This window comes from Oryctolagus cuniculus, chromosome 18 (assembly GCF_964237555.1).
Source record: "Oryctolagus cuniculus chromosome 18, mOryCun1.1, whole genome shotgun sequence".
Lineage (NCBI taxonomy): Eukaryota > Metazoa > Chordata > Mammalia > Lagomorpha > Leporidae > Oryctolagus > Oryctolagus cuniculus.
The window spans coordinates 19866298-20009276 of NC_091449.1; the positions used below are offsets into that span (position 1 = coordinate 19866298).

At 48.8% G+C, this 142979-nt stretch overlaps 2 protein-coding genes, 2 long non-coding RNA genes and 2 pseudogenes across 9 annotated transcripts in view; 4 read left to right on the top strand and 2 right to left on the bottom strand.

The window, feature by feature from the left end:
* Nucleotides 1-25626: 25626 nt before the first annotated feature.
* Nucleotides 25627-27857, bottom strand: LOC138846494 (protein FAM117B pseudogene; annotated as a pseudogene).
* A 373-nt stretch (nucleotides 27858-28230) lies between these two features.
* On the bottom strand, nucleotides 28231-30451 carry LOC138846495 (CKLF-like MARVEL transmembrane domain-containing protein 8 pseudogene; annotated as a pseudogene).
* A 2467-nt stretch (nucleotides 30452-32918) lies between these two features.
* LOC138846496 (acyl-coenzyme A diphosphatase NUDT19-like) lies at nucleotides 32919-48937 on the top strand. Its single transcript, XM_070062489.1, has 3 exons — nucleotides 32919-33298; nucleotides 46015-46222; nucleotides 47994-48937. The coding sequence occupies exons 1-3, from the start codon at nucleotides 33155-33157 to the stop codon at nucleotides 48062-48064; spliced, it is 423 nt and encodes a 140-aa protein (XP_069918590.1). The 5' UTR covers nucleotides 32919-33154; the 3' UTR covers nucleotides 48065-48937.
* A 4121-nt stretch (nucleotides 48938-53058) lies between these two features.
* LOC138846497 (uncharacterized) lies at nucleotides 53059-64230 on the top strand. Its single transcript, XR_011384016.1, has 2 exons — nucleotides 53059-54258; nucleotides 57546-64230. It is a non-coding gene; the product is annotated as an uncharacterized lncRNA (long non-coding RNA).
* A 48727-nt stretch (nucleotides 64231-112957) lies between these two features.
* On the top strand, nucleotides 112958-121905 carry LOC138846502 (uncharacterized). The gene is made up of 2 exons (XR_011384025.1): nucleotides 112958-114979; nucleotides 121791-121905. It is a non-coding gene; the product is annotated as an uncharacterized lncRNA (long non-coding RNA).
* Nucleotides 121906-128782: 6877 nt separating this feature from the next.
* LOC138843142 (TBC1 domain family member 3D-like) overlaps nucleotides 128783-142979 on the top strand; it is a 24448-nt gene continuing 10251 nt past the window's right edge. For 2 of the 6 annotated variants that reach the window (XM_070062494.1, XM_070062498.1), the window contains exon 1: nucleotides 128783-142979. This exon is cut by the window's right edge. The gene's annotated coding sequence lies outside the window, so the exon portion shown is untranslated. The other 4 variants (XM_070062497.1, XM_070062496.1, XM_070062495.1 and 1 more) reach the window with 4 other exon arrangements.

Here is a 142979-nt window from a genome sequence, read left to right on the forward strand (position 1 = left end):
CGTACTCTGCCCCCAGCACATGCTGATGCCTGCATTGAACTCTAACTCTAACCAAAAGTATGTGTTTAATAAATATTTGATTAAAAAATTAATATTTAATGATTGGAATAATGAATTAATCAATTAATTTGACAAGAGGAAAATGGGTCCATAAAGTAAGAGGTGAAAAATGAAACAAGTGAACTTTGGTAGTCACATCTCAAAAAGTCTGGAATCATGTGAAATAATGTATACATCAATAACAGTTCATAGGAAATCAAATATATTTACATTTTTTCATAAATTCTAGCTCTAAAATCCTCCCAGGCAGGAGAGTGGGCTGGCCGAAGGAAGAAGGGAAAAAAACTTGCCAAATGCCTTTTTTGGCAAAAATGGGAATGGACTGTTATCTCATTAAAAGATGAAGATTCACAATTTGGAAGAAAAAAAATCAGGATTCAAACATATGTGATTTGCAAGAGACTTGCTGAAATAAATGGCATAAAATGAAAATTAAGAAATGGGAACTGTCACGAGTGGAAATGTCAATATTGGATAAAATTTAAGTCAAAAAACACTACACAGGACAAAGATGGGCCTTTCATATTCATAAAATGTGCATCAATAATAATGAAATCAATCATGAAGGCCATTCCATACACCTGGCATTACGCTGAGCACTTTGCATTGATTATCTCATTTCTATTAAATACCAAAAACGTAACACTGACATTACTATGATCACTAAGCTTTTAAGAGAATTTAAGACTGTTTAATTGTTTAGTTAAGCAGCAGAGTTCAGATCTGTCTGCCTTCACAATGAAGACAAGAGAATCATGAAACTTATTCCTATAACATAAAAACACATTTAAAAATCTAAAGCAGAGGCCGGCGCCGCGGCTCACTAGACTAATCCTCCACCTGTGGCGCCTGCACCCAGGGTTCGAGTCCCGGTTGGGGCGCAGGATTCTGTCCCGGTTGCCCTCTTCCAGGCCAGCTCTCTGCTGTGGCCCGGGAAGGCAGTGGAGGATGGCCCAAGTGCTTGGGCCCTGCACCCACATGGGAGACCAGGAGGAAGCGCCTGGCTCCTGGCTTCGGATCAGCACAGCACGCCGGCCGTAGCGGCCATTTAGGGGGTGAACCAATGGAAGAAAGACCTTTCTCTCTGTCTCTTTCTCTCACTGTCTAACTCTGCCTGTCAAAAAAAAAAAAAAATCTAAAGCACAATTTGTTTAACATACAATGGTGGTGAAAAAATCACCATCATAGAGGTAGACCAGCATATTTTCCAATCTTTGACAAACCAGTAAATAAAATTAAAAATATAGAGAGGCATATAGCTCAAGAAACTAGGAAGGATCAATTAAACTCAGAAAAAATGAAGAATAAAGTAGAAATTTATGTACCAGGAAACAGAACAAAATGAACAGAATTGAAGGGTAAATGTAAGAGGTGATTTACGCTTCTTTTGGCTGTTGCTGTTTATTTGTTGCTTGTTTGGGTTTTTTGTTTGTTGTTAAGAGGCAGAGATGGAATTCTCATCTACTGGTTCAGTCCTTAAAACCTCGTCACAGCTGGATCTAGGCCAGGGCCAAAACTGGGAGCCAGGAACTCAATCCAGGTCTCCCATCTGGGCAGAAGCAGGCACCCGATTACCCAAGCCATTGCCACTTAGGTTCTGCACCTGTGGGAACTGGAGCCAGGGCTTGAACCCAGGTACTGTGCGGTGAGATTCAGGCATCTTAACTGGCAGGCCAAACGCTCGCCCCAGAGGTGGATATTTGTGGGGAAAAATGAAACAGTAACGCTCTGGCAGAGTTCATCAAGAAAAACTTCAAGAATTAAAAATAGGATCTTCTCACGAAGAATGAGAAAAGAGATGCACAGATGGCAAAGCAATTTTTCAAATCACTACAAAGTAACAAATGTGTATAAAGTCCTTGGATGATAAATTAGAAATTCAATTAAATGATTATTCTTAGGAAAACATACTTGAAAGTATATCATGACGATTTATGAAATACAATGAAAAAAAAATCATCAAGTAACTAATCCAAGGAAAAGTACTAGGTCCAAAAAGTTGTTTTATTTGGGAGGTATGGCAAATCTGCTCAAACTTTTAAAAAACATTGTTTAAGTCATTTACCAATTGGATTCTTTCTAAGCATTGGAAAACAACAAAATATGAGAATTTCACAGATGTTTCTATGAAAATAGTAAAAACTCGTCAAAGATAGTAGACCAAAAAAGTTAACTATGGACAAATTTCACTAATGAATGCAGAGTCACAGGTTCTACATATATTATAAATACACAAATAACCCAACAACAAGAAAAGTGCCCGAATAAATTAACTATTGGGAAAACATTAATGATTAGGCACATGCATTGTTTCTGGTTTTTTACATTGAGCAGGTACTGTTCTTGTACTTTTTAAGGATTTATTTATTTATTTATTTATTTATTTGAAAGGCAGAGTTACAGAGACAGAGGAGAGAGAGAGGGAGAGAGATCTTCTATCCACTGGTTCACTTGCCAAATGACCACAACAGCCAGGCCAAAGCCAGAAGCCAGGAGCTTCATCTGGGTCTCACATGCGGGTGGCAGGGGCCCCAGGAATTGGACCATCATCTGCTGCTTTTCCTAGGCCATTAGTAGGGAGCTGGACAGGAAATGGAGCAGCCAGGACATGAACAGGCACCATATGGGATGCCATCCTTGCAGGTGATGGCTTAACCTACTGTGCCACAAAGCCAGCCCTGTTCTTTTACTTTGTAAGTGGAAAACAAAAACTATTCTATGAATTAGCTAAGCTCAGCCAGGCAGTTCTTCGGTTCTACATGGTATCAGCTGGGGCACACCTGCAGGGGCTTTCACCTGAAATCTAGAACATACGTGATGGCTTCCCTCCTAATGCACGCATCTGTCAAAAGCAACAATGTCATTTTCAGGGGGTGGGGTAGATTAAAATAATGATTAGATTAGATCTAATCATTGAAATAATGATTAGATCCAGTGACCAAGATGATTTGAAAATACATGTACTCCAGCTGAATTTGTAAATTTTAACAATGGCCACACCCAGAAATTCCAATTTTAGAAATCTTCATGTGTCGACTACAATACTGGTCTCTACACTGGTTCAAGTCCCAGCTGCTCCACTTCCGATCCAGCTCTCTGCCATAGCCTGGGAAAGCAGTAGAAGATGGCCTAAGTCCTTGGGCCCCTGCACTCGCCTGAGAAGACCTGGAGGAGGCTCCTGGCTCCTGGCTTCGGATCGGCACAGTTCTGGCCGTTGCAGCCAACTGGGGAGTGAACCAGGGGATGGAAAGACCTCTCTCTCTCTCCCTCTCTTTCTCTCTTTCTCCCTCTCTCTGCCTCTCCCTGCCTCTCCTCCCACTGTGTAACTCTTACTTTCAAATAAATAAATAAATCTTCAAAAAAAAAAATGGGCTCTATATTTTCGTGCCTTCAGTAGCCATGCCCCTCAGCAATTCTCTCTCCAACTTGTTCCAGGCTTGACCATGTCACATGCTCTGGCCGGAGGGACAGAAGCAAACTTGATGAAAGCAAAAACTTGGAAAAATTTGTACATCAGGACTTAGCTTTTTGCTGCTTTTGCAACTCCATGGCTGCTGTGGAAACAAACCAAGCCTGCTAGGAGATGAGATAACACATTTCCCCAAGCAATTCACCAGTCAGCTGCAAATGCATGAGCCAGCCAAACCTAAAGCCACTAATCTCAACCCAGACCAAAGGAACTGCTGAGCCCAAAATGAAGACCATGAAGACCATGAAGACCTGCAGAGCTAAATAAATAGTTGGTGTCTGACACCACTAAGCTGTAGGATATTTTGTTACACAGCAAAAGCTAACTAACAAATGAAGTTAACTATAGAAAATATTTATTGGGGCTGGCGTTTTGGTACAAGATTAAACTTCCACCTACAATGCCAGCATCCCATATGAGCACCAGTTCAAGTTCTGGCTGCTCTACTTCCAACCCAGCTCCCTGCTAATGCACCTGGGAAAACAGTGGATGATGATTCAAGTACTTGGGTACCTGTCACTTACATGGAAGAGCTGGATAGAGTTCCAAGTTCCTGACTTCAGCCTTGCCCAACCCTGGCTGTTGCAGCCATTTAGGGAGTGAACCAACAGATGGAAGATCTCTCTCTCTCTCTCTCACTCTCTCTCTCTTTCTCTCTTGCTCTCACTCTCACTCTTGTTCTCCCTCTCTCTCAACACACTGCCTTTCAAATAAGTAAAAATAATAAACCCTTAATTAAAAAGGAAGTATTTATCAATAGCCACCCATAAAGATAAAAAGGAATAGCATTTGACACAGAGGCAAGACGCCACTTGGAATGCCCACATCCCATATCAAAATACCTGGATTTGAGTTCTGGCTCCCCTTCCAATTTCAGCTTCTTACTAATGCGCACCTTAGGGGGCAGCAGGTGATGTCTCAAATACTTGGTTCCCTGCCACCCATGTGTGAGACCCAGATTCAGTTCCAAGCTCCGGGCTTCAGCCTGGCCAAGTACCAGTTGTTATGGGCATTTGAGGAGTAAACCAGAGGATAAAATATCTATTTCTCTTTCTCTCCCTTTCAAATAAATAAATTGAAAGCTTTTAAAATAAATATATAAATATGTTATTTATAACAATGATTCAATAACCACTGTTTAAATAATAGAAGCTGGCTTGGGTTGTTTTTGGCATATTCAATGAAAATTTATGCTGCTATTAAAAATTCTCTTGTAGAAAAAGATGTGATATGATAAAATGTTTACAGTGTATCAGTGCAAAAAGAGAAGGCTATAAAACAATATTACAGTGTGAGACTATTTTTGTAAAACAAAAACAAAGAGAAACACACATATTTATATGCACAGGAAAATACTGGAATGACAAAAGTGTTCTCAGTGCCAGATGATTACTTTCTCTTTCTTTCCTGTGCTTTTTGTATTTTCTGCATTGATTGAAAGTCAGAGCTTATAAACAGTCACTGAACTGGTCAGGAAGCTGAGCCTGGAACCCTCGGAGTCCACAGAAGACCACTGCTAAGAAATCAGAGAAGGAGTAATCCAGGCGTGGATGTTAGAAAATCCTCCTAACATAATCACTGTTAAACCCGTCTAAGCTTGGTGTTCGTCAGAGCAGCTGGGAAAAGCCGAAGGAAGAGGAACTGGAACATGCCGCCATATTGCTGGCAAAGGCCTTCACGCCACGGCCAATTCATGGGCTCCAAGTCCAGGAGGGGCTCCTGGCTTCTGCCTTCCGCTCCAGCCTCAGGCTGCGCCTCCAGCCTCTCCTTCTCACGTACCCTTCCTTCTTTTCCTGTTACTGGCTCTCCACGTGGGTATTCCCAGAATCATTTAGAGAAGAGAAAGGATCCAGGAAGGGGACCATCTGGGGAGCATCCAAAGATGAAGCGCATCCAAGGTCTCCATGAGACTCCAGCAGCCCAGTCCTGCTCTCCGAGAACAAGCACCAAGCCCATCCCCTCTTCACCCCGCAGACTAAGTGACCACACGATGCGGATTTCCCATCCTGCTAAAAGGATGCTCACTGACACATTCTTTTTTTTTTTAATTTTTTATTTATTTATTTATTTGACAGGCCGAGTGGACAGTGAGAGAGAGAGACAGAGAGAAAGGTCTTCCTTTGCTGTTGGTTCACCCTCCAATGGCCGCCGCGGCCAGCGCACTGCGGCCAGCACACCGCACTGATCTGATGGCAGGAGCCAGGTACTTATCCTGGTCTCCCATGGGGTGCAGGGCCCAAGTACTTGGGCCATCCTCCACTGCACTCCCTGGCCACTGCAGAGAGCTGGCCTGGAAGAGGGGCAACCGGGACAGAATCCAGCTCCCCGACCGAGACTAGAACCCGGTGTGCTGGCGCCACAAGGCGGAGGATTAGGCTAGTGAGCCGCGGCGCCGGCCCCTCACTGACACATTCTAAGGTTAATAATCTGGCTCCATCCACGGGGTATTGAGCAGATAAGACCTGACACAGATGCCTGGCTGAGATCAGAAGACTCAGGCAATGGTCTATCTCCAACTCTAAGTTGATGTCAAACGTCAGAGTTTACCCTACCTCTCTGAATCATTCAGCAAACGCATGTTGAACAAACTAATGAACAAAACAACCTGCCTACTCACTCACCCAGAGTTTCCTATGAAGACCAGATAAATGGGAACGGGAGTGCATTGAATGTATAAGTCACTTTACAATGACAATGTACATTGCAATTTGTATTAATATGAAGTAGAAATAATGTTGTCTTGGAAATAACACCCTCATCCCTTGAGATAAAAGCTCTGAGGCTTTGCAAAGCAAGGTTTGAGAATTACTGAAGTGAAGCTCATGACCTTAAAACCATTTCATCCACCGAATCAGCGGACACTGCATCCCAAAGCGACAGAGCTTTGATAACAAACCATGTTGCCAGTCTTTAAAGTCCAGGACATAAGGCACAGTAGGGCAAAGGGACTGTTACTTCGCAATGTTCTTCTGAGATACATGGTGGCGGGACACTGTAAGCTTTTCCAACACATCTGTCTACCACCAATTAAAATGAGTGCGAAGGCCCTCCCCAAAGATCTGCTCCCAAGGGCTCCCAGGAACAGGTACATCTTTATCACTGAGACCAGGGGAACCACGCACCTATTAACAGGCATTTGCTTCAGCAAATGTCATGGGGAGATGTGGGATCCAGCTGTCTCCCAATTTGCACACACTTGGAGGCTGTTGGTGCTGCAGCTCTGGAACAGCGTAGGCAGGGGGCCTAGTTTCTTCACACATTACACTGGAAAGGATTCTAACAGCACACGAAGGTAGGCTGTGGGATGTTAGTCAAGTTAAACACTGACAAATCCCTTTCTGGTCTGAGCCTGCAAATTGTCTGGGCTGGCTCGGATAAAATCTCCTTTCCTGGGTCAATGGGATAGGCAGACTCGAGTGTCCTCTTTGACAAATGGCTTCATGAAGATGCTCATCACCTAGCCAATCTCTCAGAGCTCCTTGAAAACTGGCCTTGGCATCTAGAGCTGAAATCACCAAAGGCCAGTTCTTTCTGTTAGAAAGTCATGCCTTGGGGCGGGCATTTGGTGCTATGCTGAAGCCACCCATTTGGGGATGCCCACATCCCATGCTGGAGCGCCTGGGCTCAAGTCCCAGCTCCACTCCGGATTCCAGTTTCCTGCTAATTCATACCCTGGAACGCAGGCAGCAAGTGATTGCTCAAGGACTGGGGCACCTGCCACCCACAGGGAGACCCAGATTGAGTTTTCGGCTCCTAGCTTTGGCCTGGCTCTTCCTAGGCTGCTTGCAGGTGTTTAGGGAGCAAACCAGCAGATGGGAGATGTATCTCTATCTCTCTCTCTCTATCTCTCTTTCTCTCTCTCTCTTCCTTTCTCTTCCATCTCCCTCCCTCCCTCTCAAATAAATAAAGCTGAAATAATAAATAAATAAAACTCAAGTGTCATTGTTGAACTGGCAATTGTGGAAAAATAATAACTCCTAACAAATTCCTACACTTCTTGCAGGCATCATCGATGTAGGAAATTGGGCAAAATATTTTGGGAAATGCCCAAGAGAGCCACTGACCCTCATATAAGTATCTCCTTTCTTCCAGAAATAATATTTATTAACACACACTCAATAGGGGAAAAAGTTGGAAGACACAGAGCCCTTTATAAACACTATGAGATAGGCTTTGTTATTTTTTACTTCAATCTCAGTTCATGTCTCAGGCAAGGAGAGGTTTAAAAATGTAACCAACCTCACATACTCAGTGAGTGGCAGAGCTGGAATTCAAGCCTAGCCGTGAACATTCCAACATCTGTTCTCTTAACCATCAACCCTGGAATGTGGATGGATGGACAGATGGATGGATGGATGCATGAATGCATGGGTGCATGGATGGATGGATGGATGCATGGGTGCATGGATGGACGGATGGACAGATGGATGGATGGATGGATGGATGCATGGGTGCATGGGTGGACGGATGGACAGATGGATGGATGGATGGATGCATGGGTGCATGGATGGACAGATGGACAGATGGATGGATGGATGGATGAGCAGTCATGATGGCACTGATCAGAAAAACAAGAGAGCTAGACTTGCTCGGCCAGTATGAAAGGACTGACACACTCGCAGGTCTCGCATGCATCCCAGCAGCCTTAGCCCCCCAACTGCGTCACCCACCACTCAACAGCTCCAGTGTGGAACAGCTGTCCCAGGGCTTTCAGCACAAGGCCACAGACCAGCACCAGACATGAGGTACGCACCAGAGAGACCCTTCCACTCATCAGTAATCTCAAACGGACTGCCAGATCCCACACAGAAGCACCTTCTCGGCAGGTGGGGAAGGAGTGACTCCTTACAAAGACAGCCACGCCCAGGCCAACCAAGGGTGGCCCAGACAGGCCGTGGTAGAGACGGCAGACACAGCGAGGGTGGTGGAGGCACGGAGGACAGACTAGCGGCTCCAGCAAACCCAGTGATGCCCGAGTCAGAAGCTGCGGGTTCTGAGGACTTCCTCTTCCCAGGCACCAGCACACGCTTGAGCACTGTTTTGCTAGCTGACAGCACTCTGTTAGCATACTACATAAGGAGAACACAGAGGGGCAGCAAGGAAGACAGTGCTGAATGTTCTAGCACAGGGCTGTTTGCTCCCCTGGCCTGGCCCTTCTGACAACTCAGGAGCCACCAGATCCCCTCAAAAGAGATTTCCTGAGCTCCCCTCACCTGAGCCAATCACACCTAACCTCAAAAGTCCCCCAGGCTCTGCACCCACCCCGGGAGGCCGACGAATCTAGAGAGAACATTGGTTCTTGGCCAAGGACACAGTAGCCCACTTAGCAGAAAGGACCTGCCTGTCCATGTCCTCCAGTTAGGCTTTGCCATAACCAGGCTGGGAATAAGGAGAAGAAAGGCCTGATGCTTTAAAGAGAAAGGGAGACACGAGAGTAAAGCAAGTCAGATTCTTGCAGTAACTGGAGGATCCAGGTAAGGACCAGATGGGAATGTATGCTGGGAGCCCACTGGAGAGAAAAAGATCAGGGACACACAGGTGCTTAGCCTTCAGGTCCTGCACTCCCAGCTGGGAGATCACCCAAAGCACTGCCTGCTAGATGCTCAGGGCCTGGGGGTTTGGAGACCCAGAGCTACTCTTGGAAAGGGAATGGAGTAGGAAGATGTGCACGGCCCCAGGGACCCCAGGGTGAAAACAGGACTTCCTTTTCCTAACATCCAAGTTGGTCAGTGGAGAATGGAGTCAGGCTACAGAGAGGCCTGCGGGCAGCACAGGCATGCAGAGAGAAACAGTCTGCAGGGAGCTGCGGTCAGAGAGGAAGGGACCACACGGAACACGCGGCTCAAAGGGAGACAGGTGCCAGCAGCAACCATGATAACCATTTACTGACCGCCTACTGGGACCACAGTCTCTGTTCCCCTCCTCGCATCCTGCACGCCACCCCTCACAGTGATGCTAGGAGGGGAAGCAGAAGGCTTTGTGCAACATCACACAGGCTGGGCCTGGAACCTGTTCCACCGCACAGCTGAGTTCCCTAGAGTCACAGAAGCAAGGGAGAAATCTGGGCAGGAAAAGTCTTTCTCAAAAGCAGGCACTGATCCATGGGCGAGTCAAAGTGAACCCCCCAGCAAAGCCTGGCTGATGTCAACCAACAGCAAAGACGGTGGCTGGAGGACCCCTCCAGGAACAAAATCTGGATTCAAATCCCACCTCTGTGACCTGAAACAAACCTGCCAACCTCTTCAGCTTCCACCACTGTAATACGATAACAATAACATGCTTGCCTCAAAGGTTGGCTTGAGGGTGAAAAGAGAAAATAAATGCAATAGTAGCACAGTTCCAGCACATGGTGATCGAACATGGAGAGCCAGCTACCGTCAGTGCTATCAGTATCAGGTTCCCCAGACTCGCTGGTGCCCAGGATGGAATCAAAATCAATGCAGAGACCAGATCACCTTACTACAAGTCGATCTGGTGGTGGCTCATCGGATTTTAAGGATCCTAGAAAGATTTCCCTCACTAGCTTCTTAGTGTCTTAAATATACTCACATATTTCCCAGAATACATTGGCTCTCATTTCTCATTTAAAAGGAAAAAAATCAGGGGCAGGAATTTGGCCTCACCCCAAGAGGCCACTTGGGATGCAAGTATCCCTTATCAAAGTGTCCAGGTTCAAGTCCCAGCTTCATCCTTGATCCTACCAGTAGCTTCCTACTAACGTGCACCTGGGGAGGCAGCAAGTGATGGCTCAAATGGTTGAGTCTCTGCCACCCACATAGAAGTCCAAGGCTGAGTTCTTGGCTGCTGGCTCCTGGCTGCTGCAAGCATACGGGGAGTAAGTCAGTAGATCATCTCTCTCTCTCTCTCTCTCGCTCTCACTCTCTCGTGCGCTCTCTCTCTCTCTCTCTCTTGCTCTTGCTCTTGCTTTCACTCTGTCTCTCTCTGCCTCCTCAGATAAATAAACATTTTTTAAAAAATCCACTGCAGTTACACATTCACACTGTGGGGAAGGAAAGGGTAACACAGAAATAAGAACTGAGAGCAAACCAGAAGGGACACAGAGAAGGGAGAGTTAAAAGCAGCAGCTGTGGAAAGTGGCAAAAAGCCTCAAGATCTCCTGGCTCCACAAAAAACACAGAACTGACTGGGTTAGTAAACAAAAATAAACACAAGCACAGGACTGGTACTTGGCATAGCAGGTAAAACCACTACCTACGACACTGGCGTCTCAACTGGGCATTGGTTCATGTCCCGGCTGCTCCATTTCCAACCCAGCTCTCTGCTAATGACCTGAGAAAAGCAGCAGAAGATGGTTCAAGTGTTTGGGCCCCTGCCACACACATGGGAGACCCGGATGAAGCTCCTGGCTCCTGGCTTCAGTCCAGCTCAGCCCTGGCCATTGCAGCCACTTGGGGGAGTAAACCAGTGCATGGAAGACCTCTCTCTCTCTCTCTCTCTCTCTTTCTCTCTCTCACTCTGACTTTCAAATAAATAAATCTTATTTTCTAAAAGGCATAATGGTTAGTTAATTTGACTCCAAAAGAAATAATGAGAGGGCGGAGCCAAGATGGCGGAATAGTGAGGGTGCGCACCGATAGTCCGGGAAAATTTAGTTTAATAAAAGGGGAGTTACGGTAGCCGCAGAAAATAGAACCAAACAAAAATTGCAGGGGAAACCCTTCTGAATGGAGCAGGCGTGAATCGGACGACCTACTGGGAGAACAAGGTCGCCCACCGCACGGAAGCAAAGTCGCGGGACCCAGCCGCAGAAGCCCCAGGGTCTGCGCGACAGTGCTCCAAGGAGAGTGCACGCCACACAGAAAACAGCGGGGAGACTTGAGACGCTCAGGGCTCCGAGTCCACACATCAGCGCTGGAAGGGGAGGTGAGCTCAATAACCCGAGACATTGGTGGGGAAACAGGGGTCAGAATCTAGAGGGGGGCCGGAAAGTGCAGCAAACTCACTACCGGAAAGAAGGAAAAAAAAAAGCTTTGGGGTTTCTCTTCCCCCTAACCTTGCAAAGGTTACAAGCCTGCAAGACTTGAAGAATTCCCAAGAGACAAAGAGCAGGCCTCCTCTTTGGATTTACATATCAGTGGGGGAGAGTTAAGGAACTGAGTCACTACAATTCAGTAGCCTAGGCAACCCAGTGGGAGTCCAGAGGAGCCAAAGACTGGAAGCTAAATACCATCAATTCTGCACAGCCCTGCCCTGCAGTGTTACTTACCCCCTGAATAAATAAAATAAATAAATAAATAAAAAGAGAGAGATTTACCACGCATAACCTGAGGGTGTCACCTTTGCACACCCTTAACCTGGAAGAACCAGGCAGAGCTCTCAGGCCCCACCCATCTCAAGCCTCCAAGGCTCCTCCAACAGCAGGCAGTCCACTTAACACGGACACAGTATAAAAAAAAAAAAAAAAGAAAGAAAAAAAAAAAGCGCACAGTGACGCAAGAAGAATTAACTATGCCGAGTAACAAACACAGAAATAGAGGGAGCAAGATCAACGATGACACTATGATGCCTCCAAATAAGCAAAACACCCCAAGCCAAGAGTATGAAGATGATGAGATAGAAGAAATGCAAGATACGGATTTCAAAAAATTTATGATAAGAACATTTAGAAGTTTTCAAAAGCAAATCCTTGAACTACAGAAATCCTTAATGGACAAGATTGAAAATCTTTCTCGTGAAAATGAAATTTTAAGGAAGAGTCAAAATGAAACTCAGAAACTAGTAGAACAGGAAAGTGTAATAGTCAAGAGAAATCAAAATGAAATGAAGAGCTCAATAGATCAAATGACAAACACATTAGAAAGCCTTAAAAACAGAATGGGTGAAGCAGAAGAGAGAATATCGGACTTAGAAGATAGAGCACAGGAAAACATACAGTCAAACCAAAGAAAAGAAGAGGAAATTAGAAACCTGAAAAATATTGTTGGGAATCTACAGGATACTATTAAAAAAACCAACATTCGAGTTCTAGGAGTTCCTGAAGGCATGGAGAGAGAGAAAGGATTAGAAGGCCTTTTTAGTGAGATACTAGCAGAGAACTTTCCAGGTTTGGAGAAGGACAGAGATATCCTAGTACAGGAAGCTCATAGAACCCCCAATAAACATGACCAAAAGAGATCCTCACCACGACACGTGGTAATTAAACTTACCACAGTGAAACATAAAGAAAAGATCCTAAAATGTGCAAGAGAGAAACGTCAGATTACTCTCAGAGGATCTCCAATCAGACTCACAGCTGACTTCTCATCAGAAACCCTACAAGCTAGGAGGGAATGGCGAGACATAGCACAGGTGCTAAGAGAGAAAAATTGCCAGCCCAGAATATTATATCCTGCCAAGCTCTCATTTGTGAATGAAGGTGAAATAAAGACCTTTCATAGCAAACAGAAATTGAAAGACTTTGTGGCCACTCGTCCGGCCCTGCAAAAGATACTTAAAGATGTGCTACACTCAGAAACACAGAAACACGGCCATCAATATGAAAGAAGGGAAAGGAAGAACACCTACCAGTAAAAGAGCATGGGAAGCTCAAAGCATATACTAGAAAATATTTCCGGGAAAATGGCAGGGCAAAGTCACTACGTATCAATTGTCACATTGAACATTAATGGTCTGAATTCTTCAGTTAAAAGACACCGTTTAGCTGACTGGCTCACAGAACACAACCCAACTATTTGTTGCCTACAAGAAACACATCTCTCTAACAAAGAGGCATGCAGACTGAAAGTGAAAGGTTGGAAAAAGATATTCCATGCCAACAGAAACCAAAAAAAAGCAGGTGTAGCCATATTAATATCAGACAAAATAAACTTTAATACAAAAACTGTTAAGAGAGACAAAGAGGGACACTATATAATGATTAAGGGTTCAATTCAACAGGAAGATGTAACTATTATAAATGTATATGCACCTAATTACAGGGCACCGGTCTATTTAAAAGATATGTTAAGGGACTTAAAGGGAGATTTAGATTCCAATACAATAGTACTGGGGGACTTCAATACTCCACTCTCAGAAATAGACAGATCATCCGGACAGAAGATCAACAAGGAAACAGCAGATTTAATTGACACTATTGCCCAAATGGATCTAACAGATATCTACAGAACTTTCAACCCTACATCTACAGACTTCACATTCTTCTCAGCAGCGCATGGAACCTTCTCTAGGATTGATCACATACTAGGCCATAAAGCAAGTCTCAGCAAATTTAAAAGAATTAGAATCATACCATGCAGCTTCTCAGACCACAGCGGGATGAAGCTGGAAATTAGCAACTCAGGAAACCCCAGAAAGTATGCAAACACATGGAGACTGAACAACATGCTCCTGAATGAACACTGGGTCATTCAAGAAATCAAAAGAGAAATCAAAAACTTTCTGGAAGTAAATGAAGACAACAACACAACATATGAAAACTTATGGGATACAGCAAAAGCAGTATTGAGAGGCAAATTTATAGCAATAGGTGCCTATATCAAGAAATTGGAAAGGTACCAAATAAATGAGCTTTCAGCGCACCTCAAGGACCTAGAAAAACTGCAGCAAACCAAACCCAAATCTAGTAGGAGAAGAGAAATAATTAAAACCAGAGAAGAAATTAACAGGATTGAATCCAAAAAAACATTACAAAAAATCAGCCAAGCAAGAAGCTGGTTTTTTGAAAAAATAAACAAAATTGACACCCCATTGGCCCAACTAACTAAAAAAAGAAGAGAAAAGACCCAAATCAATAAAATCAGAGATGAAAAAGGAAACGTAACAACAGACACCACAGAAATAAAAAGAATCATCAGAAATTACTACAAGGACCTGTATGCCAGCAAACAGGAAAACCTATCAGAAATGGATAGATTCCTGGACACATGCAATCTACCAAAATTGAACCATGAAGACATCGAAAACCTAAATAGACCCATAACTGAAACAGAAATTGAAACAGTAATAAAGGCCCTCCCAACAAAGAAAAGCCCAGGACCAGATGGATTCACTGCTGAATTCTACCAGACATTTAAAGAAGAACTAATCCCATTTCTTCTCAAACTATTCAGAACAATCGAAGAAGAGGGAATCCTCCCAAATTCTTTCTATGAAGCCAGCATCACCTTAATCCCTAAGCCAGAGAAAGATGCAGCACTGAAAGAAAATTACAGACCAATATCCCTGATGAACATAGATGCAAAAATCCTCAATAAAATTCTGGCCAACAGAATACAACAACACATCAGGAAAATCATCCACCCAGACCAAGTGGGATTCATCCCTGGTATGCAGGGATGGTTCAACATTCGCAAACCAATCAATGTGATTCACCACATTAACAGACTGCAGAAGAAAAACCATATGATTATCTCAATTGATGCAGAGAAAGCATTTGATAAAATTCAACACCCTTTCATGATGAAAACTCTAAGCAAATTGGGTATAGAAGGAACATTCCTCAATATAATCAAAGCAATTTATAAAAAACCCACAGCCAGCATCCTATTGAATGGGGAAAAGTTGGAAGCATTTCCACTGAAATCTGGCACCAGGCAGGGATGCCCACTCTCACCACTGCTATTTAACATAGTTCTGGAAGTTTTAGCCAGAGCCATCAGACAAGAAAAAGAAATCAAAGGAATACAAATCAAGAAGGAAGAAGTCAAACTATCCCTCTTTGCAGACGATATGATTCTGTACTTAGAGGATCCAAAGAACTCTACTAAGAGACTATTGGAACTCATAGAGGAGTTTGGCAAAGTGGCAGGATATAAAATCAATGCACAAAAATCAACAGCCTTTGTATACACAAGTAATGCCATGACTGAGAAAGAACTGCTAAGATCAATCCCATTCACAATAGCTACAAAAACAATCAAATACCTTGGAATAAACTTAACCAAGGATGTTAAAGATCTCTACGATGAAAATTACAAAACCTTAAAGAAAGAAATAGAAGAGGATACCAAAAAATGGAAAAATCTTCCATGCTCATGGATTGGAAGAATCAACATCATCAAAATGTCCATTCTCCCAAAAGCAATTTATAGATTCAATGCAATCCCAATCAAGATACCAAAGACATTCTTCGCAGATCTAGAAAAAATGATGCTGAAATTCATATGGAGGCACAAGAGACCTCGAATAGCTAAAGCAATCTTGTACAACAAAAACAAAGCCGGAGGCATCACAATACCAGATTTCAGGACATACTACAGGGCAGTTGTAATCAAAACAGCATGGTACTGGTACAGAAACAGATGGATAGACCAATGGAACAGAATTGAAACACCAGAAATCAATCCAAACATCTACAGCCAACTTATATTTGATCAAGGATCTAAAACTAATTCCTGGAGCAAGGACAGTCTATTCAATAAATGGTGCTGGGAAAACTGGATTTCCACGTGCAGAAGCATGAAGCAAGACCCCTACCTTACACCTTACACAAAAATCCACTCAACGTGGATTAAAGACCTAAATCTACGTCCTGACACCATTAAGTTATTAGAGAACATTGGAGAAACCCTTCAAGATATTGGCACAGGCAAAGAATTTCTGGAAAAGACCCGGGAGGCACAGACAGTCAAAGCCAAAATCAACTATTGGGATTGCATCAAATTGAGAAGTTTCTGTACTGCAAAAGAAACAGTCAGGAGAGTGAAGAGACAACCAACAGAATGGGAAAAAATATTTGCAAACTATGCAACAGATAAAGGGTTAATAACCAGAATCTACAAAGAGATCAAGAAACTCCACAAAAACAAAACCAACAACCCACTTAAGAGATGGGCCAAGGACTTCAATAGACATTTTTCAAAAGAGGAAATCCAAATGGCCAACAGGCACATGAAAAAATGTTCAAGGTCACTAGCAATCAGGGAAATGCAAATCAAAAGCACAATGAGGTTTCACCTCACCCCGGTTAGAATGGCTCACATACAGAAATCTACCAACAACAGATGCTGGCGAGGATGTGGGGAAAAAGGGACACTAACCCACTGTTGGTGGGAATGCAAACTGGTCAAGCCACTATGGAAATCAGTCTGGAGATTCCTCAGAAACCTGAATATAACCCTACCGTTCGACCCAGCCATCCCACTCCTTGGAATTTACCCAAAGGAGTTTAAATTGATAAAGAAAAAAGCGGTCTGCACCCTAATGTTTATTGCAGCACAATTCACAATAGCCAAGACCTGGAACCAACCTAAATGCCCATCAATGGTAGACTGGATAAAGAAATTATGGGATATGTATTCTTTAGAATACTATACTGCAGTAAGAAACAACGAAATCCAGTCATTTGCAACAAAATGGAGGAATCTGGAACACATCATGCTGAGTGAAGTAAGCCAGTCCCAAAGGGACAAATACCATATGTTCTCCCTGATCGGTGACAACTGACTGAACACCAAAAAGGAAACCTCCTGAAGTGAAATGGACACTATGAAAAATGGTGACTTGATCAGCATAGCCCTGACTGCTAATGGACAACTTAATACATTATCCCTCATAGTATTTTTTTTTTTGTCTGTTCTACTTAATATGACTGGTTTAATTCTGTAATTATCACACAGTTATTCTTAAGTGTTGAAAATTAACTGAAATGTGATCCCTGTTAAACATAAAAGTGGGAATAAGAGAGGGAAGAGATGTATAATTTGGGGCATGCTCGGGCTGACTTGCCCCAATTGGTAGAGTTGGAAACATACTAGGGGATTCCAATTCAATCCCATCAAGGTGGCATGTGCCAATGCCATCTCACTATTCCAAGTGATCAATTTCAGTTCACAATTGATCATAATGAAAGGACTAAGAGTCAAAGGGAGCACATAAACAAGTCTAGTATCTGCTAACACTAACCGATAGAATAAATAAAGGGGAGAGTGATCCAACATGGGAAGTGAGATACTCAGCAGACTCATAGAATGGCGGATGTCCTAAATAGCACTCTGGCCTCAGAATCAGCCCTAAAGGCACTCGGATCTGGCTGAAAAGCCCATGAGAGTATTTCAGGCATGGAAAGCCAAGACACTCTGGCAAAAAGATCTCTGTGAGTGAGATCCCAGTGGAAAGAACAGGTCTTCAAAGAGGGAGGTGCCTTTCTCTGAAGGGAGGAGAGAACGTCCACTTTGACTATGACCTTGTCTAAACAAGATAAGAGTCGGAGAACTCAAGGGGCTTCCATAGCCTTGGAAACTCATGACTGGTGCATAGGGAGATTACTGATGCCATAAACAGGAGTGTCAATTTGTAAAGTCAACAACAGGAGTCACTGTGCACTTACTCCTCATGTAGGATCTCTGTCCTTAATGTGCTGTACACTGAGGCTTAATGCTATAACGAGTACTCAAACAGTATATTTCACTTTGTGTTTCTATGGGGGTGCAAACTGTTGAAATCTTTACTTAACGTACACTAAACTGATCTTCTGTTAAAAAAAAAAAAAAAAAAAAAAGAAACTATCAACTCCCAACTTGACTCTCACTGGGATTAAACATGACAATAGGTCTGATCTGATTTCATCATCATTTAAAAAAAATCATCTATTATTTTTCACTTTATGTTTCTGTGTGGGAACAAACTGTTGAAATCCTTACTTAAGGTATACTAAGCTGATCTTCTGTATACTAAGATAATCGAAAATGAATCTTGATGTGAATGGAAGGGGAGAGGGAGTGGGAAAGGGGAGGGTGGTGGGTGGGAGGGACGGTATGGGGGGGAAAGCCATTGTAACCCATGAGACGTACTTTGGAAATTTATATTCATTAAATAAAAGATAAAAAAAAAAAAAAAAAAAAAGAAATAATGAGAGTAGCCGGCGCCATGGCTCAATAGGCTAATCCTCTGCCTTGCGGCGCCGGCACATTAGGTTCTAGTCCCGGTCGGGGCGCCGGATTCTGTCGCGGTTGCCCCTCTTCCAGGCCAGCCCTCTGCTGTGGCCTGGGAGGGCAGTGGAGGATGGCCCAAGTGCTTCGGCCCTGCACCTGCATGGGAGACCAGGAGAAGCACCTGGCTCCTGGCTTCGGATCAGCACAGCGCACCGGCCGCGGCGGCCATTGGAGGGTGAACCAACGGCAAAGGAAGACCTTTCTCTCTGTCTCTCTCAATCACTGTCCACTCTGCCTGTCTCAAAAAAAAGAAAAAAAAAGAAAGAAAGAATGAGAGTAAAGGGAGGGAGGGTTAATATCACTGGGCTCCGATGAACAACATGCATTATTGTTGTTGCTATACTGATTCCCCGTGTGACACTTCACACGTGTCATCTCACAGTAAATCCAGAAAGGTCAGCATCGTGATGACCTTCAGTGTGCTGATGAGGAAACTCTCAAATAACTTTGTCCCCATGGTCATTCATCCACTGACCCTCAGATTCAAATCCAGGGTTGTCCAATCCCAAAGACCCTGCACCTAATCCTTCTCCTTCATATCCCTTCAACCATCAACACTTGCTGAATTAATGAATGACCCCCCTGAACCAAAGAGCTACTTAGAACCCACAGAAGGAGAGGGGATGACCAAGTGCCCAGGGGCTTGGAATGGGACAGTCAACCAGGAAGCCCGGAAGGAGCAGCAGAGAGAATGCTCACATCTGTCTAGTGAAGTGATTGCTGTTTGCCACAAAGAGCAAACATCGGGGTAAGGAAGGAAGTTGGGGTTGGTCTCCTTTGGAAACAAAAATGGAAATATATGAAAATGCTAGTTCCTGTACATGGTTTCTGTACATATATGGTATGGGCAAAATCTATGAAACATCTGGTAAGACTTGCTTACATAAAGAAGGCCTTAGCCGCAGAGCGTAGACACAGTGCCCCAAGCCAAGGCCAAGCGAGGGTTCAAGTTTCGATTCTCTAACCTCATGGAAGTAACTTACACTTTCTGAGCCTCTCTCTCATCTCTAACTGTGCTACCAATAGGGCAGCCACTAGCCACGTGTGGCTACTGAGTATTTGAAATGTGGTTAGTTTGAATTGAGGTGTGCTATAAGTAAAAAAAAAAAAAAAACACACACACTAAATTCTTTTGGATAAAAGTAAAATACCTCCTCAATAATTTTATAGGAACTGCAGGTTGATATGATAATATTGGAATATATTGAGTTAATGAAAACATACTATCAAAATTAACTTCACCTGTTTCTTCTGGACTTTTAAAAAATGTGGTTGCTCAGGACAATTTTACCATCTATGTGACTCACATTCATGGGTCTCTGGTCTACCAAATGTCATCATGGGGCTGATAGGAAATTCAAAGATGTCATATATAAGGCAGATGAGGCTTCCAGTTGTATGTTAAGCCCCCTCCTCCAAAGTAGCTCCAATCTACCACCAGGTCCGTTCAACTCCACATCCTCCAGCCGGGGTCTGGGATGGAAAGGATCCCCAGTGTTTATAAGCTAGGCTGACCCCTTGGAATCAAAAGTAAGAAACTTGATAGTGAAAAGGACCTCAGTCAAAGCAAGCTGTGGGTCTGGGGGCATACGGTTGTTTTTCTGTCCTTGTAAGAGATCTTTAATCATCCTATGAGTTCTTTCAATGATTGCCTGCCCCTGTGGCTTGTATGGGATACCTGTGGCAGACTGTATGTTCCAGGACCTCAGGAAGGAATTAAATTCCTGTAGTGTATACACTGTCCCGTTATCAGGCTTTATTGTCCAGGGGACACCGAGGACCAGCAGGGCTGACTTAACTGCCTTTATCACATTTCTAGCCTTTTCTCCGGATTGGGCTGCTGCAAATACAGCCTTTGAATACGTATCTCCCACCACATGGACAAACTTAAGTTGACCAAAGGAGTTAATGTGGGTGACGTCCACTTGCCAGAGCTTCTTAGGAGCAAGGCCTCGCGGGTTCACTCCTGCTTGTAGCAGTGGGCCTGACGGGGCGAGGGGGCACAATTCTTGCAAGAGTGCACTAGGTGTTTGCATTGGCTCATTGTTAGCTCCGGGAAAAGTGATTTTGTGTTGCTTTCTGCCATATGAAGTTTTTGGTGTAGAATAGGGGCTTGTTCTAGGTGTCTGATGGAAGCCATGTTGCAGGAGATAAGACGATCAACCTTTTCATTGCCTTGGAAATCTCACATAACAAGCAGCAAGTATGACCTGCAAACCAACGTAAGCACAGCAATGGAGTTTTTTTTCTGAACTTGAGCCTTGAATCCCCTGGGCGGTTTAAAGGGCCCTGTGCCTCCATCAGCACCAGCAGGTGGTATCGGGAGAGAGGCATCTCCCCAGACTGAGTTGTCCTGAGCCCTTCCAGCCCCCGAGGGCTGCAGCTCTACGGCCCACATGCCGGGTCACCAAGGGGTGGTGCTGCTCTGCCTAGACCCTCCAGAGAGCTCCCCCAGCCTCCGATGCAGGAGCACAGTGTGTTGGCTCCAACAAGACGAGGGTGTCCATGGAAACGCTAGCAGAAGCGAGCCCGAGACAGCTGCTTGTGCTCTTATCTGGAACCCGGTGAGCAGCAAGACGAGTAACTTAATATCGGGTTTTAACCATGAATAAAACCCCACATGTGAGTGCATCCTCATACAAACAGATAACCGGGTAAGCGGACAGATGGAGAAGAGACAAATACTCCTGAGAGAGAACCCAAGTGGTCAATGGCTGACTCCGCTCCAGCAGGCGGAGCTACTGCCCCTCCCTGACAGATGTGGACAGTCCTCTGGTGATAACACGTGGTCAGTCACAGCTGTCATGCACCTGGATGCCAGGTGACAAGAAGGGACCTGATTTCTTTGGTTTTCTTTCCAAACTCTCCAACCCCAATCCAAACTACAAGAAGAGCCCCTGACAAGCTCTGTGTAGGGGACATTGGGTCATCCCTGGCCAGGCCTCCCCTAGAGTGGCAAGGTCAGAAAACCCAGGACAGGCTGAGAAAGCTCCCAGCCCCGAGGACAGGTGGACAACGGGCAGCTGGCGCTCAGCTCTGGGTGCTTCTTTGCCTAAAGCAGTTGCCAGATGTGAATCCTGTTTGGCACAGGGTTCTCCCTGGGCTCAAAATAATTGTGTGTCTTTTCTGCTCTGATGCCCAGCAAACCGTATTCTGTCATTGTTGGTGATAGAGTGCCTCCAGCCAAAAGAAAACAAAAGTGCTTAATCTTGAATTCACTTGGAAGGCAGAGTCACAGAGAGGCAGAGAGAGAGAGAGCGAGAGAGCGAGAGAGAGAGAGAGAGAGAGAGAAGAATTTCAGTCCGTAGGTTCACTCCCCAAATGGCTGCAATGGCAGCTGGGCCTCCTCTGGGTCTCCCATTTGGGTGCAGGGGCCCAAGCACTTGAGTCATCTTCCACTGCTTTCCCAGGCCATTAGCAGAGAGCTGGATGGGAAGTGGAGCAGCCGGGACTCAAGCTGGCTCCCATATGGGATGCCAGCACTGCAGGCGGAGGCTTTAACTCACTACGCCACAGCCACAGCACCGGCCCCAGCTTACTGTGTTTAAAAAGGAATTATTGGGGCCGGTGCAGTGGCCCAGTGGGTTAATGCCCTGGCCTTAGGAACCGGTGTCCCATATGGGCACCGGTTCTAGTCCCAGCTGCTCCTCTTATGATCTAGCTCTCTGCTATGGCCTGGGAGAGCAGTAGAAGATGGCCCAAGTCCTTGGGCCCCTGCACCCGTGTGGAAGGCACAGAAGAAGCTCCTGGTTCCTTGCTTCAGATCGGCTCAGCTCTGCCTGTTGTGGCCATCTGGGGAGTGAATCAGTGGATGGAAGACCTCTCTCTCACTGTCCACTCTGCCTGTCAAAGAAAAAAAATAGAGTAATTATCCAGACTTACTTCCTATAATTAATTGACTTTGACACTTATCATCAGGACTTCTACCATGCACTGCAAATTCAAAATATTTGATTCTGATTAATTTTTAGAAGCCTATAGTATTTCTTTTTTATTTGTTTTTTCATCTATAGTATTTTGAGCAGGAGAATCTTCAGAGCCCATGATCCAGAGAATTCTTTCTGCGACTATCACATATTGGATTTTTGTTTTGCTTTTTAAATATTTATTTATTTATTTGAAAGGCGGAGTTACAGAGAGGTAGAGATAGAAAGAGAAAGAGAGACAGAGTCTGGAAAATTACTCTATTTTTTTTTCTTTGACAGGACAGTGAGAGTGAGAGAGAAAGAGAGAGAGAGAGAGAGAAAGGTCTTCCTTTGCTGTTGGTTCACCCTCCAATGGCCACTGTGGCTGGCGCACCACGCTGATCCAAAGGCAGGAGCCAGGTGCTTCTCCTGGTCTCCCATGGGGTGCAGGGCCCAAGCACTTGGGCCATTCTCCACTGCACTCCCGGGCCACAGCAGAGAGCTGGCCTGGAAGAGGGGCAACTGGGACAGAATCCTGTGCCCCGACCGGGACTAGAACCCGGGGTGCCGGCGCCGCTAGGTGGAGGATTAGCCTGGTGAGCCGCGGTGCCAGCCTGGATAATTGCTCTAGATAAAGACACTGTAGGGGCTGGCACTGTGGCGTATTGAGTAAAGCCGCTGCCTGCAGTGCCGGCCTCCCATACGGGCACTGGTTCCAATCCAGCTCCTCTCTCTTTTTTTTTTTTTAAAGATTTATTTATTTATTTGAAAGAGTTATATAGAAAGATAAGGAGAGAGAGAGAGAGAAAGAGAGAGAGGTCTTCCATCTGCTGGTTTACTCCCCAACTGGCCGCAACAGAGTGAGCTATTCCAATCCGAAGCCAGGAGATAGGAGCTTCCTCCGGGTTTCCCACATGGAAACATGCAGAGAGCTGGATTGGAAGTGGAGCAGCCGGGACTGGAACCAGCACCTCTGCTGTGGCCTGGGAAAGCAGAAGATGGCCCAAGCCCTTGAGAAACTGCACCGCATGGGAGACTGTGGGGAGCAACTCGGACTAGACTGTTACTGGAATTAAGACTTATTCTATGCATCTGCTCTCCCACAATATGGCGCTGAGAAAGGAGAACCAGCTTCTACGCAGCTGCCTCCAGTTCAACCAATAAACTGTAGGACCTGCTCCTGATTGGAGGAGAGCAGCGTACTCAGCGTGTGGGTAGCAGAGTTGGGATTGGCGGAAAAGGACTATAAAGGAGGAGAGAGACAACATGCACCAGGAACATCCATCTGAAGGAACACCTGTGCAGCCCCCGAGAGAGCCGGCCGGCGGTGTGCCACTCCCCCGCGGAAGTGGGGAAGGTGGCAGGGGGAACCGCCCTTCCAGGGAGGTGGAAGGGATGGTAGCCAACCTGGGAAGAACCAGCAGCAAACCCGGGGAGGGCCGAGCAGACAAAAGAACAGCGCAGGGTCCTGTGTCGTTCCTCCACGAAGAGGGGGAGCGACATAATGGTGCCGTGACTCGGATATGAAGCCTAGGCAGGGTTCAGTGTCGTTCCTCCATGAAGAGGGGCAGCGACAGGAGACTGGTAAGAAGCTCTTGGCTCCTGGCTTCAGATCGGCACAGCTCTGGCTGTTGCAGCCAACTGGGGAGTGAACCAGCGGATGGAAGACCTCTCTCTCCCTGCCTCTGCTTCTTCTCTGTGTAACTCCGATTCTCAATTAAATAAATCTTTTTTAAAAAAGACTTTGCAAATGTTAAAAATTAAAATTTAACCTGTTTTGTTAAAAACAACCTTTTAAAGATAAAAATAACGTGGTTTTTGTTCAATTATTCCAGACTATATTATCACATATGGGGTAGTGATAGAAAGAATAGGAAAAAACATGAGAGGACATAGTAAATACCTGAGATAATAGAGAAATATCTGTTCAAGTGCTTTTCAGTGCAAGAGTAGCTGGTAGAATTAAAGACAGCATGTGATGTTACAAATCAGTCAGAAACAAGAGTGTAACTCCTCATGCAAATGGGAGAGCACTGAAAGTAGCAATGAAACGTAAGCCAAAACCTTAGAAGAGAGTGACTGAAATTAGAAACACACCAACCACAACCACAAAAAATGGCTTAAATTTATTATAAGAATCTCAGAGTAAATTTTTTTTTGACAGGCAGAGTGGAGAGAGAGAGAGAGAGAGAGAAAGGTCTTCCTTTGCCATTGGTTCACCCTCCAGTGACTGCTGCGGCTGGCGCACCGCGCTGATCCGATGGCAGGAGCCAGGTAATTGTCCTGGTCTCCCATGGGGTGCAGGGCCCAAGCACCTGGGCCATCCTCCACTGCACTCCCTGGCCACAGCAGAGAGCTGGCCTGGAAGAGGGGCAACCGGGACAGAATCCGGTGCCCCGACAGGGACTAGAACCCGGTGTGCCGGCACCGCAAGGCGGAGGAATCGCCTAGTGAGCCAGGATGCCGGCCTGAACTCAGGTATTCTAATATAGGACGTGGCTGCAGCGGCTTAACCACTGCACCAAGGGCCTGCCCCCAGTGTGTTTCTTAAGCTTTAGGTGTCTTCGCATCAGGAAAGCAGTGGCAAATCCAGACCCAAAATGCAAAGTCATCGTAATCAGTCATTGCTTTCTTTTTCCACTTAACGTGGCCAACTCTTCCCTGGGCTCTTCTGGGGGTTCCTACAGACCACAGAGCCTGAACCCCAGCTGCTCTGCTCCAAAGTGGCCCAGACACCCAATGGGGACGATATGGCAGCACCATACTACGTCTTCCTTTTTTTCACAACCTTGTTCTCTTTCTACCTTTTTATGTTGTAAAGTTTTAGAATTTTTATTTACATTTATTTATTTGAAAGGCAGAGAGACAGAGATCTCCTGGCCACTGATCCATTCCCCAAATGACTGCAACAGCCAGGGCTGGGCCAGGCTGAAGCCAGGAGCCCCAAACTCAATTTGGGTCTCCTGTGTGGGTGACAGGGATCCAAATATTTGGGCTGTCACTTACTTCCTCCCAGGGTGTAGGCGAGCAGGAAGCTGGAATTCAAAGTGGAGCCAACACTCAAATCCAGGCACTCTGATATGGGCTACCAGCATACCAAGCTGTGTCTTCACTGCTGCACCAAATGTCCAGAACAATGGTGCAACCTCTTTTAAAAAAACAAACAAAAAATGTTCCCATTAGTATCAGAGTTGGGGGGGGGGCGGTGAGTAGGTTACAGGTACAGATTCTGAAACTGCAGTCTTAAGAGACTGGGTGGCTGCAGCCTCATTTTGAGTATCCATCCCTGTGCAACAGGAGAGAAACAGGACTCATTTAGAAAAATATCAAGCTCCTCACAACTGGACACGTGTCCATTTCTAGCTCCAAACCAATCAGGAGCGAGGAGTGTCAGCTCCTAACCGGCAGTGACCCCTGCTGCCCTGGTAGGGACTCCTGAACGTTCAAGCATGCCCAAAATGGCCTCATGTGAGCTTTCCAGGGTGATAGTATTGAGCACCATTGCTGTGGTGTGTCGTGTGCAAAAAAAGTGAAAGCCAAATCAGCGGTGCCTGTGCAGATCACCTAGCTGGGTGCAACATGGTGTCCTGTGCCCAGGAGTTTGAGCCAGATTGAAGTGCCGTGTGCACTGGGGGAACAGGCACGCCTTCCCCTCCCACCCCCATGAAAGCACCTGTTCGGCTCTCATAGGACAGCAAGTTGACTGAAGCTCACCCTGCTGTGCTGTCCGTGTGTTGGAGCATAACGGAAACTGGTTCCTGTATTTGCAGACAAAATATATATTTTTAAACTATTTAAAGAAGAAAGAGGGAGAAATGGGATATAATTACATTCTCAGAACTGTATGTGGACTATATTGAACCTCTTAAAAGCTAAAAAAATTTAAAAATTAAAAATATAAGTAAATAAATAAGTGTAACTGGTGACCAAAAGTAGACAAAAATGGAAGGGGATGCAATCCTTGCCAGAGAAGCACACAGGTTACGATCTGTGGTCCATCTGAGTGAACGCCGATTCCATGCGTGAACATGAAGAGACAGGCTCAGAGATGACTGCCACAGAAGACAGAGCATTCCTCAAAGACTTTGACTCTTTCACAACCCTCAGGAGGTTCCCTTTTGAACATGTAACTGTTGTTAGGTTTGGGTGAGGTTGCATATTTGGGTAAAGGAGAGTTGTTCCCATTCTCTTTATCCCTGGGATCAACAAGCAGATCATCAGCTGAGCAGGGACTCTCCTCGCTGCCTTCGTTGGAGATGGTGAGGAACGACGTGGGGGACACGGACTGGGAGCGGCTGCTGTTGTTGCTGCCCTTGTCCGCCCCGCCGGGGGTCTGTGTGTCGATACTCCGAGTGCTGCTACTTCTCTGCACCAGGGGCGGAGGGGCACGGTGTCCATCTGGAATGTCTTGTGGTATAAGTTGTTCTTCCTTTTCCCCAGCCTCTTTAATTATTATTTCTATCTCTTGATTCAATCCTTCCACGCTATTCCGGAACCGGGAACCTGTTGATTTGGTGATGGGAATTACTGGAATAAGTGCACTCTTTGGAACAGGAGCCTGACTCTGGTTAATAGCTGCATGGTTGCCATGGAATGGAGACTGTCTTTCTTTATCTCGATGATGTCGACTGCTGTGTTTACTTCTCTGCAACTGCTGACGTAATTTGGCAATCTCCTTTAGTTGATCTGTACTGCCCCAGGACGCTGAGCGCTTGTGAGACCCTTTCTTCTTTTCACAGTATTCTTCAGCCCAAGCACTCTCTGTCTGTGTAGCTTTGTCCCTCATGCAAGGTGCAGCTTGCCCGTGACTATCACGAGGCCAGTGTCCAGCAAGGTACGGAGCAGCAAGTGTATCCAGGGAGGAAGTGCGTCGGATAATACTAGAAGGGCTTGATGAAGGTGGTCGTGTTTTGTCACCTGCTTTGCAAACCGGGGCACTCGGACTCCTCTTCTCCGGGGAGCCTCGGCTCTGCTCCGGGGACCTCCTCCGGTGCCGGACACGGGCTGGGGGTGGGGCCGCGCTCACCTCGCCAGTGCACAGGTGGGTGGGCGACGAGGAAGGCGACGACACGGTCCCCAGCAGCGGCGGAGGGGGCTGCGGTCGTGGGGGGCTCCCACGAGCCCCCGGCGCGGCGCCGCGCGTGGGGCTGGTGCCTCGCGTGGACGTCGCGGACGCGCCCGTCTGCGTGGCCACCGTGGGGCTGGTGCGCGGGGCCCCGCCGCCGCCGCCGCCGCCACTGCCGCCTGAGGGGCCTGAGGCGCCGCCGCCACAGCAGCCGCCGTTGTTGTTGCCGCCGCCGCCGCCGCCGCCGCCGCCGCCGTTGCTCCGCGTGGGGCTGCCATGTTGCTGCTGCTGCTTCAGCTGGAACGGAACCGTCGCCCTCATGGGCTGCAGGCGGCTCCCGGGTCCCCCGGCCGTGGCGACCGTGCCACCCCCGAGGGAACCGGCCGGTGTGGGGGACCCATTGCGCCTCACCCGCTGGGACATGGTTCCCCCCCCTCCCCGGTGACTGTAGTAAGCCGATTTTTTTCAGCCATAATCCTGAACAGCCTCAGGAGCACTGACCGGGGAGCTGTGTGTGGCCCTGAACAGGCTGGGGAGATGAGACCGTGGCCTTCCCAGTGTCCTCCCGAGACTCAGAGCGGCCCAGCTAGACTCCAGGGCTGTTTAACCCACAAGTCTGTCGCCTTCCTGGAGGCCCACGTGCATTTTTTTTTTTTCTGATAGGATGTGTTTATATTTACATGGTACATTTTAAAGCAATGGCTACATTGGTCATACATATTAGAAACCATAAAAAAAAGTTAAGAACTAAAATGTACATCATACACTTGTATATATATTTTTTTACACAGAGGTAAAAAGGCTTATAAAAAATCAATACAACGGGGTTTTAATATACAGGGAAAGAATGGATCATGTCTCAGGCACTTTTAATCTGTTAATGTGAGCAAACAGCTTGGGTGGGGGAGGGGAGACGGTCAGGGAAGCTTCCCAACAGAAAACCTTTTGGTTAATGTTTTGTTACCACCGATACAAAAATAAAATCTGAGTACTTTTCTCAAATGACTGACGTCATGATGGCAAAGCTGACTTGGGAAAGCACTACACGTTGTTCAGCTGCAGGGTGGTGCTGGGAGAGACGTATTTACATAAATGTCCCCATGGCCGTCTTTGTGCCCTTAACCGCTGCCTTCACAAACCAAAAAGGATTTGCAGAGTAAGACTCGCAGGTAGGAAGGGTCGAGGGGCAAAGGAGGGTGGGCAGGACGACAGAGGTGACAAACAAAAGGTGGCTCTGAAACGTGTGTTCCTGTTGAAATAAATAGGGGCGCTTGAACGGAAGTCTAAGGACACATACATTAGTGTTGTGCTTTGTAGAGAGGAGACCTTAGAGAGAGACCCTGAGGGAGACCTCAGGCGGGAAGAAGGTGCCTGTACATGGCAACATTTAATCACAAAAGAATCTGGCATATTAAGAGTTAGGTTTACAAACTTGTCACATTCTTAATATTAGCAATTTCTCTATTTGTACATTGCCTAAGAAAATACTGTTTTTGTGACTTTAGAAAAGACACTTAAGGAGTTCATCAGGGGCTCCGGCGTTTTGCAAATAAGGATCCAGTGTCACTGTACAAACGGCTGCGGGCGAAGTATATAAAACATTAGTTAAATACAACTCTCCAGGAATACAGTACATCGCACCTACAGCTGCTTTTACAGTTCGATTCTTTCTTTTCCTTTTTGTTATGAAAACGCCCCATCACTGCACAGTCCTGGATCTCCACGCTATAAAACTGAAGTATGGGTTCCCAGCGTAGCAGATGGTCACCAGGAAGGCAAAGAACGACGAGGCCGCCCAGCTGTTGAAGTTGTGACTGTCTCTCTCCAGGGAGACGGACGACGCGTCCACCACGGCGGCCGAGAGGTACAGGATGAAGGCGCTGCTGTTAAAACACAGGCCCACTGTGGTCCAGGGCACCTGGGGGATCCTGGTGTAGGTCATTGTTATGTAGAGGATGAGGAAGAAGACGGTGAGGACCCAGTAAAACACAGCTACAAACATGACCCAGCCGAACGCAGGGACCCGGAAGTACTCCGTGCCAGCAATCAGTGTCCACACCAGCAGGCCCAGGACGATCTCCGCCACGATGAGGAGCCCCGGCGCGGTGCGGAGGAACTCCCGGTCGTAGGCGAAGCTGCTGCTGCTGGTGGAGAAGTTCTCGGCGAAAGAGCTGGCGGTGGTGGTGACCGTGTGCGAGCGCCCTCGCGGCGGCTCCTCCATCTTCGCGCCCCGGCGACCCCCGGCGCGGCCGGGGCTACGCACGCGGCCCTGCGCCCCCGGGTGGGGGGTGGGGGTGGGGGGGGGACACCGGCGAGGGGGAGGGGAGCGCGCCGGGGGTCGCCCGCCCGGGCCCGTCCAGGCGCCGCGCGTGTCCCGCGAGCGCGCGGCGCCACCCCCGCTGCTGGGCGCGTGGCTCGGGGGCTGCGCGGGGGCCCGAGGGAAAAGGCGGAGAGCGAGCGAGCGAGCGAGCGAGCGAGGGGAGGCCGCCGGGCGCGGCGGGCGGCGGAGGCCGGGAGAAGAAAATGGAAATGTGTGCCACTCGATGTGTATTTCTGATTAACAAACAAACAGGGGTATTTCCTAAGGTGACCATGGTTGAACTTTAGCTCCAGAGAGTGGAAACATTGGTTTAATTTTCAAGAGAATTAGACTTAAGAAAGTAAAAGAGAAATTCTGTTATCAATAACTTGCAGTAATTTTTTGTAAAAGATCAAATTACAGTAAACCCATCTTTCCTTAATGAAAATTTCCTATGTTTACAGTCTGTCTCTTGGTATGCAAACAATCTTGTAACTTTGATAATGAACAGTGAGAGATTTTTAAATAAAACCTCTAAATATGTTTTGTCATTTAATAACATACGATTTTGTCACTTTTCAACTACTTTCTGACTCACGTACAGCAGGTCATTTTTACTTGTATGTGTTACCATTTTCACAAGTCATCAGTGGCATGGGCTGGATCCAGGGCATGAGGGTAGCTTGTCTCAGGAGCTGTCAGAGAACTTCCTGCTGCTAGTCGTAAAATCTGTGTCTTTACACACTAACGGTATAAATAATGTAACTGTCTCTCTGTGCCGTTTCATCACTGTAAAAACTTGTCAAATCTTAGTATGCTAAGCATCTGTATGAGAGCACTTTGCATTTTGGGGAGGAAACCCATTCCTTTCCAGACGAGTGTTTTTCATTGGCTCCAGGTCTTCTATGTCCCTGTGGTCCCCTGGCAGCCAGTCTCGCACACAGTCTAAGGATTACCTATCTCCTGACTGGCAGTGCCGTTTCTTTCCTTTAACATCACCAAAAATACCCAGGAGTTCCTGGAGCTCTTACACGATGGAAGGCAAGTCTGCGGCACTTCCTCACTCAGCTGCTGGGCTTCTACCAGCCGAACCTCCCTGTGCTTCTGATGTGGTTCCTCGTAAGCTGGCTTGCTGTCCATGCTGAATGTTGAGCAGTTTGAATGCTGAAAGACTTACACTATCATACAATAATGGTTTTGGATTCCATAATGAAAATGAATGTTTTTCTTATAAAAAATTATATGAATGTTGAGAAAAAAAAAATGGGTGCATTTGCTGTTCTACCCTGGGGAGACAGGATCTGTCCTTAGCTGGGTTTGGGAACTGGTCCAGTCCCTCAGTGCTTCTCTCCAAAGTACCCTTGGCTTGAGGAATCCACGTTTGGGATCAAAACTCACTTTAACCGAGCGTCTGGTTTCATGCTGTCATCTGTGAGGTTCAGCTGCCCCAGATTTTGTTTCAGTTCATCAGAGCCAGGTACAGAATCCTATCTCGGTTGGGCATTGGCTGTGCTCATCACCAGAGATGTGTGAGAGCCGGCTGATTTCAAGCTATGAATTGTCTGCACCTCAAAGAGGTTTCCGTAGAGGAGAGATGATCTGTCCTTTCCCGGTATCTCCTAGTCTCATCTCACCCACAGACCAGTCTCGTCATAACTAGAGAACCTTCTTTAGGGATCCCTTTATTTATTCTTAGTTTCAGATGTAAATTAACACGTGGGTCATTTTATTTGTCTTAAAGCAAGCACATTTTACATCTTACTGGTGTAATGTTTGAAGCTTGAAAGGGCGGAGTCGGAAGCGGGCGCACTGTGGGTGGGGCATTGCTGATGGCTGGGCTGCTGTGTCTCTGCTACAGATGAGAGGAACCCTGAAAGTTCTCTCTTGTTTGTGGATGTGGGGAGTGATGGGCTTATCTGTACTGTGAAGAATGAAATGTACAAATGTACAGAGAGTAGAGTACCTCTACCTGTAGGGAGAGAGGTTCACTCAAGTGTCTGAATAAAGCGAATGGGGAGTGACACTGAAAAAAAAAAAAAAAAAAAAAAAAACACTGCTGGCTGCAGTGTTCTTATCTTGTGTGCTGGTTTCCAAAAACCATGTGCTGCTGAATTTACCAGGGATCCTCATACCTCACAACACAAACCACTTACTACAGGCCTCTCTGTGTCTGCCGGAGAGCTGAGCTCAGGCTCAGAGGCGAGAGGACCTCCCGAGAGAGGCCTCTTTGGTTTGAGGACCACAGCTCGCCCTTCCTGCCTTTGACCGTCACCCCACTCCTCTTCTCCCCCGTCTCTGCCACCAACAGAAACAGATTCATCGTGGATCGGCAGGTTGCCAGTCCTGCCGACCAAAGCGAGGGACGTTGTAGAAAGAGCTGAAGAAACCCCGTCTGTTCCCAACTCCACCTCCCCATATTGTATGTAACGTGAACTCTGTCCATTTGGGTCCTTTTCTTACAGATGGGCCTCTTGAGAATTCTTGTATTCCAAGTTTTTAGCCCTCAGGTTACTAAGATAAATATATGTATATATAACCGTTATCATTTCCTGTATCTTTCTGGATAACACGTTCAGGTGATGCTGGGTGAGTATTAATCTGAACCCAGGTATCTCCTTTGGTCTTCCACAATCACGTTGAGCTACTTGGTATGGTAAAAAGCCAGGTGTGATGTGATATCACCCCAGCCTTGGCATTGAGCTCTTGATAATGAATACACTAAGTTTAACTCCAGTATAGGGTAATGGAATCCTCCACCCTCCAAGTTCTCCGTTTATTATAAAGACAACCAGAGAGAATGACGCCACCGGCCCTGGCTTCGGGAGGGCGCGTTGTGAATCTTGTGGCGAGAGAGCCTTGCAACCTTGCAACCCTCTCAGTGCAGGGAGCCCAGGCCTGATGTGAAAACCACACACTTAGAAAGCAAGCCTTAGTCTGCCGAAATGGCAGCTTCTGGGTGCCGGGGACCCGGCAGCAAGCAGTGTACCCGAATCTTTCTGATCCATTGGATTCTTTTTTTAGTTTAAATCAAGCCTGAGGCTGATCAACAGTAGCCACACACCCACATCATGTGTTCTGTGAATGCTAGCTCTCTTGAATTTGGATATTGGTTATTTTTTATTGAGTGTAAACCAAGTTTTATATTCTATAATGCAAACAGGTACCTATCTGTTTCTAAATAAAACTGTTGACATGTTGACATGACCGTTGGGCGCCCACCTGGCTTCTGGACGCCTCGAGGCCGGCGCGGGGGCGGGCGCCATTACGAGAGGCCGGGGGCGCGGGGTGGAGCCGACGAGGAGCCCAGAGCGCGCCCGCGGCGGCGGCGTCGGGTGGGAAGACGAGGCGCGGCACTGGGGGGCGTGGCGGCCGGCCTGCAGGCGGGGGCGCGTCCAGGGCAGGAAGCTGGAGTCCCCGTGGAGCTGGTGGGCGCGGCCCCCGCAGAGGCCTGAGGCGTCCGGCGCGATGGCAGGGGCCGCCCCCGGGGCGGCGGCGGGGGCAGCGCGGCTCGCCACGCCCGGCACGCCCGCCACGCCCGCCGCCGGGCGCGTCGTCCAGGGCGAGCGGGCCAGAGGCGCGGCGAAGATGCTCCAGGTCCTGGTGCTGCAGGTGAGCGAGCGGCCCGCGCACGGACGGTCGGGCCCGGGTCGGTGCAGGCGGGAGGCTGGAGTGCGGGTGGGGGTCGCTTCAGAAGGGGGCGCGTGCGCTGTTCCCGACGACCCCGGAGGGCGGTTGCTGCGAGCTGTCTCGCACTAGGTGTGCGTGCCTGACTCGGGCACGTTGGCAGGTGTGTCGGTGCCCCGCACACCCCAGCCCACGTCCGCCCTAGGTTAGGGCCCTCGCGGGGAACCGTGGACCTGGCTCCCGCCCTTCCCCCGCCGCCCGCCGCCCTCGGGGCTCGGCTTCGGGGACCCCCCCCCCCACGCCGCCCTCTCCTCACGCGGGTGTCCTGGTCCCCGGGGCGGGCATGGGCCGCCACCTGGGAGACTTGAGGTGCAGGGAGGGCTCCCGAGGAAGCCGGAGGGGAGGCGCTGGAGGAGGGAGTTTACAAACCGGAGCCAGGGTGTGGGATGGGGAGGGGCGCCGCGAAGGAGGGGGATGGGTGGTGTCTGTGTTCTGTGGATTCACCCGACCAGAGCGTCACACACCCCCGAAGCCGCTGACTCCTTGCAAGGAGGCCTGGCTCTCAGACTTTTCAATTTGTTTTATTTATTTCACAGAGTTAGAGACACAGACAGACAGACAGAAAGGTCTTCCTTCCATTGGTTCACTACCCCCCCCCCCAAAATGGCCGCCACGGCCGGCGTGCTGCGCCAATCTGAAACCAGGAGACAGGCGCTTCCTCCTGGTCTCCCATGCGGGTGCAGGGCCCAAGCACTTGGGCCATCCTCCACTGCACTCCCGGGCCACAGCAGAGGGCTGGACTAGAAGAGGAGCAACTGGGACTAGAACCCGGTGCCCATATGGTTCGCTGGCGCCCCAGGCAGAGGATGAACCAAGTGAGCCATGGCGTCGGCCCCTGGCTCTCAGACTTTGAAGGGATTTCAGGTCTCCCTGGGAGGCTCCTCTGCACTAGTCAGTGTTCTCCATCAGTCCTAAATATGTTAGTCCCAATTCCTTCCTGTGAAAGGGCTCTCACCCATCCTGCCACGTGCACGCCCGTGGGTGCAGGACTTGGGCAAGAAGTGCTGGGCTCGTGCCCTCCTGCTTGGGAACCCGTCTGTGTGTTGGGCCCTGGAACCTGCTTATGTCTGCCCTCAGCTCTGCCCGGCCTCCACTTATGACTGCGACCTGGCTCACCCTTGGAGCAAATCTTCTGCCCCTTATAGGAGTATTTGCCCCAGTGAGGTCCAGGTTCTGGCTGTCCTGATCCAGATTGATGTGGCATTTCCATGGATACGGTGTCCCCTCCCACCCTGTGCCCATCAACAGGTGATGGGGTACCCTCAGGGTGGTGTGCATGTAGGATGGGAAATTATTTAGCTTTCACATTAGTTAGTTTGGAGGTGTCCTCTTACACGTGAGGATGTCATATGAAGTGAGGTGAGCCAAGCAGAAAGGCCCACGTGCTGTATGATTCTGTGGGCGAGTTGAATGGCAGCTGCCAGAGGTTGGGTTTGTGCGTACAGGGCAGAGATTCAGTTTTGCAAGGTGAGGAATTCTGGAGATGGCTGGTGCTCGCGGTTGCACAACAGTGCCAGTCTACGTAATGCTACTGAACTGTACACTTAAAATTGCCCAAAAGGATGAATTTTATCTGGAGTTTGCCACGACTTTTTAAAAAGATTTACTTATTTGAAGAACAGAATGACAGAGACCAACAGAGAGGGAGGTCTTCCATCCACTGGTTCATTCCTCAAATGGCCGCAACAGCCAGATCTGGCAGAGTCTGAAGCCAGGAACCAGGAACTCCATCCGGGCCTATCATGTGGGTGGCAGGGGACCAAGCAGTGGGACCCCGAGGCACATTCCCAGGGAGCTGGCTCAGAAGTGGAACAGGCGGGACTCGAACTGGTTCTTGGTGGTCATGAGACAGGAACCCGGCAGAGAAGAGAAGCAGCGACCCAGAAGACAGCGGCCTCCCTGAATGACGCAGACAGAGGCGAGAGCTGTACCTGGAGAGCCGCATCACCAGGAGCCCTGTAGCAGGGCAGCTGTGCTGTTCCTGAAGAGTCCGGCCTGCAGGAGACTCTGCCACATCTGGCGGGGCCGAGACCTCTCCTGGCTAAGGAGGGCCGAGAAGAGCTGTTGGCTGCCAGGAATGGGAGGAGGGCTCGCACGCCCCAGCTGGTTAGGTGCCGCGTGTGATGTCTGCATCGCACCTCAGGGTGCCTGTTCAGATCTGACCGCTCAGCTTCGGGTCCAGCTTCCTGTGTGCTCACATGGGAAGGCAGCGTATGATGGCCCAAGGACTTTGACCCCTGCCCCTGTGTAGGAGGTCAGAGTGGAGTTCCTTCCCTCCTCCCAGACTTGGCTGTTGTGGGCATTTGGGGAGTGAACCAGCAGGTGGAAGAGCTCTCTCCCCATCCCCCACCTTGCTCTTGCTGTCCATCTCTCTCTGTCACTCTGCTTTTCAAATACATAAGTACACACAGCAAATATGAGGAAAGCAGCCCGGGCCACACACTTCTGTGTTTGAAATCTGGGAGGCCGTAGCACCCTGATGGCTGGGCACGTGGCCTTGGAGCAGTGGCAGAAAGCAGTAGTCCTCGGCCTTCCCTGGGAAGCTCCTGGAGGAACTGGCAACTAGAACTGTGTGTGTTGCTGTCTGCAAAAACTGGGCCTGGCTTGCATTTTTAGGTTTTAGAAGCAGATTTTTTTTTTTTAATGAAACATTCTAGCAGCTTCATCATTTAACATTAAAAAAAATTATTTATGTATTTTCATTGGGAAAACAGGTCAGCAGAGTTCTTCCATCTGCTGGTTTACTCCAGAATGCCCACAGCAGCCAGGGCTGGGCCAGGCCAAAGCTGGGAGCCTAGAGCTCAGTCCTGGTCTCCCACGTGGGTGATAGCGGCACAGTGCTCGAGCCATCATCTGCTGCCTGACCAGTAGGCACGTTGGCAGGAAGCTGGATTGGTGGTTGTGTGGCCTTGATGTGAACCAGGTACTCTGAGTGTGCCAAGCCGTGACCTGACTGCTGCCCCAAACGCCCACCCCTAAGAATGCTTTGTAAACGTCTTTCCTAAATTACTCTTTGGAAAATTTCCAAACACAAAAACAGCATCATGAATGCCTGTGTGTACTACACCCACACTAACTGGTTGGTAACGCTTTGCTGCGTTTGCACTTCAGAAATATGTGTATGTAAAAATTACTTTTTCTTTTTTGGTTGAGCCATTTGAGAATGAGTCTAGAACTCAGAGCACTTAAGTGATATTTCTAGGAACAAAGCCTTCCTCTTATAGAACTATAATGTAATCATCACACTTGAGAAATTTAATGTTGGTGCAACTCTGTTACCTGATACACAGTCTGTACTCCCTTTGTCCTGATAAGGTCTACTGTAGCTTGTTTTTTCTGATAAAGAACCCAGAACTACACACTGCATTTAATTGTCATGGCCTTGTAGAGTTCATTCAGGCAGTACATTGGTCTATCTTTGATGATACTGAAATTTCTGAAGAATAAGGGCAGTCACTTTGCAAAGTATTCCTCAATAATTATAACTATATTAATATATTTAGGTTAGACACTTTTAGTAAAAATGCTACATAAGATATGCCACGTCAGAGGACAAGATGTTTAAAAAAAAAAATTTGATGCTGGGCCAGCATTGTGGTATAGCAAGGTAAGCTACCACCTGTGATGTCAGGACCCCATATGGGCACCTGTTCAAATCTCGTCTGCTCCACTTAAGATCTAGCTCCCTGCTAATGTGCTTGGGAAAGCAACAGAAGATGACACAAGTGCTTGGGCCTCTGCCACCCATGTGGGAGACCCAGATGAAGCTCTTGGCTTCAGCCTGGTCCAGCCCTGGTCATTGCAACCATTTGGGGAGTGAATTGGTGGGTAGAAGATCTCTCTCTGTCCCCCTCTCTGCCTCCCTCCCTCTCTAACTCTGCATTTGAAATAGATAAGTAAATCTTTTTAAAAAATTCAGATTAATTTAAAAATTTTAACTTTTTATTAGAAAATGCATTGGAGATGCAGAAAAGTGTGGAAAATAGTATCGATATTGGGACACCCACCAAACTCTTATCTATTTGAAAGGTAGAGACACAAGGAGAGACAGAGCTCTCCCATCCCTTTGTTCGCACTCCAGATGCCCACAGTAGCCAAGGCGGGGCCAGGCCAAAGCTTGGAGCTGGGAACTCACCCTGAGTCCCCCACACTGAGGACAGGGACCCAGTCACTCAAGCCATGGTCAAGAGGCCTCCCAGAGTGTGCACTGATTAGCAGCAAGCTGGAATCGGCATCAGAACGTGCACGGAAACCTAAGCACTCCCATGTGGAACGCAGACCCTGCCTGAGGATTCACTGCTATGACAAAAGCCCACCCCTATTTTTTAATTGATGTATAATTTATTTACAGAAAAATTCATTCCTTTTTGTGTAGACTTCTGTATTTTGAAAAATGCATAGCATCGTGTAATCATCCCCACAGTCAAAATGCAGAAGCATTTCCTCACTTCCCCATATTCCCATGATGAAGCTCCTTTGTAGCTGTATCTTTCTCTACCTGTAATGCTTTATAAAGAAAAGATTGTTTTCTGCTGCTGTTAGTTTTTCCTTTTCTAGAATGTCACAGAAATGGGTGCCTGCAGAATCCCAGAGCAGTAGTGGCCTTTCACTGTGGCTTCTTCAAAGACGACACATTGGATACTGCTTTGTGTTGCTGCACAGGGTCAGTGGCAGAGTAGTATTCCGTTGTGTGCACACACAGCAGTTTATACTCACAGGCCACTTGAGTTGTTTCAGTTTAGGGAGATGATGAACAACACTGCTATAATCTTTGCCTACAGGTAGTTGTATGGACTCGAGTTCATTTCATTTGGGAGAATAACTAGGATGGAATTAGCAGAGAGCTGGATCCGAAGCTGAGCAGCCGGGACTCGAACCGGCTCTCCACTATGGGATGCCATCATTGCAAGTGGCTGCTTACCCTGCTGTAGCAGCACCCTGGCCCCTGCACTTTAAATTCTAATTTCCATGAACTTATTGAAGTCCTCTCCTACCGTTGTTTTTTTTTTTTTTTTTTTTTGGAGAGAGAAAGATCTTCCAGCTGGTGGTTCTTTTTTTTTTTTTTTTTTTTTTTTTTTTGAGCATTTTTTTGGTGGTTCATTGCCCCAGACACCTGGGGCGGCCAGGACTAGGCCAGGCTGAAGCCAGGAGCCTGGAGCTCCAGCTGGATATTCCCATGGGTCGCAGGCCTGAAGTGCTTGAGCCATCTGCTTCCTCCCAGGATGCGCACTATCAGGAACCTGGACTGGAAGCAGAGTAGCCAGGATGCGAACCAGACACTCTTAATATGGCCTGCTGTCAGCCCAAGTAACAGCTTAATCCGCTGGCCACAGCGGCCCTCCCCCTCCCCTTTTGCTAATGAAATGTTGAATGAGAAATCTGCTATCAATTCTATCTTTTCTTCTGTGTACTTAATATATGTGCATTTTTTTGGTGTATGTGACTTTTTAATACTTTCTCTTAATGATTGTGTTTAACAACTTGATTATGGTGTACACTGATTTGCTCGTTTTATTATTTCCTTAACTATTTCATCTCTTTCCCTATCCCTATTGTGCGGGATTCCAGTCACACGTGTGTTAGACTACTTCATAATGTCTTACAGTACATTGATGCCTGATTCAGTTTTTCTCGATCTTTTTCTTTTCCTCTGTTTTACTTTGTTCTATTTGCTGTTTTCAAGTTAGCGCTCTGCTTATAAAGCACCTAACCTGCTGTAAATGGCAGCCAGAGTGTTTTTCACTTCAGTTATTTTTCCTCTCTGGAAGGAAAAATAAAAAAAAGAAAACAAAATTTATTCTATGTATTTGAAAGGCAGAGTTACAGAGAGAGAAAAGGAAAGTTAGAGAGAGCTTCCATCCGCTGGTTCATTCCCCAGATAGCTGCACTGGCCGGAGCTGGGCCAGGCCAAAGCCAGGAGCCACAGGCTTCATCTGGGTCTCCCGTGCAGTTGCAGGGGCGAAGCACTTGGGCCATCCTCTGCTGCCTTCCCAGGCACATAAACAGGGAGCTGGATCGGAAGTGGAGCAGCCAAGGCTAGAACCAGCACCGATATGGGATGCTGGCATTGGAAGTGGTGACTGAATTCATTATACCACAACGCTTTCCCCTGGAAGTTCCTTTTAATTCATAAATACTCTGTTTTCTCTCATCATGATGATACTTGCCTTTACATCTCTGAACTAATGGCACAACCTTATTTTTATTTAGTTAACCCTTTATTTGTTTAAAGATTTATTTGAAAAGCAGAGTGATAAAGAGAAGGGGAGAGATGATCTCTTTGATGGTTCACTCCCCAAATGGCTGCAATGGCCAAGACTGGGCCAGGCCAAAGCCAGGAGCCTGTAACTCTGCCTGGTCTCCCATGTGAGTGGTAGGGGCCCGAGTCATTTGGGCCATCTTCCGCTGCTTTCCCAGGCACATTATTGGAGCTAGATCAGAAATGGGGAACTGGCACTCTGATATGCAGTGTTGGCAGCAGCTTAACCTGCTGTGCTACAATGCTGGCCCCTAATCATTTAAAAAATGTATATAAATAAATATATATTAGGGGCCAGCGCCACGGCTCACTAGGCTAATCCTCTGCCTGCGGTGCTGGCACCCCGGGTTCTAGTCCTGGTTGGGGCGCCGGATTCTGTCCCAGTTGCTCTTCTTCCAGTCCAGCTTTCTGCTGTGGCCCGGGAGTGCAGTGGAGGATGGCCCAGGTCCTTGGGCCCTGTGCCCTGGCTCCTGGCTTCAGATCAGCACAGCGCGCCAGCTGCGCAGCCACCTGGGGTGGGGGTGAACCAAAGGAAAAAGGAAAACCTTTCTCTCTGTCTCTCTGTCTCTCTCTCTCTCACTAACTCTGCCTATGAAAAAATAAAACAAAATAAGTAAATAAAAATAATAAGGGCCATCACTGTGGCATAGTGGGTAAAGCCACTGCCTGCAGTGCTGGCATCCCATGTGGGCGCTGGTTCAAGACCCGGGTGCTCCACTTCCGATGCAGCTCTGTGCTATGGCCTGGGAAAGCAGTGGAAGATGGTTGAAGTCCCTGGGCCCCTGGACCCGTGTGGGAGATCCAGAAGAAGCTCCTGGCTCCTGGCTTCAGATCAGCACAGCGCGACCATTTAGGGAGCGAACCAGCAGATAGAAGACCTCTCTCTCTCTCTCTCTCTCTGCCTCGGCCTCTGCCTCGGCCTCTGCCTCTCTGTAACCCCACATTTCAAATACATAAATAAATCTTTAAGAATAAAATAAATAAATGTATAATTCATTTAACCTTAAAGTTGTGAAATGCACAACATATCATAAAAGAAAAAGAAAAGTGAACTTCCTACAGACGCTAATACATGAGATCTGTGCAGCACAGCAATTAACCTTCACATCCTGGAGTCTTGTTCAAAGACCCCCGGAAACTCGGATTACTGAAAATCACAAATATCACCCACGAAGGGACTGTTGGTTAGGTTCAAGAGACTTCTCAAAGGGCTGCCTTCTTTGAAGGAATTGCAGAGTGTTGCTAGCATAGATTGGCTGTGCTAAATGTCATTGATGGATGGCCCCCTGAGAGAATGAGAATGCCCCGGTCAGCCCTGTTTTCAAGGTGTGTTGGGTGGCTGCCACTTAGCACAGTCCTTGCGTCTCTTCTTGGGATGCCTACACACCATTTTGAAGTGCCTAGGTTCAAGTCCCAGCTCTGCTTCCCCTCCCAGCTTTCTGCTAATCTGCATTCTGGGAGGCAGCGGGTGACAGCTCAAATACCTGGGCCCATGCCATCCATGGGGGAGTTGTAGATTGAGTTCCAAGCTCATGGCTCTGACCTGCCCCAACCCTGGCTAATGCAAGTGTCTGGGGGAGTGGACCAGCAGGTGGAAAATCTGTCTGCCTTTCTCTGTCTGTCTGTCTGTCTGTCTCTCTCTCTCTCTCTCTCTCTGCCTTTCAATTGAATAAAAATACATAACTAAGAAAAGTCTTTTTAATGATCTGGGAGGGAAATTAAAAACAAAACAAGCTGGTCTTCTCTAACTTACATAGTTTAGCACACAAAGAAAACCTCTGTCCCCAAAAGATAGGATTAAGCTTCCTACATAGGATTACGCTTTGTTAAACCAGGGATAGCCTTTCATTTTCACGGTATGTGTTTTCTTGCACGGTCCTTAGAGGCAACAGTTCCTAATACACCTCCTGATGAGCTCAGCTTCCTGGAAACACACACCTGCTGGGTTCTGGGTTCTCCCTCTCCAGTGACTTATTCGCTGCCTCACAGCTGCCAGCATTGCACATCCACCACTAACGTGATGAAACAGACAGCTAACTACTGCTGCAAATTGGCATTAGTGAAGCCCATGGTGGAGTGCTGTCATCCTGGCGGTGTTTCTTGGACAGACTGGACAGACTGTTAGTATGGAAGCCCCATGCTGAGAGTGCGCGTCCCCAAGGAAGCTTCCGTATTGGCCGCAGTGATGCATTTGCTGGAGCCCGGGTTCCTCTGAGCGTGGCTGTACATGCAGACCTTCTTGATTCTCTTAACGCAAGTTTCAGATTCAATATAGGAGCCAGGTCTAGACAGAGTGGGCACCTTCTTCCTGTGCAAAGTGGCTTAGTCACCTCTGGTGCCGTTGTGGGTCCTGCCCATACTGTCTGTCCTGCTGGAGCGAGGCAGCCAGTGGAGCCCATCCGCCCTTTGGGCAGCCAGTGTAAGCAATACCGTCTTCACAGGCTGCAGGAACCCAGCACTGCCCAGAGGGCTGTAGCTGGAGTCCTGGCTTGCTCCACTGTTACAATGCTACACCTCTGCTCCTACCTTGATGCTTTTGAAGTGCGAGTGTAGCTGGCTTAGGGAGGGTGTACAGTAGCCTTTATTCTGGTGCTGATGTGGCTGCACTTCTCACTGTGACCTTTGTGGTGTCTGCTAGAATACTCCTTATATTCTACAGGGCCCCTACATGGTAGTTAGAGGGTAACTTATTTTCTCGGGAATCGTCTTTTCCTGGCTCCGTGGTTTCGTGTTATGTATCTACAGATAAGTGCCTAGCAAAGATTCTAGGACACAGATCTGAGTTCTATTAGCCGTGGGTCCCTCCTCGCAGGGCCTCCCCAACTGCACATTCTGCCCCCTGGGGCCAGTGAGAGTCCTAGATACTGACCAGACTCTGCCTCCTTGTGGTGCAGCCCTGGAATGACTTCAGGCAGAAACCACAGGCAATGTTAGGGCTCGCCTTGTTTGTCCTTTCTCAGAGATCACAGCTCTGCAGTGTTCAGTGTCTGGAAATGGCTGTTTCAGAGCTTTTATCCAGTTCTCTGTTTCTTACATTGCAGCGGGGAGGGGAGGGAGTGGGCATTCTCTCCCGACTGGGAGAGGAGGTTCCAGTGAACAGTTCTTCACCCGGTTTAGACCAGTGGTTCTCCACAGGAGGCCCTCCCGGTCCCCAGGTACATTTGGCAACGTCTGGAGATGGTTTTGGTTGTCACTGCTGGGGAATTGCTATTGGCATCTGCTGGGTAGAGCCAAGGAATGCTTCTCAACACCCCTGTTTCGGTGCATAATACAACAAGGAATTATGCGGCTAGAATCCTTAGTGCTAAGGTTCAAAAGCTTAGCGGAAAGAGTAGAATTTGGGGGGCTGGTATTGTGGGATAAGCCCCTGCCTCCCGTATGAGCACAGTTCAATTCCTGGCTACTGCTCCACTTCCAATCTGGCTCCCTGCTGATGCACCTGGGAAAGTAGCAGGAGATGGCCAAAGGACTAGAGCCCCTGTCACCCATGTGGGAGACCTGGATGGAGCTCCAGAACCAGCGAGTGGAAAATCTCTTTCTGTCTCTTTCTCTTCCTCTTCCTCTTCCTCTCTCTCTCTCTCTCTCTCTCTCTCTCTCTCTCTCACTCTGCATTTCAAATAAATAAATACTTAAAAAAAAAAAAGTAGACTTTGGAGCCAGGCACCTCCAGAGTTTTATGCCGAGACTCTAGTCAGAGGAGCTGCCTCAATTTCCCTGTCTATAAAATGAGAATATGCAGCATGACCCTGAGAAGTGGAAACATCTGACGTGAAACATTTTAGGTTTGGTGCAGCAGTTAAACCACCACATGGGATGTCTGCATCTCAGAGTGCCAGGGATCACGTCCCAGCTCCACTGCTATTCCAGCTTCTTGCTGGTGTGCACCCTGGCAGTGGGGATGATGGCTTGAGTACTTGGATCCCTGCCACCCACATGGGAGACCTGGGTGAGACCCTTACTGGGTCCCAGCTTTGGCCTGCTCCAGCCCTGGCCGTTGTAGACATCCAGAAAGTAAATCAGTGGAGAGCTCCGTGTGTGTGTGCGTGTGTGTGTGTGCGTGCCTGCCTCTCTACTTTTCAAAAATGTTTTTAAAAAATTTAAAAAGCAGGGGCCAGCACTGTGGTATAGTGGGTGAAACTGCCGCCTGTGGTGCTGGCATCTCACATGGGCGCTGGTTCGCGTCCCAGCTGCTCCACTTCCAATCCAGCTCTCTGCTATGGCCTGGGAAAGCAATAGAGGGTGGTCCAGGTCCTTGGGCCCCTGCACCCACATGGGAGACCTGGTAGAAGCTCCTAGCTCCTGGCTTCGGATCTGTACAGCTCCGGCCATTGTGGTCATTTGGGGAGTGAACCAGCAGATGGAAGGCCTCTCTCTGCTTCTGCCTCTGCCTCTCTGTAACTCTGCCTTTCAAATAAATAAATAAATCTTTTTAAAAAATTTAAAAAGCAAAGAAACAAGTATCTAATAACTGATAACTTATTGAGACCTGTGGGTTGGACTTGGTGGTTCGATGCCTGTCATTTGCCATTCGTCTTGATTATCACTGAACTCAAACAAAACCGTAAAAACAGACTGACTTGGAAACAAGTTAGAGAGGTGGGGGCAGTCCTTTGAAACCCAGAGCTTTGTTTCTCAAGATGTAGTCTTGGCCAACTTAAGAGTGATCTAGGGTGCTTGTGAAACTTGTAGTTTGCTGGGCCCTCTGCCAGGGCCCTAGGTGTGTAAAGGTGTAACAGGTTTCCCATGTTGAAGCTGGCAAACCTTTGACCCATCTTGTGCAAGGTCCAAAACATTTTCAACTGCAGGGGCTTAGGCATGAGAATCGGTTTGCCCTGGTGTAAGGGAAGATTCAGTAAGCTGATTAAAGAATTCTGTGCTCATTGAAATAGCTCTTTTTCATCATGTCTGTGTCCCTCTCCCCACCCCACAATTCTTGGGAAGGAGGGCAGGTTGCAGCAGTGAGGCCGCTTAATGTTAATGGGCTGAAGGGCTGGTTGACACCCTATAGGGTTACTGCCCAGTGCCTCTTGACCTCGCTGGAAGTAACTGTTGTTCCCGATTCCTCACCCTCATGGTAACGTGTGGCCCGCGTCACACCACATTTCTGTGGCTGAAGGCACCATACGGCTCAAGAAAGCTTTGGGTTGTCCATCGTGACATCCTCAGGGACGCACAGGCACTGCCTTGTCAGTCTAATCTTCCTGTCCTCCTCCGGACCAGAAGGCTCGCTCTCTCAGCATCTCCTGCTCTCAGGCTGAACAGCTCTCCCAGGTCAGCTTTGATCCTCTCTCCTGGCTTATGAGGGTATTTCAGAAAGTTCACAGAAAATGGAATTAAAAGATCAGTTTCTTTTGATGAAAAAAATAGCTGAATCCATGTGTAGTTCTTTGTCATACGTAATTTTTGTGAACTTTTTCCAAAGACCTTTCATATGCATTGATTTAAACATTTAAAAAATCATTTAATTCCATTTTCTTTTTTTTTTTTTTTAAGTTTTGTTTTATCGGGGCTGGCGCTGTGGTACAGTAGGCTAAGCCTCTGCCTGTGGCACCGGCATCCCTTATGGATGCTGCTTCTCTTTTGATCCAGCTCTCTGCTGTGGCCTGGGAAAGCGGTGGAAGATGGCCCAAGTGCTTGGGCCCCTGCACCAGCGTGGGAGACCCGGAGGAAGCTCCTGGCTTCTGGCTTCAGATCAGCTCAGCTCCAGCCATTGTGGCCATTTGGGAAGTGAACCAGCAGATGGAAGACCACTCTGTGTCTCCCTCTCTCTCTGTAACTCTGCCTCTCAAATAAATAAATAAATAAATAAAATCTTTAAAAAAAACTTTTATTTATTTGAAAGGCATACTGACAGAAAGAGGGAAATACAGAGAGATTTTCCCATATGCTGGTTTACTCCCAAGTAACAAGGGCTGGGGCTGCGCCAGCCGTAAGCCAGGATCCTGGAACCCCATCATAGGTGGCAAAGACCTGAGTACCTGGGCCATCATCTGCTGCCTTCCCCGGGCCCATTAGCAAGGAACTGAATCGGAAGCAGAGCAGCTGGGACTCCAGCTGTTGCCCCAGTATGGGAAGCTGGCATCACAGGCAGTGGCTCCACCTGCTGTGCAACCACGCTGGCCTCTTCCTTCCGTCTCCCATGGCCCTTGTGGAACACCCTCATATTTGCGAGCTCTCAGGGTCAGTGGCCCAGCAAGCAGCCTCTGAAGAGGACCAAGTCAGCTCTCTTCACAGATCTCGTGTAGTCTCAGAGGGATCTGGAAGAACGCATGCGGGCATCAAGTTTAAATCTCAGTGAGATCTTGGGCACTGACCCAACAACCTCAGATCTCGCAGTATATATGGAATGAACCTTAGGAAACCCTCCCTTTGTCTTCCACAGTGGTCCTCTCCTTCAGAGGCAACCAGAAGTTTAATCTCGAAGGAAATTTGGCTGCCCCCACCACAGTTCTACGAAATCAGAAGACTTGAGAACTTTGCCTCCCTGTCTGACTTGCACATCTTTTGTTTGGATCGCGCGTCGGAAGGAGTGGAAAGATGGCTGCCCATCACCTTGTTCACTGCTGATGGGGTGGTCCAGCTTTTACCTGGTAAGTCGTGATGCCCCGGTGCTTTTGTTAGGACTCACATTTGGTACGCTGGGCTGTGCAGCACAGGAATGCCAACACAGAGACATGAATTTCAGTCTGGGTTTTAGAGGCTACAAGGTATGTATCCAATAAGGTCAATGCCTATAAAATAGCCCTAGTACTTGTTATAATGAGAATTCTGGATAATATGTTATACACATATATTGTGCTCATTTGCTTTTTCTTTTCTTTTTTTAAAGGATTTATTTCATTTATTTGAGAGAGAGAGAGAGATCTTCCATCCGTTGGTTCACTCCCTAGATGGCTACAATGACTGGGGCTAGGCCAGACCAAAACCAGGAGCCAGGAGCTTCTTCCAGGTCTCCTGTGTGGGTGCAGTGGCCCAAGTGTTTAGACCATCCTCTGCTGCTTTCCCGGGCTCATTAGCAGGAAGCTGGATCAGAAGTCAAGCAGCCAGGACTCAAACCACCACTGTTGCAGGCAGCAGCTTAACCCACTGAGCCACAACTACATACATAGCCCCATACACATTTACTTTTATATAAAAACATTTCCTAGACATTGAAAAAGTTCTTTTTCATCTGTATCACTTTAATTCTGATTTGTGAGCACTGAGAAGCTGGCAGCTTGTTTGAGCTGGGGCAGTTGTTAGTGGCTGGTTGCTGCTGGCCTGGTGCACATCAGGAGAGCTGCTGGTGCTCCACACTGGGGCCTTGTGGCCTGTCTCCCTTCATGGCTGCCGGCTCGGTTCCTGAGAATAGTGGTAACGTTTGTATTGCAACCTGCAGGGCCACGATTCAGCAACCTTTCTATCAGTGGTAGTTTTTGTCTTTTTCGAAGGTTTATTTATTTTTTTGTAAGGCAGAGTTACCTCTCAGAGAGGCACAGTCAGAGAGAGAGAGGTCTTCCATCTGCTGGTTCACTCCCCAAATGGCCACAATGGCTGTTGCTGAGCCAATCTGAAGCCAGGAGCCAGGAGCTTCTTTTGAGTCTCCCGCGCAGGTACAGGGGCCCAAGGATTTGGGCCATCTTCCACTCCTTTCCCAGGCCATAGCAGAGAGCTAGATTGGAAGTGAAGCAGCCGGGACCCAAACCAGTGCCCATATGGGATGCCGGCACTGCAGGTGGTGGCTTTACCCACTAAGCCACAGCACCGGCTCCAGTGGTAATGCCTTTAGTTTATCAGAACACAATGAAATAGCAAAATATACAAAGAGTCATGAACTAATATACAAGTTACCATGCACGAACAGCATACCAGTCATAAATGCTTATGCATGCAGAGAAAATCTTCGCTGGGGGATGAAGGTGGTGAGGTATTCAAAATTAAGGAGGGAGGCAGGCTTTGGAGATAGTGGTTAAAGCGTTCATGTCCCATATCAGAGTGCTCTGGCTCTTGATTCCAGCTTCCCACTGGGGGTCCGGGGGCCCATGGTGCAGGCTCCAGTGATTAGGTTCCTGCCACCTGCCTGGGACACTGGGACAGAGTTCCTGGCTCACAGCTTTGCCCCGTGAGTGAGACCATTGCAGGCATCTGGGGAATGAGCCAGCCGCTGGGAGAGCCGGATGTGCACCTCCTCTTTCTCTCTCTGCCTTCTGCCTCTCAGACTGACAAAGGGAGATACAAGAAAGAAATTGAGAGAAGCTCATATGGTTAGGACCATTTAGCAACTATCTTAGTCCCAAACAAACAGTGATTCATGTGCCAGCAACCTATTGGAATTACTTGTAAAATAATACTCAATGAAATGAAAATTTTATTGTTTTTCAGGGGATGAGCTATACTTGAAAGATTCAGACTTTTTAGAAAAAGTTTTGTCTACTGAAAAAGGTATAGAATAAGTCATGAGGGAAGGCAAGAAGTTTCACCGAATAGTGATCCACAGCCGCCATCACTGTAGCCTTCACGTGACCGTTCAGCCGCAGTACAAGCACATTTATCCCAAGACCTATGTGGCGAGTAAGAGCCACTTGTAGGGCGCTGCTCGATGGTACGCTGGCCTGCCCGAGGTGGTGCTCATAACAGTGAGAGCTGATTAAACTTACTTGAAATGTAAGAAACCTGTAAAAGTCCTGATGCAGTGATTCTTAGCTCTCTTGCTTATTTTTTTTTCTGTAAACTTTACAGTATGCCACCACAAGTATAAAGTTTATAAAGTATTAATGATCTTGCTACCAAGAATTCCATGGGCGATTTCTCATCTCAGAAGTTTAAATAAGATGTTCAACTGCTGTTGTTCTGCTGGTCCACTGTATTTGCACTTTCTTTCCCAAGGTGCTGTACAGAGTAACCCATGGGTTTCTCACACTTGCTGCTAGAAATTAACTAAAAGGTTAAAATGACGATGTCACTGTTTTCTCCCTGCATTTTATCTTGTCAATTAACATTCAGTAATACAGTTGTACAAGGAAATCTATTGTAGTTAGTATTTTAAAGAAATATGAAGCCATAACAAAAGCCATCACTGTTTTTACTCTAGAGTGGTAGTTAATGAATGCAAAGAAGTTAGAGAGATGTGGTATTTAATTAATGTGTTTTATTTTTGGTACATTTAATATAAGTATTTTTTCACCTCCTTTGGAGAGGAATGTTTACTGATTAAAGGTGAGAAATGATCATTCTTTTTCAAGATCTTGACTGTATCATACAATTGATTTCATTTTTCATGAAATGTCTCCATTCCTTACCAGTAAAATAAAAACAATGATAAATACAAATGGAGTGTGTGTTATTTAATCCTGATTATAGGAAGTGGTTTTCAACCCCGGGCATTTCACTCTCAGAGGACATTTGCTGATGACGGGAAGCCGTTTTGGTGGTCACCTCTCCAGGGGACAGGGGTCTGCTGCTGCCGTCTAGTTGGGAAAGGTGCCCAACACAGATAGCGTTACCTGGCCAGGAGTGAGTGCTCCGAGCTGAAGTCCATCAGCGTACACTGTGGCTTTGCCAGTGAGGACACCGGGAAACAGACCCACGCCGCTCGTCAGCGCCACAGCCAAGAGCAGAACCTGCCTCCCGGCCCTGCTCCCTGTAACGGGTTAAGGGTTAAACGGGTGGTTCAGATGTCCCGGTAGTTATGTGACTGGTCTTTCTCCGTGGAAGAGCTACAGTTTTGTCGTTAATGCGAGTAAAGCTGCCCCTAGGAATCCCTTCTGGGAGATTCTCACCTGACTTCCCACTTGTGATGGCCTGCTCCCCAGCCCCGAATAAGAGGGGTGTCCTCACGCATGGAAAAAATTAGATTGTTTCAGAGCCCAGCTAGTGCTCACAGCAGCTGTCTTACCTGATGCATTCCAGCTACCTGGGCCGCAGGTGCAGAAGCAGGAAGCGCACAGGTGTCCCTGCCCCATGCCTAGGATGCCGTCTGTAACCTCAGGAACAATGACGTTGTTTCACATTATCATGGCCTCTGTCTGCTCTGAGCCTTTTGGGTGATGACCTCCGGAAACACCCAGAACTAGGCTGGCCTTGGCATCTGTCATTATTTCTGAGTTTTCCCTCTCCACACCGTACGGTTATTCCACTCCTCCTTGCCCCTTCTGTGGTCACAGCTCTGTTGGTTGCTTCCCCTCTAACTGACCTGTAGACACCCAAGTCCCTCACTGCATGCCCTCAGACCCTCTTCTCTCTTTGAAGGAGGTAAGTGCTTCCGGGTCACATCCTTTAAGGAGGGAATTGTTTGCCTTTTACCTTGTTGTTTCCCCTCTCACTGGTTGGAGAGATTTTAGTGTAAGCAGGCAGATAGGATAAAAATCGATTCGATTTGTGAGCTGGAAGACCATGCCTTCACCATGCCCTGGGTGAGCTCAAGCCCCTACCTGACCCCACCTGTGTGCCCGCCTGCCAATCAGACTATGTAACCACTCCCCTTTGGGACACAGCAGGCCCCTCCCTAGTTTGCCCTTGTTCGCCTTGTTGCCCTTGGCCTTGGCTCTCTGCTCTCCTGCCTGTACGCTTGCTGCTGGTCTGCTCTGCCTGGTATGGACCCAATTTGTCTTCTAGACTTCTCTTTCTCCTCTAAATAAAGCCCTCACTCTCCTGCACATTATTCTCACTGAATAAAAAGCTTAAAAACTTACCATGTTATCTGGTCTATTTGAGCCAGTATTCAGAATTCTTCTCTGAATATGTGGCAAGAGCCCGCAGGCTTATTAATATTGAAAATTATGAATAAGCATGGCCGGCGCTGTGCCTCAATAGACTAATCCTCCACCTTGCGGCGCCGGCACACCGGGTTCTAGTCCCGGTCGGGGCGCCGGATTCTGTCCCAGTTGCCCCTCTTCCAGGCCAGCTCTCTGCTGTGACCAGGGAGTGCAGTGGAGGATGGCCCAAGTGCTTGGGCCCTGCACCCCATGGGAGACCAGGAGAAGCACCTGGCTCCTGCCATCGGATCAGCGTGGTGCGCCGGCTGCAGCGGCCATTAGAGGGTGAACCAACGGCAAAAAGGAAGACCTTTCTCTCTCTCTCTCTCTCTCTCTCTCTCTCTCTCACTGTCCACTCTGCCTGTCCAAAAAAAGAAATAGAGAAAGAAAAATTAAAAAAAAGAAAATTATGAATAAGCAGTCCGATACCAGTTAAATAATAGGTTCACCATAATTTTTCAAAAAGATTTATTTCTTTGAAAGAGTTACAGAGAGAGGTAGAGACAGGGAGAGAGGTCTTCCATCTGCTGGTTCACTCCACAGATGGCTGCAATGGCCGGAGCTGTGCTGAACCAAAGCCAGGAGCCAGGAGCCTCTTCCACATCTCACACGGGTGCAGGGGCCCAAGGACTTGGGCCATCTTCTTACTGCTTTCCCAGGCCATAGCAGAGAGCTGGATTAGAAGAGGAGTAGCCGCGACTATAACTGGCACCCATATGGGATGCCGGCGCTTCAGGCCAGGGCTTTTTTTTTTTTTTTTTTTTTTTTTGACAGGCAGAGTGGACAGTGAGACAGAGAGACAGAGAGAAAGGTCTTCCTTTTTGCCGTTGGTTCACCCTCCAATGGCCACTGCAGCCGGCGCACTGCGCTGATCCGATGGCAGGAGCCAGGTACTTCTCCTGGTCTCCCATGGGGTGCAGGGCCCAAGCACTTGGGCCATCCTCCACTGCACTCCCTGGCCACAGCAGAGAGCTGGCCTGGAAGAGGGGCAACCGGGACAGAATCCAGCGCCCCGACCGGGACTAGAACCCAGTGTGCCGGCGCCGCAAGGCGGAGGATTAGCCTAGTGAGCCGCGGCGCCGGCCTCAGGCCAGGGCTTTAACCCACTGTGCCACAGCGCTGGCCCCCAGGTCTCACAATATTTTTGTATTAGGATAATTTATTTGAGAGGCAGAGAGGTGGAGGTCCCACCTGCTGGTTCATTCCCATATACCTGCAATGGCCAGAACTAGGCTGGCCCGAAGCCAGGAGACAGGAATGTAACCTGACATAGGATTAGGCAGGCAGCTAATTAGGATAGCTGGAGCTGGAGGTACCTGGGAGCCACAAGCCCCCACCCCTGTGTAATTCTAGCCTACTTGTCAATCAAATCTATTCTACTTCCCCCTTTCCCAGATGCATCTGCTTCAGCATGCAGGACCTGAGGGGGGAGTTTGCCATGGAAACATGTCTATAAGGCTCCATTTTAGGATTTTATGGAGGTAACATATAATGCCCAGGTAGTTTCATATCTGCAGAGGCTACACCACCCCAACCCACACTCCACCCAAAAGCAGGTGCTGGGATACATTCTCCCTCTGTCACCACAGACCAGGACTGGAGGAGGCGCTGGGGAGCTCTGTGCTTTCCCTCTCCCACCCTTTTCTCTCCTGGCCATTGCCTACTCATGAGGGGTATTTCTTTGTGTGGGACAACCTATGCTGGAACTCAAGCCAGTGCCCACATGGGATGCCACACCGTATACAGTGGCCTTACCCTCAACGCGCCATGATGCTGTCCCCAGCAGGCTAATTTTTAAGTTGATAACTTTGTATGGCTTGCAAATGATGTTCTACATATCTACATCTTGCCCTTGGCAAAAAAGAAAAAAAAAAGTTCCCACCCCTGACTTAGGCCAAGCCAGTTAATTATCTCTTGCCTCTCCACTTCTATGCTTTCCCTCACAATAGATTCTCCATTGAGCTGGAAAAATGACCTTGCAATTGAAATGTAAGTCAATGTCAAGTCACTGCCCTCATTAAAAGTCACCAGTTGAGGGTGAACATTTGGCATAGTGGTTAAATGCCGCTTGGGACAACTGTGCCCCGTGTTAGAGTGCTGGGCTCCAGCCCGGGCTCAGCTCCTGATTTCAGCTTCCTGCTAATGCACACACCCAGGGAGGCAGCAGGTGATGATGGCCCAAACAGTTGAGTGTCAGCCACCTGTGCAGGAGATGCAGCTGGAGTCTGGCTCCTGTTTTGGCCTGATCTAGTGCCAGCCAGTGCAGGCATTTGGGGAGTGAACCCACAGATGAGGGGTCTCAATAAAACAATAAGATGAACCATAATAAAAAAAATGCCTAATGGCTTCTCTTCACACTTCAAATGTACATATACCACGCCGACAAGGCCTTGCCGTTCCCTCTGCTCTCATCACGCACCCCTCTGCGTCTGTCCTCCCACCAGCAATGTCTTCTCTTCCTTCTCTTCTCAAAGCTCCTTCCCGCTTCAGAACCCTTTACACTGACTGCTGCCTGGAGACAAAACTCGACCTCGGAATAACTTTAGTTCCTGGTTCTCTGTCACTGCAGCCTGAGAAAAACAGGTGAAAGATGGAGGATGCCACCTAATATGTGGATTAGTGGCATAACTGAAAGAAAAGTTCAGGACAAATGGAAGAGACACATTATTCAAAGAGAGTTTTCCTTTTTTTTTTTTTTTTTTTTTTTTTTTGACAGGCAGAGTGGACAGTGAGAGAGAGAGGCAGAGGGAAAGGTCTTCCTTTGCCGTTGGTTCACCCTCCAGTGGCCGCTGTGGTACTCTGCTTCCAATCCAGCTGCCTGCTAATGTGATCCTGGGATGCAGTAGGTTATGGCTCAAGTAGTTAAGTCTCTGCCTGGGGCCGGCGCCGTGGCTCACTTGGTTAATCCTCCGCCTGCAGTGCCGGCATCCCATATGGCTGCCGGGTTCTAGTCCTGGTTGCTCCTCGTCTGGTCAAGCTCTCTGCTGTGGCCCGGGAGTGCAGTGGAGGATGGCCCAGCTCCTTGGGCCCCTGCACCCACATGGGAGACCCAGAGGAAGCTCCTGGCTTTGGATCGGCGCAGCGCCAGCCGTGGCGGCCATTTGGGGAATGAACCAACGGAAAGAAGACCTTTCTCTCTCTCACTGTCTAACTCTGTCAAATTAAAAAGAAAAATAAATAAATTTAAGTGATCTTAAGATTCGAAAAAACCTGACAATTTTTCCAAAGTCCACCAAAGCGGGCACTCGATCCCACCCCATCCCATCTTCTGGGAGTAGGGGGTACCCTCCCGCTCCTGTGGCCGGGAAACTCATTCCTTCACACTAAAGCAGCAATCAAACCCTGCCGGTCTCCTGAGTGCTGAATGGGAATGGCTTTCCTGCTGGGAGAAAACAGAGCAGGGTGCCAGGACTGGGTCGACAGGGAAGTAGACCTCTTGGAGGCGGCCATGTCTGCAAAGACCGAACGAGGAGCGTGGAGGCGAACAGCCCTAGGGTGCCTGGGGAGCGGGTGGACAGCCCACTTCCTCCTACTGCAGTCATTCGCACACCTGGGGCTTGGGTGCCCGGCAATGCCCCAAGCTCCAGCACAGCGCTTCCGCCCTCACCATCGGGTCTGTGCAGCCGTCGGCCACTCCGCGCCCTTCCCACCAAACCCACACCCAATCAGAAGGCGCCCCAGATCCGCTGGCTGAGCATCAGCCAATAGGAAGCAGGATCTGGAGCCTTGGCCCGCCTTGAGGGACTCCGGACCAATGACTGCCCCCCAGCGAATCCGGGGCAGCGCGAGGCAGCTATGGGCTGTTGGGCGCGCGTGCGCCGTGGTGGCTGCTGGCTCCGGCGGCAGTTCAAGTCCAGTAGCGGCGCCAGGCGGCAGCGGTGAAGTTCACCGCGGTAGGGTCCCGGGGACGGGCCCAGGCCGGCGGGCGGAACAGCCCGCCACTTGGGGCAGCCAGAGAGGAGGGTGGGAGAGGAGGCCGGGGCGGGACGCGGGCGGCCCAGGGCGTCCATGGTGCTCTCGGGTCTGAGGGCAGCGGTGACAGGATGAAGGCGGATTGCCCTGGGAGTCGGTGGCTAAGCGCCCGACGCAGCCGGGTGGGGAGAGGGAGGGAATTTTTTATTTTTTAAAAGTGATGCCCAGCCGGCGCCGCGGCTCACTAGGCTAATCCTCCGCCTAGCGGCGCCGGCACACCGGGTTCTAGTCCCTGTCAGGGCGCCGGATTCTGTCCCGGTTGCCCCTCTTCCAGGCCAGCTCTCTGCTGTGGCCAGGGAGTGCAGTGGAGGATGGCCCAGGTGCTTGGGCCCTGCACCCCATGGGAGACCAGGATAAGCACCTGGTTCCTGCCATCGGATCAGCGCGGAGCGCCGGCCGCAGCGGCCACTGGAGGGTAAACCAACGGCAAAGGAAGACCTTTCTCTCTGTCTCTCTCTCTCACTGTCCACTCTGCCTGTCAAAAAAAAAAAAAAAAAAAAAAAAAGTGATGCCCGTGGCGCTGATGGAGTTAGGCAGGATCAGGGTTGTCAGTCTCTGGAAGTAGCGGTGGGCTCTGAAGCCTGGAGGGCGCTTGTCCCTGCTCCTAGAGGAGCCCGCAGTGCCTTTGTGCATGTAGCCATGGCTGTTTCTCCTATTGGAAATTTCCACTGAGCGGCTGCTGTGGTGGCGCCGGCGGGTAGGCCGCCCCGCCTTGGGACTGGCAGCCTCGGTGAGCGCCGCTTCTGGTCGTGGCTGCTCCACTGCCGATCCAGCTCCCTGCCCATGTGCTGGGAAGACAGTGGAAGGTGGCCCAAGTCCTGCCCAGGTAGTTCCAGGCCCCTGGCTTCGGCCTGGCCCAGCCTGGCCATTGCAGCCATTTTGAGAGTGAAGCAGCAGATGCAAAATCTCGCTCTAATTCTGCCCTTTTCCAGGTCTTTTAAAACAAAAATTCAACTGAGAAGTTCTAAAAAGTTGTATTCTCCATTTTGTTTGAAAGACAAAAGATCTTCCGTTTGCTGGTTCACTCCCCAAATGGCCACAACAAGGCTGCTGGGCCATGCCTGAAGCCTGAAGTTGGAGCCTTGGTGGCAGCCGGTCTCCCACGTGTGCATCAGGAGACAGAGTACTTGAGCCATCCCCTGCGGCCTCCCAGGAAGCTGGAGTTGGGAGCAGAGCCAAAACTCAAACCCAGACATTTGGATATGGGAAGCCAAGTGGCATCTTAACCAGTGTCAAATGCCCACCGTTGAGATGCTTTTTTTTTTTTTTAAGATTTTTTATTTATTTATTTGACAGGTAGAGTTAGAGACAGTGAGAGGGAGAGACAGAGAGAAAGGTCTTCCTTCCATTGATTCACCCCCCAAATGGCCGCTACGGCCGGAGCTATGCCGATCTGAAGCCAGGAGCCAGGTGCTTCTTCCTGGTCTCCGATACGGGTGTAGGCGCCCAAGCACCTGGGCCATCCTCCCCTGCTCTCCTGGGCCACAGCAGAGAGCTGGACTGGAAGAGGAGCAACCAGGACAGAACCCGGCGCCCATATGGGATTCCGGCACCGAAGGCGGAGGATTAGCCAAGTGAGCCACAGCGCCGGCCCTTGAGAAGCTTTTAAAAAGCTTATTCATTGGGCGGCACTGAGCATAGCAGGTAAAGCCTCCTCCTGCAGTGCTGGCATTCCATATGGGTGCTGGTTCTAGTCCTGGCTGTTCCAGTTCCGATCCAGCTCTCTGCTATGGCTGGGAAAGCAGAAGATGGCCCAAGTCCTTGGGCCCCTGCACCCACTGGGTGACCCAGAAGAAGCTCCTGGCTTTGGATTGGCCCAGTTCCAGCTGTTTTGGCCATTTGGGGAGTGAACCAGCAGATGGAAGACCTCTCTTTTCGCATCTACCTCTCTGTATAAATAAATAAATCTTTAAAGTAAAAAGCTACTCATTTAAAAGCAGCACACGGGATCCTAAATAACTACCCAAGTCTGAATAATCCTAGTTTGTCAGCTTGCAATCAAACAGTCCCAGCAGTGTTCTCTCCATAGCAGAGAAGAGAGAAACGTTCCCTCTGTTAGTTCACTCCCAAATCGCAGCGACAGCCAGGGATGGGGCAGGCCAAGCCCCAGAGCCTGGAACTCAGTCGGGAACTGCCACATGGGTGGCAGGGACCCAGGTACTTGAGCTATCACTTGGCAGCCTCCCAGGGTGCAGAGTGGTGGGAAGCTGGATCAGAAGCAGTGTCACGGGGACTCAAACCAGGAACTCGGATAATGGGATGTGAGCATCCCTTTTAGTAGCACTGTGCCAGATGCCTGCGCTGGAAATGGTTTTTATTGACATGAGAGCTTACTAAAGAAATGTACAATTGGAGGGTGAGTGTTTAGCAGTTAAGATGCCGATTAACAAGCTCATGTCCCACATCAGAGTATGCAGGTTCTATACCCAGTTCTGGCTTCTGACTGCTGAATCCTGACTCATGCAAACCCTGAGAGGTAACTGGACTCCTGCTGCCCACTTGGGAGATCTGGATTGAGTTTCTGGCTCCTAGGCAGTTGTGGAGTGAACCAGGATATGGGAGTTCACTGTCTCTTGTGTCTAATTTCAAATAAATTTTAAAAAAAGAGTTATTTAGTTGAAACACAGACTTACAGGGAGAGAAAGGGAAAGATAGAGATCTTCCATCCACTGGTTTGCTCCCCAAAAGGCCGCAACAGCCGTGGCTGGGCCAGGCGGAAGCCAGGAACCAGGAGCTTCATCCGAGTCTCCTACATGGGTAGCAGGGGCCTAAGGACTTGGGCCATCTTCACTGCTTTCCCAGGCGCATTAGCAGGGAGCTAATCAACAGTGGAGCAGCTGGGACTCGAACCAGTGCCCAGATGGGATGCTGGAATTTCAGGCGGTAGCTTATGCATTATGCCACAATCCTGGCCCCTTCAGTAAATTCTTTTTAAAGATTTATTTATTTATTTGAAAGAGAGGCAGAGAGAGAGAGAGAGAGAGGTCTTCCATCTGTTGGTTCACTGCCCAAATGGCCGCAATGGCCAGAGCTTAGCTGATCTGAAGCCAGGAGCCAGGAGCTGTATCTGGGTCTCCCACATGGGTGCAGGGGTCCAAACACTTGGACATCTGCTGCTGCTTCTCCTGCCTCCCCCTTTCTCTCTCCGTCTCCCTCTACCTGTCCCCTTTCAAATAAATTAAATAAATTCTTTTTTTTTTTTTGACAGGCAGAGTGGACAGTGAGAGAGAGAGACAGAGAGAAAGGTCTTCCTTTGCCGTTGGTTCACCCTCCAATGGCCACTGTGGCTGGCGCGCTGCGGCCAGCACACCGCGCTGATCCGATGGCAGGAGCCAGGTGCTTCTCCAGGTCTCCCATGGGGTGCAGGGCCCAAGCACTTGGGCCATCCTCCACTGCACTCCCTGGCCACAGCAGAGAGCTGGCCTGGAAGAGGGGCAACTGGGACAGAATCCGGCGCCCCGACCAGGACTAGAACCCGGTGTGCCGGCACCGCAAGGTGGAGGATTAGCCTAGTGAGCCGCGGCGCCGGCAAATAAATTAAATAAATTCTTAAAAGTAAATTGGGCATACTTGTGTGGGTCTATTTCTGGATTCTCTATTCTGTTTTACTGATCTGTGTGTCTAACCCTTCCCCCCATCAACATCACACAGAGTTGATTGCCAAAGCTATATAAAATGGATTCCTCCTACTCGGTTCTTCTTTTTATTAAAAAAAAAAAAAGACTTATTTATTTGAATAAAGTCAGAGTTAACAGAGAAAGGGGAGAGACAGAGAGTGAAAGGTCTTCCATTTGCTGGTTCATTCCCCAGTGGCTGCGATGGCCAGAGCTGAGCCAGGAGCCAGGAGCTTCATCCCACATGGGTGCAGGGGCTCAAACACTTGGACCATCTTTCACTGCTTTTCCCAGGCACATTAGCAGGAAGCTGGATTGGAAGTGGAGAAGCTGGGACAGATATTGGCTGCCCATAAGGGATGCCAGCATTGCAGGTAGCAGCTTTACCTGCTGTGCCACAATACTGGCCCCACTTCTTCTTTTTTTGGAGCTCTTTTAGTTATTCTAGTTCTTTTCTCTTTTCATATATGTTATGGAATATCTTGCTTATATCCACAAAATCATTTTGTGGAATTTTGGTAGGAACTGCATTAAACCCATATACCAGTTTGGGAAGAGCTTTATTATGTTGTCTTTTGATTCAGGAACACAGTGTGTCACTCCCTTTATTTAGATCTTTGATTTCTTTCATCAGAATTTTACAGTTTTAAATATATAAGTAAATACATAAGTACTATATATGTTTTGTTATATTTACTCTGAAGTTATTTTTTCCAGCAATTGCAAATTCCAGTAAACAGAAATCCAATTGATTTTTATTTCTTTATCCTCTATCCTGCAACCTTGCTGAATTCTTTTATTAGTTATAAAAAGAGAGGCTTTTAAAATTATTGTTCCTTGAGATTTTTCTGCATAGACAATCATATTATCTGAAAATAGGGCAGTTTTTCTTTCTTTCTTATTTGTGTGGTTCTTTATTTCCTTTTCTCGCCTTACAGCAATGGAGAGAATTGGCTACAACATCTAGTTCTTTTAAAAAAAAAAAGAGATTTATTTATTTTACTTGAAAATCAGAGTTATAGGAAGAGAGGGAGAGATGGAGAGAGAGGGAGGAGAGAGATCATTCATCTGCTAGTTCTTTCCCCCAAATGGCCACAATGGGCTAGGCCAAAGCCAGGAGCCAGGAGCTTCATCTAGGTCTCCCATGTGGTTCCAAGAGCCCAAGCATTTGGGCCATCCTCCACTACCCTCCCAGGTGCATTTAACAGGGAGCTGGATCAGAAGTGCAGCAGCCAGGACTAGAAATGACTTCCAAATGGGATGCTGGCACTGCCTACAGCTGATTCACCTGCCATACCACAGCGCCAGCCCCTACGATATTGAGTTCTATGTTGAGTATGTCCCTGGGTCATTAAGAAAAGTATCTTACTTTTAAGTTCCTGAGTTCTATAACCTTTATTATTAAGTTTTAGTTTTATTTCTTTGTGATCAGAGAAAATCTGCGACATTTTCTGATGAAGTCTTCCATATAAAAGGTAATAAATCCAGTGAAATTCCCTCATCCTCACTCTGCAGCTGCCTACCTGCCATTCTTCGTTAGCACAAGCTGGGATTTGACATCAAAGCTATTTTTCACACCACGTAGTCTTGCATTCTCAGATAACTTTTGATGTCTGGCACTTAATGTACTATAAGACACACAGAAATTATTTGGACGTGGTGTTATGTTTAATTAGTTGCATATCCACCTCACTTCTCAGAACAATTGCTTCTCCATCCTTAAGTTCCTAACTTTGGATCTTTTCCCAAGGCGCAGCCTCAAATAACTTCTTCATTTGTGATTTAGCTCGAGTCTCTTTATATCTGAAAACTGTCTTTCCACTGCCTTCACACGTAAATGACAACTTGACTGAGAATCAAATATGCAGACTATTAAGATTTCTCTTGAAAACCCTGTAGGCACCATGGCATTGTATCAAACACAAGAATAGCTGGCTCTCCAATCTGCAGGTTCTGCCTCCATAGATTCAACCAACCACAGATCAAAAATATTCAGAAAAGGCTTTTTTCTGTACTAATCATACAAGGGTTTTTTCTCATCATTATTTCCTAAGCAATATAGTATGACACCTATTCATACAACATGCATATTGTATTGGGTATCAAATAATCTAGAGATGATTTAAAGTATATGTGAGGATTGCATCAATTATAGGCAAATACTATGCCATTTCATATAAAGGACTTGGGCATCCATAGAATTCAGAATTCACAGGAGTCCCGTAATCAATACACCGAGGATATAGCTCTATATCATTCATTGTACATATCTAGGTGCTGTGTTTGCCAAGAGATTGATTGTGTAGGTTCCCCTGGGTCCTGCTTTCTGCCTGCCTTGGCTATGGTCATTCTACTTCTAGGTAAGGCTGGAGAGCAAGCAATATACACAACACCGGGTTTCTGGCAAGCATGCATCTACTGCATCCTTTTCCTGACACAGAGTCTTCCTCTGTCTCTGTGACCTGGTTCTGTGCTCCCAGGATGTATGCACACCATAGTCCCTCCTATGTGCCTTGCCTACGGAAGCCACTCAAAGCTCGACTCGCCAGCAACAGTATCCTACACAAACCAGTGCACAAGTAAGCTGCCTCTCTCATCTTCCTGCTCTCCCTGAATGAAGACAGGAAAAGCTGGAGTTGTAAGAGGCTTCTAGACATCTCAGAAAGTTGTGTTTCAGCAAAAGAAGGTGACTTTTCATTTGGTACAACTTGGATCTCTTAGCCTAAGAATACGACAGTGGAAAAAGACAAGCTACTACCTCCAGTTGCTCTTTGCTTCCTCTGGGGAGGGTGGACCCAAGCCAGCTTCATCTGCCTCGTGAACAGAGACTTCACAAAGAGGCAGGCGACTGGTTGTCTGACCATCTATTTCCAGTGTCCTGGACAGTGGTCCTCGTGGTTTACATTCTCACGCACATGTGAGGACAAAGTTGGAAATTTCACATTAGGGGTCGAAAACCAAATGTTATTTTCAACCTTATACCAAGACTCAGTCTTGGCTTGGAACTGCGGAGCTTACAACATTCACAGCAACTACAGACCATGTCCTGAATGAACAGTGTGGCCTTGGGATGGTAATTTTATGGGCGAGATCAACTCCCAGGACTTTTTTCTACAACGAAGTTCCTAAAGTGGTGATTCTCTCACACCTAGGGGTATAGAGGAATCAACTGGGGAGTTCATTAAAAATGTACCAGGCTCCATCTCAAAGACTCTGATGGGATCCGGGATCTGCATTTTTCACAAATACCAGGTGATGCAGGTAGTGATCTAAAAGAGCCCTCAGAGAACTGCAGCATCAGGCACATCTTCTCTAAAACCCCGGTCATAAATTTTCCAGCTGTTCCACCTGATAATTTCTCAATGCCACTCATAGAAAGAAGCAAATGAAATTCTGCACCTCCTGCAATCACTGAAACAGAGTTGCCTGGTGTAGCAAGACTGGATAAAGGAATATCTCCTCAAAAATTCTCATTGCTAGTCAAACAGACTCCAGCAAATGTCCTTTGACCAAGAAATAGCACTTACGGGAGCTTTAAAGCTGGATTTCTATGCATTTGAAATGGTGCATTTACCACATTGTTCTTGGTGGCATTGTTTGTAATGGCCTTAAGTTAAAAAAAAAAAAAAACCTAAATGTCATCACTGGAGAACTAGTTTCATAAATTATGGATTATCCATATAATGGGATACGTTGCATCTATTTAAAAAGTACAAGGAAGGTCTCTGTGCTGACTTAGAAAGGCCTCCAAGATGTGGGAGGTGGGGAAGCGAGGAACATAAATCAACTGTCTAAAGATTGAGACTGTGTGAGCCCCTGCCAGTCAACAAGGGCGCCCAACAAATCAGAACAAATAACAACCCCTCCATCACAAGGGAGCCTACAGACCAAATAGCAGCAGAAAAAAAAAAAATCAGGTGGAGAACAAGGGTTACAGCATGCAGGAGGGAAAAGAACAGCCAAAGAAGGACTTGGAGGTGGGTGAGTAGAGGAGAAAGATGAAGAAGAGACTTTAAAGTTAGGTCCTTTCTGTATTTGTGAACCATGTGCGTGTTTTACAAATACATTAGTTACATTAAAGCATTATTTTTATTTGAAAGAATTTTGAATGGAAGGATAAGTATCCCATGATCTCACATGTAGAGTCTTTAAAAAAAAAAATGTTATCTCACTGAAGCTGGAAATATAATGGTGACCACTAGAGGCAAGAGAGGGAAGTGGGGAGGAAGATATGGGGAAAGGCTGATGGGCAGGGACTAAGTTACAACAGGATGGGAGTAGGAAGTTATGGGGCTCTGTTGCATAGCAGAGTGACTATAGATAATGTTGTTGCAGTCTGTATTTTTCTATTTTAAACTAGATCACAAAATTTGGGATGTTTTTGAGATAAAGGAATGAAAAATGTTTGAAGAAATAGATATATTTATCCAGATTGGACATAATACAATGCATACGTGTATCAAAACATCACATTGTACCCCAGAAATATGCATAGCTTCTTGTAGGTGTGTATGTTAAAAATGTTTTCAATAGGCCGGCGCCGCAGCTCAATAGGCTAATCCTCCACCTAGCGGTGCCGGCACATAGGGTTCTAGTCCCAGTCGGGGCGCCGGATTCTGTCCCGGTTGCCCCTCTTCCAGGCCAGCTCTCTGCTGTGGCCAGGGAGTGCAGTAGAGGATGGCCCAAGTGCTTGGGCCCTGCACCCCATGGGAGACCAGGAGAAGCACCTGGTTCCTGCCTTCGGATCAGCGCAGTGCACCTGCCACAGCGCGCCGGCCGTGGCAGCCATTGGAGGGTGAACCAACGGCAAAGGAAGACCTTTCTCTCTGTCTCTCTCTCTCTCACTGTCCACTCTGCCTGTCGAAAAAAAATGTTTTCAATAAAAACACTTTTTAAGATTTTTCAGGTGGAGGAGGGATATGATGCCCAAGGATAGTGTGATTAAATTTTAATTTTACGCTCCTATTGAGGCCCTGTGCTTTGGTAGTTCTTGAAGTGGATCCATCAGGAAGCCATTTACGGCCATACTGAAGGTAAGGTGAGCTCACTCAGACTCTGCTGGTAGATGGCCCTATGTAAAAAGCTGACGGTGTGCACCATTCACAACAGCAAAGACACAGAATCCACTGAAGTGTCCACTGATAGATGAATGGGTAAAGAGAATACGGTTTGTAGGCGCAATGGAATAGTATTCAACCATAAAAAGGAGTGAAATTCTGTCCTTTGCTTGGCATGGATTGAACTGGAGGACATTATGCTAAACGAAGTAATTCAGGCTCAGAGAGACAAATGCTACCTGCTCTCAGCTACAGATGGAAGCTGAAAAAGCTGATCTCACACAAGGGCGCAGAATAGTGGTTCTCAGAGGCCGTGAAGGGCGGGGAGGAAGATGGAGAGAGGACGGCTCACAGGCACAAGGGCACATTTGGAAAGGAGAAATACCTGTGATGCTCTGTGGCACAGTAGGATAACTATCATTAACATTTAATTGTGTATTTCAAAATAGCTAATAGAAAGGACTTTGAATGTTTCTAACACAAAGAAATGATAACTGTTTCAGGTGATGAATATGCTAATTATCAGGAGCTTATCACACACTGTATATGTGTATGAAACTATCACACTAGACTCTATAATTATATACAATAATTATGTGTCAATTAAGAATTTTAGAACATTTTTGCAAAGAAAAAAAAAAAGGTCTGAATGCATCAGGCTTCATTGAAAATAGAGATTATCTCCCCCAGAGGCTCGCAAACCTGGATGCTGATTACAGTCACCTGGGGAGCTGTTACTCAACCCTGCTGCTCTGGCTCCACCCCCAGAAATTCTACTTTAATTAGTTGGAGGTAGGGTCAGAGACTGAGTCTTTTGGAAGCTCTCCAGGTCACTCTAATGTACAGCCACCAGCGACAACCTCCTGATCTGGCAGGTCTGAGTCAGCTTCCAAACCCAGACACACAGGCTCATTCTCCAGGTGACTCTTCAGCCAGCCACTTCTGCCACCAATGGTTATAGATGCGCCTCCTGGCCAAGGCACGTTCCTCCTTGTCCTCAGCTATCACCATGCTCAAACAAAGACTCATGTATTTTCTTTTTTTTTAACATTAAATTATGTTTTTATTACTTGTAATTTTCTTCCAATCTTTGTCAATGCACAAAAGGCATTTGCTTTGGTTATAATGTGTTTATAGACTTTAAAATATTATTTTTCACTTAAATTTTATTTCTTTTTTTAAGTTCTTTTTTTTATTTAATAAATATGAATTTACAAAGCGCAACCTTAGTATTGTTGTGGCTCCCCCCCCAACCTCCCTCCCTCCCACGACCCTCCCCTCTCCCACTCCCTCTCCCATCCCGCCCTTCATCGAGTTTCATTTTCAATCACCTTCATATACAGAAGATCAACTTGGTATACGCTAAGCAAGAATTTCAACAGGCTGCATGTACTCACACAACCGCACAAGGTATAGGGCATTGTTCGACTAGTAGTGTTGTTTTTTAAGTTTCATAGTAAAACACAGTAAGGACAGACACTGTACTCAGTGACTCCCGTTGCAAACAAAGACTCATGTATTTTCAAAGATAAGGTTCTAAGAAGAAAGGCCAATTTTGTCCAAGAAGGAAGAACTCAGTTTTCTAAATGAAATCAATTCCGGTTATTCCTGAGAGCAGGGATCATACTCCCACCATCCTGGTTTCTTCTACTTTCACTTCCTTACCACCCACAAGGGCCTCTACTGGAAACCACATCGTCATGCTCCATCTTCCATCTACAAGAGCGCCAACCTCACCCTGTACTATCCCCATCATCACCACCCCAGTAAGGAACAGACCAAGAGACACAGGCACACACGTAAATACTGACCATGCCTAACCTGAAATGGACAGCACTCTAGATACGTAAATTTTGTAAACTGAAAATATTCTATGGAATTGAATACTGTCACAGAGACAAGCCCATTGACTTGAGAAAAAAATAACAATTCCTAGGAACCAAACACTAAAGAATATCTCTTCCTATTACGATAGTCATTTTCCCCTGGAGGAAGAGCTGCTAATGCCACAAGATTTCTCCAAAGATGTGTCCTGTTGGCCTTGTCTAGTCAATAATGGCTAGCCTGCTGTTGGTGAAAGCTCTGGGGAATAAAAGAAGGGGAAATAAGAGCTTTCAGTGTCCTAAAAACAAAAGAAGCACTTTTTCCCCAGTGCCTAAAAATCAACACGTCTCTTTAAAATGCCAGACACTGCAGAAGGCAAAGTGTCCCTAGAGGGAAGCTGAGGCAAAATTTCCTTCACTCCTCACAGCAACCACCTAATCCCATTTCCCTAATTGGACAAGGAGAGCACCAATACCCAGATGATAACAGAGAGAACCAAGCCAGCACAGGAAGGAAATCCTCCACTGCTCAAAAGGAAAGTTCCATAAAAAGAAAGTCATGGAAGTGGGTGGATGTAAAGATGGATGGATGGGTGGATGGGCAGGTGGATGGATGGATGGATGGGTAGAAGAATGGATGGACAGACGTACAGATGGATAGATGGATGGGTGATGGATGGATGGATGGGTGATGGATAGATGGATGGGTGATGGATGGATGGATGAGTGATGGATAGATGGATGGGTGATGGATGGATGGATGGGTGATGGATGGATGGATGGGTGATGGATGAATGGATGGACGGACGGACAGAGGGTTGGATGGCTGACGGATGGGTTTTAGTTCACACATCTCTCAAACAGCTCTACAAATCAAGCTATAATACCAAAGCTAAAGGTCATCCTATACAAAATGTTGATTTTCTGTTTATAAAGATCATTTGCCACAACTGTATCTTTCACCTCATTCTCCTCCTAAATCACCATGTCATGAAGCTTCACTATATCAGTTAAGCTGTTTCAGGCTTATTAACAGAACATGCAACTGCATTCAACTCAAACAAAAGAGATTTACCAATACATCTCTTTTTTAAACAAAAGTCTAGAAGAAAGAGGCTTCTTCTGGGGCTGCATGAGTGACTCAGAGATGCCAGCACTCTGGGCAGGTGTTACTGAAATTCTCTGCCTCTGTTCTTAATCACAGGGTGAATACATTGGCTCCAACCATCACATCCTCATTCACAACCTCCAAGGCAGGAAGAAGGGGTTGGAATGAAAGAAAGGGTTTTCCTCTCTTATGCAACCAGAACTGGGTCCAAGCCCACCTCTACACTAATCACTGGAAAGGGAAATGAGTTTACTACAGATCACTCAAATGCTGCCCTCTGGGCTTGTGGCCACCAAGGAAAACTAGCAACAAAGGAGGACTGGCTGTTGGATGGGCAGCCAACAGTATCTGCTATAGCATCTGCCCTCACTTCTAAATAATCCCCAGATGCTTACAAAACCCCCTTCAAACAGAATTCCACCTTACTAATTCCCATGATGTGTCTTCCAGAGAGAGTTCAATAACCTCACTACCTGGATGTCCCAAATCTTGCACCTTCATCTCCTTGGACTCTTATTCATAGCACTTAACAACTTTCAAGTAGAAGACCCCACTAAAATTGGCTCAAGCAAAGAACAAGCTGTTGTAAGGAAATAAAACAATCTCACAGAAACCAGGGGCAGGAACAGCAGTTTGGCTTCAGTGTAGGATCATCAGGAACCAAGGCAGCCACTGTCTCATCATCTCCCTGGTCCACGTGACCTCTGAGCACCCATCACTCGTCTGTCTCATGGGGGCCTTTTCACCAAAAAAAAATAGTGAAGGCATGGGCCTCATAAGTCACCCTAGAAAGGTCTCCACAAGCTCTCTTTGCAGCAAGCTCAACCTGCTCCTTGAATAGCAGCATCCAAGAGGCAGCAGCCACCCCAGAACAACCACCTGACCTCCCGCCCCTAGGGGGCACAGCTAGCAGGTCGCATCTGGAGAGGACGGGAGAAGCCTATTCTGATTCCCAGGTCCACACTTTCCCAGGCAGCTGCCCTCTCCCTCCTTTCCTCCCTGCTCAGCCTCAGGTTGGCTCCAGCCCAGGGCCCTGCTCACACCCTCACACCCACCTGACTACAATCATCCTAGCGTTCAAAGCTCCACTCTGCCAAATGCTATTCCACACAGGGGTCCCTGTCTTCCAGCTCACTCTCCACGCCCGTCTACCTCAGAAGTGAGCTCAGTCTATTTTAAACGCCTCTATCTGTCTGCCATCTGTCTCGTCTGGAGGCCTCGTGGTCTCCCGAGAGAATAGAACTGAATTTGGAAACACGGAACTGAAGTCTTATCTTGGCTCCAGAACCTGGGGACAAGCATGGCTCCCCTGCTGGAGTCAACAGAGAAGACTCCGCTTTGGTTAGCTCCCATTGCTGTCAGGAGCATTGGTGGAGATGAAAGGGTCAGAGAGTGGGCATTCAGATCCTTGAGGGCATCCTTGCTGGCACCTGACTGGAGCTGGGCATTGTCTCTGACCTCCTGGACTTCTCTGACCAGACATCGCAGTGTTCTGAGGGGCCAGCCAGTGCCAGGCTGGGTCCCTCTTCGGACACTGATGCTTGGAAAATGGTTGCTATGGCAACAAGCTCTGCTTTCTGAGTGATCCTAAGCAAGTCTTCCACCTCTGTGGGGTTCACGATAGTGACATGGGAAGAGTAGTTTCCAGGCAGCATTGTTGTAAAAATTCAATGAACTCAGTGCTAACCAACAATAACAATAATATAGAAAAGCAGCCTATGCAACAAGCACCAAGCTAAGAGCTTTCATGTATTAATCCACAACATCGCTCTGAGGCTAACAATAAGCACTACATGGCTTGTTTTTTGTTTTTTTTTTTTTTTTTTTTTTTTTTTTTTCTGGAGACAGAACAACAGAAGTAAGTTCAAAGGAAGAAATACAGAAAGGCCAATGTTGAAAGCTAGATTTCACTTCTCTCCTAGAATCTACAGATATGACATCGTAATGCTCTTGAAAAAGCAACTCCATAAATTCAGGTGGGAGAAAAAACAGCTCACCCTGAGCATCGGCCTGTCCATAAAAAGTGTGTCTGCCTCGGGGCATTAGCAAGACCAGGCCTATCCACAGCCCTCTCCAGTCTTGAGATCTTTTCTCAAGGTGTCAGCTTCCCCCAGATGAGAGCTTCCCACATCCCAGCCACACCAGCTAGCCAGGAGACAGCTGTCTTTCCATGCAAGCAAAGTTACTAGGAAGTCTGACAGTCACATGAGTCTATTAATCCCATTTCAACCATACCAGATGGGAGACAGAAGCATCACGTATGCAAAATGTGGTAGGAGAGTTTCAGGGGTCCCATGGGGTGGGGGAGCCCCATTTCACAGGACACCCTCTCCCCACACTGGATCAGTCCTCTGCTCCTCACTGCCTCTCTCCTGGAGGGCCTCAGGAACCCCCCATCCTCCTGCTTCTACTCTGCAGAACAGTCAACCTCTCCCTTTTGAAACCTGAGTACCAGAAAAAAGGGAGGGGGGGAGATTTTACTTTCTCCCTATGGTTTTATCAAAGTATTTTCCCAAGCCGAAAAAGAAAATAAGTCTCTTCCAAAAAGAAGCCAGTGCAATTCATGTTTTACCCAAGAAACACTCACTGGGCATCTTCTACACACCGTACGCAGACACAGAAGCAAGCAAGCAGTGGAGATGATGCAGCGGTTAGCATTCTTGCAAGGATGGCTGTGCATGAAGTACAACTATGTTAACATACAGTGAGAAACTGTAGTCCAGGCACTGCTGATTTAACTTCACAATCTGCCCAAGAGCGCACAGCTAGGAAACAGCAGTCCAAACGCAAACCAGGGTCTGCCTGGTTCGAGCCTTCGTGGGTTCTGCAGGCCATGTCAGCCTCCAGTTGCTGGGTGTTCGACAGCTCCCTGTGCCTCTCTAAAGGGCCCCAAGTCCTGCTACATGGCAGTCAAGCCCACCTACTATTTGCTGCTACAACTTTCCACCAATGTCTTCCAGGCTCCCCTGGGCACCTGCCATGGCGGGAGGCTAACTTTTCTAGAAGCATCTTCCCCAAAGTTCCTCTGCTGGGCCATCCCTTGGGCAGCACCCTCTTAAACTGAACCATCTTTCCCTCTTTCCCTCCCATTGCAGAACTCCGGCTCCATCTACTCCTTTAAACATTAGCTACAAAAGTCACACCTTCTCCGGGAAGCCCTCCCATCTCCCGACAGAGGTGCCCTATCCATCCCACGTTGTCCACTGCATTCCTTTTGCTCCCTTGTCCCTCCCCACCCCACCCCACCCCTAGCACAGCCTCTTCTACATTAGGGGCATTTATAGTCTTTCTGCACAGACCAGCCACTTCCTTGTGCAAGGCCTGTGTTCCATTCATCTGAGGATTCCTTGCACAACATGCACACCCCAGTGCCTTTCACAGGTTCTTGCTCAATAAACATTTCCTGAAATACCTCTGTAGGTTCTCTCCATTCTGCACATGTCAACGATATCTGCAAAGTCAGAGTTCCCAGGCCAGCACGCACTTCTCTCCCCTGAGTCCCCCGAGCTCTTGGGGAACCTCATCATGCTCCATGATGGAATTGCCCTTGACACCCAGCCATGTCCAAACCCAGACCTGCGCCCTAAACTCTGGGCCTGGAGATCCACGTACGATTTGGACATCAACAAGGAACTCAGCCTTCCCTCCAAACACGTTCCTCCCCTATGGTCCCACATCTATCAAAAGCACCACCCAGTACCACCCAGGACCCAAGCCAGAAACCCAGGGGTCATGCCTGCCTTATGCACATCAAATCAACCACCAAGTTCTCCCAATAGCACTCTCCAAACGCCTCTCAGCTCTTCCAACCAGACATCCTCAAGCCCTGGCTGGATGGCTACAACCACCTCCCAACCCAGGTTCCTTGCTCTCCCCTCCTGCCCCCAGCCTTGCCACCATGAAATTCATTTTCAACCACAGAGTGGTTTGTAAAAGACGAATCTAATCCGTCAATGCTTTCAAAACCAGAAAAGATTCTGTGCGCTTCGATGGGACGTATGAGCCCTTTCTGATCAAGCTCCTGCCTTCTGGGTTCACATTCTCCACCTGTAAACCAAACTGATTTCGGCTCCGTAATTCTCCCTTGCGGATACTGTTCCCTCTCCCCAAAACCCTCTTCCCTTATCCCCACAGTCTCCTGTCCTTGGTTAAACCATTCCTCTGCCAGCCATGCCCATTCCCTTCCTATGTGCTAATTGGGACCCAGCAAAGCCTGCAAGATTCAACTCAGACACCTTCTCGTGCAGCCAGCCATGGTGTCCACGATAGTGCTAACGGTTCATTTCTGGGCATGCTTGCACTAACCCTTCTTTCTTTCCACTCTGCATTATCGTTTTGTAGGAACCAGGCTGTCTACTCAAGAGACCAACAGCTCTCCAAGGTTAAGAACTAAGTCCCAGGGCCAACAGCACGTTAAGCCACTGCTTTGACGCTGACATCCTATACTGCAGCACCAGTTTGTGTTCCAGCTGCTCCATTTCTGATCCAGCTCCTTGCTAATGCACCTGGGAAAACATTAGAAAATGACCCAAGTGCTTGGGCCCTTAATACTCATAACCCAGCCCTGGCTATTATACCCATTTGCAGAGTGAACCAGCAGATGTAAAATCTCTCTCTCCCCCCGCGCCTTCCCTCTTTCCAAATAATTTTTCTAAAACACTTTCACAGAAGCTATTAAGTCCCTGCACCTTCATAGTAATTTAACCGCTCACAAACTACCAGCATTTTGCCTGCCTTTTTCCCCTTTAAATCTCATCGAAATCTCTATGAGGTGGATCCTAATAATATCTCCATCTGACAGATGAGAAAACTGAGCCCCAGAAAGATGCCACGCCCAAGAGAAGTGTTCTGAATCACTGTGCTACTGGGCTCCCTGCTTCCATCACTTGTACTGAAGGGGGCCACAGAGTCTGCTGGGCGGAGCAGGGTACTTCTGCTAGGTAACTTGCCAGGATTCCTGCAGAACTGAGGGACTGCCTCTCCCGTCCTCCTTCCCCTCCCTGGGCTCTGCCTCTAGCCCTCAGCAGCCAGCCCTGGGCTGCTTACCCACTCCCCTCCACAAGCGCCCACAGAGAAAGCTGCTGTCGACTCCCACACGCTGCCTGACATGGGAGCTGGGTAACCTTCTCTTATCACACGACTCTTCCCAGAGGCTCTGCTTCCCTCTGAAATTACATTAAATCGTTCCATTAATGTCAAAAAAAAAAAAAAAAAAGGAAGATGCATGATACTTTTATGAATTTCCCTTTTTAAAAGAAAGTTATCTTCAGAACTGTACCCGCGCTGACTGCTTCCAGAAAGTTGGAGGTTATTTGGGGGCAAAATTTATTTGCAGAAAGCCACAAAATCAGTCTAAATGACAGGATTTATTCCGGTTGGCTTGCTTGAATCAATACAGATGTGATCACGCAAAATCATGGAAGTCAACTTGAATAGACATCTCTCCAAAAAAGACACACAAATGGCCAATGAGCACATGAAAAGATGCCCCACATCACTCATCACTAAGGAAATGCAAATCAAAACCACAGTGAGGTGCCACCTCACACCCATTGGATGGTTACTGCCAAAAAAAAAAAAAAAATAGCAAGTGTGGGTGAGAATGTGGAAAAACCAGAACCCTTGATCACCATAGGTAGGGACACAAAATGCTGCAGCTGCTGTAGAAAACACTATGGTGGTTCCTCGAAGAATGGAAAGAAGAAATCCCAGTCATTCCATTTCTGAATATTATACCCAAAAGAACTGAAAGCAAGCTTTAGAGGAGATATTTGGACTCCCAGAAGTCCAGAGGTTGGAGAGACCCGACTGTCCCCTGACAGATGCATCAGTGAACAAAATGTGGTCTGTACATGCAGTGCAATACTATTCAGCCTTTAAAAATGAGGAAAATTCAGGGCTGGCGCTGTGGCATAAAGGGTAAAGCCACCACTTGCAATGCTAGCATCCCACTAGGCACCGGTTCAAGTCCCAGCTGCTCCACTTCCCATCCAGCTCTCTGCTATGGCCTGGGAAAGCAGGAGAAGATGGCCCAAGTCCTTGGGCCCCTGCACTTGCATGGGAGACCCAAAAGAAGCTCCTGGCTCCTGGATTGACGCAGCTCCAGGGGTTTTGGTAACTGGGGAGTGAACCAATGGATGGAAGACCTCTCTCTCTCTCTCTCTCTCTCTCACTCTCTGCCTCTCCTCTCTCTGTGTAACACTTTCAAATAAATAAAAATTTTAAAAAAAGGAAAATTCTGAAGTGGGTGCTTTGGCTCCGCAGGTTAAACCACTGCTTGTGACACCAGCATCCCACATCAGTGTACCTGTTCAAGTCCCAGCTTCTCTGCTTCCAATCCAGCTCCCTGCTAATGCACCTGAGAAAGCAGAAGTTGGCCCAAATATCTGGGACGCTGCCACCCACCTGGGAGACCCAGATGAAGCTCCTGGCTCCTGGCTTTAGCCTTGCTCAGACCTGGCCGTAGCAGCCATTTGGGGAGTGAACCAGTATTTGGAAGATCTCTTTCTCCCTCTCTGTGTCTCCCTCTCTCTGTTACTCTGCCTTCTAAATAAATAAAAATAAATCTTTTGAAAAAACAAAAATGAAGGAAATGCCCACACAAGGATGAACTTTGAAGATATTAAGTGGAATAAACAGATCATGAAGTACAAATACTATATGATTCCACTCATATGAGACAGGAAAGTAAAACAGAGTTTTCTAGGAACTAGAGGAGAAGCCAACGTAGAACTGTTGTTGAATGAGTACAGAGTGTAACCTTTGCAAGACAAGTAATTTCTGAAGATCCGCTGTACAACGTGAATAGACTTTTTTTTTTTTTTTTGACAGGCAGAGTGGACAGTGAGAGAGAGAGACAGAGAGAAAGGTCTTCCTTTGCCGTTGGTTCTCCCTCCAATGGCCACTCCGGTGGCGCGCTGCAGCCGGCACACCGCGCTGATCCGATGGCAGGAGCCAGGTGCTTCTCCTGGTCTCCCATGGGGTGCAGGGCCTGAGCACTTGGGCCATCCTCCACTGCACTCCCTGGCCACAGCAGAGAGCTGGCCTGGAAGAGGGGCAACCGGGACAGAATCTGGCACCCCGACCGGGACTAGAACCCGGTGTGCCGGCGCCACAGGCAGAGGATTAGCCTAGTGAGCCGCAGCGCCGGCCGTGAATAGACTTTAAACTACAGTTTTTACAGTACTGTACACTTAAAAGGGTGCAGGTAAATTTTATGCCATGTGCATTGTGCCACAATGTTTAACCATCATGGAAGTTAACATGCACCCTGGTCAAGTGTTACAGCCTTTCTGGACCTCGGAGAGAACTTCAGTGCCCTGGAGAGCAGAGGGGTTTGGGCTGGAGCTGAGGGCCAGCGGATGACAAGCTGTCGGCAGAAAATTGCCAATGAGCCTCTGCACCAGATACCAAAAGCCAAGAGGCCAGACATGTCAGCGAAGGCCCTGAGCTCCCCCACGGCACATGGTAGAGGAGGGGTGCTGACAGAGCAGAGGCCCAGCCACAGGAGGGGGGCCAGCTGCTCCAGTGTCATTTATGGGAGATGGGGGGGCAGGAAGCTAAGGCTGCCCCCTCCATCTGAGCTCCTGCTACCCCCTGCTGCTTCTGGGTATCGAAGCTGTCGAAGCAAAGAGATCTAAACTTTTCCTTCTTCTTCCAGAAAAAAGTGGAGAACAACACCCAGACGGTAGCAAAATCCACCCGAATGGACCGTGTGGCCACCGGCTCTCCTTGCAAAGACAGGAAACAGAAAAGCCCTGTCAGCGTGCATCGACTCAAGTACTCATCGTTTACTGTTGCCGGCCAGAGGCGCTCCCTGTCTGATCGAGAGGACACCATACACCAGTTTAAAATCGTTATCCTAAAACGACAACATGTGGTTTGCACGGAACAAAGCGTCCCAAAGGCGAACACGCAGGGCCAGCCTTCTGTGGCAGGTTTGTCGGTTGCACACCCGACGTTCACCTCACCCCTTCCTTATTAACAGAAGCTGAGCAGTAACTGGAGCCACAATGCTCCCAAATAAAAATCGTCTAACTCCCAGCCTCACTTTCTGCCCTGGCCAGTCCCTTACAGATGGATTCCCTGAGAAGATCATTGCTATGTTTTCCAGAGAAAAAGCCAAAGCCTTGCAAGGAAGAGAGTGTGCCTATCCCACATTCTTCATGCCTGGAATAGAAGACGAATTCTTGGAGGTTCAGCAGCCACTCTGTGATCAGGAGAGGGAAAACTATTTACGAAGGCTGGGAAAGCAGGAAGGCCAAAGGACTGTGAATCCTTAATGCCAACACTTACCCGCCCATAAGTTCCAGTTGCCTTGCGCTCATCTGCCTTTTTTCTTTTTATGCCTTATCCTACTTTCTGATTTCTGCAATGATGATATATGCCTTAGGAAATTAGAAAAAAAATTAAGAACATAGACTTCATTTTGAAATACATAGGTATCGGTTACATAGCAGAGATCATGAAAATATATTCAGGAATTCTGTCCAATACTTTTGTCAGACTCCAGGAAATTTTGGAGGCTATTTTTTCCAGATTTTTCCATGACATTGTTCTAATATGAACATCAGTATTCAAAGTATCTTCACATTAGAGCTCCCAAAACATGCTGTATCATAACTCAATTATCTTTGGTTTGGGATGCATCCTAGGAAGATTCCAAAAGCATTAAAGTTTCTTTCAAAAACAACTTTCCTACTGGATCCTCAACGATTTCCATCCTTTATGTCACACTATGAGCAAAACAGAAAAATAGAGGGAGGCCAGTGTTCTCGCGTAATGGATTCACATACGGATGCCAGCTCACGTCTTGGCTGCTCCACTTCAGATCCAGCTCCCTGCTGTGGCCTGGGAAAGCAGTAGAAGATGGCCCAAGTGCTTGGGCCCCTGCACCCGCGTGGGAGACCTGGAGGAAGCTCCTGGCTCCTGGCTTCGGACTGGCCCAGCTCCAGACATTGTGGTCATTTAGGGATTGAACCAGTAGTTGGAAGATATCTCTCCTCTGTCTCCCCCCGCCCACTCTCTCTCTCTGTAACTTTGCCTTTCGAATAAATAAAATAAATCTTTTTAAAAAAACATAAGAACATATTTGATGGAAGACACAGTTCTGTGACTCTTTGAACGAATACATATGAATTTAAACAACAAAATGAATGTTTCACCTTCAAAAACGGCATCTTAAAAGACTTGATAAGAAAAACTAGATCTGAATGGAACACCAGAAACAGACCTGACATGACACGTTCATCAGAATAACAAATCACGTTCAAGGCGAAGTATGGCGGATCTTTAATCAGAAAAGTATCAAGGTCATGAACATAAGCTCAGCATTGCCTGTGTGTATCTAGCACTCCATTTTTTCTCACTTAAAGTCTCTCTGCAGTGGCAGTTTTGAGTTTTACTTGAACCTATGGTCATTGGAGAAGGTATTTTTTAATTGCTTGTGGTTAGGTTTGGTTGATTATTAGTTTCACGTCATCTCTCAGAAAACAGCACAATAAAAGAGTGAGTCTCTATTCTTGATCTGACACTAACCAATAATGAAAACACCGTCGTGTGACCTTGAAATTTAGGGAAAACCTAAGTCTCTTGTGATGGGCCTTACCTAACCCACCAGGGACAGACCACTACTCCCTGTGTCTGCACATAGGATCCACTCAGCTTCTCCGTCAGCACCATTCATTCCAGTTACTGCAGACACTTCCAGTTATCCTTGCTGGTTCCCTCCATCCTTGAAAGGTAAGGAAACACCCCACTCCAAAGCCAGCTCGTGCCCCTTGTCTGGAGACTCACAGCCCTCACTCAGCTCTGGAAGTTCTCCACCATCCTTGCAAAGAATCCTCACTTCCTTTGCATCCCACATTTTCCTTTCATCCCACTAAGTGGAAATGTCACCTCGACATACTCAAGATACCCTGGGATAGTAGCTGCAGTCAAGGACATCAAATGAGAAACGCTCCAACTCACCCTCCAGCCCCTACCTTCCACGTGACGACAGGTGCACGCTTCCAAGGCAGACGTGGAGACCCTTCTCGCCGTGAGCCAGGGTTAGGAGGTCACTTATCCTCGATTCCCCACAATGTGTCTTGCCAGGAAGCACCCGATCCTCCCTCTGGGCCTCTGATGAAATGCCTTCTCCACTAAGAACAGATGAAGGGCAGTGCCCGCTCCAAACGTGGCCCAGCACAAAGGGCCTTGTGCCAGCCACCACCACCTGGCGTGAGGCTCGCCGGCTTTGCTTTGCCTTTGTCACTCAGACCTGTCAGGGCCAAGGCCGATCCCATTCATAATCTGAGCCACAGTCTCTCCTAAGCTCTGAATGGTATGTTTTTTTTAGCTGTCACCAGCCAGGCCATACGGACATGGAGTTTGAAAGGAGCCACAGGAGACATTACTGAATCAATATATCCCAATATTTTAAATTATAGAATTAATTTGAAATGCAGAAAGACAGAGAAAGGAGGCAAGAAGAGTCAGAAACACAGATTTTCTATCCTGCAGGCCACTCTCCAAATGCTTGCAACAGCCTGGGCTAGGCCAGGCCAAAGCCCACGAGCCCAGAACTCCATTCAAGTCTCCTACGTGGGTATCAGGGACCCACATAATATCAGGGTCCCTGTTGTCTCACAGGGTACACATTAACAGGAAGCTGGAATTGCAAGCAGAGCTGGGACTCAAATCTAGACACTCAAATATTGGATGCAGGCATCCCAAGCAGCATCTTAACCACTGTGCCAATGCCCACCTCATCTCCATTTTAAAAAGACATTAAGGTTGCCCACACCATGGACCACAATGCAGTCATAAAGTAGAAAAAGTGTATTCTTTGCGTACCAGGTTACATCGTCAAGTGGAAAAATCAAGGCAAGCTAACATCTGACTGCTTGCTTTGGGGACAGAGAAAACTAAATGTCTATTATCTCTGTGCCTACTATGGACTATTTCCAAAAGCATACATAAGAAAATGGCAACACTGGCTAACTACAGGGAGGTAAACGGAGTGGCTGAAGGCCAAGGAGGAGAGAGAGAGATCTTCAAGGTAGCCCTTTTGTACCTTTTTAATTTTGAATTTTGTGAGTGTATCTAACTACTCAAAACTGAAGGCAATTAAAGCTTTCTATAAAGGAGACCAGACATGTAAGAGGATACAATGATGCTGGGGGAAAAAAGATACTGCAAATCAATACATTTCTTGACTTGGAAAGCCATTCCTCGTACAATCATCATGGGGAGATTTCAGAATAATGTGTTTCCAGTTCTATTTCTAATTTTAGCTTAAAATATATGTTGTTGATTAAAATCTCCAAGGACATAAAACAAAAATGTTGACTATTGGGTATTTTTTCTGAGTACTGGGATTAGGGGTGACTTTCTTTTCTTCTCTTAGTCTATCTGCATGTTCTAATTGTTCTATAGCAGGCACTCAATTTAGAATTTTTAAAAATCTCTTTAAACTAAAACAACAAGGGATCTGTCTTTATGCATTTGTTCTACACAGTGCACTCCTGCCTGGGCAGGGCAGCGGCTCTGCCATGAGAGCAGGGTTTCTCAGTGAGCACCTTATTTGGAGGGGCAGAGCCTGAGCCGCCAGGAGACATCCCATAGCCGGAGCAGAGTGAGCGAGACAGGGTTCTAAAAGGCAGAGCCATAAGCCTCAACATAAAAGCAGCAGCCGGGCTCTCATTTCAGCCATGCAAACAGTGATGTGTAGTCATTAAAACTGCATTAGTCTAAGGAGTCCCCAGGGACCAGGGCTGGCGGGAGGGGTGGTGGGACAGAGCCTGCCAACCACACCTGCTGTTTTCTAACACAAGGCAAACAGGCTGAAAGCGGGTTTCTGGTGCATGTCACAGCCAGAGAGGGGCCACCTGGAGGGCCTTCCCAGCTCCCGTCCGTCTTGTTAAAGGTAAACAGGGATTGAGAAAAGAGAAGCACCCAGCACCCCAACATCTGGCATGGACCGGCATGGGCCCAACCTGCCCTGCTAAATGGTCCTCCAGGAAAATGCACGTTCAGAAGTTGAGCCTGGTGGGCATCACCAGCATGGTCTCTGTGCACAGCTGGGCTGGACCACAAACAAGACACTCCAGCCTGCCCCTTTCTATTCCCTGAGAGAGAGGCCAGGCACCACCTACAGGAGTACATCAGTGGGGTAGGAGACTGGTGGGCTGCACACATCTCCACCCCTGGAAACCTCCCCACAACCCTGGGAGGCGAGTACACTGGCACCCACCCCCCCATGCAAGGGGAATGAAAGTGAAGCACTGAGCCACTCGATGATTTCCCCACGGCCACCCAACCAGGTGGGGGTGTCCAGCCTGGGACTCAAGTCCCCCTCCATAGATGGACCACAGTCTTGCTCGCAAGGCCGTGTGCCCCTCCCAAATCTTGCCGAGCATCTGAATCCATCTAGAGAGCCTGTGACAGACAACCCCATGCCGTGGATCTTCAGGGTAACTCATGGGAGCAGGACCCACCTCCGTCACATCCACGGATGCCAATGGGGGCGGGGAGTTACATTCAGCCCACTGTACAGTACCTGAGGCTTGAGAGCTTGGAGACGTTTCTACACACAGAGAGAGGTGCATACTCACCCCTTCCATGGGAACAGAGACTAGAACCATCCTCTGCCCTCCCAGCAAAGGAGCAAAGCTAAGACAACCTGGAAGAGTGACAACAGTCCCCAGAAACAGGAAGCAAAGTGCTTCTTTCCTTTGGCAGAGCCCAAAGCCACACATCACCGGAGCAGGAATGCTGATCTCAAAGACAAAGGGAAAAGAACCAGAAGATGCTGCAAACCTCCCGGCACCGAGCCAGAGAAGTTAGAAGAGCTTCCTTGCCCAGATGGGGAGCAGATCAGCCGTGTCATGCTTACATCTCCCTCTCCAACGATATCACTATTTCAAGCTTTCGAGGTTAGCAAGTCTGATGGTAACTGTTTTTGTCACATCACTCTCTTTTCCCACACTCACAGATGACTGGCTCAGCTCCCACTCTTGCACAGCCTTCGGGAGGGGAAGCTGAAGTCCACAGCTCCAGATCTACCACTTCACCAAAGAACGAACACCCTGATGGCTCGGCTCCTGGGGACCTCCACCGTGGCTGCCTCTGTCGCCCATAGCACTGGTACTGATGATCTCGCCCCTCCTGCCAGTGCACTATCTTTGCAATATCTTTGAGGCTGGACAGCTCCTGGAGGCTGGTGAGGAGGCCAGATCAGCTACACTGAGGCTTCCGGAATGGAGGGACAGAGGCTGAGGAGATGGCTAGGAAAGAGTCCACTGTGCACTACCAGGCAGGGTCCCTACTTGTGCAACCTTCATGCTATCTGCCATGTCCACACATCATCTGCAACTACTGATCGTTCTCCTTCAATTGACTTACATTGAATTTAAAGTGTTTTTAAAAAGTAAATAGCCTGGACCTGGCATTGTGGCATGGTGGGTAAAGCTGCTACCTGCAACACTGGCATCCCATACAGGTGCTGGTTCAAGTCCCCACTGCTCCACTTCTGATTCAGCTCCCTGCTAATGGCCTGGGAAAAGTAACCAGAGAGTGGCCCAAGTGTTTGGATCCCTGTCACCCACATTGGAGACCAGGATGAAGCTCCTGGCTCCTGACTTCTGCCTGGCCCAGCCCTGGTGGTTGCAGCCATCTGGGAAGTGAACCAGCAGAATGGAAGATCGCCGATTTGTGTTCCAGATGCTCCTCTTCCAATCCAGCTCTCTACTTACGACTTGGGAAAGCAGTAAAAGATGGCCCAAGTCCTTGGGCCCCTGCACCACAAGGGAGACAGGGAAGAAGCCATCTGGGAAGTGAATCAACGGATGGAAGACCTTTCTCTCCGTCTCTCCCTGTCTCTAACTCTACCTCTCAAATAAATAAATAAAATCTTAAAAAAAAAAAGACAGCACACTCACATCGCATATCAGAGTACCTAAATTCTATTCTCAACTCAGTTTCTAATTCCAGCTTCCTGCTAATGTGCACTCTGGAACAGCAAGAGATAGCAGCTCAAGTAGTAACCCATGCGGGAGACCCAGTTTGAGTTGCTGTTTCTTCCTCTCGCTGTGTGTGTGAGTGTGTGTGTGTGTGTGTGTCCCTGTCTCTCTGCCTCTCAAATATAAATGGTGAATTCTGTGTGATGTGAATTTTTGTCTCGATAAAAATTATTTTTAAGAAAGAGAATGAAAAAGCAGCATCTATGAATCTAACTACAAGTTCATCCTAAGAATAAACATCAAGAACAAAGTCATGTTAGCCCCTTTTGACTTTAAGTCATTGCCTAATGTCCTAAGCCTGAGACCTGCACCGTCTTTGTCAGGATAGAGCTTTGAGGAAAGTGGGTTGTGACGTATGGTATGAAAAAAGCAAGTGCCATCAGGGCTGCAGTGTGGATTTGCCCATTCCATGAGCAGTTATTTAGCACCAACTGTATACCAGTAGAGCAAACTCCTGACCTTGGGGGGCGGTATGTCCTGAGGATGTGCAGCAGGGGGAGTAGAAGGTTGTCACTGGGCGGGGCCATGGGCTGGGGAGTGACTCTACGCTGATGTTCCCTACCTTCCTTTTGCTAACCTCTACTCTATGGTTCATCTAAATTGCACAGGTGAGGGCTGTTCTGGGTTAAAAAGAAAGCCCAAACCCCTTAGCAGGTCTCCAAGGCACTGGTGTGTCTGTCACCATCATCCACACTCTACATCAGAGCCACACCTAGTGAGGACTAAGTGCTTCACATGGACGCCTTTGCTAAAGCCCCCCTCCCGCCCCGAGTCCCTGCCTGACCAATCAGACCCCAGTTTGCCCATTAAGACAGCTTCCCAGTGGGATTACCTCCCTCAGATCACTGCTACGCACCTCCAGCACACTCAGCACCAATCCTCTCCCCCTGCAGCGGTGTCAGGGAGAAGCTGCCTCCAGCTGTCGCTGGGTAATCTCTGGGCCAGGTGCTCAGCCCTCAGCAGGTTTCCCTCCAGACCCCTGGCATCTCACCCACTTCTTTCTCCTCCTCTGATTCTCTCCCACAACTCTGTATTCTATATGGAATTTCCCTCCCCACTCGCCACCACACCCCAACCTCCCAAACACATGTGCTTCCTGCTGTCCCCAAAGATAAGCCCCTGGACCCTTTCAGTCCTAAGTGGAAGATAAACTGTCACACCACTCAGTCACGAAACTTCTACTGCTTTGGACTCGCACAGTCATGGCTCTGCCTCCATGATCAGGCGGGGCCCCTTTGTTGGGGGAGGTGGGGTGCTGTTGGCAGGGAGAATGGCTCGGGAATCCAAGGGGTTCTGGAAGATTCTCTCCTGCCAATGTGGGAGGGAACCTCTTGGAGTCAACTATCAACTCACATGCTCCCCACCCTTCCTCCCTCAAAACTCCGCTCTCACACCACCAAATCTCTGGCTCTGGGCTCCAAGATAGATAGGCACCTTCCTCTCTGGCTCCCAGACAGCTGGAGCCGCTGATAATACTGAAGACAGAATCGCAGACCAACAAAAGGCCTCATGAGCGTCTAATCGAGGGTCTGTTCAACCCAGGCCCCATAAAGTCTTGGTTCTCAGCCAGAGATAATTTTGCCCACCCACCCAGGGGACATTTTGGTCACCCCTGGACTCACTGTCACAATTCAGGGCAAGAGCTGACCTGGGCATCTACTAGGCAGAGGCCAAGGACGCTGCTAAACATTCTAAAATACACAGGACAGCCCCCAGCGAAGACAGGTGGAACCCAAAATGTCGTAGTGCTGAGGCTGAGAAACCATGGTGCTCTAATCTCCTTCCAGCGGCAGGGGCTAGATGCAGCAGGTTTGGTCATCGCTTAGCACACCCACATCCCATACCCGCGTGCCTGGGTTCAAGTCTCACCTCTACTTCTGATCCAACTTCCTGCTAACGTGCACCCTGGGGGACAGCAGGTGATGGCTCAAGTACTTGGGTCCCTACCACTCATGTGGGAGATCAGATTGGGTTTCTGGCTCTTGGCTTTGGCCTGGCCCAGGACTGCTATGGGCATTTGGAAAGCAAACCACCGGAATGATCTCTCTCTATTTCCCTCTCCCCCTCCCTCCTTCCTTCCCTTCCCCCCTCTCTCTACCTTTCAAATAAATAAGAGAAACTTAAAATTCCTCTGAGCACCAGACACTCACTCACTCCACCCCAAAGCCAGGAAACCCACGGCTGCCACACACAGCACTTCTGGTGTGTTTCCCCTAAAATCCTTCTGACTAGCTGGCCCTGGATCCCCTCAGGAAATGACCACAAAATCCCCCTCCTCTATCTAATCTATGGTAATGGCAGCATTTCAATTGTGTGGGAAGCAATGGATTACTCAATAAAGGGTATTGGGACAACGGGCTGGCCATCTGGTAAAAAATAAAGCTGGATCCTCACCTCTCTCCTAAAATCAAAATAAATTCCAGATGGATTAAAGATTTAAACGCAAAAAAAAAAAAGAGTTAATGTAGTAAAATGTGGAAGAATTTCTCCTAATCTCATGGAGGAGGAGGACTTTCTGAACAAGACACAAAAAGTAGATGCTGAAATTTGACTTAGAAGTTTTAAATATCTGCAGAGTGAAAAATTCATACTCAACCAATTTTTTCAAAGTGCAAAACCAGTTTTCTATACTAACAGCTGAGATATAAAATAAAGGCCAGGCTAAAAGGCATGTTCTTTTTTTAAAGAGATTTATTTTATTTATTTGAAAGGCATAGTTACAGAGGAAGAGACAGAGAGAGATCTTCCATCTGCTGGTTCGTTCCCCAAATGGCTGCAATGGCCAGGGCTGGGCGAGGCCAGACCAGGAGCCAGGAGCTGCTTCCAAGTCTCCCATGTGGGAGGCAGGGGCCCGAGCCCTTGGGCCATCTTTCACTGCTTTCCCAGGCATATTAGCGGGGAGCTGGATCTTAAGTGGAGCAGCCGGGACTTGAACTGTTGCTTATATGAGAGCCTGCATTGCAGGCAACAGCTTTACCTGCTAGGCCCCAGCCCCAGCCCTGAGGCATGCTCTTTAATAAATACAAACTTCTTAAAATCGATTAGAAAGTAGAAACATAGGCAAAAGAGAAGTAGAGGCAGTTCAGAGAGAGAGGGAGAACTTTCAAACAGAAAGAGGTTCTCACAAGCCACTTTTTTTCAATGGAGTGGGCAAAAAGGAAAAGTCAGATCATCTTTGGAGCAAGTTGTCCAAGGGAAGTGTGAACAGATCCCCTGGAAAAATAACTCAGGCACAGGAATCCACAGTGCAAAGCAGGTACCCTCTGCCCAAGGGATTCCTGCTACCTCTGTCCTTCACACAGAGCCAAACCCACAAGAAGGCCGAGTACCGTATTGCTTGTAATAGCAAAAGACTCTCAACAGCACCAAGGCCCACTGTCAGAGGACTGGCTAAATACATTATCATGTACTCAGAAAATGGAATACTACAAGGATGTGTAGGTATTGTGGCACAGCGGGCTAAGCCACGACCTGCAACATCAGCATCCCACATCAGAGAGCTGGTTCAAGTTCTGGCTGCTCTACTTCCCACTCAGCTTCCTGCCGGTGCACCTGGGAAAGCAACAGAAAATGCCCAAGTATTTGAGTCCCTGCCACCCATACAAGAGACTCAGATGGAGTTCCTAGCTCCTGGCTTTGGCCTGGTCACACCCTGGATGTTACAGCCATTTAGGGAGTGAACTAGTGAATGTACAATATCTCTCTCTCTCTCTCTCTCTCTCTCTCTCTCTGTGTGTGTGTCTACCTTTCAAATAAATAAATAAGCTTTTTTTAAAAAAAAGGAGAATATTATGAAACCATTAGAAATACAAGGGTGGGAAAATGAAATTAAAAAATAGGTTTATTTTGGTGCAAAGGAAATTTAAAATCCATGCATATCATATCATACATTTTCCATTAACTTTTCAAAGACAATCTCAAAATTTTTTGCATCAATTACTAACTTGTCTTTTAATTCTACTCCCCCATGAATCTGTATAAGTTCCCAAACTCGTGAATGAGGCAGCTCTGTGCATCAATCTCCAGGAGACATTAGTAAAAGAAAATGCTAAGTATGAATGGAAGTCGAGTGTATTTCCAACTGTGTGAAGGAAAAGGGGTGGGTGCAGATTTGATCACTCATTCAGTCAATATTGATCAGGCACCTGCACTGTTCTAGGTGCTGGGAATTCCACCAGGAGTAAAGCTGTCAAGGTACCCACGTGTTGCACATGCTTGGACAATTACTGGAGAAAAACAGAGAAAACTGACTATAGGAGAGGCTCTCGGCTATCAAACTTAGCAAATCAAACTACAGGACGGGTCCAGCATTGTGGCACAGACCAATTAAGCCACCACCTGCAACACCAGCATCTCAGCCACTCCACTTCCAAGCCAACTTCCTGCCAATGTGCCTGGGAAAGCAGCAGAAGATGGCCAGGTACTTGGGCCCCTGCACCCACCTGGGAGATGGAGCCCCTAGCTCCTGGCTTTGGCCTGGCCCAGCCCTGGCTGTTGTAGCCATTTGGGGATTGAACCAGCGCATGGAAGATCTCTCTTTGTCTCCCCCTCCCTCTGTTGTCTGCCTTTCAAACAAATCTTTAAAGAAAAAAAAAAACAACTACAGAACACCCAGATAAATCTGAATATCATTTAAACAAACAATTTTTAGTACAAGTTTGTACCCTGCAATATTTGGGACATACATCCACTAAAAATTTGTGTCTTATTTAACCAAACTTCAGGCTTAACTTGGCACCAATAATGGGGGATGGGAAGACAGGACTGGGGAATGAAGCCTCTACGCTCGGAAGAGACTCCCTCTTCAAGCTACCGTGTGTGACAAAGCATCGTAGAAGGGGACCTACGGTTTTAGAAATATTTATGTTTCTTTTGGTGCAAATTTTCTTTTAAATCTGTGCACAGCGCATCCATAATATACATTTCCCATGAACTTTGGGAAGACCCCTTGTACTGTTTGGGATTATCACCAGGAGCATGCACTGCTTGCAATATTTTTTTTTTTAACAGACACGAATGAGCCAGCAGAAAGGAGAAATTCCATGGACCCAAGGCCTGGCCTTGTGTAAGCTGCAAAGTGCATTCCTGGCTGGCTCGGCCCAGGAGCGAGCCTGGCAGCCCCGCCACGGCATTCCAGGACCGGCTGCTTCTCTAAATGGAAGCGCTGGCTCCCACACCCCAGCTGCAAGTTAGCCCGCGAGATTCCAAGCCGTGCTGTGGGGAAAAAAAAAATAGGGCCAATGCAGAGAAAGAAAGGTGGAAAGCTGTGAAGAGCAGAAATGCTAGGCATGCTAGCAACTGGCCTTTTCCAAGAGAACAGAGAGGGGAAGGAGGGGTCGGGTTTCTTCAGCAGCCTGGTTCTAAGATCTCCTGGGCCTCTCCGATCATCTCCACCTGTCCTTAGCAAGGATTTTGCCACTCAGAGAGAAAATCTGCATTCTACGTACAGATTCTCCCAAGCTTGAAATCCCAAACATTTTCCCAGCACTAACAACACTGACATTTACAAGGTACATTCTCACCCGGGCCCTCTCCTAAACATTTTAACCAATATTAACACTTAGAGGCTATTATTGTCCCTTTGTGCATATGTGGAAACTGAGGCATAGAGAGGCTTAGCAGGTGAGCAGGAGACCTGGGATTTGAATCCTGGTCATCGGGCCCCAAAACTCACTTCCTTTTAACCACACGCCAGGCCTGCCCTTGGCTGCTGGAAGGTGAATGAGACAGAGGTACTCTCCATCCTCCCCAAGCTGATGGCTCGTAAGGGAATCTGACCACACACCAGGAAGCAGTCAAGCTAACGACAAAAATGCTATGTTCTAGGACAGACACACATCAGGACATGACATGAACCGCTCATTCAATTACTCGGCAAAACAGTTCATGAGAGACGATGTGTTCCTAACACTGTTCCAGGCCCCAGAGGACACAGCAGTGAACAAAGCAGAGGTCCTGGACTTCATGAAGCTCACAAGCCTGGGAAATTTCCAGAGGGGCTTCAGGCAGGCCGCCAGCAAGGTAGACCTTGTCAGCAAGGGGACCTTTAAACCGAAGACCCAGAGCCCACCATTGGAAGGGAGAGGGGGACGCATCCCAGGCAACAGGACTCATAGGACACAGAAAGAGACCCTGGGTGGAAAATGAGTTCAAGACGCAGGTGTTTGGTGCCGTGGTTAAGACACCACTTGGGACGCCAGCAGCCCCTATCAGAGTGCTCGGGTTCAAGTCCTGGCTCCACTCTGACTCCAGCTTCCTGCTAATGCTCACTCTGGGAGGCAGCAGATGATGGCTCAAGCTTCTGGGTCCCTGCCACCCACGGTGGAGACCGGATCGAGTTCCTGGCTCCCAGCATCAGTGCAGCCCAGCCCTGATGCTGTCGATATTTGGAGAGTAAACCAGCAGATGGAATATTCTCTCTCTCTCTCTCTCTCTCTCTCTCTCTCTTTCTCTTTCTCTTTCTCTTTCTCCCCCTCCCTCCTCCTCCCCCTTTCAAACAATTAAAAATAGCCCCAAATTTTTAAAGAAAATGAGGTGCTTTCCCCACCTCCAAGAACCCTTCCATGGCTGTGTTGGCCCTGCCATGCTCCTCCTCTTCCCAACCCAAAACATGCCGCTCAAACCTTGCTTTTATATGGACCCTGCCTGCCAGCTATCTGCAAGATCTAGGCAGAAACCACTTAGCCTCTTGGAGCCCAAGGCTTGTGCTTGCTGATTAACTGAAGTATTATCTTGTTTGGCTCTCAGAATCAAGGCACTCCTGATTGTTCTTGTTCTGACCAAGCTTCGCGAATCTTCGCCACTGCTGGGAGAGAAAAGACCTAGCAGTACCATGCCCAGGTGCACAGAGCAGACCTGGCTAGATATATCGGGAAAAGAACTAGGACAGAAGGCAGTGGAAGTGCTCCCTCCAGCAACACACACACACACACACACACACACACACGCACGCTCCCCTCCCGCTCTTGCTCACAAATCTTGAGGTCATGCATTTTTGTCCTGAAGCAGGACAACAAAATCAGGGCTCTTCACAGCTCTCTGAGTCAGGGGGAAGGTTTAGAAATATTCTATGTAAAACTTCGTGTCCAAAACACATTATCATCAAGGGATGACAGCTATTACCATCACTGTGCAGAAAGTCGTGAAGAGTGGGAGACTGGAGCCAGACAACTCGGACCTCGAGTAAGAGCTAGAGGCTAGCAGTGTGACCTCTCCGCCTCAACTGCTCTGCCTCAGCTTACTCATCTGTAAAATGGGAATTGTTCCAACTGTACCTGCACTGCACAGGACACTGAAAGCATCAAATAAGTTACTCCAGGAGAAGGACTTAGCACAGAATAAGCACCACCTTAATCACTTACTCCTATCATTACCACAGCTGGTATTTCCATTCTGTTATCACCATCATGGATTCTCAGGATTTCTGATGACCCTATGGTACAGCTTAGACATGGTTTGGTGTCCCCCAAAGACCCATGATTAAAGGCTTCAACCTCAGGGTAGTGCTGAGAGCTGGGGCTTTGTGAGAGCTTCATGGGCTGCTAACCCCTGGGTGATAGTTCTTCTGCACCTCTTTGGTAGTTTGTGCATGAGGGCTGTTGAAAAAGGAATAAGCTTGGTCCCAAGCCACCCTTTCTTTTCTTTGCTCCTGTTTGAGATGTGACTGCTCGCTCTCTCTCCAGCACAGGCTCACCGCCGTTTGCCAGAAGAGCAGGAGCAAATGTACTGTGGTTACCTAAGATGTTAATATTGGGGGAAACCAGGAGAGAGGTATTCAGGGGGAACTGTCTGGACACACTTCACAACTTTTCTGAAGGTCCAGGATAATTCCAAAATAAAAAGGTTACTTTTGGTAAATGCAGGGGCAAATCCTTCCTCCCTGCCTCTTTGGGTCTTCTCCCTGATCTGCAGAGAAATCCAAGTTTCAGAGATCTAACATCATGCACACCAGATAAAAGAGCCCCGCCCCACCCCATACACATCCCAGTTTTCTCAGCCAGCATTTGCTCTGCTTGGTGAAGGTGTTTGTCAACTGACTATGAGTTAAACATCAAGTCTGTCCCCAGGGCGAAGAAGCCTAGCAGACACAGAGCTACATCTGCCAAGCATTGTTCCTTATTTTCAGTGAATGTTCTTTGAGTGCCTTCTGTGTACCAGGTACTGCTCCAGGAGCTGGGAGACCTCAGCACGTGAGACACACATATCCAGGTACCTTAGCTTTTTGCACCAGCCCTGGTACAAACTTAGGGGATGGATTTGCCAGGCCAGAGTTGCTTGCATGGCTTCAGCCAGTGCATGGTGTCTTTGTGGCTTCTTACATCTTCCTTCAAAGAAGATGCTGCTTCCAGCCAGTTCCTGCAAGAGACTCCAGGGAGGGGACCCTCGCCAGCTCAGACAACAGCCTGCAACTCCAGGAGCCTGGTAGGGCTGGATGCTGAGCCGGTCTGGCAGAAGCAGCCCGACTTCCCATTTAATTCCTGCTTGGCATTCCAACGAGATGGGCAGGAGAAATCTGCCGTGTCTGTCCTTAAAAAAAAAAAAAGGCATTTCTCCCACGACTTCCTCCCCTTCTAATTCCCCCAGCTCTCCATCTACTTTCACTCCTCTTCCGCTCTCAGAGCTGCTTCCTGCAGATAAAGACACCCCACAACTTCCAGTCTGCACAGGGAGACCACAGCCAGCAGGCTCTAAATGCCACCTCACTCCCAATCCAGCAGCAGGCACCCCTGGGGGGTTAACAAATTTCTTTAAGCAAGAGAACCCATGCCTCCTACTTTCCCTTAGGAGAAAGCCCATGGGGGAAGGGGGGCAGGTGCAGCTGGTCTTGAAGAACTGGCTGCAGACAGAGGCTCTTGCTGTGCCCTATGGACCATGAGTGAGTTGCAAAGACTATAACCCAAAGTGGGTATAATCAATCAAGTGGGGCACACAAAGCATGCACAGCACACAGGAGCAAACCGCTGCTGCCAAGAATCGTTACCCACATTTAACATGCACGTGTGCTGAACCCAGAAGTTCCACTCACAAGACCTTGCATTAGAGATGTGCTCACACATGTGTGTCCACAGTTAGGACCCAGCAGGTCCACTGCAGCACAGTCTGGGACAGCTAAAGACTTGAAATGACCTAGTGCTGATCTGCAGGAGACTGTATGGCCATGCTGCTGGGCTGGGGAACCCATTTTTTTTCCCTGGCAAAGACGATTTGCATATTTATAGCATAATTCACAGGCCATGCAAGATTATCAGCTTAAAAAGTAGCCTGCTACACTCGGATCTGGCTGAAAAGCCCATGAGAGTATTTCAGGCATGGAAAGCCAAGACACTCTGGCAAAAAGATCTCTGTGAGTGAGATCCCAGTGGAAAGAACAGGTCTTCAAAGAGGGAGGTGCCTTTCTCTGAAGGGAGGAGAGAACCTCCACTTTGACTATGACCGTGTCTAAACAAGATAAGAGTCGGAGAACTCAAGGGGCTTCCATAGCCTTGGAAACTCATGACTGGTGCATAGGGAGATTACTGATGCCATAAACAGGAGTGTCAATTTGTAAAGTCAACAACAGGAGTCACTGTGCACTTACTCCTCATGTAGGATCTCTGTCCTTAACGTGCTGTACACTGAGGCTTAATGCTATAACGAGTACTCAAACAGTATATTTCACTTTGTGTTTCTATGGGGGTGCAAACGATTGAAATCTTTACTTAATGTACACTAAACTGATCTTCTGTAAAAAAAAAAAAAAAAAAGAAATTATCAATTCCCAACTTGACTCTCACTGGGATTAAACATGACAATAGGTCTGATCTGATTTCATCATCATTTAAAAAATCATCTATTATTTTTCACTTTATGTTTCTGTGTGGGAGCAAACTGTTGAAATCCTTACTTAAGGTATACTAAGCTGATCTTCTGTATATTAAGATAATCGAAAATGAATCTTGATGTGAATGGAAGGGGAGAGGGAGTGGGAAAGGGGAGGGTTGTGGGTGGGAGGGACGGTATGGGGGGGGAAGCCATTGTAACCCATGAGTCGTACTTTGGAAATTTATATTCATTAAATAAAAGATAAAAAAAAAAAAGTAGCCTGCTAGAGCTGGCGCTGTGATGCAGCGGCTTAAACCGCCACCTGTGATTCCAGCATCCCATATCAGACCATCGTTTCAAGTCCCGGCTGCTCTACTTCCAATCCAGTTCCCTGTTAATGCATCTGGGAAAGCAGCAGAAAATGGTCCAAGTGCTTGGACCCCTGCTGCCCACATGGAAGACCCGGATGAAGCTCTTCACTCCTGGCTTCAGCCTGGCCCAGCCCTGACTGTTGTGGCCATTTGGGGAGTGAACCAGCAGATGGAAGATCTCTCTCACTCCCTCTCTCTCTCTCTCTGTAACTCTGCCTCTCAAATAAATAAATCTTTTTTAAAAATGAGCCTAAGATTCATCGACTTTCAAGTCCAGCCTGGCGGTTGCCTTGGAAACACCAGATCAAATGACTTGCAGGTCTTATCCGCCCGTGGGCCACACATCTCCTATCCCTGTCCTTAAAGGAACACTGTGCAGCTCTCAGAATTAATGAAGCCATTCAGGATGGGACAATATGGACACATCGCTAAGACAGGTCATCAAGTGAAACGCAAGCAGCAAGGAAAAACTGTGCATAAGGTACTAGGAAGGATGCAAGAAGCAGATGTGGAATCTCTCTCTATGAATACCTAAATAACCAGAGCATGGTTTTCCCCCAGACGCGGGAACTGAAGGCCTGAGGACAGGAGTGGAGGTGGGGAGAGTGACTGCTCGCGGGGTACCTTATCACAACCATAGGATTTCAAACTTCACATTGTATATTCAAAAACAAAGTATTTTAATTGATGGCAGATGACTAAAACTTCTTAGGGAAAATGATCCAAGAGAGCGCATCAGTTTAGATGAACACAAACACGCATGCACACACACACACAATTTTGCACAAGAATCAGGACCCTCCCCACAACTGGCTTTACAAAAACAATACTTGACAGGCAGTAGTAGATGAGGGTGTCTCACCCATAGCATCAGGGGCATTTTTGACAGCTGTCCTGGGAGTCTTCCTTCAACACCATCCCTTGTCTCTACTCACCGGATTCCAGCAGCAACCTTGTTTTCCCAGACTGTCACAAACACAATGTTTCCAGATATTGCCAAATATCCCAGTCACCCAAGGGGGCCACTCACTCAAGTGAAAGATACAGGTCCTGGACAGGAGTACCTGGGCATTCTTGGCTTCCTTCTCTCTCCAAGCCTAGTAATATGCAAAGAGTTCTTACGGATAAATAATCACAAATGAGGGTTTCCCCTGGCTGAGAAGGCGCTGTTCACACTGGCTATGTTGCTATTTGTTGTTTGTAGCAGGGAAATGGCTCTGGCTCTCAGGAGAGGGACTTGTAGGAGATGTTTTCCCCACGGTTCAAGAACAAGGAAGGCACTGGCCTCAAAAACAGATAAGGAACGGAACGCACGGTTTCCACTAAGCCGTCCTGTGATAATGATTGCCCTTGACCCTCTGTGTCCTCCACAGCGCCAACCAAACACCAGCCGCCAACCTCCAATGTGCCTGCTGCCCGAAGGCCACGCTGCGCTGGCCTCTCCCTCCCCTCGTTCTGGGTGAGCAGATGGAGAAGCAGGTGCTTCACCTGCTTGGCCGTGCTGAGTGGCCGACTTCCAGGTCTGCAGAAGCTCTGAGAGTGACCCCAACAAAGAGCCAGACAAGCCCTGGGCCCCAACAAGAACGCCTTCCCACCCAACACCATTCATAAACACTCCAGCAATTGCATGGTATTTCTCCTAGGCACATACCATGGCCCAGACACAGTGCTAAGGACTTAGACATCACCCTGGATCCACACAACAACCCAGTGACATTAGGTACGACCATTGTCATCCTGTCCTACAGAGACACAGATGGAAGCAATTCAGTTAAGAACACACAGCTGAGGACTGCACAGCGCCCAGAAAACAGCGGCTCTTAGGAAGTAGTAGCTGCTATTCCTACTGGTATTGTGAGTTGACGGCGAATTCATGAGCTTCTTTAATGTCACCACGCCCTGTCCTATCTCAGAGCCACTGCACTGGCTGTGCCCTCTGCTGGGAATGGTTTCCTGACCATCTTCACCAAGTGTTTGTCCAGAAAGACTTCTCTGAGTCTCAAAGTAAGAGAGGCTGTTTTGATACACAGTCTCACCCACCATATATCTTCTCACTTACGGCACTTATACTGACAATGACATTATCTGTGTCATCGTTTGCTGTTCTGTCTCCCCTCATAGATGATAAGCTCCAAGTGTAGAGTCTGTCTCTTCTGCTGTCATTGATTGAGCAGCTCGTACAGTGCCTGGCACACGGCGGGTACTCAATTAAATACTAGGTGGACGGGAGGATGGATGGATGGAAGGGAGCCAGCAAGGAAGCAAGGTGGGAGGGAAAAAGGCTAGAGAGGGGCATAAATAAATAAGCAAATGATTGAACTTGAGAGGTGTACACAGATCAAGTAGTCTAAATCTCTCCCTAGTTCACTGTTGAAAACAATAAGGTTTAGGACCAGCACTGCGGCACAACGAGTTAAGACGCCACCTGCAACACCAGCACTGCTCCACTTCCAATCCAGCTTCCTGCAAATGCACCTAGGAAAGCAGCTCAAGACGGCCCAAGTGCTTGGGTCCCTGCACCCATGTGGGAAACCTGGAAGCAGCTCCTAGCTCCTGACTCCTGGCTCCTGGCTCCTGGCTCTGGCCTGGCCCAGCCCTAGCCTTTGCAGCCGTTTGGGGAACCAGCAGGTGGAAGATCTCTCTCTCTCTCTCTCTCTGTCTCTCCCTCTCTATCTCTGTAACTCTGCCTTCCAAATCAATCAATAAATTTTTTTTTTAAGGAAACTGTAAGGTTTCTGGAAGTTAGGGTCGAATAAAACAAGACTCAGTATCAGAATCTGATCAACTGCAGATAATTGGCCACTTAGAAGAGGACCTGAGCTACTTTGTGACAGCTACAGGATACCAAGTGGGTGCATCCGAGAAGCCCCCAACAGGTGACAGCTCATTTCATTAGGGGTCCAGCCACTAGGATGGGTGCATTTAAATTCACCCCAAGTATCTCCTCCCTGGCTTATAAAATTGGGTCTGATTATCCCTTCACAAAGTCTGAAGAAGTAAAAAAGAATTCTTTCACACATCAACAAGCTGTAGTCTTTAGATTCAAAATGCCCTTGCAACCCCACAGGAAGCACTGTTCTGTGTATCATATCACAGCATGAAGTCTGCACTTCCTTGGGGGAAGAGAGAAGCCATCTGGCAGGAGTTGCTCTCAGCTCTTTCCCGCCAGCCTCCTCCTTGCTCTGGGCTCTGCAGAGTACATTACACGTGGCTCCCCCCAGCCCCATGGTCCAGCCCACTCCATGAGAAGTGCTAAATTTTACCCACATGGCCCCGGCAGGCTGTTCGCACAGCCAGCCTCTACACTCGGGCATGTGCTTGTGTTATTACACGGTCAACAACCAGCCCAGGGCCTGACACACAATAGGCACTCAGTAGATGCTTATTGGGTGGATGGACGCATAGACGGACAGACAGAAAGGCAGACAGACGGTTGGATGGATGGAGGGAGGGAGGGGGCAGGGAATGAATGGAGGGCCTTCCAATTGGTCTTCAGACCCATTCTCAAACGCTCCAATTGGATTAGCCTGCCTTGGCAGTTATTTTTTTAAATTAATCCTTTTAACTGTGGATCATAAAAATGAATTTATATGAAAGCAACTTTGGAATAAAACTACTTGCTCTCAGTGTCTCTGCACACGCTGGTCTTTTTCCCCCGCATGCCCTTCTTCCTCTGGTCGCACAGCCAATGCCACCTCTTCCTGACGGCGCCAGCACAGACATGACCTTCACAGGAAGCTCTCACATTCAGTGTTCTAGCCAGGTGCCACACACATGCACCACTCTCCCCTTGGGACCCCTACGTATGGACTTTGTATTTGTTCTACCGGGCACCCTGTTTGTGCATTTGCTTCCTTCTTCGCCTCTCTCGTCCTCTAAATGTAGATCCAGTGAAGACACAGACCAGGTTCTTTGTCACGTACTCTGCCCCCAGCACATGCTGATGCCTGCATTGAACTCTAACTCTAACCAAAAGTATGTGTTTAATAAATATTTGATTAAAAAATTAATATTTAATGATTGGAATAATGAATTAATCAATTAATTTGACAAGAGGAAAATGGGTCCATAAAGTAAGAGGTGAAAAATGAAACAAGTGAACTTTGGTAGTCACATCTCAAAAAGTCTGGAATCATGTGAAATAATGTATACATCAATAACAGTTCATAGGAAATCAAATATATTTACATTTTTTCATAAATTCTAGCTCTAAAATCCTCCCAGGCAGGAGAGTGGGCTGGCCGAAGGAAGAAGGGAAAAAAACTTGCCAAATGCCTTTTTTGGCAAAAATGGGAATGGACTGTTATCTCATTAAAAGATGAAGATTCACAATTTGGAAGAAAAAAAATCAGGATTCAAACATATGTGATTTGCAAGAGACTTGCTGAAATAAATGGCATAAAATGAAAATTAAGAAATGGGAACTGTCACGAGTGGAAATGTCAATATTGGATAAAATTTAAGTCAAAAAAACACTACCCAGGACAAAGATGGGCCTTTCATATTCATAAAATGTACATCAATAATAATGAAATCAATCATGAAGGCCGTTCCATATACCTGCATTACGCTGAGCACTTTGCATTGATTATCTCATTTCTATTAAATACCAAAAACGTAACACTGACATTACTATGATCACTAAGCTTTTAAGAGAATTTAAGACTGTTTAATTAGCCGGCGCCGTGGCTCAATAGGCTAATCCTCCACCTTGCGGCGCCGGCACACCGGGTTCTAGTCCCGGTTGGGGCGCCGGATTCTGTCCCGGTTGCCCCTCTTCCAGGCCAGCTCTCTGCTATGGCCAGGGAGTGCAGTGGAGGATGGCCCAAGTGCTTGGGCCCTGCACCCACATGGGAGACCAGGAGGAAGCGCCTGGCTCCTGGCTTCGGATCAGCACAGCACGCCGGCCGTAGCGGCCATTTAGGGGGTGAACCAATGGAAGAAAGACCTTTCTCTCTGTCTCTTTCTCTCACTGTCTAACTCTGCCTGTCAAAAAAAAAAAAAAAAATCTAAAGCACAATTTGTTTAACATACAATGGTGGTGAAAAAATCACCATCATAGAGGTAGACCAGCATATTTTCCAATCTTTGACAAACCAGTAAATAAAATTAAAAATATAGAGAGGCATATAGCTCAAGAAACTAGGAAGGATCAATTAAACTCAGAAAAAATGAAGAATAAAGTAGAAATTTATGTACCAGGAAACAGAACAAAATGAACAGAATTGAAGGGTAAATGTAAGAGGTGATTTACGCTTCTTTTGGTTGTTGCTGTTTATTTGTTGCTTGTTTGGGTTTTTTGTTTGTTGTTAAGAGGCAGAGATGGAATTCTCATCTACTGGTTCAGTCCTTAAAACCTCGTCACAGCTGGATCTAGGCCAGGGCCAAAACTGGGAGCCGGGAACTCAATCCAGGTCTCCCATCTGGGCAGAAGCAGGCACCCGATTACCCAAGCCATTGCCACTTAGGTTCTGCACCTGTGGGAACTGGAGCCAGGGCTTGAACCCAGGTACTGTGCGGTGAGATTCAGGCATCTTAACTGCCAGGCCAAACGCTCGCCCCAGAGTTGGATATTTGTGGGGAAAAATGAAACAGTAACGCTCTGGCAGAGTTCATCAAGAAAAACTTCAAGAATTAAAAATAGGATCTTCTCACGAAGAATGAGAAAAGAGATGCACAGATGGCAAAGCAATTTTTCAAATCACTACAAAGTAACAAATGTGTATAAAGTCCTTGGATGATAAATTAGAAATTCAATTAAATGATTATTCTTAGGAAAACATACTTGAAAGTATATCATGACGATTTATGAAATACAATGAAAAAAAATCATCAAGTAACTAATCCAAGGAAAAGTACTAGGTCCAAAAAGTTGTTTTATTTGGGAGGTATGGCAAATCTGCTCAAACTTTTAAAAAACATTGTTTAAGTCATTTACCAATTGGATTCTTTCTAAGCATTGGAAAACAACAAAATATGAGAATTTCACAGATGTTTCTATGAAAATAGTAAAAACTCGTCAAAGATAGCAGACCAAAAAAGTTAACTATGGACAAATTTCACTAATGAATGCAGAGTCGCAGGTTCTACATATATTATAAATACACAAATAACCCAACAACAAGAAAAGTGCCCGAATAAATTAACTATTGGGAAAACATTAATGATTAGGCACATGCATTGTTTCTGGTTTTTTACATTGAGCAGGTACTGTTCTTGTACTTTTTAAGGATTTATTTATTTATTTATTTATTTGAAAGGCAGAGTTACAGAGACAGAGGAGAGAGAGAGAGAGAGAGAGATCTTCTATCCACTGGTTCACTTGCCAAATGACCACAACAGCCAGGTTAAAGCCAGAAGCCAGGAGCTTCATCTGGGTCTCACATGCGGGTGGCAGGGGCCCCAGGAATTGGACCATCATCTGCTGCTTTTCCTAGGCCATTAGTAGGGAGCTGGACAGGAAATGGAGCAGCCAGGACATGAACAGGCACCATATGGGATGCCATCCTTGCAGGTGATGGCTTAACCTACTGTGCCACAAAGCCAGCCCTGTTCTTTTACTTTGTAAGTGGAAAACAAAAACTATTCTATGAATTAGCTAAGCTCAGCCAGGCAGTTCTTCGGTTCTACATGGTATCAGCTGGGGCACACCTGCAGGGGCTTTCACCTGAAATCTAGAACATACGTGATGGCTTCCCTCCTAATGCACGCATCTGTCAAAAGCAACAATGTCATTTTCAGGGGGTGGGGTAGATTAAAATAATGATTAGATTAGATCTAATCATTGAAATAATGATTAGATCCAGTGACCAAGATGATTTGAAAATACATGTACTCCAGCTGAATTTGTAAATTTTAACAATGGCCACACCCAGAAATTCCAATTTTAGAAATCTTCATGTGTCGACTACAATACTGGTCTCTACACTGGTTCAAGTCCCAGCTGCTCCACTTCCGATCCAGCTCTCTGCCATAGCCTGGGAAAGCAGTAGAAGATGGCCTAAGTCCTTGGGCCTGAGAAGACCTGGAGGAGTCTCCTGGCTCCTGGCTTCGGATCGGCACAGTTCTGGCCGTTGCAGCCAACTGGGGAGTGAACCAGGGGATGGAAAGACCTCTCTCTCTCTCCCTCTCTTTCTCTCTTTCTCCCTCTCTCTGCCTCTCCCTGCCTCTCCTCCCACTGTGTAACTCTTACTTTCAAATAAATAAATAAATCTTCAAAAAAAAAATGGGCTCTATATTTTCGTGCCTTCTGTAGCCATGCCCCTCAGCAATTCTCTCTCCAACTTGTTCCAGGCTTGACCATGTCACATGCTCTGGCCGGAGGGACAGAAGCAAACTTGATGAAAGCAAAAACTTGGAAAAATTTGTACATCAGGACTTAGCTTTTTGCTGCTTTTGCAACTCCATGGCTGCTGTGGAAACAAACCAAGCCTGCTAGGAGATGAGATAACACATTTCCCCAAGCAATTCACCAGTCAGCTGCAAATGCATGAGCCAGCCAAACCTAAAGCCACTAATCTCAACCCAGACCAAAGGAACTGCTGAGCCCAAAATGAAGACCATGAAGACCATGAAGACCTGCAGAGCTAAATAAATAGTTGGTGTCTGACACCACTAAGCTGTAGGATATTTTGTTACACAGCAAAAGCTAACTAACAAATGAAGTTAACTATAGAAAATATTTATTGGGGCTGGCGTTTTGGTACAAGATTAAACTTCCACCTACAATGCCAGCATTCCATATGAGCACCAGTTCAAGTTCTGGCTGCTCTACTTCCAACCCAGCTCCCTGCTAATGCACCTGGGAAAACAGTGGATGATGATTCAAGTACTTGGGTACCTGTCACTTACATGGAAGAGCTGGATAGAGTTCCAAGTTCCTGACTTCAGCCTTGCCCAACCCTGGCTGTTGCAGCCATTTAGGGAGTGAACCAACAGATGGAAGATCTCTCTCTCTCTCTCTCTCACTCTCTCTCTCTTTCTCTCTTGCTCTCACTCTCACTCTTGTTCTCCCTCTCTCTCAACACACTGCCTTTCAAATAAGTAAAAATAATAAACCCTTAATTAAAAAGGAAGTATTTATCAATAGCCATCCATAAAGATAAAAAGGAATAGCATTTGACACAGAGGCAAGACGCCACTTGGAATGCCCACATCCCATATCAAAATAACTGGATTTGAGTTCTGGCTCCCCTTCCAATTTCAGCTTCTTACTAATGCGCACCTTAGGGGGCAGCAGGTGATGTCTCAAATACTTGGTTCCCTGCCACCCATGTGTGAGACCCAGATTCAGTTCCAAGCTCCGGGCTTCAGCCTGGCCAAGTACCAGTTGTTATGGGCATTTGAGGAGTAAACCAGAGGATAAAATATCTATTTCTCTTTCTCTCCCTTTCAAATAAATAAATTGAAAGCTTTTAAAATAAATATATAAATATGTTATTTATAACAATGATTCAATAACCACTGTTTAAATAATAGAAGCTGGCTTGGGTTGTTTTTGGCATATTCAATGAAAATTTATGCTGCTATTAAAAATTCTCTTGTAGAAAAAGATGTGATATGATAAAATGTTTACAGTGTATCAGTGCAAAAAGAGAAGGCTATAAAACAATATTACAGTGTGAGACTATTTTTGTAAAACAAAAACAAAGAGAAACACACATATTTATATGCACAGGAAAATACTGGAATGACAAAAGTGTTCTCAGTGCCAGATGATTACTTTCTCTTTCTTTCCTGTGCTTTTTGTATTTTCTGCATTGATTGAAAGTCAGAGCTTATAAACAGTCACTGAACTGGTCAGGAAGCTGAGCCTGGAACCCTCGGAGTCCACAGAAGACCACTGCTAAGAAATCAGAGAAGGAGTAATCCAGGCGTGGATGTTAGAAAATCCTCCTAACATAATCACTGTTAAACCAGTCTAAGCTTGGTGTTCGTCAGAGCAGCTGGGAAAAGCCGAAGGAAGAGGAACTGGAACATGCCGCCATATTGCTGGCAAAGGCCTTCACGCCACGGCCAATTCATGGGCTCCAAGTCCAGGAGGGGCTCCTGGCTTCTGCCTTCCGCTCCAGCCTCAGGCTGCGCCTCCAGCCTCTCCTTCTCACGTACCCTTCCTTCTTTTCCTGTTACTGGCTCTCCACGTGGGTATTCCCAGAATCATTTAGAGAAGAGAAAGGATCCAGGAAGGGGACCATCTGGGGAGCGTCCAAAGATGAAGAGCATCCAAGGTCTCCATGAGACTCCAGCAGCCCAGTCCTGCTCTCCGAGAACAAGCACCAAGCCCATCCCCTCTTCACCCCGCAGACTAAGTGACCACACGATGCGGATTTCCCATCCTGCTAAAAGGATGCTCACTGACACATTCTTTTTTTTTTTTTAATTATTTATTTATTTATTTATTTGACAGGTCGAGTGGACAGTGAGAGAGACAGAGAGAAAGGTCTTCCTTTGCTGTTGGTTCACCCTCCAATGGCCGCCGCGGCCAGCGCACTGCGGCCAGCACACCGCACTGATCTGATGGCAGGAGCCAGGTACTTATCCTGGTCTCCCATGGGGTGCAGGGCCCAAGTACTTGGGCCATCCTCCACTGCACTCCCTGGCCACTGCAGAGAGCTGGCCTGGAAGAGGGGCAACCGGGACAGAATCCAGCTCCCCGACCGAGACTAGAACCCGGTGTGCTGGCGCCACAAGGCGGAGGATTAGGCTAGTGAGCCGCGGCGCCGGCCCCTCACTGACACATTCTAAGGTTAATAATCTGGCTCCATCCACAGGGTATTGAGCAGATAAGACCTGACACAGATGCCTGGCTGAGATCAGAAGACTCAGGCAATGGTCTATCTCCAACTCTAAGTTGATGTCAAACGTCAGAGTTTACCCTACCTCTCTGAATCATTCAGCAAACGCATGTTGAACAAACTAATGAACAAAACAACCTGCCTACTCACTCACCCAGAGTTTCCTATGAAGACCAGATAAATGGGAACGGGAGTGCATTGAATGTATAAGTCACTTTACAACGACAATGTACATTGCAATTTGTATTAATATGAAGTAGAAATAATGTTGTCTTGGAAATAACACCCTCATCCCTTGAGATAAAAGCTCTGAGGCTTTGCAAAGCAAGGTTTGAGAATTACTGAAGTGAAGCTCATGACCTTAAAACCATTTCATCCACCGAATCAGCGGACACTGCATCCCAAAGCGACAGAGCTTTGATAACAAACCATGTTGCCAGTCTTTAAAGTCCAGGACATAAGGCACAGTAGGGCAAAGGGACTGTTACTTCGCAATGTTCTTCTGAGATACATGGTGGCGGGGACACTGTAAGCTTTTCCAACACATCTGTCTACCACCAATTAAAATGAGTGCGAAGGCCCTCCCCAAAGATCTGCTCCCAAGGGCTCCCAGGAACAGGTACATCTTTATCACTGAGACCAGGGGAACCACGCACCTATTAACAGGCATTTGCTTCAGCAAATGTCATGGGGAGATGTGGGATCCAGCTGTCTCCCAATTTGCACACACTTGGAGGCTGTTGGTGCTGCAGCTCTGGGACAGCGTAGGCAGGGGGCCTATGTTTCTTCACACATTACACTGGAAAGGATTCTAACAGCACACGAAGGTAGGCTGTGGGATGTTAGTCAAGTTAAACACTGACAAATCCCTTTCTGGTCTGAGCCTGCAAATTGTCTGGGCTGGCTCGGATAAAATCTCCTTTCCTGGGTCAATGGGATAGGCAGACTCAAGTGTCCTCTTTGACAAATGGCTTCATGAAGATGCTCATCACCTAGCCAATCTCTCAGAGCTCCTTGAAAACTGGCCTTGGCATCTAGAGCTGAAATCACCAAAGGCCAGTTCTTTCTGTTAGAAAGTCATGCCTTGGGGCGGGCATTTGGTGCTATGCTGAAGCCACCCATTTGGGGATGCCCACATCCCATGCTGGAGCGCCTGGGCTCAAGTCCCAGCTCCACTCCGGATTCCAGTTTCCTGCTAATTCATACCCTGGAACGCAGGCAGCAAGTGATTGCTCAAGGACTGGGGCACCTGCCACCCACAGGGAGACCCAGATTGAGTTTTCGGCTCCTAGCTTTGGCCTGGCTCTTCCTAGGCTGCTTGCAGGTGTTTAGGGAGCAAACCAGCAGATGGGAGATGTATCTCTATCTCTCTCTCTCTATCTCTCTTTCTCTCTCTTCCTTCTCTTCCATCTCCCTCCCTCCCTCTCAAATAAATAAAGCTGAAATAATAAATAAATAAAACTCAAGTGTCATTGTTGAACTGGCAATTGTGGAAAAATAATAACTCCTAACAAATTCCTACACTTCTTGCAGGCATCATCGATGTAGGAAATTGGGCAAAATATTTTGGGAAATGCCCAAGAGAGCCACTGACCCTCATATAAGTATCTCCTTTCTTCCAGAAATAATATTTATTAACACACACTCAATAGGGGAAAAAGTTGGAAGACACAGAGCCCTTTATAAACACTATGAGATAGGCTTTGTTATTTTTTACTTCAATCTCAGTTCATGTCTCAGGCAAGGAGAGGTTTAAAAATGTAACCAACCTCACATACTCAGTGAGTGGCAGAGCTGGAATTCAAGCCTAGCCGTGAACATTCCAACATCTGTTCTCTTAACCATCAACCCTGGAATGTGGATGGATGGACAGATGGATGGATGGATGCATGAATGCATGGGTGCATGGATGGATGGATGGATGCATGGGTGCATGGATGGACGGATGGACAGATGGATGGATGGATGGATGGATGCATGGGTGCATGGGTGGACGGATGGACAGATGGATGGATGGATGGATGCATGGGTGCATGGATGGACAGATGGATGGATGGATGCATGGGTGCATGGATGGACAGATGGACAGATGGATGGATGGATGGATGAGCAGTCATGATGGCACTGATCAGAAAAACAAGAGAGCTAGACTTGCTCTGCCAGTATGAAAGGACTGACACACTCGCAGGTCTCGCATGCATCCCAGCAGCCTTAGCCCCCCAACTGCGTCACCCACCACTCAACAGCTCCAGTGTGGAACAGCTGTCCCAGGGCTTTCAGCACAAGGCCACAGACCAGCACCAGACATGAGGTGCGCACCAGAGAGACCCTTCCACTCATCAGTAATCTCAAACGGACTGCCAGATCCCACACAGAAGCACCTTCTCGGCAGGTGGGGAAGGAGTGACTCCTTACAAAGACAGCCACGCCCAGGCCAACCAAGGGTGGCCCAGACAGGCCGTGGTAGAGACGGCAGACACAGCGAGGGTGGTGGAGGCACGGAGGACAGACTAGCGGCTCCAGCAAACCCAGTGATGCCTGAGTCAGAAGCTGCGGGTTCTGAGGACTTCCTCTTCCCAGGCACCAGCACACGCTTGAGCACTGTTTTGCTAGCTGACAGCACTCTGTTAGCATACTACATAAGGAGAACACAGAGGGGCAGCAAGGAAGACAGTGCTGAATGTTCTAGCACAGGGCAGTTTGCTCCCCTGGCCTGGCCCTTCTGACAACTCAGGAGCCACCAGGCCCCCTCAAAAGAGATTTCCTGAGCTCCCCTCACCTGAGCCAATCACACCTAACCTCAAAAGTCCCCCAGGCTCTGCACCCACCCCGGGAGGCCGACGAATCTAGAGAGAACATTGGTTCTTGGCCAAGGACACAGTAGCCCACTTAGCAGAAAGGACCTGCCTGTCCATGTCCTCTAGTTAGGCTTTGCCATAACCAGGCTGGGAATAAGGAGAAGAAAGGCCTGATGCTTTAAAGAGAAAGGGAGACACGAGAGTAAAGCAAGTCAGATTCTTGCAGTAACTGGAGGATCCAGGTAAGGACCAGATGGGAATGTATGCTGGGAGCCCACTGGAGAGAAAAAGATCAGGGACACACAGGTGCTTAGCCTTCAGGTCCTGCACTCCCAGCTGGGAGATCACCCAAAGCACTGCCTGCTAGATGCTCAGGGCCTGGGGGTTTGGAGACCCAGAGCTACTCTTGGAAAGGGAATGGAGTAGGAAGATGTGCACGGCCCCAGGGACCCCAGGGTGAAAACAGGACTTCCTTTTCCTAACATCCAAGTTGGTCAGTGGAGAATGGAGTCAGGCTACAGAGAGGCCTGCGGGCAGCACAGGCATGCAGAGAGAAACAGTCTGCAGGGAGCTGCGGTCAGAGAGGAAGGGACCACACGGAACACGCGGCTCAAAGGGAGACAGGTGCCAGCAGCAATCATGATAACCATTTACTGACCGCCTGCTGGGACCACAGTCTCTGTTCCCCTCCTCGCATCCTGCACGCCACCCCTCACAGTGATGCTAGGAGGGGAAGCAGAAGGCTTTGTGCAACATCACACAGGCTGGGCCTGGAACCTGTTCCACCGCACAGCTGAGTTCCCTAGAGTCACAGAAGCAAGGGAGAAATCTGGGCAGGAAAAGTCTTTCTCAAAAGCAGGCACTGATCCATGGGCGAGTCAAAGTGAGCCCCCCAGCAAAGCCTGGCTGATGTCAACCAACAGCAAAGACGGTGGCTGGAGGACCCCTCCAGGAACAAAATCTGGATTCAAATCCCACCTCTGTGACCTGAAACAAACCTGCCGACCTCTTCAGCTTCCACCACTGTAATACGATAACAATAACATGCTTGCCTCAAAGGTTGGCTTGAGGGTGAAAAGAGAAAATAAATGCAATAGTAGCACAGTTCCAGCACATGGTGATCGAACATGGAGAGCCAGCTACCGTCAGTGCTATCAGTATCAGGTTCCCCAGACTCGCTGGTGCCCAGGATGGAATCAAAATCAATGCAGAGACCAGATCACCTTACTACAAGTCGATCTGGTGGTGGCTCATCGGATTTTAAGGATCCTAGAAAGATTTCCCTCACTAGCTTCTTAGTGTCTTAAATATACTCACATATTTCCCAGAATACATTGGCTCTCATTTCTCATTTAAAAGGAAAAAAATCAGGGGCAGGAATTTGGCCTCACCCCAAGAGGCCACTTGGGATGCAAGTATCCCTTATCAAAGTGTCCAGGTTCAAGTCCCAGCTTCATCCTTGATCCTACCAGTAGCTTCCTACTAACGTGCACCTGGGGAGGCAGCAAGTGATGGCTCAAATGGTTGAGTCTCTGCCACCCACATAGAAGTCCAAGGCTGAGTTCTTGGCTGCTGGCTCCTGGCTGCTGCAAGCATACGGGGAGTAAGTCAGTAGATCATCTCTCTCTCTCTCTCTCTCGCTCTCACTCTCTCGCTCTCTCTCTCTCTCTCTCTCTCTCTTGCTCTTGCTTTCACTCTGTCTCTCTCTGCCTCCTCAGATAAATAAACATTTTTTAAAAAATCCACTGCAGTTACACATTCACACTGTGGGGAAGGAAAGGGTAACACAGAAATAAGAACTGAGAGCAAACCAGAAGGGACACAGAGAAGGGAGAGTTAAAAGCAGCAGCTGTGGAAAGTGGCAAAAAGCCTCAAGATCTCCTGGCTCCACAAAAAACACAGAACTGACTGGGTTAGTAAACAAAAATAAACACAAGCACAGGACTGGTACTTGGCATAGCAGGTAAAACCACTACCTACGACACTGGCGTCTCAACTGGGCATTGGTTCATGTCCCGGCTGCTCCATTTCCAACCCAGCTCTCTGCTAATGACCTGAGAAAAGCAGCAGAAGATGGTTCAAGTGTTTGGGCCCCTGCCACACACATGGGAGACCCGGATGAAGCTCCTGGCTCCTGGCTTCAGTCCAGCTCAGCCCTGGCCATTGCAGCCACTTGGGGGAGTAAACCAGTGCATGGAAGACCTCTCTCTCTCTCTCTCTCTCTTTCTCTCTCTCACTCTGACTTTCAAATAAATAAATCTTATTTTCTAAAAGGCATAATGGTTAGTTAATTTGACTCCAAAAGAAATAATGAGAGTAGCCGGCGCCATGGCTCAATAGGCTAATCCTCTGCCTTGCGGCGCCGGCACATTAGGTTCTAGTCCCGGTCGGGGCGCCGGATTCTGTCGCGGTTGCCCCTCTTCCAGGCCAGCCCTCTGCTGTGGCCTGGGAGGGCAGTGGAGGATGGCCCAAGTGCTTCGGCCCTGCACCTGCATGGGAGACCAGGAGAAGCACCTGGCTCCTGGCTTCGGATCAGCACAGCGCACCGGCCGCGGCGGCCATTGGAGGGTGAACCAACGGCAAAGGAAGACCTTTCTCTCTGTCTCTCTCAATCACTGTCCACTCTGCCTGTCTCAAAAAAAAGAAAAAAAAAGAAAGAAATAATGAGAGTAAAGGGAGGGAGGGTTAATATCACTGGGCTCCGATGAACAACATGCATTATTGTTGTTGCTATACTGATTCCCCGTGTGACACTTCACACGTGTCATCTCACAGTAAATCCAGAAAGGTCAGCATCGTGATGACCTTCAGTGTGCTGATGAGGAAACTCTCAAATAACTTTGTCCCCATGGTCATTCATCCACTGACCCTGAGATTCAAATCCAGGGTTGTCCAATCCCAAAGACCCTGCACCTAATCCTTCTCCTTCATATCCCTTCAACCATCAACACTTGCTGAATTAATGAATGACCCCCCTGAACCAAAGAGCTACTTAGAACCCACAGAAGGAGAGGGGATGACCAAGTGCCCAGGGGCTTGGAATGGGACAGTCAACCAGGAAGCCTGGAAGGAGCAGCAGAGAGAATGCTCACATCTGTCTAGTGAAGTGATTGCTGTTTGCCACAAAGAGCAAACATCGGGGTAAGGAAGGAAGTTGGGGTTGGTCTCCTTTGGAAACAAAAATGGAAATATATGAAAATGCTAGTTCCTGTACATGGTTTCTGTACATATGTGGTATGGGCAAAATCTATGAAACATCTGGTAAGACTTGCTTACATAAAGAAGGCCTTAGCCGCAGAGCGTAGACACAGTGCCCCAAGCCAAGGCCAAGCGAGGGTTCAAGTTTCGATTCTCTAACCTCATGGAAGTAACTTACACTTTCTGAGCCTCTCTCTCATCTCTAACTGTGCTACCAATAGGGCAGCCACTAGCCACGTGTGGCTACTGAGTATTTGAAATGTGGTTAGTTTGAATTGAGGTGTGCTATAAGTAAAAAAAAAAAAAAAAAAAAAAAAAAAAAAAAACCACACACTAAATTCTTTTGGATAAAAGTAAAATACCTCCTCAATAATTTTATAGGAACTGCAGGTTGATATGATAATATTGGAATATATTGAGTTAATGAAAACATACTATCAAATTTAACTTCACCTGTTTCTTCTGGACTTTTAAAAAATGTGGTTGCTCAGGACAATTTTACCATCTATGTGACTCACATTCATGGGTCTCTGGTCTACCAAATGTCATCATGGGGCTGATAGGAAATTCAAAGATGTCATATATAAGGCAGATGAGGCTTCCAGTTGTATGTTAAGCCCCCTCCTCCAAAGTAGCTCCAATCTACCACCAGGTCCGTTCAACTCCACATCCTCCAGCCGGGGTCTGGGATGGAAAGGATCCCCAGTGTTTATAAGCTAGGCTGACCCCTTGGAATCAAAAGTAAGAAACTTGATAGTGAAAAGGACCTCAGTCAAAGCAAGCTGTGCGTCTGGGGGCATACGGTTGTTTTTCTGTCCTTGTAAGAGATCTTTAATCATCCTATGAGTTCTTTCAATGATTGCCTGCCCCTGTGGCTTGTATGGGATACCTGTGGCAGACTGTATGTTCCAGGACCTCAGGAAGGAATTAAATTCCTGTGGTGTATACGCTGGCCCGTTATCAGGCTTTATTGTCCAGGGGACACCGAGGACCAGCAGGGCTGACTTAACCGCCTTTATCACATTTCTAGCCTTTTCTCCGGATTGGGCTGCTGCAAATACAGCCTTTGAATACGTATCTCCCACCACATGGACAAACTTAAGTTGACCAAAGGAGTTAATGTGGGTGACATCCACTTGCCAGAGCTTCTTAGGAGCAAGGCCTCGCGGGTTCACTCCTGCTTGTAGCAGTGGGCCTGACGGGGCGAGAGGGCACAATTCTTGCAAGAGTGCACTAGGTGTTTGCATTGGCTCATTGTTAGCTCCGGGAAAAGTGATTTTGTGTTGCTTTCTGCCATATGAAGTTTTTGGTGTAGAATAGGGGCTTGTTCTAGGTGTCTGATGGAAGCCATGTTGCAGGAGATAAGACGATCAACCTTTTCATTGCCTTGGAAATCTCACATAACAAGCAGCAAGTATGACCTGCAAACCAACGTAAGCACAGCAATGGAGTTTTTTTTCTGAACTTGAGCCTTGAATCCCCTGGGCGGTTTAAAGGGCCCTGTGCCTCCATCAGCACCAGCAGGTGGTATCGGGAGAGAAGCATCTCCCCAGACTGAGTTGTCCTGAGCCCTTCCAGCCCCCGAGGGCTGCAGCTCTACAGGCCCACACGCTGGGTCACCAAGGGGCGGTTCTGCTCTGCCTAGACCCTCCAGAGAGCTCCCCCAGCCTCCGATGCAGGAGCACAGTGTGTTGGCTCCAACAAGACGAGGGTGTCCATGGAAACGCTAGCAGAAGCGAGCCCGAGACAGCTGCTTGTGCGCTTATCTGGAACCCGGTGAGCAGCAAGACGAGTAACTTAATATCGGGTTTTAACCATGAATAAAACCCCACATGTGAGTGCATCCTCATACAAACAGATAACCGGGTAAGCGGACAGATGGAGAAGAGACAAATACTCCTGAGAGAGAACCCAAGTGGTCAATGGCTGACTCCGCTCCAGCAGGGGGAGCTACTGCCCCTCCCTGACAGATGTGGACAGTCCTCTGGTGATAACCCGTGGTCAGTCACAGCTGTCATGCACCTGGATGCCAGGTGACAAGAAGGGACCTGATTTCTTTGGTTTTCTTTCCAAACTCTCCAACCCCAGTCCAAACTACAAGAAGAGCCCCTGACAAGCTCTGTGTAGGGGACATTGGGTCATCCCTGGCCAGGCCTCCCCTAGAGTGGCAAGGTCAGAAAACCCAGGACAGGCTGAGAAAGCTCCCAGCCCAAGGACAGGTGGACAACGGGCAGCTGGCACTCAGCTCTGGGTGCTTCTTTGCCTAAAGCAGTTGCCGGATGTGAATCCTGTTTGGCACAGGGTTCTCCCTGGGCTCAAAATAATTGTGTGTCTTTTCTGCTCTGATGCCCAGCAAACCGTATTCTGTCATTGTTGGTGACAGAGTGCCTCCAGCCAAAAGAAAACAAAAGTGCTTAATCTTGAATTCATTTGGAAGGCAGAGTCACAGAGAGGCAGAGAGAAAGAGAGCGAGAGAGAGAGAGAGAGAGAAGAATTTCAGTCCGTAGGTTCACTCCCCAAATGGCTGCAATGGCAGCTGGGCCTCCTCTGGGTCTCCCATTTGGGTGCAGGGGCCCAAGCACTTGGGTCATCTTCCACTGCTTTCCCAGGCCATAGCAGAGAGCTGGATGGGAAGTGGAGCAGCCGGGACTCAAGCTGGCTCCCATATGGGATGCCAGCACTGCAGGCGGAGGCTTTAACTCACTACGCCACAGCCACAGCACCGGCCCCAGCCTACTGTGTTTAAAAAGGAATTATTGGGGCCGGTGCAGTGGCCCAGTGGGTTAATGCCCTGGCCTTAGGGACCGGTGTCCCATATGGGCACCGGTTCTAGTCCCAGCTGCTCCTCTTATGATCTAGCTCTCTGCTATGGCCTGGAAAAGCAGTAGAAGATGGCCCAAGTCCTTGGGCCCCTGCACCCGTGTGGAAGGCACAGAAGAAGCTCCTGGTTCCTTGCTTCAGATTGGCTCAGCTCTGCCTGTTGTGGCCATCTGGGGAGTGAATCAGTGGATGGAAGACCTCTCTCTCACTGTCCACTCTGCCTGTCAAAGAAAAAAAATAGAGTAATTATCCAGACTTACTTCCTATAATTAATTGACTTTGACACTTATCATCAGGACTTCTACCATGCACTGCAAATTCAAAATATTTGATTCTGATTAATTTTTAGAAGCCTATAGTATTTCTTTTTTATTTGTTTTTTCATCTATAGTATTTTTTTTTTTTTGACAGGCAGAGTGGATAGTGAGAGAGAGAGACAGAGAGAAAGGTCTTCCTTTTGCCGTTGGTTCACCCTCCAATGGCCGCCACGGCCGGCGCGCTGCGGCCGGCGCACAGCGCTGATCCGATGGCAGGAGCCAGGAGCCAGGTGCTTTTTCCTGGTCTCCCATGGGGTGCAGGGCCCAAGCACCTGGGCCATCCTCCACTGCACTCCCTGGCCACAGCAGAGGGCTGGCCTGGAAGAGGGGCAACCGGGACAGAATCCGGCGCCCCGACCGGGACTAGAACCCGGTGTGCCGGCGCCGCTAGGCGGAGGATTAGCCTAGTGAGCCACGGCGCCGGCCCTCATCTATAGTATTTTGAGCAGGAGAATCTTCAGAGCCCATGATCCAGAGAATTCTTTCTGCAACTATCACATATTGGTTTTTTTGTTTTGCTTTTTAAATATTTATTTATTTATTTGAAAGGCGTAGTTACAGAGAGGCCGAGATAGAAAGAGAAAGAGAGAGAGAGTCTGGAAAATTACTCTATTTTTTTTTTCTTTGACAGGACAGTGAGAGTGAGAGAGAAAGAGAGAGAGAGAGAGAGAGAAAGGTCTTCCTTTGCTGTTGGTTCACCCTCCAATGGCCACTGTGGCTGGCGCACCACGCTGATCCAAAGGCAGGAGCCAGGTGCTTCTCCTGGTCTCCCATGGGGTGCAGGGCCCAAGCACTTGGGCCATTCTCCACTGCACTCCCGGGCCACAGCAGAGAGCTGGCCTGGAAGAGGGGCAACTGGGACAGAATCCTGTGCCCCGACCGGGACTAGAACCCGGTGTGCTGGCACCGCTAGGTGGAGGATTAGCCTGGTGAGCCGCGGTGCCAGCCTGAATAATTGCTCTAGATAAAGACACTGTAGGGGCTGGCACTGTGGCGTATTGAGTAAAGCCGCTGCCTGCAGTGCTGGCCTCCCATACGGGCACTGGTTCCAATCCAGCTCCTCTCTCTCTTTTTTTTTTTTTTTAAGATTTATTTATTTATTTGAAAGAGTTATATAGAAAGATAAGGAGAGAGAGAGAGAGAGAGAGAGAGAGAGAGGTCTTCCATCTGCTGGTTTACTCCCCAACTGGCCGCGACAGAGTGAGCTATTCAAATCCGAAGCCAGGAGATAGGAGCTTCCTCTGGGTTTCCCACATGGAAACATGCAGAGAGCTGGATTGGAAGTGGAGCAGCCGGGACTGGAACCAGCACCTCTGCTGTGGCCTGGGAAAGCAGAAGATGGCCCAAGCCCTTGAGAAACTGCACCGCATGGGAGACTGTGGGGAGCAACTCGGACTAGACTGTTACTGGATTTGAGACTTATTCTATGCATCTGCTCTCCCACAATATGGCGCTGAGAAGGGAGAAACAGCTTCTACGCAGCTGCCTCCAGTTCAACCAATAAACTGTAGGACCTGCTCCTGATTGGAGGAGAGCAGCGTACTCGGTGTGTGGGTAGCAGAGTTGGGATTGGCGGAAAAGGACTATGAAGGAGGAGAGAGACAACATGCACCAGGAACATCTATCTGAAGGAACACCTGTGCAGCCCCCGAGAGAGCCGGCCAGCGGTGTGCCGCTCCCCCACGGAAGTGGGGAAGGTGGCAGGGGGAACTGCCCTTCCACAGAGGTGGAAGGGATGGTAGCCAACCTGGGAAGAACCAGCAGCAAACCCGGGGAGGGCCGAGCAGACAAAAGAACAGCGCAGGGTCCTGTGTCGTTCCTCCACAAAGAGGGGCAGCGACAGGAGACTGGTAAGAAGCTCTTGGCTCCTGGCTTCAGATTGGCACAGCTCTGGCTGTTGCGGCCAACTGGGGAGCGAACCAGCAGATGGAAGACCTCTCTCTCCCTGCCTCTGCTTCTTCTCTGTGTAACTCCGACTCTCAAATAAATAAATAAATCTTTTTTAAACAAGACATTGCAAATGTTAAAAATTAAAATTTAACCTGTTTTGTTAAAAACAACCTTTTAAAGATAAAAATAACGTGGTTGTAGTTCAATTATTCCAGACTATATTCTCACATATAGGGGTAGTGCTAGAAAGAATAGGAAAAAACATGAGAGGACAGAGTAAATACCTGAGATAATAGAGAAATATCTGTTCAAGTGCTTTTCAGTGCAAGAGTAGCTGGTAGAATTAAAGACAGCGTGTGATGTTACAAATCAGTCAGAAACAAGAGTGTAACTCCTCATGCAAAAGGGAGAGCACTGAAAGTAGCCATGAAACGTAAGCCAAAACCTTAGAAGAGAGTGACTGAAATTAGAACACACCAACCACAACCACAAAAAATGGGTTAAATTTATTATAAGAATCTCAGAGTAAAATTTTTTTTTGACAGGCAGAGTGGAGAGAGAGAGAGAGAGAGAGAGAGAGAGATCTTCCTTTGCCGTTGGTTCACCCTCCAGTGACTGCTGCGGCTGGCGTACCACGCTGATCAGATGGCAGGAGCCAGGTAATTGTCCTGGTCTCCCATGGGGTGCAGGGCCCAAGCACCTGGGCCATCCTCCACTGCACTCCCTGGCCACAGCAGAGAGCTGGCCTGGCAGAGGGGCAATCGGGACAGAATCCGGTGCCCCGACAGGGACTAGAACCCAGTGTGCCGGCACCGCAAGGCGGAGGAATAGCCTAGTGAGCCAGGATGCCGGCCTGAACTCAGGTATTCTTATATAGGACCTGGCTCCAGCGGCTTTACCACTGCACCAAGGGCCTGCCCCCAATGTTTTTCTTAAGCTTTAGGTGTCTTCGCATCAGGAAAGGAGTGGCAAATCCAGACCCAAAATGCAAAGTCATCGTAATCAGTCATTGCTTTCTTTTTCCACTTAACGTGGCCAACTCTTCCCTGGGCTCTTCTGGGGGTTCCTACAGACCACAGAGCCTGAACCCCAGCTACTCTGCTCCAAAGTGGCCCAGACACCCAATGGGGACGATATGGCAGCACCATACTACGTCTTCCTTTTTTCCACAACCTTGTTCTCTTTCTACCTGTTTATGTTGTAAAGTTTTAGAATTTTTATTTACATTTGTTTATTTGAAAGGCAGAGAGACAGAGATCTCCTGGCCACTGATCCATTCCCCAAATGGCTGCAACAGCCAGGGCTGGGCCAGGCTGAAGCCAGGAGCCCCAAACTCAATTTGGGTCTCCTGTGTGGGTGACAGGGATCCAAATATTTGGGCTGTCACTTACTCCCTCCCAGGGTCTAGGCCAGCAGGAAGCTGGAATTCAAAGTGGAGCCAGGCCTCAAATCCAGGCACTCTGATAGGGGCTACCAGCATACCAAGCTGTGTCTTAACTGCTGCACCAAATGTCCAAAACAATGGTGCAAGGTCTTTTAAAAAACAAACAAAAAATCTGCCCATTAGCATCAGAGTTGGGGGAGGGGGGAGCAGGTTACAGGTACAGATTCTGAAACTCTGCAGTCTTAAGAGACTGGGTGGCTGCAGCCTCATTTTGAGTATCCATCCCAGTGCAACAGGAGAGAAACAGGACTCATTTATAAAAATATCAAGCTCCTCACAACTGGACACGTGTCCATTTCTAGCTCCAAACCAATCAGGAGCGAGGAGTGTCAGATCCTCACCGGCAGTGACCCCTGCTGCCCTGGTAGGGACTCCTGAACGTTCAAGCATGCCCAAAATGGCCTCATGTGAACTTTCCGGGGTGATGGTATCAAGCACCATTGCTGTGGTGTGTCGTGTGCAAAAACAGTGAAAGCCAAATCAGCGGTGCCTGTGCAGATCACCTAGCTGGGTGCCAAATGCTGTCCTGTGCCCAGGGGTTTGAGCCAGATTGAAGTGCCGTGTGCACTGGGGGAACGGGCATGCCTTCCCACCCCCATGAAAGCACCTGTTCGGCTCCCATAGGACAGCAAGTTGATGGAAGCTCACCCTGCTGTGCTGTCCCTGTGTTGGAGCATGAGCGCCCCATAAACCCTTCTGGGCTGCATATTGGCCCCTTGTCAATTTCTATCTGCAAGTGAGCCAAAGACCCTGGGCTTGGTAAGGCCACTGTGATGTACAAATAGTTCCACTTTCTGGAAGCAGGTTTGTGACAATGTTTCAGGATCACCTTTTGCAGCATGAGTTAATCAAAGAAAAAAAGACAAAGGTTGTCCCTTGCATTCTTCATTAAAAAAATTTTATATATTTGAAATGCAAAATGAGAGAGAGAGAGAGAGCAGGAAGGAGGAAGGGAGGGAGGCAGGGAGGGAGAGAGAGAGAGAGATCTTTCATCCACTGGTTCATTCCCCAAGTGCCCACAGTAGCAGGGCCGAGTCGGGCTGAAAGCAGGAAATACAGCTGCATCTCCCACGTGGGTGGCAGGAACCCAGCACCTGGGCCTTCCCCTGCTGCTTCTCCTGCACATCGCAGGAAACTGAATGCAAGTGCAGACGGACACCGCACGCAGGGGCTCCAGCCACCGCGCTGGCACATCGCCTGCCCGTGTTCTCCACCTCCTTTCAGGCTCGGGACCTTCCACGTCTCACCTGTCGACAGGTGTGCTGGCCTGCCAGGTATGTAGCCTGCTTCCTCGCCACCCCCCCCCCCAGCACCAGGTGAACACCATGCTCCCCATCAGCAGCTTCCTGCCTGACTCGCAGGCGCACACCTGTCCTTTCCCAAGGTCCTCCTGGGGGACGTCAAGCACACACCTGTGGGGCCTGTAGAATCAAGCTTTTTTTTTTCCTTGAATTTTTATTTTGTTTAAAGGTTTACTTGAAAGTCAGTTACCGAGAGAGTCGAGCTTATTTTTTAAAACTAGAGGCTTACCTGAACATCTTGCTCCCCCAAGCACAGAACCTAACAATTCCCATGCTCTCTCTAATCTGGTCTTCTACTATTTTGTTGGTTGCCCCAATCAATTAACACATTTCCACATAGAGCTTAAGAAACCTTGTGCCCACCCCCACCCCCCATTGAAATATTAAGGAATTCAGCTGTAAAAGCTTCCTGGCCCAGGATTTGGGGGGGGGGTGTCGAGGTTTCTTTCATTTTTTAAAAAAATATTATTTATTTATTTGAGTGCTAGTTAGAGAGAGAGGGAAAGACAGAGAGAAAGGTCTTCCATCAGCTGGTTCACTCCCCAGATGGCCAGAGCTGGGCCAATCAGAAGCCAGGAGCTTCTTCTGGGTGCGGGGACAGAGCCTTCCAAGTGAGAACTCTGGTGGCTGCTTCAGTCACAGGAGCTGCAGACCCCGGCCCACTCAGAGGACGGGGTCGTGCACACTTCCGCTAAGACAAGCAAGCCCAGCACAGAGACCTGGGGAGCGCGGCCCGCTGGACGCTGGGGGTGGACAGCCCAGCAGGCCCCGCGCGCTCCCGGCGGGGAGGCCAGCCCAGGTCCCCAAGCCCCCGGGCGCCCCGCGGCCCAGGAAGCGAGCCGCGCGCCCAGCACCGCGGGGCCCCACGCCCCTCCCCGCCGCACGGCGGCGCTGCGCAAGGCCGGCCGTTGTCCGGGCCGTTGGGCGCCCACGTGGCTTCTGGACGCCTCGAGGCCGGCGCGGGGGCGGGCGCCATTACGAGAGGGGTGTGGAGGCCACGAGGAGCCCAGAGCGCGCCCGCGGCGGCGGCGTCGGGTGGGAAGACGAGGCGCGGCACTGGGGGGCGTGGCGGCCGGCCTGCAGGCGGGGGCGCGTCCAGGGCAGGAAGCTGGAGTCCCCGTGGAGCTGGTGGGCGCGGCCCCCGCAGAGGCCTGAGGCGTCCGGCGCGACGGCAGGGGCCGCCCCCGGGGCGACGGCAGGGGCCGCGCGGCTCGCCACGCCCGCCACGCCCGCCGCCGGGCGCGTCGTCCAGGGCAAGCGGGCCAGAGGCGCGGCGAAGATGCTCCAGGTCCTGGTGCTCCAGGTGAGCGAGCGGCCCGCGCACGGACGGTCGGGCCCGGGTCGGTGCAGGCGGGGAGGCTGGAGTGCGGGTGGGGGTCGCTTCAGAAGGGGGCGCGTGCGCTGTTCCCGACGACCCCGGAGGGCGGTTGCTGCGAGCTGTCCCGTACTAGGTGTGCGTGCCTGACTCGGGCACGTTGGCAGGTGTGTCGGTGCCCCGCACACCCCAGCCCACGTCCGCCCTAGGTTAGGGCCCTCGCGGGGAACCGTGGACCTGGCTCCCGCCCTTCCCCCGCCGCCCTCGGGGCTCGGCTTCCGGACCCCCCCCCACCCTCTCCTCACGCGGGTGTCCTGGTCCCCGGGCGGGCATGGGCCGCCACCTTGGAGACTTGAGGTGCAGGGAGGGCTCCCGAGGAAGCCGGAGGGGAGGCGCTGGAGGAGGGAGTTTACAAACCGGAGCCAGGGTGTGGGATGGGGAGGGGCGCCGCGAAGGAGGGGGATGGGTGGTGTTTGTGTTCTGTGGATTCACCCGACCAGAGCGTCACACACCCCCGAAGCCGCTGACTCCTTGCAAGGAGGCCTGGCTCTCAGACTTTTCAATCTGTTTTATTTATTTGACAGAGTTACAGACAGTGAGAGAGACAGACAGACAGAAAGGTCTTCCTTCCTTGGTTCACCCCACAAATGGCCGCCACGGCCGGGGCACCGCGCTGATCCGATGGCAGGAGCCAGGAGCCAGGTGCTTTTCCTGATCTCCCATGGGGTGCAGGGCCCAAGCACCTGGGCCATCCTCCACTGCACTCCCTGGCCACAGCAGAGAGCTGGCCTGGAAGAGGGGCAACCGGGACAGAATCCGGCGCCCCGACCGGGACTAGAACCCGGGGTGCCGGCGCCGCTAGGCGGAGGATTAGCCTAGTGAGCCGCGGCGCCGGCTATATTGTTTTAGATAAATAGTATACCTTTATGGTTGCAAATACCTAACACAAGTGCAACTTGTTTGACCAGCAGACCCAAATGCAAACATGTCAATAACTTAAAAAAAAATTTTTTTTTTTAGTTTTTCTGTACCAACAAATTGAGAACAGCCTATTTATCATTTATTTAAGTCAGGTGCACCAGAAAGGTAATTTGTGTTAAATTAGCCGTTTTTAATAATTTTTATATAGACACACAATCTGCACATAAGTATCTGGCTCCTGCCATCGGATCAGCCCGGTGCGCCGGCTGCAGCGGCCATTGGAGGGTGAACCAACGGCAAAAAGGAAGACCTTTCTCTCTGTCTCTCTCTCACTGTCCACTCTGCCTGTTGGAAGAAAAAAAAAGAAAAGAAAAGACAAAAAAAAAACAATTAATGGGGCTGGCTCTGGTGCAACAGGTTAACGCCCTGGCCTGAAGCGCGGACATCTCACGTGGGCGCCGGCTCCTGGCTTCAGATTGGCACAGCTCCGGCCATTGCGGCCAATTGGAGAGTGAACCAGCAGATGGAAGACCTCTCTCTCTAACTCTGACTTTCAAATAAAGAAATCTTAAGAGTGTTAATTTTTTTTATCTATGACGTCAGTAACCACCCGAGGCTCTTGACATGAGCTGCATAGGTTAAGGAAGCCTTTTGAGTCCACAACTCTCAGTATTTGGACAAGGCCAGAAGCAAAGTGGAAGTTCTCTCCTCCCTTTAGAGAAAAGTACATCCTCTTTTGATGGCTGCTGCTTTCCACTGGGGCCTCACGGAGATCCTTCACGTAGAACATTTTTTGCCACAGTGTCTTAGCTTTCTATGCTTGACATGTAAAACAAGTCCATATTTAAACAGACTTTTAAAACTTTGAAACTTAGCCGGCGCCGTGGCTCAATAGGCTAATCTTCCACCTTGCGGCGCCGGCACACCGGGTTCTAGTCCCGGTTGGGGCGCCGGATTCTGTCCCGGTTGCCCCTCTTACAGGCCAGCTCTCTGCTGTGGCCAGGGAGTGCAGTGGAGGATGGCCCAGGTGCTTGGGCCCTGCACCCCATGGGAGACCAGGAAAAGCACCTGGCTCCTGGCTCCTGCCATCGGATCAGCGCGGTGCGCCGGCTGCAGCGGCGGCCATTGGAGGGTGAACCAACGGCAAAGGAAGACCTTTCTCTCTCTGTCTCTCTCTCTCACTGTCCACTCTGCCTGTCAAAAATAAAAAAAAAAAAAACTTTGAAACTTTTAGAACTCAGCTGTTTTTAAAACAAGTAGAACTTAATGAGACAAGGATTATCTCAGTAGGATACAAAAAGACTATTTTCCCAAATATCTATTAACACATGTATTTCATCAACCTCATTGCTTTTACAGAGGATCAGATTTTAACCTTACGTCAAAAAAAAAAAAAAACAGATTGATAACTTTTGAAGCTAAAAAAAAAAATTTTATAACCATGTAAGGCTTCCACACACCTTTTGCAGCTTACCTAAACCGTTTTATCTTTTCCATTCCAATTTACAATCTATGTCCTTTCTTTATTATTTCACTAAGAAGCACAGTTTTGACTTGGCAACCTTTTTTCCATCTGTTGATTTTCTTGATTTACATTGAAAATAGCAATTTAAAAGCATATCCCGAATTTCAACCTTAGTTACTTCTGAGCAGTCTTGAATTATGTTTACTTATAGACAGCTTATGAAAACCTATTTGTCAACAAATCCAGAGTTTTTCATAGACTGTAAGGTGTTAAGAGTACCTAAGTTTACATGTAGACACATGTATCTCATTTACCTTTACCCAATTTACATTTAGCAACTACACAGATTGTTAGGGTTGGAGTAGCTGGGGTTCTGGCCTTTTGTACCCCACCCCCCCCTGCCGCCCCGGGATGAGAGAACTGACATCAACGGAGACAGGCCACTTCATTAAGGCAAAGAGGGAAAAGCATCCTGTTCTAGAAAAGTCTGGTCTGGAGTGCACTTGGGGCTGGGGTTTTATCTGGTTAAGGAGGGAGTTTGCCACTGTCGCTGTGGGGGAGGGAGAAGACTTTGCAGCTGGTGGAAAGTGGAACTGGGGGCTCTGGGAAGCCTTGGGAACTTTCCTCAAATCTAATTAGAAAGCTGCCGTGTGCAGCTCATCTATTTAATTAGTTGTTTTGCAAGAAGTCTGGGGGAGGTTGCACCTGGTTCCCCAACCAGAGGAGGTTGCACTGGTTGTCAGAAGGAAGGGAGGAAATGGGGAGGGGGTGGGCTGAGGGCAGAAGGAATGCGGAAGGGGCGATGAGCCCTTTACAGATGACTGAAGATACTGGCATTGTATCATACTTTGTCTGAATTAATGTCAGAATTACATTTATATGGAATTTTGTTTTTTATAAAACTAGAAATCAGTTTTATCAACCTGAGATCTGTTAAATGGCCATTTTTCATTTAGTCACCTGCTGTCTGGCAAGGGTTAGCATCATTGCAGAACCTGTAATGGTTGCATAGAAGCCAATAGGGATAACAGTTGAAGCCTTCATAGGTAAGCAGATGACAGCCACATTTCATTCCCAGGACAGATTTCTCTTTCTTCTTTGGACCTTGGGAAAGCCTCTAGCACAACTTCAATGGTGTCAGCTAGAAACAAGTTTAAGTAAAAGACAAAGGCCTCTGCCACACTTGGGGAGGCTCGGTTCCTGCACCCTGCTTGGCTGTTGCCGTGAGAGCACAGGCTCTTGTTCTGCAGGGAGGGCTCTGCTCCGGCACTGAACCCTGAGCTGCTTCCCGCCCTCTGGTTGGCGGGCTCCACTCTTTCCTTGGGGTGAGTGTCCAGGCTTTTTTGTTTGTTTGTTTGTTTGTTTTTTGTTTGGAGGCCAGAGACTAGTTAAAGCAGTGAAAACAGATTTTATTCAGTACCTCCTGAGGAGAGCTGAGCTCCATTACCAGTGGTGCGGAGGTGCCTGGGTGTTTTAAAGGGAGGGCTGGGGTTGGCACAGCTCAAGGGAAGAGTGAGAAGAGGTCATTCAGGGTAAATGCGGTGATCCCAGCTGTGTGTGCTAGCTGGAAGTTATGGAAGTTAGCACGCTGTCTTCTTGCAGAAACTGGCATGGCGGCCCTGGCCTCATAGGAGTGGCTACTGAGCAGGGACACACTTCCAGATTTGTAAGCTTTTTTGAGTGAAGCCTCTAAGAACGGAAGGTTGGGGCCTGCCTCAGATGATAGCCTGAACAGTCAGTTCTTCTGGCATTGTGGAGCTTTCTCTGGCAGGCAGGCAGGCAGGCAGGCAGGCTTGCTTATTTATTTATCAGTTTTATTTAAGAGTGACAGGGGGTGGGGGAGAGAAATAGCTCTTATCTACCGATATACTTCCCAAACGCCTACCATAGCCAGGACTGGACTGAAGCCAAAGCTGGCAGTAGGGAACCCATTCCAGGTCTCCTGCATGGGTAGCAGGAACCCAGTTGGGCCATCACTGCTGCCTCCCAGGCTCTGCATTAGCAGGAAGCTGGAGTCAGGAGCTGGAACTGAATATTGAATCTTTAGCACTCTGGCGGGGGGATTCAGTGAGTGTCATGACTGTTAGGCCACATGCTCACCACTCAAGTGAGCACTTTAATGAATAATTGCAGTCATCCCAGGGTTGTGGCCTTGTGCTGCTGGAAGCCGGAATCTGGTTGTCTCTGAGTGCGAAGGACTGAATGGAGCCACATGCCCGGAGTGCTGTTTCTAGGGGCAGCAGCTGTAACTGCGTGCTCCTCTGAGCCCTGCACTGCTCACTTACTCAGTACTCCTTGCTGTCTCCCCCATTGCCGTTCAGGACTTGGCAAGGGTGGGAGGGGTGTTGATGTGCAGACATCAGGGCTCCCTCTATGGCTCTATTTCAGAATTTCTCCCCCTAATCCTCACTGGCACCGACAGCTCTGATTCCTCGAGCCACAGTGTGACTTTGTGTTGCGTTGTTGCCACTCTGTACAACTGGGAGGTGTTCTGGGATAGTGCCCAGTGAAGTTCCTTCTTTCGAGGGTCAGCTCTCCAGTGTCTGTTGCTTATGCTAGCTCTTCATTTATTTTGTGTTTTTTCAGGGTTCATAATTGTGCTGTGTGTGTAACTTATACACTATTTTGCCCTTGCCAGAATGACTGCTGTTCATTTTCCAGTTATTTATTATGAGAATAGTCAAACATTCAGAAAAATAATACGATTACTAAGATGAACTCTTCTATTCCTGCCACTGGTAACTTAGACTCCACATCTCTGGGTGTTTCTGCTTCCATACCTTTTCAGTAGACAGAGTTAGGAAAAACCTCTGAAAACTCGTGCGTTCTGGCCGGCGCCGTGGTTCACTATGCTAATCCTCCGCCTGTGGCGCCGGCACCCCAGGTTCTAGTCCCAGTTGGGGCGCTGGATTCTGTCCCAGTTGCTCCTCTTCCAGTCTAGCTCTCTGCTGTGGCCCGGGAAGGCAGTGGAGGATGGCCTATGTCCTTGGGCCCAAAACCTGCATGGGAGACCAGGAGGAAGCACCTGGCTCCTGGCTTCAGATCGGCACAGCATGCTGGCTGTAGCGGCCATGTGGGGGGTGAGCCAACAGAAGGAAGACGTTTCTCTCTCTCTGTCTCTCACTGTCTAACTCTGCCTGTCCAAAAAAAAAAAAAAATCATGAGTTCTTTTTTAAAATTTAATTTTATTTATTTGAAAGAGTTACAGAGAGAGGTAAAGACAGAAAGAGTGTTCTTCCATCTGCTGGTTCATTCCCCAGATGGCTACAACGGCCGGAGCTGTGCCAATCCGAACCCAAAAGCTTCCTCCAGGTCTCCCACGTGGATGCAGGGGCCCAAGGACTTGGGCTATCTTCTACTGCTTTCCCAGGCCACAGCCGAGAGCTGGATCAGAAGTGGAGCAGCTGGGACTCGAACCGGCACCCATATGGAATGCTGGCGCTTCAGGCCAGGGCTTTAACCCACTGCACCACAGCGTCTGCCCCAAATCATGAGTTCTTAGTGATGTTGTCAATCAAACTTAATTTTGGGGGGCTGGTGCTGTGGAATAATAGGCTAAGCCTTTGCCTGTGGTGCCGGCATCCCTTATGGGCGCCAGTTCATGTCTTAGCTACTCCTCTTCTATCCAGCTCTATTGTATGGCCTGGAAAAGCAGTAAAAGATGGTCCAAGTATTTGGGCCCCTGCACCTGCATGGGAGACCCAGAAGAAGCTCCTGGCTCCTGGTCTCGGATCTGCCCAGCTCTGGCCATTGTGGGCATTTGGGGAGTGAACTAGCGGATGAAAGACCTTTGTCTCTGTCTCTCCCTCTCTCTGCAACTCTACCTCTCAAATAAATAAAATCTTTTTAAAAATTTAATTTTCCATTTTATAATTCTTTTCCCTAACAATAAAAATCTTGGTTTCTAATAACAAGAGTAGATAAGACCCATTCAGAGAATTCAGTCGAAGTTTCATCCTTATTCTTTCTACTCCATTCTTTTCTCCTGTAGGAGGTAATCTGTATTTGTTTTGGTTCATCTGCTGTCATTTAAAAAATATGAGCAGGCTGTATATATATTCATACTTATTTTTCTTACACAAAAAGAATACTAAAAATGTTCTGAACCTTTTATATATATGGATGTTTTAATAGGTATTTTAATAATAAGAATATTTTTAATATTTATATTTTTAAGCTACAGGAGACCAAATAGAACTGATTGCTTTATGAGTTGTACTACATAATTGAGAATTACATATTATTGATTACATGTTTTAAATTTTATCTTTGGCTCTTTGGTATGACCATTTAAGATAAAGGTAGTTGTCAAAAATGATAGATCACTTAAATTAGAAAGTTACATGGTTCTGAGGTTTATTTGGTTTTAAAAGAAATCATGCATGATTTTATAATCTTTTAAAAATTCTGCAGGTTGAAGACCCAGATTGCTTCTGGGTTATTATAAAAGGATGTAGTCCCTTTTTGGATCATGAAGTCGACTATCAAAAACTAAATAGCGCCATGAATGGCTTCTATAACAGCATGTGTAAAGATACAGAAATAGGGCCGGCGCCGCGGCTCACTAGGCTAATCCTCCGCCTAGCTCGCCGGCACACCGGGTTCTAGTCCCGGTCGGGGTGCCGGATTCTGTCCCGGTTGCCCCTCTTCCAGGCCAGCTCTCTGCTGTGGCCAGGGAGTGCAGTGGAGGATGGCCCAGGTGCTTGGGCCCTGCACCCCATGGGAGACCAGGAAAAGCACCTGGCTCCTGGCTCCTGCCATCGGATCAGCGCGGTGCGCCAGCCGCAGCGCGCCGGCCGCGGCAGCCATTGGAGGGTGAACCAACGGCAAAAGGAAGACCTTTCTCTCTCTGTCTCTCTCTCTCACTGTCCACTCTGCCTGTCAAAAAAAAAAAAAACAAACAAAAAAACAAAAAAAAAGATACAGAAATAAAACCATCAGTGTTGGAAGAAGGACAGGTATGTATCTGAATGCACTTTATTTATTGTATCTTTATTATTTATTTATGTGCCATCAGTTACCCGTAAGCAGGTTTTGAAGGTCTGGGTTCTGCAGGAGGCAGCCTGTGAGTTGGTGCTGGTCAAACTGGCTGTGAGTAGTATTCTCTGGCACCCCCTCCCGGGCCTGAGCTCTGTGCCTTTTGACTTAAAAAAGCAACTTATAAAAAGTAGTAGCAGCCAGGACTTGAACTGACACACATATGTGATGCCAGCACTGCAGGCAGTGGCTTTACCTGCTGCACCACAGCACCGGCCCTGTTAATAGGCTTTTTAATTTCTGCTTGTTTGCTGGGTGAACATGATCTCTTGTTTTAACTTGCATTTTTTCACTTGCAAAGTTGGGTATCTCTTTAGTGTTTATTGTGTGTGTGTGGAGAGAGACTGATTTACCTGTTATTTTAGATTGATATTTCTCTTTAGTTATTTGACTTATTAGAAATCTAATATTTGTTTAAAAAGAAAAGCTCATTAAGTATTTTTTATGTGAATAGTTTTAGAACTGCTATATTGTACTTTATCCTTGTAATTTTTTTTATTCGAAAGTCAGAGTTAGAGAGAGAGAGAGAGAGAGAGAGAAATATCTTCTATCTACTGGCTTACTCCCCAGATGGCCACAATGGTTGCTTCTGGGCCCGGTGGAATCTGGGAGCTCCATCTGGGTCTCCCATGTTGGTAGCAGTGGCCCAAGCACTTGGGCTACATTCTGCTGTTTTTCCTAGGCCATCAACAGGGAGCTGGATTGGAAGTAGAGCGGCCTGGAAATGAACCGGTGCCCATAATGGGATGGTGGCTTCACAGATGGTGGCTCCACCTGGGACCCCGTAACACCTGCCCCTGTAATTATCTAGATGTAGTGTAGATACTACCTTTCTTAGTAAAAATAAAAATAACTACTACTTTTGAACATTGATTATGTCTAGGCTGTGGGGTAAATGTTCTCTATATACTTCCTCGTTTTTTTTTGTTTGTTTGTTTGTTTGTTTTGTAAGAGTTAGAAGTAGAGTCAGCGAGAGAGCGAATCCATTCCTTCCATTGGTTCTCTCACCAAAAATCCGCAGTGGCCAGAGCTGAGCTGATCCAAAGCCAGGAGCCAAGAGTTTCTTCCAGGTCTTCCACGCAGGTGCAGAGACCCAAGGACTTGGGCCATCCTCTACTGCTTTCCCAGGCCATAGCATAGAACTGGATCAGAAGAGGAGCAGCCAGGACATGAACCACTGCCCATATGGGATGCCAGCACTGTAGGCTGGGCTTTAACCCACTGCACAACAGCACGCCTCCCCCCCCCCCCCCCCATTTGATCTTTAAAACAACTCTTGGAAGGAATGGATCTTGTGATACAGCCGAGTAAGCCACTGCTTGGGGCACCTTTGGTTCCATACTGGAGTACCTGATGTAAGTCCTGGCTGCCCACTTCCAGGACAGCTTCCTGCTAATGCCCTAGGAGACAGCAAATGGTGGATCGAATCCTGAATACCTGCCACCTGTGAGGGAGACCTGAGTGGAGTTCCTGGCTCCTGGTTTCGGCATGGTCCAGGCCCAGTTGTTGGAGACATTTGGAGAGTGAACCAGTAGATAGAAGATTTCTCTCTCTCTCTTGCCCTCTCTGATGCTCTGCCTTTCAAATAAATAAAAATGAATAAACATTTAAAAAACTAAAATAACTCTTGAAGTATGGTGGTAGCATATGTGATAGATCCAAACAAGAGAAATGTAAAATATATTATTCTGATCTTGACTTTTTATTTTATTTTTATTCCTTCTAAATACTGGTTTCTCCTGATTTTCTACTGCCTATACCATTTCCTATGATTTTCTTTCCAAAGCATAGGCGAGATGTAGAAAGGTTAAGTCGATAGAGATCAAGTGGGAGGTGGCGAATGGGTGCTCTAGTGGGCAGAGTGAGGACCATAGCAGCCACTTCCCCATAGCTGCCCCTATATTGTTGGCTTAGCCGACATGTACTGATCCCTCTCTGTGCCAGCCTGTGGAGATGCAGTGATCCCAGAATCGCTGCCCCAGGGAGCTTGTGTTTTGATTTGTCACAGGTAACTGATGTTGCAGCAGACAGTGCCAGGTGGTGAGCACAGGTCACCTCACTGGGGCCCTGGGATGTGAGTTTGTGTTGGTGCAAGCAGCAGTGTGGAGAGAGGTGTGTCACAGGAAGCAGCTGGGGTCTTTATCCCCACCCAGAGCAGGGCCAGAGCTGTGCTCTGTTGTGTGCATCGTGTGCTTGATTGGTCATGCAGAAAGAGCCCTGTGTGTGGTTTACAAAGCAAGGTTAGTGTACTAACTAAAGTGTCCTTGGCCCTCACCGGAGTGTTGCAGTGTTCCCACTGGTTTCCTTTTTCTGGTCCAGGGTCTGAGCCAGGCCTCCAGCTTGCCTCCAGTGTCCTGTCTGGTTAGTCTCCCAGAGTCTGGGACAGTTCTTCAGTCTTCCTTCATGGCCTGGACGCTTCTGAAGAGTCCTGGTCAGTTATGCTGCAGAGGAACGTTCAGTTTGACTTGGCCTGATGTTCTCATGATCAGACTGAGGTTGTGCGTGTTGGCAGAGAGAGAGAGAGAGAGGTCTGCCATCCACTGGTTCACCCCCCAACTGACTGTGACGGCTGGAGCTACGCCGATCCAAAGCCAGGAGCCAGGAGCTTCCTCTGGGTTTCACACACAGGTGCAGGAGCCCAGGGACTTGGGCCATTTTCTGCTTTCCCAGGCCATAGCAGAGAGCTGGATCGGAAGTGGGGCAGCTGGGACTAGAACTGGCACCCGTATGCCATGCCAGCACTGCAGGCAGCAGCTTTACCTGCAACACCACAGTGCCAGGCCCTAGCAGGCATTCTGAATTTGCTACGGTGAGGTTCACTTTTTCCATCATTCCTTCTACAGTTTTAAAACTTTAATTATCTTTTTAAAAAAGATTTATTTATCTATTTGAAAGTCAGAGAGAGAAGGAGAGACAGAGAGAGAGAGAAGTCTTTCATCTACTGCTTCCCTGTCCAACCAGCTGCAATGGCCAGAGTTGAGTTGACCTGAAGCCAGGAGCCAGGAACCTTCCCTGGGCCTCCCACATGGGCACAGGGGCCCAAGCACCCGGGCCATCCTCTGGTGCCTTCCCAGGTCATTGCATAGAGCTGGATTGGAAGTGGAGCAGACAAGATCCGAACTAGCACCCACATGGGATGCAGGATGCTGGCACCACAGGCCTAGGCCCTAAGACGTTGAACCACAGCACTGGTCCTTTATTTATCTTTTTTGAAAAAGATTTTCTTGGCCAGCCCCGTGGCTCACTAGGCTAATCCTCTGCCTGCAGCTGTGGCACCCCGGGTTCTAGTCCCAGTCAGGGCGCCGGATTCTGTCCCAGTTGCTCCTCTTCCAGGCCAGCTCTCTGCTGTGGCCTGGGAGTGCAGTGGAGGATGACCTGAGTGCTTGGCCCCTGCACCTGCATGGGAGACCAGGAGGAGGCACCTGGCTCCTGGCTTCAGATCGGAACAGTGCGCCGGCTGCAACGTGCTGGCCGTGGCAGCCCCTTGGGGGGTGAACCAACGGAAAAAGGAAGACCTTTCTCTCTCTCTCTCTCTCTCTCTCACTCTCTCTCTCACTCTCTCACTCTCACTGTCCTACTCTGCTTGTCAAAAAAAATAAATAAAATAAAAAATATTTTTTTTAACTTTTATTTAATGAATATAAATTTCCAAAGTACAGCTTATGGATTACAATGGCTCCCCCCCATAACGTCCCTCCCACCCAGAACCCTCCCCTTTCCCACTCCCTCTCCCCTTCCATTCACATCAAGATTCATTTTCAATTCTCTTTATGTACAGAAGATCAGTTTAGCATACATTAAGTAAAGATTTCAACAGTTTGCTCCCACACAGAAACATAAAGTGAAAAATAATAGATGATTTTTAAATGATGATGAAATCAGATCAGACCTATTGTCATGTTTCATCCCAGTGAGAGTCAAGTTGGGAATTAATTTCTCTTTTTTTTTTACAGAAGATCAGTTTAGTATACATTAAGTAAAGATTTCAACAGTTTGCACCCCCATAGAAACACAAAGTGAAATATACTGTGTGAGTACTCGTTATAACATTAAATCTCACTGTACAGCACATTAAGGACAGAGATCCTACATGAGGAGTAAGTGCACAGTGACTCCTGTTGTTGACTTTACAAATTGACACTCCTGTTTATGGCATCAGTAATCTCCCTATGCTCCAGTCATGAGTTTCCAAGGCCATGGAAGCCTTTTGAGTTCTCCGACTCCTATCTTGTTTAGACAAGGTCATAGTCAAAGTGGAGGTTCTCTCCTCCCTTCAGAGAAAAGTACCTCCTTCTTTGAAGACCTGTTCTTTCCACTGGGATCTCACTCACAGAGATCTTTCATTTAGTTTTTTTTTTTTTTTTTCTGCCAGAGTGTCTTGGCTTTCCATGCCTGAAATACTCTCGTGGGCTTTTCAGCCAGATCCGAATGCCTTTAGGGCTGATTCTGAGGCCAGAGTGCTGTTTAGGACATCTGCCATTCTATGAGTCTACTGTGTATCTCGCTTCCCATGTTGGATCACTCTCCCCTTTATTTATTCTACCAGTTAGTATTAGCAGGTACTAGACTTGTTTATGTGCTTCCTTTGACTCTTAGTCCTTTCATTATGATCAATTGTGAACTGAAATTGATCACTTGGACTGGTGAGATGGCATTGGTACATGCCACCTTGATGGGATTGAATTGGAGTCCCCTGGTATGTTTCTAACTCTACCATTTGGGGCAAGTCAGCTTGAGCATGTCCCAAATTGTACATCTCTTCCCTCTCTTATTCCCACTCTTATGTTTAACAGGGATCACATTTCAGTTAAATTTCAACACTTAAGAATAACTGTATTAATTACAGAATTAAACCAGTCATATTAAGTAGAACAGACAAAAAAAATACTAACGGGGATAATGTATTAAGTTGTTAACAGTCGGGGCTATGCTGATCAAGTCACCATTTCTCATAGTGTCCATTTCACTTCAACAGGTTTCCTTTTTGGTGTTCAGTCAGTTGTCACCGATCAGGGAGAACATATGATATTTGTCCCTTTGGGACTGGCTTATTTCACTCAGCATGATGTGTTCCAGATTCCTCCATTTTGTTGCAAATGACTGGATTTCATTGTTTCTTACTGCGGTATAGTATTCTAAAGAGTACATATCCCATAATTTCTTTATCCAGTCTACCGTTGATGGGCATTTAGGTTGGTTCCAGGTCTTGGCTATTGCGAATTGTGCTGCAATAAACATTAGGGTGCAGACCGCTTTTGTGTTTGCCAATTTAAATTCCTCTGGGTAAATTCCAAGGAGTGGGATGGCTGGGTCGAACAGTAGGGTTATCTTCAGGTTTCTGAGGAATCTCCAGACTGACTTCCATAGTGGCTTGACCAGTTTGCATTCCCACCAACAGTGGGTTAGTGTCCCTTTTTCCCCACATCCTCGCCAGCATCTGTTGTTGGTAGATTTCTGTATGTGGGCCATTCTAACCAGGGTGAGGTGAAACCTCATTGTGGTTTTGATTTGCATTTCCCTGAGTGCTAATGATCTTGAACATTTTTTCATGTGCCTGTTGGCCATTTGGATTTCCTCTTTTGAAAAATGTCTATTGAGGTCCTTGGCCCATCTCTTAAGTGGGTTGTTGGTTTTGTTGTTGTGGAGTTTCTTGATCTCTTTGTAGATTCTGGTTATTAACCCTTTATCTGTTGCATAGTTTGCAAATACTTTTTCCCATTCTGTCGGTTGTCTCTTCACTCTCCTGACTGTTTCTTTTGCAGTACAGAAACTTCTCAATTTGATGCAATCCCAGTAGTTGATTTTGGCTTTGACTGCCTGTGCCTCCCGGGTCTTTTCCAGAAACTCTTTGCTTGTGCCAATATCTTGAAGGGTTTCTCCAATGTTCTCTAATAACTTGATGGTGTCAGGTCGTAGATTTAGGTCTTTAATCCATGTTGAGTGGATTTTTGTGTAAGGTGTAAGGTAGGGGTCTTGCTTCATGCTTCTGCACGTGGAAATCCAGTTTTCCCAGCACCATTTAGTGAATAGACTGTCCTTGCTCCAGGAATTGGTTTTAGATCCTTGATCAAATATAAGTTGGCTGTAGATGTTTGGGTTGATTTCTGGTGTTTCTATTCTGTTCCACTGGTCTATCCATCTGTTTCTGTACCAGTACCATGCTGTTTTGATTACAACTGCCCTGTAGTATGTCCTGAAGTCTGGTGTTGTGATGCCTCCGGCTTTGTTTTTGTTGTACAAGATTGCTTTAGCTATTCGAGGTCTCTTTTGCCTCCATATGAATTTCAGCATCATTTTTTCTAGATCTGAGAAGAATGTCTTTGGTATCCTGATTGGAATTGCATTGAATCTATAAATTGCTTTTGGGAGAATGGACATTTTGATGATGTTGATTCTTCCAATCCATGAGCATGGAAGATTTTTCCATTTTTTGGTATCCTCTTCTATTTCTTTAAGACTTTGTAATTCTCATCGTAGAGATCTTTCACGTCCTTGGTTAAGTTTATTCCAAGGTATTTGATTGTTTTTGTAGCTATTGTGAATGGGATTGATCTTAGCAGTTCTTTCTCAGCCATGGCATTGTTTGTGTATACAAAGGCTATTGATTTTTGTGCATTGATTTTATATCCTGCCACTTTGCCAAACTCCTCTATGAGTTCCAATAGTCTCTTAGTAGAGTTCTTTGGATCCCCTAAGTAAAGAATCATATTGTCTGCAAAGAGGGATAGTTTGACTTCTTCCTTCTCAATTTGTATTCCTTTAATTTCTTTTTCTTGTCTGATGGCTCTGGCTAAAACTTCCAGAACTATGTTAAATAGCAGTGGTGAGAGTGGTCATCCCTGCCTGGTGCCAGATCTCAGTGGAAATGCTTCCAACTTGTCCCCATTCAATAGGATGCTGGCCATGGGTTTTTCATGAATTGCTTTGATTATATTGAGGAATGTTCCTTCTATACCCAATTTGCTTAGAGTTTTCATCATGAAAGGGTGTTGAATTTTATCGAATGCTTTCTCTGCATCAATTGAGATAATCATATGGTTTTTCTTTTGCAGTCTGTTAATGTGGTGAATCACATTGGTTGATTTGCGAATGTTGAACCATCCCTGCATACCAGGGATAAATCCCACTTGGTCTGGGTGGATGATTTTTCTGATGTGTTGTTGTATTCTATTGGTGCGAAATTTATTGAGGATTTTTGCGTCTATGTTCATCAGGGATATTGGTCTATAATTTTCTTTTAGTGCTGCATCTTTCTCTGGCTTAGGGATTAAGGTGATGCTGGCTTCATAGAAAGAATTTGGGAGGATTCCATCTTTTTCAATTGTTTGAATTGTTTGAGAAGAAATGGGATTAGTTCTTCTTTAAATGTCTGGTAGAATTCAGCAGTGAATCCATCTGGTCCTGGGCTTTTCTTTGTTGGGAGGGCCTTTATTACTGTTTCGATTTCTGTTTCAGTTATGGGTCTATTTAGGTTTTCTATGTCTTCATGGTTCACTTTTGGTAGATTGAATGTGTCCAGGAATCTATCCATTTCTGATAGATTTTCCTGTTTGCTGGCATACAAGTCCTTGTAGTAATTTCTGATGATTCTTTTTATTTCTTTTTTATGGTGTCTGTTGTTACATTTCCTTTTTCATCTCTGATTTTATTGATTTGGGTCTTTTCTTTTTTTAGTTAGTTGGGCCAATGGGGTGTCCATTTTGTTTATTTTTTCAAAAAACCACCTTCTCGCTTGGCTGATTTTTTGTAATGTTTTTTTTTTTTTTGGATTCAATCCTGTTAATTTCTTCTCTGCTTTTAATTATTTCTCTTCTCCTACTAGATTTGGGTGTGGTTTGGCTGCAGTTTTTCTAGGTCCTTGAGACACGCTGAAAGCTCATTTATTTGGTACCTTTCCAATTTCTTGATATAGGCACCTATTGCTATTAACTTGCCTCTCAATACTGCTTTTGCTGTATCCCATAAGTTTTGATATGTTGTGTTGTGAAAACTTCTAAATGTTCTTATCATAAATTTTTTGAAATCCATATCTTGCATTTCTTCTATCTCATCATCTTCATAATCTTGGCTTGGGGTGTTTTGTTTATTTGGAGGCATCATAGTGTCATCGTTGATCTTGTTCCCTCGATTTCTGTGTTTGTTGCTTGGCATAGTTAATTCTTCTTTCGTCACTGTGCTTTTTTTTTTTTTTATACTATGTCTGTGTTAAGTGGACTGCCTGCTGTTGGAGGAGCCTTGGAGGCTTGAGATGGGTGTGGCCTGAGAGCTCTGCTTGGTTCTTCTGGGTTACGGGTGTGCAAAGGTGACACCCTCAGGTTATGCGTGGTAAATCTCTCCTTTTTATTTATTTATTTATTTAGGAGGTAAGTAATACCGCACCGCACTACTGTGCAGAATTGATGGTATTTAGCTTCCGATCTCTGGCTTCTACCCAAAGAGTCTGTGCAGGCTCTGTTTCTCCTCTGGACTCCCACTGGGTTGTCTAGGCTACTGAATTGTAGTGACTCAGTTCCTTAGCTCTCCCTAGTTGTTATCTAAATCCAGAGTGAAGGCCTGCTCTTTGTCTCTTGCTTGCCTTTGCAAGGTTGGCAGAGAGAGAAACTCCTCTGTACCAGTACCCCCCCACACACACCTTTTTTCCTTCTCTCCTGTAGTCAGTCTGGTGAACTTTCCCGCTCCCCTCTAGATTCTGACCGCCATTTCCCCGCCAATGTCTCAGGTTACTGAGCTCACCTCCCCTTCCAGCACCGATGTGTGGACTCGGAGCCCTGGGCGTCCCTGCTCTCCCTGCTGGTGTCTGTGTGACATCCACTCCCCTTCCTGCACTGGCGCGCAGACCATGCAGCTCCCGCAGCTCGGCTTCCGCGCGGTGGGTGACCTTGTTCTCCCAGTAGGTCCTCCGAGTCACAGCCACTCGATCCGGAAGAGTTTCCTCTGCAGTTTTTTCCTGATCCTTTTTCTGAGGCTACCATAACTCCACTTTTATTAAACTAAATTTTCCTGGACTATCGGTGCGTGCCCTCACTATTCCACCATCTTGGCTCCACCCCGTCCTTCAATAAAAATATTTTATTTATTTGAGAGGTAGAGTTATAGACAGAGAAAGACGTAGAGAAAGGTCTTCCTCTGCTGGTTCACTCCCCAAATGGTTGCAGTGGCAGGAGCTGAGCTGATCTGAAGTCAGAAGCCAGGAGCTTCTTCCAGCTCTCTCACAGGGGTGCAGGGGCCCAAGCACCTGGGCTGTCTCCCACTGCTTCCCAAGGCCATAAGCAGAGAGCTGGCTTGGAAGAGGAGCAGCTGGGATGCAAACTGGCCCCATACAGGATGCCGGTGTGGCAGGTGGAGGCTTAGCCTACTGTACAGAGCACAGGCCCCTATTGATCTTGCTATTTCTTTGAAAGGCAGAGAGAGAGAGATCCTCAATATCCTGGGTCACTGCTCCTGGAGTCTCCCCCTGTCCCCTGTAGTGACACTGCACACCCACCCCTGTGGGCCCTGCTGAGGCCCTGACGGCGGGTCCTCCAATGCCTCTGTCCCCAGGTGCCGTTCCCCCTGGCTCTGAGGATGCGGGACATCTACATCCTGGAGGGCGAGCACGTGCTCCCGGCCATGGCATACACGGCCCTCAAGATCCATCACAGTGAGTCCTCAGGGCCCACAGAGGCCCGGGTGCTGGGACGGCAGAGCTGGGGGTCCCCCTGCCTGTCCCTCGTGAGCAGGACTTGAGGGAGGGATGAGGGGGTTTGAGAGGCCTGGGTTCCCTTCAGGAGGGCACTGAGAATCCCCCTGTTGCATCCCCAATCCCAGGCCCCCACAGACCACAAGGAGAAGTGGCCAGGGTCATCGCACTGGAAATTGGCCCCTGAGCAGTCCCTCCAGTGCTTGGCGTGACACCCAAGACATCCTGGCCCGATGACCACAGCTGTCTGCACACAGGACCCTCCTAGGACAGGTGGGTGGGTTCCCACCTGGATGTGGGCAGGGCTAGAGGGAGGTGGGGCTGTGGGAGACCCTGTGCAGTGAAGGGGAAACCAGCCGGCACTGGATCCCCTTCAGCCATCTGAGAACCCCTGGAAGGCCCAGGTGCCCTGAGCCCAGTTGTGGGGGCTGAGTGCACTCCTGTGAGCAGGGATGGGCACAGAGGCAGGTGCTGGGGGCCCCTGCGGGAGAACTCAAGGGCAACTGAGTGTGGGCTCTGCAGCTCTATCCTCGGGCCAACAGAAGTCAGCGGGACCCAGAGCATCGCTGGCCTCTGGGCTCCGGTGGGGAGGGGTCCCCGTGCTCGTCCCCTGCTGCTGCTGCCATCAAGGACCTGAGCGCCTGGGTCCCCATGCAGAGCAGAGATGGGCTTGTCCCAGCTCTAGAGGCTCTAAGTGGAGGTCCAGGTGCAGGCTGTCCAGGCACTGGGGAGGCCCCACTGCGCCTCCAGATGCTGCCTCCCTGGGTGCTCCTGGGACAGTAGCGGTGACAGCCCAGTCTCACCAGGAAAGAGACAGTGGCCCAGGGGCAGAGGACACAGGGCACCCCTGCCACCTCTTTAGAAACTGCATTCCCTGTCCCCAAGGGCCTGAACCGGACTCCATGTCTGCCCCACAGCCCCAGCTCTCACCCCCATCATCTTAGGCTCAGTTCCTTTCCAGCCATGTAGGAGGGACTCAGATGTGGGTAACTCAGCGAATGCACTGTTAGGGGGCAGGAGGTCAGGTGGGGGAGGTGACGGGGTCCTGAGTTGGTGCCTGGGTCCCCAGAGATGAGAGTGAGGTGGGGAGTTCAGGGCCATCCACCCTGTGGGGCTGTGCAGGAGGAGCCGGTGGTGTCCGAGGGCTCCCCTTGCCCGGGCTGCACACACCCTCCCCTCTGGGGCCAGCAGCCTGGAAGAGTCCTCAGCGTCACACGTGGTGATGGGGACCCCAGGATGAGGTCGGTGCAAGCACCGAGCAGGCCAGACGGGGGCTGTGGTAAACAAACCGTGTCTCTTCTTGCAGCCAAGGCTATAAAATGGTGCAGCAGGCCCCTGGGGCAGGCACGCGTCTCCCAGATGCACGTTCCTGCCCCCACTGCTCCGAAGGCCAAAATCACCATTCAGGACACAGTGGCAGTGTGGGAGCAGACCAGGGGTCCCGCTACTCGTGCAGTGATGATCCGTCCTCCAGAAAGCTTTGGCCTCCGCATCGCCGAGAGGGAAGGCATGGAGGAGGAGGAGAGCTGGGAAGGCAGCCCAGAGCCCCTCGGCCTGGGCTCCCCTGTGGGGACCACAGAGTCTCCAGGTTCTGCCAGCCCCAGGGAGTCTCCAAAGTGCTCGAGGTGGGGAGGCCTGTGCCAGTGCGCCAGTCTCCCTAACCTGAGCGGGCCAGAGCACAGGGAGGACGACTCCTCCGACGCTGGCAGCCGGGAGGGCCTGTGGATGTGGGCTCCTCCACGGGCCTCAGAGCCCCCGGAACCAGGGCCCATGCAGGCTGTCCCCGCCTGGGGGCCACGGCTGAAGACTTCCCCCTACTGGCATGGCAGCCCCACGCACTCTGGGGACAGTCACGGGCTGGAGCCGGCCAGAGCCAGCCCTGGGCTGGGAGACCAGGCCCGCGTGCCCTCCCTGGCCAGAGGCCTCCTTACCTCTTATTCTGTGGGGCACCTGGATGATGGGTGCCTCCTAGAAGAGAGGCCGAGTCCAGCATCTGTCCTGCCCAGGCTGGGCAGCAGCCTTCCGTGTGTCTTCACGGCATCCTATGCACTTGGTTGAGCCCCCACCGCCCAGGCTCTTCCTGGGGCCAGGACACCCTGACACTGGAAGACAACAGCCGTGCCAGGAGCCACTGTACTCTCCTCCCCGCTCCCCTCCCCCACCGCCACCCTCAGGTGGTGCTGAGCCTGTATTAAATTGTTCCATGGAAAGGAGTTTGCTCCAGTTTGTGACCCCGGTGCCCAGCGGCAGCAAGCTTCCCCGTGTTCCTGGGGAGATGGGTGGTTCCACAGCCCCCATCCTCAGGCAGAGACCCGCTCAGGACCCTGCAGGCACAGAAGAAACTCCTGGCTCCTGGCTTTGGATCGGCACAGCTCTGGCGGTTGTGGCCATCTGGGGAGTGAACGAGCAGATGGAAGACCTCTCTCTCTGTCTCTGCCTCTCCTCTCTCTGTGTAACTCTGACTTTCAAATAAATAAATAAATCTTTAAAAAATGGAATTATTTATGTATTCAAAATGTAGAGTGACAGTGAAAGAGAGACAAATCCTTCATCTACTGGTTGATTCCCCAGAAGTCCTTGAGGTCCAGTTCTATGCCAAGCGAAGGTCAGGAACCAGAATTCCAACTGTGACTCCCATGCGGGAGCAGCGGCCCACATATTGGGGCCGTCTTCCACTGCTTTCCCAGGCCTGTTGGCAGAGAGCTGGATCCGAAGCTGAGCAGCTGGGACTCGAACCAGCTCTCCACTATGGGATGCCATCATTGCAAGTTAGCACCACCCTGGCCCGTGCACTTTAAATGCTAATATCCATGAACTTATTGAAGTCCTCTCCTACCCATGTGAACGTGTCCTTGTTTAGAGACTTCGGAGAAGCAGGCCACGCCCTCAGCTCCTCTGACAGCCCTCATGTTCCTGGAGCTCCCGTCCCTCCACAAGGGAGGGAAAGCATGGAGAACTGAAGACGGGAGGGCGAGCCCGAGCGCGCAGGGGTGAGTGTGCACTGGGGCTGAGCCTGGCTGTCGCTCCTACTGGGCTCCCAGCTCCTGCTGGGCTGCACCCTGGGGAGCCCCAAGCACATCAGCGCTCCCCACCAGGCCCTCTTGCTGCTCCTGGCCACAGTGGACAGCAGAAGGCAAGCGTGTGCAGGTGGACGAGAGCAGAGCAAGCCAAGGAAGCGGAACTCGCCTTAGCACAAGCTTCCCTCTACCAGCCCAGTCCTGCCACAGCAAGAACTCACGTGCGGGGCAGGTGCTGGGGCACAGCGGGTTCCACTGCTGCTTAGGATGTGGGCATCACAGGTCAGAACGCCTAGAGTCCTGTCCCACTGCTGCTTCCTGGCCAGCTTCCGGCCAGCCCCAGCTGTGCTCCCCTGTGTGGGGGAGGTGAACTTGCAGCTGCAAGACTTCCCTCACCATATGGGTGGTGGTTCCAGTCCCAGGCATTCCTCTTCTGATCTAGCTCTCTGCTATGGTCTGGGAGAGCAGTAGAAGATGGCCCAGGTCCTTGGGCCCCTGCACCCACATGCGAGACCCTGAAGAAGCTCCTGGCTTCGGATCGACGCAGCTCCGGCTGTTGTGGCCATCTGGGGAGTGAACCAGCGGGCGGAAGACCTCTTGTTCTCTGACTCTGTCAATGCTTCTCTGCAACTGTGGCTTTCAAATAAATTAAAAAAAAAAAAAAAGGGAAGGAGGCCATGGAGGGAGGGAGACTGGGGCAGGAGGTGGCAGAGGCAGCAGGGTGGGAGAGGGTGTGTGCGGGGAAGCCAGGGACAGAAGGGAGCTGGGCTGCCCTGGGGCGTCTTTCGGGGAGCACAGGTGCGGGAAGAGATGGAGAAGTCGTGCACGACCCCTGCCTTTTGACAAGGCTGCACTTCTCTGTGTGTCCTGGTTCTGTTCTCCCCACGGGAAGACAAGGACCTGGGCATCTCTCCCAGCCCAGTCAGGGTCCTCGACACCCAAAGAACAGAATGTGGTCAAATGCCAAGTAGGTGTTTAGAGACAACTGGTCTACCCCTGTCCCCTAGCCTTCAGAGCCATGAGTGCAAGAGAGAAGCAGAGGAGCTGTACTCCGGCCTGCCCGCCACACTGGCACTGGGTGTCCTGCAGTTCCCATAGTCACAGCAGCCAGTCGTCAGGGTCCCAGCCAAGGTGCGAGAGGCTGAGCTGGCCCAGGGCTCCAGAGGCCCTGTGTGGTGCTTTCTCCCCTTGCCCAGGCAGGGTTTCCACTGGTTCTGCGCCTTCCCTGCACCCAGGCATGGGCCCATGGTCAGGTCCCTGGGAAGAGAGGGAGAAGGAGCTAAGCCCTGTGTTAATCCAGGGCTGGACTTGGCCAGTATCAACACACACACACGTGCGCCCTCTGCAACTGCAGGTCATGCAAGCTGTGGCCTGGGTTGGGCGTGGAGCCCCCCACTTCCGGGAGGACAGGCCCCTCCTGTCCCACTGGGGACACAGAGCAGGTATAAAGGGCCCCGCGATGGCAGCGGCTGTCCCTGCACCATGAAGCCTGCTGCTTGCCTGGTGCTGCTCGGCGCTGCCTGGCTCCTGTTCTCTCTTGCCAGTGGGTGCCAGCCACGGACGCCTGGGCTGGGGGTGCTCTGGGGGCAGGGGCCAGCTTTCCAGGGCAGTGCTGGCTCCCAGGGCGGATGAAGGGGCGCACCTGCCGTGACCCATGCCTTCCATTTCTCTTCAGATTGTGACATCTGCCGGCTGTGCAGACAGCTGTTGATGAATTTCTGTCAGGACCCTCCGATGAGTATATTTCCTATGTGCAAAATTACCAAAGTGACCCGCTAGTGCTGCAAAACGCCCTTGTGCTGAAGCAGTGGGAGATGGGAAACTGACAGCAGAGGAGAAGGGGCACGCGATCAGTGCTGTGGTGAGTCCAGCTGGGCCTGGCCCAACACCGGCTCCTTCCGGGGCCCTGGGGAGGGGCACTGCTCGTGCCCACCACAGCCCAGCCTGGGACTCTGTGGGAAGAACCTCCAGATGAGGATGCAGAGTTGCGGGCCGCCCCCCCCCCACGGTGCGGGAAAGGACAGGGAGGGAGGCTGTGTGGACCCGGAGCCCTGGGCTCCATGGCTGTTCAGCTCCCCCAGGCAGGCCCAAGACCCTCCAGGGCCGCTGTCCCCACGGCAGCCCTGCCTCTGTGTAAAATCTCAGCTCTGGCCTCCCTGGCCACAGCCTCTCCAGCGCCCGAGTCGAATCTTCTCCAAGCGGTGACCACTGGGTGCTGTCTGCCTTCAAATCTCACTAACTCACCCTGACCCCTCAGGTGCCCTCCTCCACCCCCAGACCTCATGTTTCCTTCTCCCTGGACCCCAAACGGCCATCTGGGGCTCCGGAGCCTGGAATTAGACCTCCAGCCCTTCCTGTCCTCCCGGGCCTGGCAACAGCTGGGGAAAAAGCAGACCAAACCCTGACTGCAGGTGGAGCACAGTTGGGGACGGGTACTGCTAGGCTGCAAGTGTGCCAGAGACAGAAGGGGCCAGCGGACTGGGGTCTGTGCATTCCTGGAGGCCCCCGGTGCCACTGCCACCTTGCCAGGCCTTCTGTGTAGCCCCTGCCTGTCCCAGCCTCGCCTGCACCCCCCACAGAGAACCTCCCCCCTCATTCCTCATCAAGGGAGGGATTTTTAGGAGAGCTTCTCAGGCACCCAGGGTGTAGGAGAGGATCTGACTTCAGCTGCCCAGATCCAGTGCCAGGCTGCAGCTCCTCCCCAGGAAGTGCCCTGTGCCTGTGCCCTGCAGGTGTCTCTAGGCCCCGGCCTCACCAGGTGTCCCGACTTCTCTTTGCAGAGTAAAATCTTCTCAGATCCTCTTTGTTAAGGGAGCCCTCCTGGCCAGAAGACCCAGGGCCACCCTGGGCCTACATTCTCAGCAGGTGCAGCCCCGCGCACTGGCGGCCTCTCAAAGGAGGAGGCAACAATAAAAGCCCGCATTGCACAGAGTCTGCTCAGTGCTGGACCGGACACCGGGCGTGGGTGTGGGAGGCGGGCGGTGCAGCGGGGCCGGCTGCCGTGACTGCCACTGGTGGCTGGATCCAGGGCTGTCCGTGTTGTTCCTGCAGGGGTGCAGTGTGGGGCGGGGTGGGGGGGTGTGGTCTCCGTCGGCATGGCCGAGATCCACAGGACACACGCTTCACTGACCAGGCGTAGCCGGCTAGCCAGCTTCAGAGCGGCAGTGAGAGTCCCAGCGTCACCGTGAGCACACTGCGGCTCAGAGCCGGGGCGCGTGCCCAACTGCACAGCAGCTGCCACTCTGCTGTCCCGCCCTCTGCAGGGAGACCCGCTCGGCTGCTCATTTTGTGGCCGTGCACGGTGGCAGTGGTGTCGCTCCCCGTCTTCATGGGGGAACGACACTAAACCCTGCCTAGGCTTCATATCCGAGTCACGGCACCATTATGTCGCTCCCCCTCTTCGTGGAGGAGCAACACAGGACCCTGCGCTGTTCTTTCGTCTGCTCGGCCCTCCCCGGGTTTGCTGCTGGTTCTTCCCGGGTTGGCTACTATCCCTTCCACCTCCGTGGAAGGGCAGTTCCCCCTGGCCGCATTCCCCACTTCCGCAGGGGAGCGGCACACCGCCGGCCGGCTCTTCTCGGGGGCTGCACGGGTTCCCTTAGATGTTCCCCATAGATGTTCCCGGTGCATGCCGTCTCTCTCCTCCTTTATAGTCCTCTTACCAATCCCAACTCTGCTACCCACACGCCGAGTACGCTGCTCTCCTCCAATCAGGAGCAGGTCCCACAGTTTATTGGTTGAACTGGAGGCAGCTGCGTAGAAGCTGTTTTCTCCTCTCCCAGCGCCATATTGTGGGAGAGCAGATGCACAGAATAAGTCTTAATTCCAGTAACTCAGTCTAGTCCAGATTGCTCCCCACACAGTGGTGCCCACCTATAGATGGATATGAGACCTCCCACCTCCAGGCCCAAGGGACATAAGGGGTGGGAAGGGGTCCCTGACCAGACAGAAGGACCTAAAGGTCAGGGGGCATGAACGCCCCTGGCCATGATCCAGAAATCCTCTCTCGTGCCTCAGCTGGTCCCAGTGCCAACCCCCAACTGTGGACGCAGCTGTGACCCCGCAAACACACCCCGCGTGGGGTCTCCCGCACAGTGGGCCCAGGGTCTGGGTGTCTGCGGTGGCTCAGCCCTGTGGTCATGATGCTGCCGCCTGTCTCAGGCCCCCCGCATTCCTGTCTGTGCCCTCTGGGCCTGGATCTGCCACCTGCCCCCTGCTCTGTCACAACTCACTGAGGGCACTCGGCACAGGGCTGTCTCGGGAGAAACATCTGTGTCATCCTGGTGACCAAGGAGCTGCTGGGAGGCCCAGACAGTGGCCGCTCCTGTCACCGGTGGCTTGCTGGAGGGGGGCAGGGTGGGCTGATTCTTTTCCTGTTTCTCCCACACTTGTACCTGGGCTGGCTTCACAGAGAGAAGAGGTCGGGGTGGGCGCTCCAGGCAGCGGTGAAGTCCCGGATTGGGGTGCCCACATCCCCAGTCAGAGGGCCTGGTTCTACTCCCAGCTCCTTGGCTGCCATTCCAGCTCCCCGCTAATGCACACTCGGGGGTTCAGGTGGCACCTGCAGGTGGTGGTCCAAGCACTGGGGTTCCATCACCCAGGAGGGAGGGAGACCCAGATGCATTTCCTGCCTTTGGCTGGCCCAGCCCTGATTCTGGGAGCCCAGCACTCATCCCTTCCCAGGGCCCCACCCCATCTCACCTAGCAACCTCCTACTCTGCCCACCTCTTAAAGGTCCCACACCCCTCTTGGTGCCACAAACTCTGTCTAAAGCACTTGCCCCAGGGGAGACCTGCTCTTTGTGCTCACTGAGCTCTCTCCACAGAGGAGCAATGGGGGACCCCTGCCTCTGCAGGAGTGAAAGGGAGCCCAGGGGACGGGAGGGCTTGGGGAGCAGAGACCCCCTCATTACCCCACCTCTGGGACCCTGGGGCTGTGTCCCACCAGACTCCGTCCGACAGATGCAAATCTATGTGCAGTGAGGACACAGGCGACACCAGGTGTCTCGGTCAGCTCTCTGCTGCTGTGACAGAATCCCACAGACTGGGGCGATGTCCAAGCCACACGAGCTGATTGGCTCACGTCTCTGGAGGGCCTTCATGCTGCATCCAACATGGTGGCCAACATCCCATGGGGGTGCAGGGAGAGGCGGGTAGAGTCAAAGATGTAGAGAGAAAGAGGGAGAGAAGTAGAGGAACTTGCTTTTATTTTGAACTTTAATTTTTATTGTTTAAAGATTTATTTATTTTAAGGCCTCAGCCACTGGCCACTGCAGGCCCATGCTGAGGGGAACAGTGGATGGAAGCAACCACACCCCAAGATCCATGAATTAAACATATGTAACAACACCTTGATGATAAGGAAACATTTGTAGCAACAACAATAGGAACTCACCCCTGTGTACCCTAAGCCACCCCAGGAGGCCAGCGCCCGTCCATGCAGGAGCTGGGTTGGGGCCCATGCACCCATGCTCCCTGCACACGGACTCTGGGAAACAAACCTCCCCCCCAGTGAAGGAAAATGCAATGTGGAGAACACTAAGCCTAGGCATCTGGAGTTTGAACTCAGGCAGAGAAAGGAAAACGAATGGGCGTCTTCCACCCAATTAGGAACATCTGACTGCTGAAGCTGAGTGGTCCCCATTCAGCACTCGCTGTGTTATTTTACAGCACTTTGTGAGTCTTCCAAAGAGTTTACAATGCAATTTAAAGCAGAGACGCTGAGTGGGGAGGGGGAATAAAAGAATCAGTTAAAACCCAAGTGTTGCTGGACAGCATCTCTGGACACGACACAGCGGTGCACTCATTCACACTCCACAGAGGAGGCCAGCAGGTGTGTGGGTGACCAGGGCCCTGCACCCTGTGGTCTCCATGCCAGGGCAGGGGAAGTGGGCAGGGAGGCAGAGCAGTGGGCCCTTGAAGGGAAAAGAACCGACTGTGGCCCCCAGGTGGCAGCCTAGGGGCAGTGTGGGGCCCAGGACCAAGGAGGTGCTGGGGGAGGGCTGAGCCACTTTCCCAGGGGGAGCAACCTTGCGATCAGCACCCCGGGGAGCCGCGGGCTTGTGGCTACTCCTGCCTGCGGCCTGACGCGTGCTGTCCCTGTCCTTATGGTCAGCAGCAGCCCGGTGTTACCAGCATGAGGCTCAGGTGCTGGTGCCCAGGAGTTCTCAGTGCTCTGTGCCTGAAGCCCTGGCCCGTGTCCAGGACAGGGCCCTGGTTCCCGCTCTGGACAGGCTGGGCCATGCTGGCTTGAGGTGCTCAGCGGGAGGCTCCCCTGCCTCCATCCCAGAGGACCCCTGTGTCCACCTCCTACAACTCCAGGGGAGAAGGGCTGGAACAGAGCAGGAGGGGCAGCAGAGGGTGGCAGTGCTGGGGTGGGGCCTGTGGTAGGACAGGAGGCTGCTCCCCCGGGAGTCTCAGTTCAGGTCATGGCAGGGCAGCCCCGAGTGTGGGGACAGGTCTATGTGGGACTCCCTATGCGACCTTCTGTTCTAAGAAAGAGGCCTTCACAGTTGGGCTGTAATACAATTGCAGAGGCAGAAAGGAGGGGTGGGAGGTGCCGGTTGCCTGGGACTTGGGACCGTGACGGCAGGTGGCCGAGGGCCCTGGCACCCCTGGTTCCGGGGCAGTTCTGCCAGAGCCCTGCCCTCTTCACCTGGGCCCTGGGGAGAACACAGGCCCCACTTGTGGTGACCTTTAATGAAGCCAGGCCTGAGGACCCTGAGCCCTGCCACAGCAGAGCCACTAGGGATTGGCTGGCAGGCTTCTGTGATGTCACAGTCACTGAGATGCGCACTCTGGGCTGGGAGGCGACCAGAGGCCAGTAGTGCGTCTACTGCCCAACTGACCAGTTGGTAGTGTAGGCAGCAGGCGCATTTCAGAGAATCACATGGATTCGCGATGGAAGTGAGTGGCACTTGCTCTAACGAGCTGTGGCGTGGGGAAGGTCCCGCCAGGGGGGCGGCCCTGGTCTCCCACACCGGATTCCATGGGCGATGTGGTGGAGCTCTGAGTGCTGCCCCTGTGTGCAGAGTGTGTACACAGTCGTCTCATTCCTCCCGCTCTGCTGGTCACCAGTGTTGAATGGGCCTGGGTGTGAGTCTGTGTCTGGACACGGGTTCAAGACTAGGTGTCGGGTCAGCTGGTATCAGGTGGGCAGGGAGGCCGGCTCTGAGAGCCCCAGAGATGCGGGAGCTGGGAGCAGGCCAGGGAGCCCCGTAGACTTGGGACTTGGGCCCCCTGGAGGACACGTGGCTGCCAGCCTGGGGGAGGAGCATCCTTTCCAAGGGCAGGGGAGGCAAGGTGGGGGCTGTCCTTCCCCAACCGTCCGTAGTCAATGAGCTCTGCACAAGTCATAATCCAAGGACCCGGCCACCAGGTGCCCGCCTGCCTGGCTGTGTGGCTGCCCCACCTCTGACCAGGGGGACAGCCCTCAAAGCAGCATTCCTGTGGGCTCCCCAGTGCTGGCTCCCATGTGCGTGTGTGTCTTACAGATTGGATATGAACGCCCTGAGGTCCCGGAGGGCCCAGGAGCGAGCAGAGCTCATCAGACAATATGAGCAGGTACTGGCCAGGGTGCTGGGGGAGGAGGTGGGGCCCTGCCTCAAGGACTGTGCCTGTGAGAGCCAGACCCCGCCTCCCTGGGGACACGGGGGAGGGGGCAGGTGGACAGGTCCCCCAGTGACTTCTCATCCGGGTCCCCTCTCGGCTGCAGGGACGCCGAGGAGCGGCACTGTTGGTGCCCGAAGAAGAGGACGATGAGGGCGGCTGCCTCGTCCCAGACAGGCTTGGGTTCCTGCAGTGAGTCCTCCACACCCCAGCTCACCCCAGGGCGGGACTGGGGTCAGAAACCCCAACATGAGGCGGCACA

What these genes read in the sequence shown, in the direction of transcription:
- LOC138846496 (XM_070062489.1), top strand. Translation starts at nt 33,155, where the DNA reads ATGGCAGGGGCCGCCCCCGGGGCGGCGGCGGGGGCAGCGCGGCTCGCC. An exon ending in TCCAGGTCCTGGTGCTGCAG is followed by an intron (nt 33,299 to 46,014) that starts GTGAGCGAGCGG and finishes TGTCTTCCACAG; the next exon opens with TGGTCCTCTCCTTCAGAGGC. An exon ending in GGTGGTCCAGCTTTTACCTG is followed by an intron (nt 46,223 to 47,993) that starts GTAAGTCGTGAT and finishes ATTGTTTTTCAG; the next exon opens with GGGATGAGCTATACTTGAAA.